Raw genomic sequence first — 144,179 nt, 5'->3', positions numbered from 1 at the left:
GTTTCCTCATTGCTGGGTAGAATGTCATTGCTTGGACAGCTCTGTCCACACTTCCCGTGGTGTTATTGTAGTCAATCACCACTTGTGGCTTCATGATTTTTTTTCCCCACCTTTTGTGCATACCATAACAGTGGAGGCATTATGGACAGTACTCATTAGGTACACATCTTTCTTGTCAAGCCATCGCAGGGCCATCATTTTGCCTTTCTGCCAGGCAACTGTTTCTCCTGTCTTTAGCTTCCTTTTTGCAAACATTAATGGCATGTTACGCCAGTTAGCCCTAACGGTTCTATACGCATCTGTTTTGTGTTGCAGAAGAAACTCATAAAGTTCAAGTATAAAAGTTGTTGTTGTGACACAATAGCCCTGATTTAGCAATGGCTGAATGAGTGAGAGAACCGAAGATAGTTGCAGAATTTTGGGTTAAATTTTGTCCCCTTTTCAGTGTATAGGACTGAATTCCAAACATAGCCAGTTAATGATTCGCTCAGCATATACGTTTTTAGTGCAGGATGAGTAGTTTCATCAAATTCTTTATTGTTGGCAAAGTGTATATATTTCATGGTCAGGGTAAATCTTTACTCTGACGTGACTGTGGCAAAGAATGGAGTGGCAAGTATTTTATTGGTAGACCAATACCACTTCTGCAGGGGTTTGCCCACCTTTCCCTGAAGTATCACTAAGCACAGAAATAGCCAAATGTCATCTTGGGTCACTAGTTCCCACTTTCTGCCTTTTGCAAAACCTGTGGAGCAGCTGATTGTTGTTCAGCGTACCTGTTTGTCACAATTGCAGGTATGCCAAGGGGTCGTCGCGTTCAGCATCAATTTTCACACCAGGTGCTCCAGTAAATGGGAATCTTGGGGGCACTTCCTGAGCTGCACCAACGTAGAATTTTTTTTTTCTACCCAGATTGTGCCTCGGGCTTACCGTTTCAGGTAAATAAAATTTACCCCGAGCCACACTGGGGAATACCGCCAGGGGGGGTTAATGACCACTAACACTAGACCACTGAACATGTGCTGCTAACAGAGGTCATGTTATCCTTTGCGTTTTTTTTATTTTTGTGTGATTAGGTATGAAGTCCCTGGCTGAGTGCCTAAGATTTACTCAGACACCAATCCCCCAATCTAATCCTAAAGCCTTTGCCCATAGAAAAGCCCGTGCTCATCTAAGGGAGTCTAGTTGCACCATTCTAGCATTTTGTTGCTCCCAGTACTCAAGTATGCAAGGGATGGTGTTTGAAGAGGGGCAAAGATTGACAGACTACCAGGGAATCTATTTGGTGAGTTACGCCAGAGGTTGGTGCAGCAGGTCAGTTGCTTTTGGATGTCTACACAAAAGGTGACAACAGAAGTTTTGTCTGCTCCTAAAATGTTCTTATCCTATCACCCAAATAAAAACTCTCAGATATGTTTAATACATTGTACTTATCTGGCACCAATACATTTTAGAGTTAGTCCCTTATGCCTCATATGTGTTGACACACTCACTAACTGTTCAATTGTGAACCTGCCCACATGTGGAGTGCAACTGGAAACAAATTGTGCAAACTTTCCAACAATAACTTAGGGTCTCCTCTGACCACGGACCCCAGGATATGCCTCCTTGACCTGTTGAATTCCAGCTCAATAGAACTTTCAACAATTCAGATTCTCTTCAGAGCTAAATCATTGTTGGTTAAATACAGATCACCATCTGACATTCCTGCCCTAATGAAATGAAAAAAGAAAATCAATGCCAGTCTCCCATACCTTAAATTATTGTACATGCATGGGTAGTGTCCTGGGAAATGTCCTAACATATGGATTAGTTGGAGTTCAAAAGCTGGCACTCTAAAACTTTTCCTGCTGTAACCCACATGTTTCTTGTTGACATTCTTTTACCTTCCTCATTGCAACTGGTCCACCTGCAAATAGATTTTTGTATGTACCATTATGTGACTATTTTGTGATAGTTATAACCTTGACTTACCATTTTTAAGAGCAAAGTCCAAGGAAACAAAAACAATAAAAAACAAATAGAACACAGCAAGAAGCTTGATTGCCTCAACTAAGATTTTAAATACAGAAACTAAATTAGAAAATTACATAGATCGTTGTTGGGTTAGCACAAGTTTATTTAATGTCAATTATGTCTCACCAACAATAATGCTTTACCAGTATATACTGGTATATGTATACAATATATGAGGTCATCCTAAAGGAATGCAGCATATCCTTTAACTGGTATCCTTATAGGGTAAAATACTGATCATTGGTCAGTACTGGTCAAACACTGGCCATTGTCTTAGTTCCTTCCTGAGTAGTTAAAAACACAGAGCCATACCTAATTAACTTATCTTGACCAGAAGTAACTGTATGCAACATGTTTTTGATCATCTGCCAAGCCATTAATTTGGAAGACTCCTTGGATGAATGCAACTCACTTGCGTAGCTAAGTATTTTTGTTATATCTAAGTCTTTGTAACTGCATTGTTTTATCTATCTATCTATTTATCTATCTATCTATCTATCTATCTATCTATCTATCTATCTATTTATCTATCTATCTATCTATCTATCTATCTATCTATCTATCTATCTTATTATTAAATAGTATAATCGTTCAAGTCTTAGTGTTATCTCTCTTTGTACACTTCAAATTCAACCCATCAATATTTGCATAAACTGTCACAAATTATATCCGTGACATAACAATCGTTTGCAATTAATCTAAGTTAAAAAAAAAAAATATATATATATATATATATATATACTTTCAGTATGATTAAAATTCTTCTTCCATGTAAGGAGCAGATTACAAAACAGATGTATTTTCATCAGACGGAGCTATGTTTATTTGTCTTTTCAAAAAACAATTTTTATCCCAGCTTCCCATTGCGCACTTTACAGGAGAGAGCTGCCAAGCTGTTGTTGAAAGCAATTTACTGTCTACATTTTTATTTTGGTTGGAGCAGACAAAATATCTAATTTACATAGCTCTTAACGCAGTTTGAGCCAATGGCATTTGTCTTAAATAATCTAAAATGCAATATGTAAACAGGATAACTTATGGCACGGGGGTATGGCTGTTATACATTTGGAATAAATTTGGCAAAGGCATTAAAACTCTTCAGAATTTATTTTTAATTGTCTTTTTATACATCTTGGTAATAATGTGTTTGCTAAAATCTAAAGGGAGGTGCAAAAGTAAATATTGAGATGAAATAAATAAAAAAAACTCACCAGTTGTCTACAGCTACCAAACATGTTTGCCAGGACATGATTATATACTGCTATTACTGCAAAGCCACAAAGCTTGACCAAGGGTGTGATTGGATAGAGAAGGACAAATGCTCACTGATAGGGTAATCTCTTCTCCATCTCCTTCAATACATTTGGTAAATGCACACCATTATGCAATCCAGCAAGCTTTGACCAAATATGCTGCCCCTTGCACTTTTAGTCTGTTAATATAAAAAAAAATTCAGACCCTTTGCATAAATGTGTTTTTTCAAAAATATATTTAGGGATTTTATTAATTCAAAGCTGAGTGCAATATAAATATTCTCTATCTATAATTATCTATCTATAATAATAATTTTGCATTCTTGTTTGTATTATAGTTTTTTAGCACATAAAATGTGTATTTTTTCTGAAAAAAAAAGAAAGCTGTGGACATAAAGGCAATAGAAAGTATATTTCAGTTACTATAAAAAACCTATAGATATCTACCATGTTTTTTTATTTAATACACATTACAGTACACAAACTCATTATTTTTCTGCTGTTAAAGGTCCAAATATCAGCTACGTTTCATGACATTTGGTAAAGGGCATGTAAGCAAAATGAATTACAATCAACTTCACATTTATTCACATCACATTGGCAAACTGTAGGTCACAAACATGCAGGAATAATCCCGAGGAGCGTCATACAGTATAATGAAAACATTGGATAATTTGATTATATGGAGATTGCTCCTACCCAATTCAAATAAATAAGTCATACAATATATGTGAATAGTCAAATCTTTAACCTTTTGCTACTAGGCCCTGCCTTCCATCTAATAAACCAAGTGCTTACAGATTCAGATGATACTGCTTTACATGGACCATTTACATGACAAAACAATGATGTTGTTAAAGATACACTATATTTGGCACACTCCAACACAAAATCATATTACAAAAAATCTTTTAGAATAAATGTGTGTAAATTCAAATTTCCCTACTTTTGCAATACAGTGAACAATATAAACACCTTTATTACTTTACAAAAATGATGACCCTTAAATTATTCAAATATGTGCAGATTTGTGTATCCCAGTTGTGTATATGTGTGGTTTATTTTTGGGTTTAATGTTAACAAGTTTTAGGGGAAGTCTAAATCTAAAAACTATAGGTTAATGGAAGTGTTTATTAATGCTTAAACATTTCTTCTTATATTCAATGAAAGCATTTTTTATTTATTATAAATATTTATAAACGCTTGCAAACTCACCCATTGATTTAATTGGAAGCTTTTATAAGTGGTTATAGGTATTTATTAGTACTTATTAACATGTGGACTATCCTATTGGAATGTATAGGAATCTTAAAACATGGGCATTTAAACGCTGGGGAAACAGACCGTGTAGGCTTAGCCCAAGTATGCTGAGTAACATTTTTAAATAATTATTATTTTTATTAAAGAATTAATATGTTTAAAGAATTATATGGGTTTCCCCTTAATAAAAAATACCAAGACCCCTATTTATTGTACAGTGCTGCATAGTATGTTGGCGCTATATAAATCCTGTTAATATTAATAATAATATTAAAGACCAAGTTATCCCTTAATCCAGTGTTTCTCAACCAAGGTTCTATGGAACCCTGGGGTTCCTCCAAAGGTTGCTAGGGATTCCTCGAGCAATGAACAATTTGTAAAGCTGCATACACACCTGCAATTTTTCTCGTTGGAAAGGATCTTTCACGATCCTTTCCAACGAGAAAAGACTGCACGATGCATGAACGATGCTGTACATACAGCACCGTTCATGCTCTATGGAGAGGGGAGGGGGAGAGCGACGGAGCGGCACCCTGCTGCGCGCTCTCCCCTTCCCTTTCATTAGGATCGGTCGTCGTCCATGGATCCGCCAGGACGGTCGTCGGACGATGGACGACGACCGACTGTACACACGGCAGATTTTCGCCCGATAATTGGCCGATACCGATTATCGGGCGAGAAAAATTTGCCGTGTGTACGCAGCTTAACTCTCAGGTCTGTATAAACAACAGCAATGATCTTTTTAGCTATGTGTAACAGTGTCAGCCTTCCCACTGGATAGCAATTTAGGAGGCATTGTCCCTAAAAACCACCGCACTAATGTACTGTGAGCTGTAGATATAGCAATTATAGTAGGGTTCCCTGAAGATCTGAAAGTTATTTCAAGTGGTTCCCCCATGATAAAAAGATTGGGAAACACTGCCATAATCAGTGTATATGTGTGCTTTTATTTCTAAATGTAAGGTTTGTTATCTGAAGCTTCAACATCTCATCTCATGTTTAATTTAAAAGTACTGTTAATTATACCCTAATCAGTGTCAGAATAACTAGCATTGTTACAACAGAATTATAATAAGTTGTAAGTAATAAATATTGAAGTGAGGGTTTTTTTGTGTTGTGATTTTTTTATTTTATTTGAAAAATGTAAGCGATATGGTTAAAAAGAAAGGTGTTGTTGAATATAGATTTTGATTGTATTAAGAATAATTTTCCCTAATAAATTTATGTATTTTGTTATCAAATAAAAAAAATTAAATATAAAAAACATAAACAGAGTTTATATTTGAACTATTTTCCAAATCAAGTCAACAATAGAAAAACAGCAGGTGATCAAATTGATTTTCTCTAACTACAACCATAATATCATTTTCCCAATTAATATAAATAATGAACTAAATGTAAGTTCACTATGCTTTTTCAAAACCAAACTTTCTTATCTATAAAACCGCAGGCAATATTAGGGATTTTACTTACATCAAGGGGTTTAAAAATAAAACTAAGGCTAACATCTTACAAGGCAAATTTTCAAATAATTCAATTTAATTAGTGTAAATAAATAATATTAGATTTAAAATTATTACCTTTAAAATTTATTTAAAAAAAATATTGTATAGCTGTGTTTTCTAACCACATTGATGTTTGATTAGTTTTTCCTATTGTGTTTCCTAGATTTCTACTAGCAGCCAAGTGTTACAATTGCTCACCAATGCTCTGAACTACAAGTCACATTCAATTGGATTAGCTCTAGTAATGTTGCAGATATTTTGCAGCTTTTCAAACCACTTCATAAGTTGATAACTGATGAAGTAATTTGGAAAGCTGTAAAATGTCCTAAACCTTACAAGAACAAGTCCAGTTGAATGCGACTAACTCCTACTAGAGAATACTTGCCATTGACTGTCCAACAACAGGGTCATGTATTAGTGAGGAGTGATGTCAATGCAGGGAGAAAGGAGCCTTCCTTAAAGAGGAACTAAACTCAAAAACTAGTCTTTCAGTTAATAATCTATTCTTACTTGTACTAAAGTGTCAGTCTTCCCTGGTGGCAATGGCTGGGTCAGCTTGTATCCATGAAAAATATAATGATTTATGAAGTGTTTAAAAGTGGCCAGCATGTGACTGACAAGTTTACATTTTCTTCCTCTCCTTACCTTCTTCTCTACCCCCTCCCCCCCCTCACTAGCTGGAGCCCTCTGCACGGAGAGCTTACAAGCTGAAAAGAAGCAGGAAGCTGCTGCAGACTGAAACGTCGCACTTGAGTGACATGAGCCAGGTGAGGAAAAAAAAATATTTATAGGGCAGCTAGGGCAGTGGGAGTGGATTAGAAACACTCCCACCAAGGATGGCATTTTCCAGATTGCACTTCACCGCCTAGGCAATGGAGAGACCTGAGGGCATAGTTAGAACTCATTTCTCATGTTTAAAGGTCAAAGCAAGATGAAAAAAAAAAATATTCAGATGAATATAACTTAGGCTTATGTTATCCATTATATTGATTTTGTGAGTTTACGTATGCTTTAAGTTTTCATTCAGATACTGCCCAGCCGGTAGTTCATGTCGGTCTAACGCCCCCTGGCTGATTTGACCTAATGCCGGCCGGCAACCCCGCGGCTGCGTTAGGAACTCCCAGAGCCGTGGGAGCCCTGGTGCCGCCTCCTTGCTGTGGCTCCCCTATTTATCGTGGCTGGTGTTGATACTTCTGCCGCTGCGGTAAATAGGGAACGCTCTCTAAAGGGAAATCCCTCTCCTTGGCAATGCATATGGAGGAAAAGGATTTCACTTCAGGGGGCGTTCCCTGGTGTTGGGTGGAGCCATTAGGGCGGGACTCAGAGTCCGGCCTAATGTGCTCCCGTCTTCCCCAGAAATGGCCGACCCCTGCTCTAAACTGTAACTGAGGCAATTACACGTATTCTGCTTGGTTTCTTTTCCACTCTCATTATTCACCACCACTCTTCTAAATAGCTGCTAAGAGATTTTAGTGATCTGTACAATAAATAAGACAAATAGATTGTGTTATTTTGATTGACATTGTTTTATTTGCATATTTAATTAGCTTAGGAAAATAATATTACAATGTCATAGTTGAATTATTTGTAAATTAATCTACAAAAGTGTTTATAATCAACTATTGCATCATTGCAAATCTTTATAGTTTAACACATCAGACAGAATAGAGTTCTGTGCCCCTGAGATGAAAAGAAGTGTAATTAATTTAAAATTAATTACTATATTTTATCAGTGGCTTCCAACATGACAGCAGTTCATTGATGTAAATTCTGATTTTATAGGAGAATTAATTCTGTAAAAAAGGAAATTTTTATTCTACATAAAGTAATTAAAGATCGCGTTCATAGTAATAAATGAATCCATAAATCTGTTTTTGTTTTATTAACTGCATTGACAGCCATTATGAAAGTCTGGGCTTAATGGGTTTATTCCTTTGTTAATCTTATAAACACTATACCTAGGCTAACATATACTTTTACCTGTGCTTTGGCATAATCTTATTCTGCAGAGTGCACAAAAATTCCCAAAGGTAAGGAAAAAAGATGTTATAGTACAGACATTAGGGTATTGTAAGTAATTGGTGATTCCCACTGGGACTGTGAAGATCCCAGTGGGAATCACCTTCATCTGTGATATCCACCTTTGTCTGAAGGCACTTACAGTTCTTCTTTAAGAAACATATGTGGTACAGAAAGTTTCCAGTTTAAAATTAACTTATCAATGACATTTAATGATGACAACCCACACTGTTGGTGTGTCCTGGACACTCAATTGTGTGATCTGTTCAATGCCTCCTGTCAATTATACAGCAATGGGTGCTCAGTTTGAGCCTCACTTAACTGCCTAAAGGTTTAATGCCAATGACTGATCCTGCACTCACAAATTGTACTCACCCTGCCCACAGACCATGCTGGTTTGGCCAATGGGACTATATACAATATGAGCATGTGTTTGTGGCCCATCTTATAGCCCAGCTCTGTATGGCCCAAGGAGGTGGACAAAGAGAAGACATTTTATTTGTCATTATTATTTTATGTAGGCTATTAGTGCTTATTCATACAATATTACATTAAAATGTCTTGCAATTATTTTGAACACAATGGACCTGATTTACTAAAGCTCTCCAGGGCTGGAGAGGATACTCTTTCACAAGTGAACCTGGGTGATCCAGCAAACCTGGAATGGATCCGATCCAGGACTGAAAACATTTGCTAACAAATAGCAACTAACTTTGAAGAAATCCATTCCAGGTTTACTAGATCACCCAGCTTTACTGATGAAAGTGTATGCTTTTCAGCCTTAGAGAGCTTTAATAAAGCAGGGCCAATGTATTGAAGAATTTAAACATGCATATACATTGCAGCACATTGTAGCTGCTTGTAAGGGTGCATTTTCTTTGTATTGCAATGCCCTATGACACAAATTCACAGTACATTTCAGCACATTGCAGTAACCTGCATTATAAAACAGGTCATGACAGGCATTAGAATTTGCTTATGATATAAATGAGCCCCCGGGGGCAGATTGGATTATAAATGCACAATTGCTATTGATTTGACATTGACAAAGTATTCTTCCTATAACATTTTGGAAAGTTGTAGTAAGAGAATTGCTGATCTGTGTTTACTGATGAGCTAGAGCTGTAGAACATTTTCACCAACTATATTATTAGCAAATAGGACTTTAAGCAGAATCTCTAACCTCTAATAAATGTAATGGTGCTGTGCTATTTCTAGACTTGGATTCTCTCTGATCCACGGCCTTGGAGAATTCATTAAATAGACCCAAGGGGCATCACTCATCCAGCCATGATAATAATTAGAAAATTTTTTTGTTCTATAAAGCAAAGGACACTTAAAATTAGCAGAAATTACCATACAGTGAATATGAGATGTCAAAGCAATCCACAGGAATCTTATCCTGAAAAATGAAAGTTGTTTAAGAGCAGCATTTTGTACCTTTTAAAGCTCCAGGTAATCCACACTTGATGATGTTCTCTTGAGTAAAAGGTAAACATATCAATTGCAGCTCCTTAGTTGCCCTAATAAAGTAATCCTCAGATAAAGGTTTTCCTAACAGGAAATCCCCCACCCACCAATACCCACTTGCATCAGACAATGAAAGCTATATGTCAGATGGCATTGAAGCCTACTAAGGCTATAAAGTCACATTTAGGTCTGGAAATTGGCCAGTTAAGCTTAAGAGCTGCATACTGTTAGGAGGTCACTTCCTCCACCATACCCAGAAGGTCTTTTCATTAGCTCTGGAAGAGTAAGGAAGCAGCAAGCGAGAGCATCTGACAATATGTCCTCTTTAAAGTAAGCTAGTACTTTTTTGCGTAGCAAATGTCTAGCTCCCTTCGTGGGATTAAGCTAGCAAAGATAAGGCATTTGCTTTGCTCTTTTATGTCCAAGATATTTGCAGTCTCATTTTATTATTGCAGAATACTTAACTTTCATGGCAGGTCCATGAGAGTAAGAGACCCTTTTTCTCCAACGGTCACAGCACGTGGATAAGAAAGTGAAAAGTTAGCACCAGTCAGCAGAGAGCAAGAAGCTTCTTCCCACCTTCTCTCTTGGTCATCTTTAAATTTATATGGCAGTCTCTTCCTTTAGAGAGGACCTTAGGAGAGTAATATTTAGTTTCAGACTTGAACTGTGATGGAGTGCGCATCAGTAGCTATTAAATAACTATTGAAAAAACATATCTATTTGGTATCCTTAGTGATTTTTATTAAGCCAATAAAAAAAGTTCATGGCCGTTTGAATCAAAGTTAAAGTAGTAGTTGTGAAATTATTTATTAGTGTTAAATTAGAGTTTAAGTTATTCTAGAATGTTGGCTATAATCCCAATATAAATGGGTAGTGTTACTGACGTCTAAGTATACATTTGTCTGGTTGTATCTGGCTTTAAGATTTTTTAGTATTAAAGATTGCTTTTTTTTTAAGCGGTTTGTTATGTATGGTTATTTTAGGCTTGTACAATAAGTCCCAGTTCACATATATGCAGCCACAGGGTCTTCTATAGGGTGGGGTGTTATTTGAATACTGTTGCTATGTATATGCAGTGCACTGACTGGCCTTCAAGTCCATCAAAAAGTTTGCTGATGCATGAGAAAAATTGGCACCATAGCATTTCAATGCATGTTCTTGTTAGCTAGACATACACATTTATTACCTCTTTAAAAAATCTGAGTACCCCAACAGCACCATCTTTGGTGCAAGGTCAACATCTTCTGTCTTGACTAAGATTCTGATTCCTTTGGAAGCTTTTATGAACTGTATGTGCGTATGTGACATCACTTATGTATTCATATAAAAACGCACTTTATTTTAGGCACAATAGCACTGGTTCATTGTTCAAGCTCCCAGTAATGTATTCATGCAAAGTTTGAAATATTGGGAGGTGGCTTTATAAAGCATATATGATAAAGGTCTTCTCCAGTTGTTGTCTCCACTGGCACCCAATTTTTCAATACAATAACAACATACCTTTAGCTATCCCTCTCCTACCCACTTTTCCTCATCCATATTTTAGTAGTTTCATTAGTTTATAAGTTTACATCTAACAATTTGGTGGCTGAATATTCAGTGAATATCAATATTCATGAGTTGCAATCTTTAGCGCATATTAGGAATTACTCATGCTTATGAATTACCGTCATTAAAAATACATAAACAACAATAGTTCTTGCTGTTAAGAAGTTTACTAATGTGAAAGATGAACCATAAACCTTTAGGAACAGTAAAGCACATGCTGTAATTTGAAATAAAAAATGGCCATTTTCTATAACCATGCCTATTTGTTAGCTTGCTCATTCCTCATTAGAGTGGCACACAACAAGGAGCACAGATTTGTCATCACAGTCTGGAATAGGTGATGAGTTCCTAATTACTGGCGTATTATAACGACAAAAGTTTAAAAAATGCATGTTTTTTTATGAATTTCTAGGCTGAGTAATCCAGACAAAAATAAACAGATTATGTAAAAGCAGCATACACACTAAACTACATCAGCATTTTTATTTAAAACTCAGCTTCATGCAAACAATGGAAAGAAACAGCTACAGAGAATGCAAATTCCAGTGAATTTATGGAATGAACAAAGGTACTTCCTACATTCATAAATAAATAGAAAAAAGGGAATTCAGAAGTCTATCATAGCTATAAATATTTAATATATGTAAATCTGTGAGGAGATATTGTAATCATGACAAAGAAAATGCTTCAAGGGGCTTCCTTGTATGTATTAAATGACTAATATTTTCCTATTAATCATTTTACTGTATTGTTTTATTAAACTGTAGACAAAATAATGAAACTATACATTCTGAGGATTGTACAGCCTAACCACCGCCATCATAAAAGACTAACTAAACACATATGTTTCAGAAACCAAAAGCCTAAAAATTACATTTTTCTTTCTTTAATGCTTTTCTTAATAAATTGCTCATTCAAATCATGTTTGTACAACAAAAATATTAATACTCTTTGTTGTCATGGGGTTAGAATGTGAAGATGATCATTTATGCCACGCGGAGGACATGTTAGAAACTCCCCTTTTTTAATTAAAACTGTCACCCTCTCCTTCACCAATGCTGCCAATCTTGGGGAACCCCTTTTATCCCCCTGGGATGAAAGACTCTAGTTTCCCAGGCTATGAGAGAGGGCAGTACAAAGGGTTGAACACTTTGTGCTCTAGAGTCGATGGGTAACCAGGGAGATATTGATGGCAGCCTTCTAGTCTAGTACAAACTAGATTTCTTGAGATCAATACAACTCCTACACTTCCTTAGATCCCTTCAGAAACCAGAAACATCTGCCCTAAAACAACCCTTGATTTACTGTGTGATGGGCATAGTTTGACCCAACACTCTCTTTTATTGCTATATTCTGAGCCCAACTCTGCCACTGAAAATTTTGGCCCACCGATCTTCAAGCTTGGAAGGCAGAACTAGGATACTCCATAGATGCAGAGCAGAAATCCATAATATTTGGTTCCTAAATTTTCCAGCAGTAGCAAATATCAGGGAATGAGTTACAATATCTTGTTTCGATAGTATATAATCCAAAAGAAGTTACACAGCTTCTTTCCTGAGATATCTAATCTTTGCTTGTGGTGCAGCCAGGCGAAGGGCAGCATGCTGCATATTTTCTAGCCATGCCCACTACTACGCCCATTCTGAGATCAGGTGGGCTTACTTATTCAAAAAGCTACCAAGCACAATATTCCATCGGATCTCGGTTTTTTCCTGTTGCACCACAACACCATCTTGGAAAAGGCCTTTAAGGGTTCCATCATCAGGCAACTCATTATTGTCGCCAACTTCTGTATTTCACTAAATTGGAAGTCAACAATCACTCCAACCATTATAGCCAGTGCCTAGGGTACCCTAGACAAATTTGACACAATGTGGGGTAGTTGGATATATTACCGAAAACACTGGAATTTTTGTGCCACCTGGACCCCGCCTTATCTTGATATACTTGCTGAATGTTATTGCTCTGTCTATGTGATATTATGCCTTACTGTAATATTTTTTCTTTGGTTGTTGGGACCATCCGGCACTCTGGACATCTGTTTTGTGTTTACCTGTTTTTACATTCCTTGTTTCAATATTGTTAATAACTCGTAAAACCTTAAAAAAGTTTGAAAAATAAAGAATGTTTAAAAAGAATTTGAAGATGAAGGTGTCTTTGATTTAGGTCCATTTTCAAACAAATGGAATGATCAACTTGCATATGGTTTGAGAAAAATAAAAAAACTGAACGTTGGATATCAACTATGGTATGCTGACTTTCAAATAGGTCATTTTGTTCTTCAGTACACTATTACTGATAGAAACCTAAACTAAAGTAAACATCATGCACAACATTTTCATGGAAAACCATTCACCACCTGCACTTGACTATATAGCTTATCTGGCTTCTCTGCAATCTATCAAGGATAAACTTGTGCACAGGATACAAGAAATGTAGTGAGCTTGTTGTCTCGTTATAATGAGAAATCATTAAAGCTTTTGGCAAGCATAATCAAAATGTGTTTTAGTTTAAGATTAAGAGTAGGGAAAGATTAAAAATCTGGTAATTCTTGTTTTAGGTATGGTAATCTTCCCAGTAGAGACACAATAAACTTGACAGAGTAGTTTATCCTTCTTTATACAAAAAATGAATCTTTACTTTACATTTTACTACTGTACATGCCAGAGAAATAAGAGAAATATGTAGGATGCAATTTCTCATCAGCATCTTAAAAATACCAGTTGCTTGGTTATCATACCTATTCATTGACCTTGAGTCACTGACCTGAAAAAAAGTATGCAGGCCAAGAGTTGGGATTTTCCTTGCAGCTCCAGGTCACTAATTTGAAAAAATAACTTTTTTTAGGAGGAGATATCAAGCAGAAGCCCATAGTTAGGACACCCTGGAAGTACTGTTCGTGAACACGTGTTCAGTTTTCTGTCAACTCTATGTTCAGATAACATAAGAGTACCTTATATACATAATTTAGCAATTACAATGCATGCCACAGTTTACGAATTTATGGAATCCAAGGAATAACACTTGTGTTATAAAACTATGTTGGGTAGAACAAGGTCAATGTTAGTACCAATCCTATACAAGCCTGTATATTTGACTAATTAAGTTTTTTTCAAGTATTCAAGTTAAGTTGTCAAGTTAAAGAAAATGTAATTTATTGTTGTCTTCCAGGCATTATATGTGGTAGCTGTATTACATTTTCTGCAGGATTTTGTCATTTAGTTTCATCTTGTAAACCTGCCAGTTGGAGCAGTTTGGAACCCTGGACTGCTTTCTTGGTTTGGATTTGATTTGATTCGTCCTCCTCCTCCACTCTATTACATAAGTAGGAAGTGTTTAAATGAGGGAATTTGACATTCCCCCATAGGAATTTTTCAGGTTCATTTGTTTCAATGGCAGTGACTGATTACCACCAGGGAATGTTTGAGGGAATGTTAGATTTCCTGTTTTAAAAATAATACACTTATCTTTAATTCCGCAGGGCAGACGATCGGTCTGGAGGTCTCTTACATCGGGTTCCGCATCGTCCCGACATCCCTCTTCCCTCTTGGGAAAAAAAACTTGCCAATCTCACTAAGCATGCTTGAGATTGGCAATTTTTTCTCCCTTTTCACAAAAAGGCTCTTTATGCGCATGCCCAAGATGCTCGGGCATGCGCAGAAGGAGCACCCAAGAGCCTCCCGGGATGTGTGATGTAGATATCCCCGGAGGATTTGCACTCACATTCATTTTTGATCGCCTAGGTGATCAAGAAATAAGTAGGGGGCGGTGCTGCACCCTTTTTTTTAAAAAAAAGTGTGTTACTCTCAAAAAAAAAAAAAAACTAACTGCATTTTTACCTTACATAAAAGAGTTGTCTACCCATTTATGTAAAGTAAAAATTGTGAATTTAGGTACGGGTCAGGGATCTGCATGTCTACCACTGCATGTAGACATGTTAAAAATACTATGATTAAAGTTCTAAGTATACAGTGAGTGTTGATGTTTTTCAGTTTTTGGGGTACAGTTCTTTATTTCTACACAAAGGAGCTAACTCTCCCTTTAAGACAGAACATTTACACAGCATTTATTTACTCAAACTCATGAAGATAGCTATTCTGCAACACATAGCATTTAGAAGAAATAAATTGTTATTCTGATATGCAGGTTAGCTGGCAATCATAACATTGTGCATTTATTCTAGAAAATGTTCACTCTAATGCTTTTTATACACTTTAGTATCATCAGTGTTTTTTAATACTAACATATGTACTAAAGATGCAATTTAAAGTTTGAAAAAAAAACACATATAAAATGATTATTAAATTACTTTTATTGAAGTTCCCGTTTTCTTTAAAGGCAAAGCTCCAAAACAGACCACTAAATAAGAAGATAATATATATATATATATATATATATATATTGTATATACACAAAAATAAATATTATTTTTTACTTGAAAATGCCATTAGAAAATGAATGTTGGTATATACTTGGGTCAAATCGCTAGATTATGCTGTGTCCCCATGTAAATTACATAAAAAATACTTGCCACTTTTTTGCATTATTTGAAAACACAGCATCATCTATAGGAGGTCAAAAATAATGCATAAAAGTTAATTTAAGAGCAAGTGACCCATCATAACCAACTCAATAGAACAAAACATTTTAGCCTGTAAATGAGTAGGGAATGTTTTAAAAATAAAACACCATGATGTATTTATTCAGGTAAAATGAGCTAATACTGGCATTAGTTCATATTCCAGTATATACAATATGTGATCAGTTTTGTGTCAAAAAGAATTTGTAATAATATGCACCAAGTCTTGTAATTAACCTCCCCGGCGGTCTGAATATTTAAGTATTTTTAAATGTCAAAGTGGTACATTTAAAAATACTTACAAGTCCCATCCCTGCCCATCATCTGCATCCCCTGGCCCCGTGTCCCCAAAATTTACATGCCAGGGACGCAGATGCCGGGCTGGCATCGCCAGGGGACGCAGATGCTGGACATCCCTGGAGGGCGCTGCAGGAACATGGGGACCAGGTAAGCTTTCCAAACCGATTTACAATTCCACACTCGGGGTGCCGCTTTTGGTATTGAAAATAAACCCCGCACTCGGCAATACCACCAGGAAGGTTAATACATCTCTACTGCACTGCACAAGATAAGTGGCTTTTTCTTAGCTCAAGTTAGTAGTTCCCTATGTCATCAGTTTGCTTTCAGCCTGTTTACTGGACAACAACAAAATAAAACTGAAATTCAATCTGCTAATCTTGGCAATCCTTGGTCCCTCCTTACTAGTGTTTGTCGAATATCTCACTATTTGATTCGACAGTCACATTCGAATAGTGAGATATTGTTTGGGTGATCAAATGCTGAATTCGAACACCATTGAAGTCAACAGTGGGCTAATTCAGGTTATTTTTAGGTACTATTAAGGGCTGCAAGAGCAATCAGATTGCTCTTGCAGCCCTTTACTAGTTGTACGTGTTCATGTATACAATTTCTCTATCCAAGAACACAGGGCACTAGATGTGATGAATGGATGGGTGCTGCACATGTTTACTGAAAACAGGAAGCCATGGTAATGCTTAGATATGATGCTAAGTCTTCATGATTAAACTCTAATCAATAAAAAGGAGAACAGCCAGGACAGTCAGGCTACAAACGAAAAGCATAAATGATGTTAGATGTCTATCAACCAGAAAATAAGGTAGTCTCCTACTGATCACAGCTTCTAAAGCACACTTTGAGAAGATCACTATCAGTGCAAAATCAAAGTAAGTAATTTCAGTACAGGAGAGATGTACAACTGGGTGAGACAGAGGGTGAGGCTTTACCTCATTTTTGATTCATAAGCAGGTGACACAGAAGGCTACAAAACCTAAACATAAATTAGTGGTGTCAACTGGCTGGCTACAGAGTGTGGCTAAGGAGTACAACAATAATGAAACAATGGGTAGGTAGCCTTATAAATGTGTGCATTTAGTTTTGATCCCTGATTAATGGTGAATTACCTTCGGTAGCACAGTTTACTGTGTGTTTACTATATACTACTATACCCCATATTCTCATAACCACCCATTTATAGAGCGAGTGATATAATTGGCTATATATCTGTGTGTTTCTCTAAGGTTGTGCAGTTTATTCTCTGTGAACTTCCTCTTTCTACTTCTTGACCTAACTACCTTACCTAATTACGAAGATAAGGTTGTTTACACGGCTCTGCTACAGTATCTTATTTCTGTTAACCTTGCCTGACCCTCTATATTTCTATGATCTGAAATATAATAGGCACTTTCCCAAGGAGTCACAAAAAGAAATAATGAAACTCAAGAAGACGGCCAGGTAATTTACTGAGAATCAGTATGTTGGTGGAGTGGGCAAACATTTGGGATGCACTACCAGTTATTGTAGATATCGATAGTCCACTAATTGTCCAATACATTATTTTTTGAAACAGCAAATCAGCTGGGGCCTAAACAATCTGTAATATTGTTATCTCATCGTTTTCTTTGTAAATTGTCTTGCTAATAGTTGAAGGATCATTTCCTGCTCTGGATCTACAATGCACTTCAGGTGTACTAAGAATGATCATTAGATGATAAGGCCTCAATTTTGATATACTATATCCAGTGGTAAGAGCACCAAATACAGTCACAGGAGGATTGACTACCTGATGATTGTGCCACTGAACTACTTCCTGTTCATTTGTTGGCATTTACTTTGTAATTCATGTGTGGAAGGGCATCAAAGGTTTACCCCCAGTTGTCATTAGAGCCTAGATACCCAAATTTCTTTGTAACATCCTGTGAGATGAACCAGAACCACAAACAATCTTTTCTTTCTGATGAAAACTTCTAATTTTATCACACCACATATAATGGAAAGAAACAAAGGTGGACATATTCAAGCTTAGGTGGATACCTTGGTTTCTTCCTTCAATGAGGGATTGAACATAACCTTCCAGGTGAGATTACTAAATAAACCTGATAACTAAATAAACTGGTCACAACAAAGGGTTTGTAATTTGTATTGTATTCCATTTTTGGAGGGTTTAGATATAGTAGATGCTGGAGATTTCATAAACTGGAAGTTTTATGTATATCTCTAAGATAATCTAACAGTAATATATACCTGCTTGAGTTCCTAGATCTCCAGGCCGTCTAGACCCATTGGTCCTGATTTAATAAAGCTCTCCAAGGCTGGAGAGGATACACTTTTATCAGTGAAGCTGGGTGATCCAGCCAACCTGGAATGGATTTCTTCAAAGTTAGTTGCTATTTGTTAGGAAATGTTATTAGTCCTCGACCAGATCTATTCCAGGTTTTCTGTATCATACAGCTTCACAGATGAAAGTGTATCTTCTCCAGCCTTGGAGAGCTTTAATAAATCAGGCCCAATATGAGAGGTTATTATTTTTTGTTGTATATGTAAATATTGTTATTTTAAAAAATACAACAGTAAATACAGCAAAACAAAAAGTGGGCAAGGACAGCAAAAAAGCCCTGACACAGCCAAGCTGAAGTTTACCTATCCGTGCGTAGGACATGGCCGCAACTTGGTAGCTAAAGCCCTAAGTACAAAACAGCTAACTTTGGTTAGCTCAAATAAAGAAAACGTTAATTTATTTTACAACTGAATCAAATGTTGGACTTTAGGCCCAAATTCTAACAGCAACACTTGGTAAAACTGTGTAATTTTTTTGCTATTTGTGCCTAAAGGAGAACCTTCTGTTTTCTTCTTGTTTTGTACATACAATTGGAAGTGAAAGGAAATCAAAGTGAAATAATGCCGATCCTAAATAGTTGTCATCAAGACAATTGGGAGATTTATCATATATACTTTTTCTAGGACAACCTAAAATTTTTATTTTTTTTATCTTTCCATAAAGGGAAAAATGGCAAGGTTCTAACCATTCCATACTCTATCCAAAATTGAAAAAAAAAAATTTAGATCACTTTATTCAGACCATTGCAATCATAAATACAGGTGCCATATGTGGCAAACTGATCATTGTATCACACCACAGGTGGATGATACTGGAAAATAGATGGAAGGTATGAAGATTTTGTAGTATGTGGCATCCTGTTGTTTTTGGTGTTAAAGCACATAAAAATAATGTAATTAATTTATTGCTAAAATCTGGACTAACCTGGTAAACAAATATCTTTTAGAGAAGGCATGCAGTAATCAAATAATCATAAAAATTAAAATATTGAAAGAAGACTGCAAAACTAGAGATCAGTCTCATTAATGGTTCATTAACCACATAAACACTGCAATATCTTCTCCTATTTTCCCTTACTTTAAGGGGCTACAAATGTTAGACCTTTCCAAGATTAAATAAATGTCATTTAAATGTTTTCATTTCAATAGAAAGACACGGTAGGCTAAACATCTAAGTCATAATCACTTTCAGATGCTGGAATAAAATGCAAATAAACCTGAAAATATTTTCAGTCAATAGACATTCAAGAGTACGCAGTCTAATCTAATACAAATAAGCTGTCATGGCTTAACATTGTATGAAAAATAAATACTCTTTTTTTTAGACAGCATTTGTTCACTGCTTGGCAAGAATTATTTGACATGCAATGTTAGCAGAATATGAAAAATGAAAAACTATTCACAAATACAAACTGTAAGAAATATTTAAGTGTACGCAAAGTACAGTGTCAATTTCTAGTGTAGCATAGATTTTAATACTTTCTGTTGCAACTGACATTGAAATTAGAAAATAGCACTCCTACTAGTAGAATTCTGTCTCCAATGTTTCTAGTTTTTTAGTTTTCAAAGGATGGAGTTCAAATAAAAATGGATGTTGTCCAAAACATTTTAAGGTCTACATGTATATTTTCTTATTTGTAAAAATTCTTATTTTACAAGTACTTTTAATACTAGGGGCATCTATAGCATTTTTTAAAGTAAGCCCAGCAGTGACTGTAATTTTTTGCTGACTGTGCAAATTTGGAGGGGGGGTCATTTAGGTCTATTACAATAAATATTAAAGGATAGTAATAAAAAACAATAAATGTGCTGATAGGTGATCAGAACAATATGACAAAGGGATTCAATCACCAGCTGATTTTTCTTTACTGTCCACTCACAGGTGGAGGAAGAGACAAGACCTGCAATTGTTATCTAACTACAGCAGAAAAAGTAGGTCTTCTGCCCTTCCTAACAAGGCTGTAAATCTCAGGACTGAAAAATTGGAAATGAATATTCTTTTGAAAATCAAACAACTCTAATATATGTATTTTATCAGTTTATTTAGCTATTTGCTTGGAGTACAGCATTTACAAATAAAACCAAATTTCTAGAAAGTTGGCCTGTAGCTAGCATGAAGCGAAGGGACACATGACAGGGTGAGGGGGAGAGACAGGAGGAAAGAAAAGAAAAGGGGTTAAAAAAAAAATATATATATAGGAAAAAGTGCGGGAAATTCAAATTAAATGCGGGAAAAAGGAAATAAGGGATTGGTTAGAATTTTGTTATGGGAGGGGAGATTAAAGTATAAATAAAGGGGTTGGGGGGAAAGGGGGTCAGTTTTTACCTGAAGCAGCAATCATCTTAGAGGCCCACCAGTACAGAATGGCTGAGCTGGAGACATTATTGGAAAAATTGCGGGAAGCTGCAGAATCCAGAGGAGTCTGCTGGCTGGAGGAACAAGTGACCTCACTGATGGAGGGGGCTGGGAGTCGTGCGGAGCCGGAGCGCACATCCCCGTTGCGTGTTCGGCGGTCTCGGCCGCCGGAGCGTTGGAGTCCAGGTACGCCCTCAGGGGTCCAGCGCCGCTCCAGGAGCCCCAGGCGGGACCCTCCGTCTCCCTCTGTCCGGAGTCGAACAATGACGTCTGGCGGGGGGCGCGGGAGGAATCCTCATCAGAGGCGGGACCCCTCCGCAGATCCGGTGAACAGTCCATCCACAGGTGTCTGGTCTGTGCAACGAAGGACCCGAGGAGAAGCGGCAGGGCGCCTTGCAGGTGGGGCCAGAGGCGGCGCTGCTCAGCGGGGAAGCAGACCATCCAGAGGAGAAGACTCAAGCCAGGGGCCGATGAGGGATCGCAGTCCAGTGCGGGTGGAAGAGGCTGCGTCGCGATACAGCAGGAGCGAGGAGGAGATCCGGAGGTCGGCGGCGGTTTCCGGTTTCCAGGCTGGTGGAGGATCCGAGGAGGAGGTGTGATAGAGCGGTTGAGGAGGACTTCCGGGTTGCGTTCGGCGCCCGGAAATGAGGTCATCACTCCTCACCAGGAAGTGGAAGAGGATGGAAGAGCCGACAGCGAGGAGGAGATGGGGGCACCTTCCGATGGAGAGGTCCAGGAGCCAGGTGGCGCAGAGGATCCAGGATGCGGTAGCAGTACAGCGGCTGAGGGGCCGAGCGGCATCCGGCAGCCTGGTAAGTACCTGGCTGTGTGGGAACAAGGTCGGAGGGAGGGGGAGAAAAATCATTGTGGTGGGGATGTTGTTAGTCAGGATGTGATGATTAATGCACTTAACAATGTTATGGGGGGGTCAGGCTCGCAGGCTATAGCTGGGGGGGGAGTGCAGGCAGGGGATCTGCTGAAAAGTTTAAGGGCTCTGTTATGCAAATTTGAAGGGAACAATATGAATGTAGCTAGGTTTGAGGGTCCTCATAATACTAGTTCGGGGTGCCCCCAAAAAGAGGCGGTTGGAAGTAGAGGAGAGGATAGATGTTCTTTGGGTGGTAGTGTGCTTTCTACCCCAGGCTCAGGGGTATCGGGTGGAACAAGCGTTAGTGGAAATATTGAGGGTGAGATCAAGGTAGTCAAGGTGTGACAGATGGGGCAAAAGGGGAGGTATATGTCTGTTTTGAGGGTCCTTTGGGTGCACACTTGTCGCCGGAAGTGCGGGATTTGAAGTCTGGGGAAAGTAAGAGACCTAGCGATGAAAAAGGGCTGTGGTGCCAAATCCCCCGCACATTCCAAAACTGGCTTCAGGCATTTGCGATTTTAGCAAGTATAGTAGGGGAGCGGACGCCGAAACATTGTTATTTGGATGCCATCAGTGAAGCTTATCGTGTCTATGGCGGGGTCGCCTGGCTTAGATATGATGAGCAATTTAGGCAGCGTAAGGCGATGTGACCAGGCATGAGGTGGGATCACCGTGATATCAGCTTGTGGATGAGGCTCATGACTTCAGCCAGGTTAGGCCCCCAGTCCTTTCCTGGGGGTGCTGGGGGCTCGGGAGCCGCGGGAACCCTGGCAGGTAAGCGGAAAGGGCTTTGTTGGTTATTTAATGAGGGCACCTGTAAATTTGGAGCAACCTGTCGTTTCAAACACGAATGTTCCTCTTGTGGGGGGGGGTCATTCAGGCGCCCGCTGCTTGTCGAAAGGAAAAAACAGGGTCGGTAAGCCTTCGGGAAAAAGGGAGTACCCGGATAGGGAAGCTGCTTTGTTATTGGAAAGGGGTTTTTCAGAGGGTTTTAGAATTCCATGTGATTTAAGGAAAATTCCTCGGGGTTCAAAGAATTTACGGTCTGCTTTTGAAAATCCATCAGTGGTTACAGCCAAGCTGGCAAAAGAGGTGGCGTTGGGTCGCATGGCGGGGCCATTTAGTGAGCCTCCTTGGGAGGATTTAGTCGTTTCACCGTTGGGGTTAGTGCCGAAGCGGGAGCCACAACAATTTAGACTGATACATCACTTATCTTACCCAAAGGGTAATTCTGTTAATGAAGGAATTGACCCGGACTTATGTAGGGTGGCATATGCCTCTTTTGATGATGCGGTGTCATTGGTTAAAAGGGCAGGCAGGGGTTGTTTAATGGCAAAAGCCGACATTGAATCGGCTTTTCGTTTACTACCAGTACACCCAGATAGTTTTCGGTTTTTGGGTTGCGAATGGAAAGGGGCATTCTTTGTAGATAAATGTTTACCTATGGGTTGCTCGGTTTCTTGTTCTCTGTTCGAGGTCTTTAGTACATTCATTGAATGGGTGGTTCGAGAGGTGTCCGGTTTGCGGTCTGTTATTCATTATTTGGACGATTTTTTATGTGTTGGTCCTGGCGGGTCTATGGAATGTGCGGCCCTGTTGGGGACATTAGAACATATTACAGGTAAATTTGGTGTGCCTTTGGCTGAAGAAAAAACAGTGGGCCCAGTATCGGTAATTTGTTTTTTGGGTATCATTTTAGATTCAGAAAAAATGGAATGTAGGCTGCTGGAAGAGAAGCTGGGGAAGCTGGAGGAGGAGGTGGGGAGGGCATGTGGCGTAAAAAAGATGCGTTTGAGGGAGCTGCAGTCTCTAATAGGCAAGTTAAACTTTGCATGCCGCATTATGCCTATGAGCAGGATTTTTTGCCGCAGATTGGCTGGAGCCACGGCAGGTGTGCGAGCGCCGGGCCATTACATTAGGTTGACTAAGGTTTTAAAGAATGATTTGAAGGTATGGCAGCAATTTTTGGCCTCTTATAATGGTCGCTCTTTATGGATGCAACCTTTAGTTGATAACGGTGCATTGGAACTGGTGACGGATGTGGCAGGGGCTCATGGGTATGGAGCTTATTTTTCTGGGAGATGGAGTGCGGCGGAATGGCCAGTTGAATGTAGGGAGCAGGGTTTGTGTAAGAATTTAGTTTTGCTTGAACTGTTCCCTATAGTAGTGACCTTGGTGTTGTGGGGGGATTTGCTAGCTAATCGCAAAGTGCGATTTCACTGTGATAACATGGGTGTAGTAGAGGTTAATATTAATAATACAGCCTCTTCCCCACCGGTTATTGCTTTGTTACAGTACCTAGTATTATTGTGTTTGCAAAAGAACATTTACATAAGGGCAATGCATGTTCCGGGGTGTGAGAATGTAATTGCGGATTCACTTTCTTGCTTTCAGTGGTCGAGATTCCGGGACGTGGCGCCAGAGGCAGAGGAAGCGGGAACCCCTTGTCCAGAAGACCTTTGGAAGGTGGTTTGGGGATCCTGGCTGGTTTGATCCAACGGTCAGTGTGTACGGGTACCTGGAGGGCATATGTTAGCATATGGCGAGAGTGGTTTAGGTTTTTACAGAGGGATGGCGTGGGTATGGAGTTGCATAGTGTGGACTCTTCTGTTTTGATGTTTTTATTGGACAATTTTCAAAAAGGTTTCGGGGAGTTCCATGGGTAAGAAATTGGCGGCTTTGGCCTTCCTTTTTAAAGTTATGGGATGGCAGGATGGGACCAAGTGTTTTCTAGTTCGACAGGCTTTTAAGATATGTCAAATGTAGAATGTGAGATTTTATTTTGTTTCTTATGTCACCTATGATTGGGTGGCAGGCCGCTACGTGTACACTGTGGATCCTACCTTGTGTTTAGTTGATTCATTTTGATACTTAGGTAGTCCACATCCAACAAACCATATCAAGGACTTGTGAATGCTAAAAAATTCCCGTAAAATGGCCCACTTGTCTGACTATCCAATGTCCATAATCATAGACTTGAGATTTAAATTTTGGAAAAGTCTATGTTCTCCATAGTTCTTAGATTTTGGGGGCAAGGATAAGGTGCATACCCATTACTTTGGGGAAGGGTTGTCAGTGGTCAAAGAAGGAGCGTGTTGTTTTTTCACACCTGTAAGCTCAAGAAAGTAGGTCTGCCTTTGCCAGCCCTGAAGTAATGAAAGCCTATCTCCCCACATCTACCTTCTTTAAAGCCAAACTAAGGCCCCCTTTTTATTCCTGTAAGTGTTGTTGATAAGAGTAGTCTGCAAGTTGGACCACTGGAGACCCGATCCACTTATTGTGTATGAGAACAGGGACCTGATTTTTCAGCATGCTTTCAAATTCAAGGTGAAGCTCCGAAACACACCTATCCATTGCTGGCTTCCAAGCACATCCATTCCTCTGATCATCAACTTCCTATACAAGAAAGTGTGCACTCCTGAATCATCTTTACTTTTAAAAAAAGTTTTTTTAGCCTGTTGGTACATGAGCATAGAGACATGTATGTCCATAAGACATATAACGCTTCACCATTATCATTTCTCAGGCATTTCGCCCATCCCTGGGGCTTAATCATAGAAATTTCCAGCATGCTTCTAGCAGGGGATATTTTAACCCTTGCTGAAGCACTTGATGGGATACTTTTAATAAAGTATTAAAGTTTAGGCTGTTCACTTAGCAAAATGCATTCTCACCAGGAATCAATAATCCACGTTTCTTTTGATTTCAGCCACCCAATCATGCAAAAATCTTGTTTTTTTACATTAATGAACAGTACAATGTAATGTTACAGTAAGGCATGGAAGGGCAGGCTTAAATTTTGTTTAATTTCAATACAGCTACCCTAATTCAAACAAGCATTTCAAATTTATGACTCTTCATCCAACTGTGAACAAAACAAATCACTCACTGGTAAACCTAAAATTTAATGACCTTGTCCCTTGACAAGATATATAATAAATATTCTTTATACTATTTTCTAAAAAGACAACACTTTCTTTCTAATATTCCTGTCTTACACTTATTACTGTTTTAATGCATTTTAGCATGTATCTACAGAAATAAAGCATCCCACATAAGGAAACAATGAGTCTTTCTAAGCACTGTGGGAAGTTGAACAATAATTCAATTGTATATGTATCATGCTTTTACTTGTCCTAGAAAATGTATGGTAAGTACAAATTACGTTTCTTTTAAAAAATGTACATATTTCCTCATTTTCTCTTTCCACAGATCCATCCTATCTAGAATTCAGTTAGAGGAGGACAAATTTCCCATATTATTAAATAAAAATAAAATAATAATTCCTATTATCATGCACTATAACTGAATGTAAATCAGTTATAAACCTGGTCTCTGTTTTCTGGACCTCTCCCCCATGGCAGTGTCCCACCCACCATGCTTCCTTTAGCAGAAGGTTACCTCCATTAGTCATACAAATGGTTAGCACTTAGCAAAGGTTGTTTTCCACTGGCATTTAAAACAGCTTGCTGGCAAATTTTATGCTTGTGAGCCCCAACTAATGTTTGCCTAATGTTCAGCAAACATAGCACAGCTAAGTTTGTCCACTGCTAACTGCTTTCCATATTTAACTACCAATAGACTCAAAAAATAGCATCTGAACGTATTATGGAAATTTGAGTAGATAAACTTGCTCATAGCCATTGTTTACCTTGCTAACTGCCATTGGGAGCCTGAACATTGGCACGGAGTTGGCTGTTTGGATATACAGCTGGCAACTTGCATAGTGTCTGCTGGTTCCCATGGGCATTTCATGCAATGATCTGTCTCTGGAAACCTGCGACCAATGGGAAACTTGCCTGTATCTTAGCTTATTAGTTTGTTCCATCGGAAAGAAAAGCCGCAAAAGATAATTGGACTCCTATTTGCCCAGCCTGTGATTTCATATCGTGTATCTGTGGGAGGAAGAGAAGAAGAGGAGGGAGGGAAAGCCAGGCTTTTAAAGGGCAACCAGAGTTAAATTTAAAAACACAAAGTTTTATTGTTCCAACAAAATAATTTAAAAGATTAAGAGCTCTGTCTCTATAAATGAATCCTAGGCTAACATATACCCACTAGTTTCACAAAAAATAGCAATATAGTTTAGTATCATACTAGGTTAGCCATGGCGGTAAGATGTCCCACCCGATGCGTTTCGCCTGAACCGGGCTTCCTCAGGGCTAAGGGGAGACTTAGTATTATTGCTGGGGCTTTTTACCACATTAAGAGCCTTATGATACGGAACTGCTACTTGTAAGTGATTTGATAGTGAGACCGATATCAATTTGGACGTACTGCTGGTGTTTCCAGAGTGGAGTGAACGGTGTGATAGAAGCTTGAAATGTTTATTCCAGGACTTTCATATGCTCAATGATTATGACATCCCTGTCTGTCTTAGTAGAAGTAAATGACAGTGATCCAGCAGGGAAAATAAAGTGTTGTCTTCCCGTATGGAGTATTTTAGTTGTGGTATGTGGGTGAGCTGCAAGCGGCCATCCAAAGGGGGTATCTTAGCTGTATCTTAGATTAGTAACTGAACTAAGGAACATGTGCTTTCTACCTTAACTTACTTGATATAACTTTAACATAATGACCAGAGGACCATAGGAACCATGGGAACTGGCCTTCAGTAAATTTAGTAATAAGCAGATCATGGCGTGCATATGTGCTAGATGACAAGTCTACAGTGAGAACCAACGTCCTGGTTAAATGATATATATCCATATGTCTCTTGGTTTTGTGACACAGGATCATATGTCTAAACATGTGGGACATAATGAACGTAATGACGTAATGGACGTAATGAAATATTCCTGTATCTACAGTAGCTTCACTCAGCAGCTCTGCCATAAAGCAAATCTGTTAAGAATGTACTATATTAATAGCAGTTCATATCTGGGCACTAAGAATGTCAGGAAGTGTGGGGGTCTTGAATAAAAAGTCGCAACAGGGCCCTTACCTCAGTAAATTTACCAATTGCCCCTTTACAAATTATAAAAATTCTGCCTATGAACTTAGTGGGCCTGATAGGTCATAGTATGAAGAATCGCTAAGCCAACTATTGCTTATCGGAGTTGAGAAAATATATCTTTTCACTGTAATGCACATAAAAATGACTGGAAATAAATCAAACTAATTAATCTAACTATGGGTAAAATGGAAAACAAATCATTTACATTGAACATGCACCCATCTAAATGAAAGATTAGGAAAATCAGAATCCCTTGACTTTCATTAATGACTATGATGGCAATTTTTAGAACTATTACCTCCTGACTATAATCTTTAATCCAGAGTTACAGCTGGCAGGTTTTATTATTTGCTAAATTTTCTTACACTTTTGTAATAGATTGTAACCCTGTGCATTCTTCCACCCGTTTGTTTTGTTGCATTCGTGTGTCCAATAGAGGTAGCATTCCTGGTCAGCCTAAAACCCCTGTCTCAATACACTACAAAGCAATACAGAAAGCTAAAGCGTACCTTCTGCTGTCTGATAAAAACAATAATTTTTTTTTCAATCCCTTGCTGACGTGAGAAAGGCATAATAGTCATGGATTCTGTGTAAGGCCTTTGCAAATCTTGAGAATATATTCCATGGCCATATCAAAATATAAGTAAAATAAACCCTGTGCCATATTTATAGCAGCACATGCCTTCAATTATTATTTTAAGTCACAGTGGTCCTGTTTTACAAACCAAAGTTCCTCCCAGTAGTGACTTTTAATGGATACCTTCATATAACCTCCTATAGCCTAGCATTCTCTCTGATATCCAGGAACCTATCCTAACCTTTGTGGGTTAAATCTATGTCTGCTCACAAAAAGTTAATCAAATACATTGTTCTGAATTCCGCAGAATATATATTCTCCGTTTTAACAGAATCATCCACAATACAGTAACAAGACTTTCTTTGAAAATATTAGTGAATCTATCATTAAGCACTCAACATTTATTCAGTTATTTAAATAGGGTTATCTCATTGTCACTGCCAAATTTACTAGGAAGTAATGTGCCTTTGTTCTAGGGGGCATCCCACTGGTAAGTGAATAATGTACAGGCTGGAAAACGATTACTAGATACAGACAAAAAGATGTGGTAGAGACGGCCTCCCAACTGTGGCTCTTCTCAGCTACATTCAATGCTGGAAGAAGAATCCTCCATCACAAATACAGGAATTTGTTATGTTGTGAATGCCTTTAGCGAAAAATAGTACTAACAGAAGTGTTATTTTACTGTTAATAATACTGCAGGTTACAGAACGTATTAGAAGGATACAAGGATACATATTCTGTGGCAAGAAAGGTTTATCTCTATTCTGTGCACTTTTCCAACTTCCTACCACCAAGGATGGCATTATATTATTGGAACAGGGTGGTTCAACATATTTCACATCTCCTGGTCTGTTATATTCAACATCAACAGTTTCACATTTATTGGTGATTGGATTAAGATGTCTGTGCTATATGGATACAAATTGGAATATTTTCCTACACTGGTAGAACTGATAAAGCAAATTGAAGATGTGTGAAATGCCTTCAGTAAGAACAAGTCTAGTTGAAACTACTACTAGATATTTTAATGCACCTGTTTCAGTGACAGTTGACTGCTAACTGCGGATTGCCAGAGAGAACATACATGTGTGCTTTTCTTTTGGAAGTAAAATTAAAATAAAGTAGAATAGAAAAAGATTGTTTTTTTTAGGCAGTTAATATATTGTTGTAAAAGTGATTTGTACAAAAAATCAATCAGTGATAAGTACATGCAATTGTTAGAAATGGTTGTCCTTCATGTGGTAGAGGACCAATACATAACTATACATAATAAATCCCTAATAGTTCAACAAATGGTGGCCTGTGACCCGACTCGTTTCACCATACGGCTTCCTCAAGGGATTTGTTATGAACGTTATCACATAGTAACCATATAAGTTTCGAACCAATCAAGTGGGTCAATCAAGGGCTTTGCTGCCCCATCCACTTGATTGCTTCCTTAGCAGCGGGTACCTCATCCAAGTTGCTATATGAACACCTTGGATCTCCCTTTTAAATTAACTCACTGTCTAAAAAAAACCCACCTTTTTATATTCCCCTTTTTTTACATTTTTCATCATATTAGCCCTTTGGGGCACCAGTACTCAGTATCTGCAAAGAGGAGGGATCAGTACTCTCAATTTTCCAACTCTTTTTCAACTCTGGTAAGCCAAGCAGCTGATAATAGCTTTGTTACCTTGAAAAATATTCCTATAGTACACATTTATTTAAAGTAATTAAACTGAACTCAATATACAATCAAATCTGTCTAAGCCATCTCAAAAGAGTAGAAAATATAAACAGCATAGCACCCAGAACTCTGTAAATAATTAGTAAGTGAACTTGTTAACACATAGAAAATATCATTTTCATAGCATTGTGGCATTTTGCTGACTTCTCTGACCCTTTGAGTTTCATATGGTTTAGATGACATAATGGAAGAAAACTGTATTTGGAACAGTAAGTTAACTAGTTTTACATACAGATAAAATATGTAACAAACAAGGATAAGCAAATCTGTCTGGGTTGAATTCAACACGGGTTTAGTGAATTCTGCTTTAAATTCAGGAAAACCAAACTTTGTAACAAACACCACAAAAGCCTAAAGGAGGCAAAGCTTGCTAGAAAATTCTGGCTATTATTAGAGTTGGTAGGTAAACGACTGTACAAAAAAAAAGGGAAGTTAGGAACTGCTTTGGGGATATGAAACAAAACAATATAAAATAAATATAAAAAAAATACAAAAAAGGTAAAATACAGTACAGCAGGGAGAGAGTCTTTTCATGTGGCTTTCGGGGCTGTATGTGGTGTTACAGAACCGTAGAAGTTTTATGGCCTCAGGTTGTTTAGGGTTTACAAAAATAATCCAAAAAAGGCTATATCAACATATACAATATACCTTGAAATTAAAAAAAAAAAAAACCTCAAAATCACTACTCACTACTTACTTATAACAAATTCTTATATTTTATTAACCGAAAGAACATCAAAATAAATAAATCACCATCAACAAAAAAAGCAGCAAAGGGGTTAATATGCCCAAGAGCTAGCATTCAAAAGTAATGTACACTTCTCTCTACATCATTTGTTACCTTTCCCTATGCTTTTTTCAACAGCAGCTTCTTACACATAGACCCCAGGCTGCTCTTTGCCCCACAATATTATAGTTATGGAGGTTACTTATACAAAATTCAACTGTTTGTTGTTCCAAGTCAAAGACCATGCTGTACATTATGCTTAAAGGGAATCCCCCTGGGCACATAAATTTACCCAGACTGCAAATCTTTAACCTGCAGGATTGGCCTTGAACCAATGTAGCAGCAAAACTGAAATGCATCCCTAGTTACAATCCTACAAAAAATTGGAAGATTTATACTGATTGAAATGATTACCATGTAATGTTAGTCTAAAGTTATCAAATAGCTATATTTTACATCTTTGGATATGTTATCAAATATCTATCCTTTCATTTACTTCTGTGCTTCAATTTATTTTAGACACATAGTCTAAAAAGAAATTACTATTAAAGTAAATTTGATTTTAGCTTAATGTTATAATAAAAAGTCAATTTAAATATTTTAAAATCTGCTGACTTTAATAAAAGTGTTTGATTAATTTTTGTGCTGACTCCTGTACCCCATCTTCACTTGCCTACATTATATTTAGGTCACTCCTAAAGTAAAGGGAAAAACTAATAAATGTCTTTTGAGTGACAGCTCTGAGCCTGGTAGGATTGATTATAATAGTTCCAAGGTGTTGGTGTCCAGCAGCTGTCTCAAAGATTTCAATGTCCACACAAGGTGGACGGTTACGTAAAGTAAGGAGGAAGGTTAAGTAAATATCACCCATAAAACTGATTAAAAGCACATACTGAGGCTGATATTTTAAGGCTCTCCAAGTCTTTAGAGTATAAACTATTATGGTAGAACCAGGGGGATCCTGCTAACCTGGAATTGGATCTGATCCAGCATTGAATAAATTTGTCAACTCATACTAAATGTTTTTGTTTAAATCCATTCCAGGTTTGCCAATCCAACATTTATTAGCTGCTATGGTCCACTGTACTGAAAATCAGGAACCCTGCCCTGAGAAATGACATGTAACCATCACTTGCCTGTATGTAGACCAGAAGTGTCTGCAAAAAAAGCTACAAGTGGTAAGCATCACCTAGAATTAAAAAATGGAAGAAAAGTATTTTTATGTAGAAATTGGCTCTTATTATCATGCACACTGCTTTAGCAAAATAAACGTAATTCAGTCAGGGTTTAGATCTAATTTAAACCACTATCGAGGATTTAATCAATGCTAAAGCAAAGCAATGTTTGTAAGCAATGTAAAATTGCTGTCATGCATAACTTAGGAAATATGTTATCTATAAACATGAATGCAGAATACCATGGCAAAAACTATTACACTAAGCTGCATGTGATCATTCAAACAGGAGTTGATGATGCCTGTAGGTATTCATTTTTAATTACTCTACAGCAGCAATTACCAAGATTCTATGAACCGTATAGTTTGCCAGGTCAGATATGAGATGGCACTTCGCTGTAGAGTGATCGTTCTTGATCGGTTGTTGATCAATCTGCCACAATGGTATGATGAGCGACCTCAGGGTATCGCTGTATACATGTCACATTTTCTCTCAAGATGATCTTGAACACAACGTCTTGAACGACAATCATCTGGTGTGCATGTGCCCATTACAAGCTAATGACATTTTTAGCATGACGTATGAGATTTAATTAGTTGTTGGGAATAAATGTAGTGAAAAAACCCAGCTGTAGTGATAAAACCCAGTTAATATATAAAATTAGACCGAACTACCCGGACAGACAAGAATAAAAACCTGTTATATATTTATTACCCTCTCCACGCCTGACATGTAATCTTCCCTACATCCCTCAATTCATCTTCTCTCTCTATCTGCCTGTTCCTCTTACTCATATCTTTCTGTTCTGCTTATTTTACTATTCACAGGTCTTGTCATCCTTACTTATCTTTGATTGTCTAAATCATTTACTGATAAAAAAAACTGTAACTATCATAATATTTAAAAAAAAATCCTACACTCCTAATAATAATAATAATAATTTCATTGATATGATTTATAATTGTTTTCTTCACCTTCTTAAGTGTTAAAGATACAGCATTGCAGGTTTGTATTTTTTTCTATTAGTTTATTTTGATCTGACTATAATTGTGCCCTATTTTTCTATATGAATACGTTTAAATGTACGTTTTATGTGTGGTTATATGTGACTTGTCTTACCCACAACCCCGCCTTACTATCAATAAACATAATCTGTACATGTAACTTCCCGTCTGTGTATGACTGTGTGAAAATAATGTCATCTTGTGACACATATACACTTAGTAATAAAGGAAGAGAAGCTTTGCTGGTCTTTGCCTCTTGTATTTTTTCCTTTTTGCATGCTGCTTTCACATACTAAGAATATAAGATTACCTATTATCTGAAGACGTAAAAAAGAACAATCAGTTCTGGGTTTATATTTTTTCTTGGAAACTAGCTTGTTATGAGGTTGTGCTGTATTTTTAGTGTGCATTTCCTTCTCTCAGTCATCTGACAACCTCAGCACAGCTTGTGACTACACTGCCAAACATTAGGAAGATGAATGGAAAGAAAGCAGTTCTTTCTCTGGGTCTGCTGCTGGTGATCCTGAGTTTACTGGTACAAAATAGTAGCTCAAAGTCTTTGTTTCACCATGAGAAAGTGCACCTGAGGAAATCACAAGTGTCCACTAAAGACATTTCCTGTATAGGTATGTACAATTGTTATTGTTCTATATAAAGGTAACTGAAGTTATTACGGTTTATTATGATTACAATACTTTACAGTCACTTTATGATTACAAACTTTACAGCGTTACAGTTTTTTTCTAGTTTTAGGTCAAGAAGGGAATTGAAAAAAAAAAATGTTAATAGTAACAAACACAGGGGGATTCCCTTAAAAGTTTTAGTGGGTCAAATGTATTATGTAACTTTCAAGCAGAACTAAACCTAAAATTAAAAAAAAAAATGTGCAGGTATGTCCTTTAATGGAGCAGGGGCAGGCTATGTCTCTTTTGCAATTTTTATTGTTATTTTTAAATAGAACAATTGTTCTATTTAAAAATAACAATAGTTACCTTTAAATAGAACAATAGTTATTGTTCTATTTAAAGGTACCTGAAGGTTTTTCGGTTGATTATGATTACAATACTTTACAGTCACTTTATGATTACAAACTTTGCAGCGTTACAGTTTTTTTTCTAGTTTTGGGTCAAAAGGGAAATTGAAAAAAAACTTTATTACTGGCAAACACAGGGGGATTCCCACAAAAGTTTTAGTGGGTCAAGTGTATTATGTAACTTTCAAGCAGAACTAGACCTAAAATAAAAAAGTGCAGGTATGTTCTTTATTGCAGCAGGGACAGGCTACGTCTCTCCTGCAATAAAACAAGTTTATCTGCCTGTTTGCAGTTACCTAATTAAACTCACTTCTCCTCATCCCTTCACCAGCTTATTCTTACCTGGTCCTCGTATGCATATTGGAGTTAATTCAATATTCTTACCTGGTACCTCCTCACATGCATATTGGAGTTAATTCATTCCCATAAATCATATATGTTGGGATTGTGTTGCAAATTAGTCATTTTATTGTAGAACAGATATAGCATGTATAGCTTGTCTCTTCTGCAAAGAATCTGCCTGTGACAGTTTTTTTGATTTTAAGGTTTAGTTCTGCTTTAAAAAGTGCATGCATCAAAAGAATGAAGCCCTGCATCTCCTACTTTTTGTTGTCCTGATACAGTTCCATGTACGTACTATATAATACAGATCTCCATAGGCAGGAAAGGTTAAGGTTAGGAGCTGGATGGTGGGGGGTTAAGTTTAGGACATAGTAGAATCTATGCAATCAGCCTGATCTTTATTGCAGAAGACACAGATGATGTCACTGCAATAAAATAAGCTTAATTGCCTAATCACAATTTTTTATTTATACTCACCTGACCACACTTTATCACAGGCCCCCCCATCTTCTTCCGCTCCTCTTGGGCTATATGGATGTAACTCTTGTGTGCGGAAACACAGTACATCCCAGAATCCTACATTGAGCTGCGAATGAGCAGCTCAGTATACTACAAAAAGAAGATTGTGAACAGGCAGGTGCTGTAAATATGTTTTATTACAGAAGGGACAATATTACATTAGATCGCAGTGAGCATGCAGAAAACCACTTGAAAAATCCGCTGCTTCCTGCTGTCTGTCAAATGAAGGTTAATGAACGGTCCTATTCATCCCAAAAAATGAAAGGAATGTTACAAATTATTGTATATGGTTGTGTCAATGATATATAATTTTATATGTAACAAATCTTGCATACATATTGAGCTGTCCTCATAGCTCCCAACTGGCCTTCTTTGGGAACCAAAGGGCACCTCTGTATCGGACCCCAATCAGAAGGGCTTGACTTTGCATTGCAGGAACTTGTAGACACGGGGAGAGGGACCCAGGAAGTTTACCTAGTATGGGGCCCAGAACTTTCAATCCTGGCCTTCATCAAAAGTATACTGCTCCAAAATTTTCAAATGCATTATTGGGTTTAGCCAAACATTTTGTGTATATGGTCTGGAAACTGGGGACATGTTAAAGTTGAGGCCTTTACCTACTCACTTTGTGTATTTATTCTTTTATATCTCAGAAAGTTTAGAGATATGTGCACTTTCTGGTGTAGTCTAATGATATATCATGAAAACTCAGAGCTGTCAGTTGTGAACCTCCCATGGCATGCCACCATAATCCAAAATTATACATTTTTTGTCAAGACAAAGCGTGACAAAATGTGCTAAAACTGTTAATCTCCACTATTTGCTCCTTTGTAACATTCAGTAGCATATTAGACACCTATGTGTCTAATGAAGCCTCTAAATGAAGCTGGATTGACTAGTTTAAAGATGGATGAATCCATGTTACTCATTATTTTTTTTTTACAACCATTCCATACTTTCTCTTATATGGAAAAATATTGGTAAAGCCACATTATTCGATGGCCAGTAAACTTAACTGTAGGTGCTGCTTTTATTCAAAAAAGAGTTTGCATTTTTGTTTATAGTTTACCAACTAAACTGTTTTTTTTTTTTACAGTTTTGTATAGCACAGGAAAGTTTTTGTTTTCTGATGGGGAAATGTACCTATGCATCTCATCATAGAGATGCAACAAAAAGTTAAAGGAAACTCCCTAATTCAGTGGGAATTCCCCTTCTAGATATTTTTTAATAAAAGTTTTCCTTTAACCTTCTGTTCTGTTGAGATCTGTAGAAAAAAAGCCTTTGTCTAGAAATACACCTAAATATTCACAATACTTCTGCTGCTGAGCTGAAGGATCCTGTGTCTGCTCAGGATATCTGTGAACAGGTTTGATTCACTACTTGTCACGTGAATGTTAATGGAAACATTACCTGTAGCATTGCAGCCAGCCGTTTGCTCATTTAAAAGTGGGTGTGTATGTGTGTAGTGACACTCAGTTACTCATATCATCTATCATTATATACATCATTATATATGACTGAGCTGGTTTCTGCAGAAAAGTCACTACTAAAAAATGCAGTGTCAGATTAATGATGAATTGATGTTTAACATTATTCTTACATGCATATTATCACTACCAATATAGAATATAACAGATATCATTAACCTGTCATCTAAAAATATTGGATCCTTGTGGGAACATCTTTCACTGTTACTATCCAAATGTATGTTGTATTTTGCATCACTATGCACTGCTAATAATTTAGTTTTTTTCTAAATTGAATAGTGTGGGGTGACAGTCAATCCTCTGCCAGGACGCTTCATTCCTTTTCCCTAAAAACCTGCCTTAGTGACAACCAAGTATGTTGGGGGAAAACTTTATGCCTCCCCACCCACCTTATACACACCTGAGAGTTCACTTTTTGTAAATTCTGTATATTTCATTTTCAAGAAGAATGTAGTAGAGTCAGAATGGTTCAGCTCATAGCAATGCTCTGATGATCATCTGGGCAGGAAATCAGATGAGAGTTCTAAAATAAGAATATAAAAATGATATAATCATAAAATAATGTACTTTTTTCCCAATATATTCCTGATTTGTTTTTCTTTTTTGTTTAGTTCAAGGTTTCATATTATGATTTATTTCCTTTTTCTTTGTTTTTTTCTGTTGTACGAAAAAATTGCAACATTTCTTTACTTCATTTTTAATGCCTTTGAAATACTTTGTAACTCTTAGTAAGGGAACTATTTTTTTTTGTATTTTATAATGGTCCAAGTTTGGGGACAGAATTTATGTATACAGGATATAGTATATATTTATTTAAACACACATTTTTATCTATCTTTTTATATTTTCTATGAATTGTATAAACCAAATCATATTTGCTAGATAATTACAACAAAGATTGCCATTAAAAAGCAATATATGTATAATAAACAGGCCCATAGCAGAAATGCAAACATTTGTCCTTAGGGGCTTAACAGGTATCAGAGCTCAAATGGTTAAAGCCTTTGTTCTGATTTCAAGTGCTCATAGTTAGGAGAGGCACAGTTTTGTGAAAAGGGTGTTTTTTTTTCTTGTTAGAATACATAGGCTTCTTTGTTTGTCTACAAATGAGTCAGGCATCGAAAAATCCTTGTGTGACCTGAAATGTACATTATGCAAGTATAAATAAAATCCATAAACTGTAATGATAGGATTTTTCTGCCCTATGAGAGGTATTGAAGCTGATGGTCAGAGGGCATCTTGCAGATGACCGGAGTCCTCCCAGTGTTGTGATGTGATTGCATGGTATAGAGCAGGGGTAGGCAAACTCGGGCCTTTAGGCCTGATACGGCCTAGCCAGTTGTCCGTTCCGGCCTAACTCCCCACGGTCCACCCGGCCTAATCTAGGCTGGCAGGGGTCGCAACCTGCGGCTCCGGAGCTGCATGCGTCTCTTGAGCCTCTTTTTTATGCCTCCCTTCCCTATTTACTGCAGTCTGCGTTAGCACTTCCACTGCCGAGGTAGGGGGACATTCCCTCTCCTCCGTATGCATTGCGGAGGAAAGGGATTGGAGAGAGAGTCCGGCCGAGTGTGCCTTCTTGACCTCCTAAAATGGCTTAGTAGCCAAAAAACCATGGTTGGTTTTAGAAAAATTAGAGCCAAAATTAGATACCATGCTTCTTTGTGTTTCAATACCATACTAATTTTAGTCTGTGGGGTTACAACATGCCACATTGTCATTTTGGAGTAACAAATGCCCCTGTGAGAGTTGTCACTAGAAATAAAATGTCTTTAAATTAGTGGGAATAATACATTTCCTTGTTTTAGGGGTCAGTAGTAGTAATGATACATGTCAGTGGACAGAATGTTGCCCCCTGTATCAGTGGGAGTATTGGTGCACCTGGATAAGTGGGGAAAAAAAGTGTGTTGGTCAGCGGGAGGAATGGGGTCCATGTGTCAGTGCGAATGGCAGCTTTACATGAGGGGGGTTTGACATATATTTGCACAATTTTTTATTTACAACCTAAATAAAGTTGCTCCTTGGTGGTATAAAAACACTGCCAGGTGCAAATGGATACTTCTACATCTTGTTTGGGCATTCACACCTTAATAATCTGAGGATGCAAGGGTTAAGTATGTATTTAAAAACTTTTTTCAGAAGATAAAACATAATGTTGCATGTGGTCTGTGCATGGTATACCTTTGGGAATATCTTAAACATGATTTCTGTCTTGTTCTATTTTTTTGAGCCTTGGAACAACATCTTTATCTATCTGCAGAGACTTAGCACCAGAAAAAGTTGCTGCTCATTAATACAATAAAGGTTGTACTACATATAAAGTACATTAACTTCCTTATTTGCAGCTATTGTGATACTCTCACCATCCTGGCTTCTCAGATGACAACGATAGTGATGCTGGTTTACTGTAAATCCCAAAAAATATTGCACAGAATCTAGAAACAGTTAATATATTTCAACTGTGTACCTAGTTGCATGCCCAGAGTTTCACTTTAATATATTGCTATTTTTTTCTAAACCTTCAAAGGCTTTTAAACATTCTTAGTTTTTAAATCACATCTTGCATAAATGCTCCACTAAAAGCACATCAGATTTGTAAAGGCCATCTTGTTAAAATAAAACGAAGAACATGTTCTGTACTTATTTACAGCATTTATTATTTTAATCAGCTTATCACTGTCACAAATACATGGAAAAAAGAAAATAAATATATATATTTATTCATCAGAGCTAAGTCTCAAGGCAACTTTTCCCTGCTCCTTCTCCTTGATCTTTCCTCTGCTTTTGACACTGTTGATCATCCCCTTCTAATACAAATCATGCGCTCCATTGGTATCTGTGACACTGCTCTCTCTTGGTTTGCTTCCTATCTGTCTGACCGCTCCTTTCAAGTTTCTTTCAATGGTAACTCCTCCTCACCCACTCTCCTCCCTGTTGGTGTCCCCCAAGGGTCAGTTCTTGGACCGGTTCTCTTTTCTCTATACACCTCCTCTATCGGTAGTCTCATATCCTCCTTTGGCATACAGTACCATCTGTATGCTGATGACACCCAAATCTATCTGTCAACCCCTGACCTGTCTCCCTCAGTCCTGGATAAGGTCTCATGCTGCCTGTCGGCCATCTCATCATGGATGTCTGACCGATTCCTGAAACTCAACCTGGATAAAACAGAACTCATCATCATCCCCCCCTCAAATTCCAAATCCCCCCCTGACATATATCTAACTGTTAACAACACTGTTATTCGGCCCTCCCCTCAGGCACGTTGTCTTGGTGTCACCTTTGACTCGGCCCTCTCATTCACCCCCCATATTCAGAACATTTCCAGGTCCTGTCACTTTCACCTACGCAACATCTCCAAAATCCGCCCCTACCTGTCCCCTGAGACCACCAAACTCCTTGTACATGCTCTTATCATTTCTCGTCTGGACTACTGTAACATCCTTCTCGCTGGTATTCCACTAACCCGACTCTCCCCTCTACAATCTATTATGAATGCTGCAGCCAGACTCATCCATCCTTCCCTCCGCTCCTCTTCCGCTACATCTCTTTGTAGTTCTCTCCATTGGCTTCCTTTTCACCTTAGAATCAAATTTAAGCTCCTGTGCTTTGCCTTCAAATCCCTACACAGTTATTGTCCCACTTACATCTCTGACATGGTTAAAAAATACTCCCCTTGCCGCTCTCTCCGCTCCTCCAATGACCTACTAATGACTTCCTCACTCATAACCTCATCACACGCACGAATACAAGACTTTTCTAGAGCTGCTCCAACTCTCTGGAATGGTCTTCCTCGTCCTATTCGGCTTGCTCCTACTTTCTGCTCATTTAAAAGAGCACTCAAAACCCATTTTTTCAAACTTGCCTACCCGGCTTCTTCTGTCATTTGAAACCATCACTACTTCCCACACTACATATCTTACATCCTTTGTGTGTGAAATTCCCCCACCTACTAGATTGTAAGCTCTTCGGGGCAGGGTCCTCTCCTCCTGTATCACTGTCTGTATTAGTCTGTCATTTGCAATCCCTATTTAATGTACAGCGCTGCGTAATATGTTGGTGCTATATAAATCCTGTTTAATAATAATAATAATAATATATATATATTTTTTTTATATATATATATATATATATATATATATATATATATATAATCAACCATATGTCCGTATAGTTTACTGCTAAATGGCTAGGTAATTATTTTAAGTCATAAAAATAGAACATTCATTTTCTGTCCTTTATTGCATGCTGATGTTGAAGATATGAGTCACATTGACAAAAAAGGTTTAAAATGCTTTAACTGCAGGTGGCAAGATGTGTTCAGAGAAATGTAAGCTTGATGAATGAACATAGGGTCACGCAGTAACAAGAGCAAGAAAAAGTACTGAATTTAAATGTAGTTACCTGGAATGCCCTTCCATAAAGTAGCATTTCGATTAAACAAAATATGCTTATTACTGGGAAGCAATTGTGTGCTATACTATTACTATATATGCAAACAAATATCACAAATCTTTGCAGAGTTTTTTTAACTTCCAAAATATTTTTCAGATGTCCTATAATATAAAAGCTTTCTGAAACTTACAAGAATGCAACTCGTCTTCTGGTTGCCCATGTATGATTGCTAATGGCTTATTCCTGTAACTTTGATTTGTTTCTCAGACCTTCAATCCAATCCAATCCAATTCAATCCTTGCCATCCCACCTAAATGACGGACTGTTCCTGATCATTCACATGATCTATGCATAAAGCTAGGTTTATGCTTTCTTCATCTTGATAAGTCAGTTTGTACACATCAGCATTTATCCACATTCTCTGCAAGAATGACATTTGATCAAAAATCAATCAAAGAAATTCCATTTTCAAATTATTACTCTGCAGAGATAATTTAACTTGCTGCAAATACGTGGTAGATAATTGTCACCCATGGAAAACTTTCGTGACCATTCTATCGTGCAAGCAGAAAGAAATAATTCATGTTTTTTTTTTCTTGCATGTGTTTGGGTATTTTTTGCAAAGTGAATTCAATTGCAAAGTACAAACTAAAGTAGTGTATCCCTTGCAGAATGATACATTTCCTAGCTAAGTGAACAGCCTAAGCTCCTTTAGCAAATCAGCCCACTGTGATCAAGTCTGCATTGCAATGCATTTTCTAAAAAGCGGAGCTAAATAGGGTTTTTTTCTGAGTATCTCCAAGTGAAATCAATTAGTGAATAGTTAATGTTGATCCAAGAACACTAAAGCTATGGCAGAAAGTCAGATTTGTATTATAAATTAATGATTGTGTTAAGTACAGTCAGACATTTCCAGTTTTCTGTTACCATCTAGAGAATAAAAGGTGACTAAAAGCTAAAAAGAACAGTTTTTGTTGCTGTGATAAACAGTCAGAATCTGTGTTCTATTTAAACTTACTGCCTGGAAAATCAATAACTGGAAACTGATTGCAGTGGTTTCCAAAATTTTGTCATAATAAATGTTATTTAGCATTTCTCAACACTCTTTGATACAGGATACCCATGTTAAGTATGACAAATTTAAAGTTGTCTTACTTTGTTTGTTACACTATTAGTTATTTTAAATATTATGTAAGGAGTATAAAGAAAAAGTTACTACATTTTAATGAGGTTATAACTAAAGATTTGCAATAATCAAACAGTTTCAATTAACTATATTCTATATGGCAAATACAGTAGGGATGCTAGAAGCAATATCAGTGTTGTGGGCCTGTATGTGGAGGTGGTTAGGTGAGACCTTATTGCCACCCTTAAAAAGCTGCGGGATGGGAAGCTAGCTGCTAAACAGCAAACAATGCAGTTGGAAATGGCAGTTGGGAGTGGAAGGCAATGCTGGGAGGGGTGATTAAGGCACCACTTCCAGCCTCTGCACTGGCATCAATATTGCTAACTAAATTAATAACGGCAACTATTGTATTATGTTACTCTTCTTGGCCAGACTTCAAAGCCCAAAACAGGACAAAACAAGTAGAAGCGACAATTCTGTCCTCTAAAATAAATAATTACTTCCTCTGGAGCTTGGTGAATAGGATGCCACAGACCTAGGGGCACAAGTATGTCAATATGTCACCCCATCCTCTCTGTCGATTGTAGTTTAAATAAATAAATACAGTAGCTCAGTGGTTAGCACTCTGACCTTTGTGGCGCTAGGTCCCAGCTTTGAATCTGAGCCAAGACACTATCTGCATTGAATTTGCAGGTTCTCCCCATGTGGGTTTCCTCTGGGTACTCCAGTTTCCTCCCACATCCCAAAAACATGCAGTTAGGTTAATTGGCTACCCCCCCCAAAAAAGTGAGCTTAGACTGTATTAAAGAAATATGACTATGGTAGGGACATTAGATTGTGGGCCCCTTTGAGGGATAGCAGTGAAATGACTTTGGACTTACAGCGCTGCATAATATGTTGGCACTATATAAATACTGCGTATTAGTAATAATAATATTAATTATATAGCAGTATATATATATATATATATATATATATATATATATTATATTAATATATATATTTTAAATGCAGTGCTGGTAATTTTTTAAAATATAAAATATATTATATTAAATATAATATAATATATAATAATATAATATTATCAATATCACTATAGAGATGGCATAGGTAAAGAACAAACATTTGAAATTGGCATTGAAGGCCAGATTGTTTCTGTCTCCCTTAACTTCTGTGTGCCTGAAATAATATAAAGTCATGTTCCTAAAAGGATTTCCCCACATTCAGATATGCCTATGGAGAACCTTTCTATTTGTGCTTATCCTTGAAAGGACCTGTGTTGTAAAAGCTGTGCCAGGGAAAAAAAGCAGCTGAAAGACTAGTTAGTCACTAGTTATATCTGTGATTCCCCCTACTTCTAATCTTCTCCTTATTACTGACTTACCATGCCTTGTTCTGCTATATGTCTTTATGTGGAGGCAGCCATCTTGGTGGAGGGGCAGGTCATTGTTTTTGTTGCTTACCCTATTGACTAGAACTTGTAAGCAGGAGATTAATGACAAACCCATATCTCATTCTAATTGTCAGTGGAAACGTTTTTAGGAATCATTTCCAGGTACAACTGAACCAATGAGTGCTTTACAAACATCACTGCTCGGTACAATGCACTTTCTATACCCAATCAAAACATGAAGAAAAATGTATTAAATTTGTGTTATTTTTTTACAGAAAGTAAAGAAAAGAGAATTTTAGGCTGTTCAAAATATTGGCAGTGTATGCATTATTCTTTACAAACTCAAACATTCATTGTATAAGCCGAAAAATGGTTCAAGATTTTCCTTTCCTTTAAATCACAGAACAATATGTATTTATATATTCACTGTTTCTGAGAACTGCTGTACATCTGTGTTGCATGGAGTCAACCAACTTCTGGCACTTCAGGTATTTCAGCCCAGGATGATTGGGCTTCAGTCCACAATTTTTCTGCATTTATGGGTGTTCCCCCAGAAACAGCATGACACCCTACAGGTTTTCTATTGGTCTCAATCTTTCTATTGGTCTCAATCTTGTTGGTCTGGAACCCAGATGTTGCTCATTTATTCGTGAATTTGGTTTTGTTTTCTTTTAACACCCATTTCAAGGGCATTTCCTCTTCAACATAAGGCAAGATGACCTTTTAATGTATTCAAACTGATCCATGATCCCTAGTTTGCAATAAACAGGCCCAACACCATAGTATGGGAAACATCCTCATATAATGATGCTTGCACCACCATGCTTCACTGTCATTACTAAAAACTGTGGCTTTAATCCAGTGGGCCTGATTTATTAAAGCTCTCCAAGGCTGGAGAAGATACACTTTCATCAGTGAACCTGGGTGATCAAGTCGTTATTTTGGTTATTCTTCTATCCATTCCATTGCTAGTTTTCCCACTTTCTTTTACTTCTTTCAGGGTTTGGTTGCCTTTTTAAAACATTTCAGATAATTTTAGCTGAGCACTTGTTTTTTACAGAATGTCCTCATTAATTGAACTCCACACTGCTATTATTTTGAAAAGCCATGATTCCCTTTTCTTCACTTTCTGTAAATGAATAACACAAATTTGATAATTTTTTCTTCATGTTTTGATTTGGAAAAGAAAAGTGTAGTGTTCCCAATGCATTTGTGTGTATAGACAAAAAAGCTATTATTGGAATTTTGAGCTTTTCTTTACTTTTTTAAAATAAATTGCTATTATTCTAAAAACAACTGTAAGTTAATTTATGGTGAACACACAATGCTATAAGCAAAGTGATCATCTGAGAGAAAGTTCCTTGATTTGAGCCTTAATTACTTACCAGTAGAATCTTTTACATTCCATGTTTCCCATTTCTTAATTCCAATGTGCACTTGTATTGTATGTGCTCAAGCAAATAATTTCCCATGGGTTGGGAACAGTCAGCTTTATATCTTTGTAGATCAGCTCATCTATAATGACTGGCTCTTCTGGAACCTCTTAAAGTGTTTCCACATAATTACATAGATATAAGTTGCAAATGCTTAAACAGTAATGCATTCTCCAACATTATCCTGCTTGGGACATCAACAATTGGAATCATGTTTGCTGTAAAGCCCTGATGTTTATGGTGATGATACTATAAATATATTATGGCACAAAAATATAATTACTATGTTAAAGAGGGAAAAGGTGGGAACCTGAAAACAGGAAAATACAAGCAGATTAAACTTCAGAAGACTAACAGCTGTTGCCTTCAATCTGTATTAGTTGCAAAAATTGTCCCAAATGTCCACAGGATTACTCTTCCTTCATTCCCAACCAACCATTACTCAACCATCATTAGGCATCATATTTTTTAAGCATACGTGTTCACACAAAACAGCTTTAAACACAGTTAAACAAGTTTTTCTGGACATTGGGGAAGAGGCAATTGTCTCCTGGCTTTGGCAATCCTCCTTTAATTGGCTTTCATGAGATTAATTCATTATTAGTTTCTAATTTTTTGTCAAATTCTAGCTATACAGTTATGAATATTATTATTCTGATACCCCATTAAACCTACTGGGTTTATCATTGTTAAGAAATGTGATTTAAATTCAATGTGGATGAAATGTGATTTATATACAATGTGGAAATAGTACATGATGATAATGCAAAATATTAATATTATTATTTTAAGATTAAGGAACAGTAGGCTGTTGACCTATCATTTATTTGGTTTGTTTACCCTTTTTCCTGATGCAGCTATTGAATGCTGTTTACTTTTAATTTTCAGCTAATAATTTATTCATGAAATACAGGGTCTTGGATAAACACGTACATTTAAAGAGTTCTTAGCCACATGATCTATTAAAATATTTACTTTTATGAATTATTTTTTGGTCACATTTCATTCCTCATTTGATGTCAGCCATACAAAACCTATTCTTTAATAACATACTGAAAACCAAATTAAATGCAAATTTTTAAACTACAGAGGTTATTCTGAATACTTTAAGATTTTGATCTTTTGAAAGTTCTGGTTTAATTTGCATTCATTATAATAATATATATATATATATATATATACGAGGGGGTGCTAAGAAGTTCCTGGCTTTTTCCAGAAAGAAGAGAGCCAGAGTTATGAAATAACACATTTATTCAACATATTCCCCCCCTAAGACTGATCCGCTTGGTACAGCATAGTTGCAGACTTTCTAGACCGTTCAAATAAAAGTCCTTTGATTGGGCCGCAAACCAGCTCTCAGCAGAATCCTTGAGTCAGAAATGTCCTCAAAACATTGCCTCTTCAAATTCAGGAACAGATAATAGTCTGAAGGGGCCAGGTCAGATGAGTAGGGGGGATGGTCCAATTGGAAACCCAGGGTGTACAATTTGGCAGCCACAATGTTAGACGTGTGCGCAGGTGCATTGTCCTGCAAAAAAAAGATCGCTTTGGTTAACTTTCCATGGCATTTCGTCTTAATTGCCTCCTTCAGCTGGTCTAGGAAGTTAACACAATACTGTCGGGTGATACTAGAGTCCTGAGGTAGGTAGTCCACCAACAGAATACCATCTTTGTCCCAGAAAACGGACGCCATGACTTTTTTGGCCGATTTCTGGGTTTGGAACTTCTGCAGCCACGGGGACCCACTGTGACGCCATTCCTTTGACTGTTCCTTGGTTTCAGGATCATAGATGTAGAGCCAGGTTTCATCCTCAGTCACTAACCTAGCCAAAAGTCCTGTGCAGCTTCAAATGGGGCCAAAACGGCTTTGGATGCTTCAACTCGTTCCCTCTTCTGATCACTGTTCAAACATTTCAGCACCCACTTCGCTGGAAGCTTGCGCATGTCTAGGTTAGTGGTGATAACAAACCCAACACCCTCCCATGAGATGTCAAGTATCTGGGCTATCTTTTTTGCAGATATTCGCCGGTCCTCAATAATCAGCTCATAGACAGCATCGCAGGTTGCCGGGTCAGTTGAGGTTGTGGGGCGCTCACTGCGGGGCTCATCTTCAACGGTGAAATGCCCAGTCTTGAAACGAGATATCCAGGTTTTGACAGTGCTGTAGGAAGGACACTTCTCCCCCAGTGTTTGTGACATCTCAGTGTGAATGGCCTTTGCTCACTTTCCCTGGAAAAACAAAAACTTCATGACGGTCTGTAACATCAACGACGTGAAACTTGCTTGTGCCTATGCCACCACAGCTTCTCACTAAAAGAAAAAACAGTTTTAAGAATTTTCAAAGACCTGATATTTGCACATTACACATATTGTTACATACTAGGATATTAGGCTGTCATATGCCCCCACACTCATTTTTCTATTTTATCTGGAAGGGGGCAAAGCCTGGAACTTCCCAGCACCCCTCGTATGTTTATAGTCTGAGATATTTTCTCTCAGTGAAACAGACTGTTGTAGAAATCAGTCACTCTGAATACTATTGCATTCGTTTTGATCAAAGCAAATGTATTAAAAATGTTAGGATTCAGTCCAGATCAAGTTAGAGGAATGAAAAGCACGGCATCTAACATAAACTTGATGTAACTTCATAGAACACTTGCAAATCAATGAATCTGAAATTTCAGTTGTCTAATTAATATACTATAGGATCTGGAAATTGCTAAAGCATACTGCAAGCTGATCTGCACCCCAAAATCAAAAATGTTATATGTTGTCTATTATTCCTTAGGCTAAAGACACCTAAAGATTTCCATTAGGTAAAGTGAAGGGGGTTTTTGTAGCTCACCAAACATAGCTGGAAAGGGTGGTAACATAGGCCTGATTTAATAAAGCTTTCCAAGCCTGGATATGATACATTTTCATCATTGAACCTGGGTGATCCAGCAAACCTGGAATGAATCTTATCCAGGATTGAAAACGTTTGCTAACAATTAGCAAATGATTTTTTAGATATCCATTCCAGGTTTGCTAAGTTGCCCAGGTTCACAGTTGAAAGTGTATCTTCTCCAGGATTGGAGAGCTTTAATAATCAGACTCATTATTGAGATTTCAATTCACTATGCAGGTACAGATACAAGGGCTCAAGATTTTTTTGCAAAATCGTTAGACATTTTTCATGCAAATACTTAGACTGAAAAAAACAAACTATAATGTAAACCCACATTTATGGTCTGGAAGATGTAACTTTTTAGTTTTTGGATTTAGATGTACTGTTCTTCAAAGTTTGTTTTCTGTAGCAAAAAAAAAAACATGCTGGTATTTAACATATACAGAAATGTGTTTGAGGTAAGTAAAGTTTGTAATTTAATTCCTTCATACAGCTTATTAGATAAGGGTAATAAATGTAGCAAATGAATGGAAAACACTTTTGTAAAGCCACTGTACATTAGTAATGCTCATGGTTATTTACTAAGAGTTGGTGTCGCTTTTGGCCAGTGTTCACATGAAATATTTAATCAGGCTAAGGTTCAGTATCTGTTTTCTTCCCATTTCCCCAAGCTTCATTTGAAATATAAGCCATGGAAAAGATTACTATTTTCTAAACTCTTCCCATAAGATTACACTGCTGGTTTCAGGGTTAAATTCAGCAATTATTATTTAATGATAAATGTAAAATCAAGCCAAACATGAAAGTTAAAACCAGATTCCAGAAGAATTTCCATGACCCCCAGTCACCTGATTACTTTCATGTAAATGTTATGCATTTTTTAAACTTTTTCAGATGCTTTTAGTACAGTCACTTTACAGGAGGTGTCCACTTTGCCTCTTTTTGGCACTGGGCAGCTCTTGAAAATCAGAGAGTGGTGAAGTGATGTCACCAGGAATAATTAGAAAATGAATTTGTTAAAAGTAATTTGCCATTTGTTTTAAACCCTAGAACAGATCCATTCCAGGTTTGCTGGATCACCCAGCTTCACTGATGATATTGTGGCTTCTCCAGTCTTGGGGAGCTTTATTAAATCAGGCCCAATGTCACTAGCACACCAAAGTGCAGGATTCTTTAATATAAAGGCGCTGTCACAACATGTTGAAAAGCCAATGTTTTGATGGCGTAAAGGGTCCCTTTCTCAAGGCAACATAGTGACCTCACCCTGTCATTAATAATACTGTCATTGGAGGTGTCCTTGACACCCTTCATTCACAATATCTCTCCAGTCTTCAAAATCTCCAAAATGGAAAAGAAAAAAATAGTTGCCACTTGCCAAAGCTGTTTTTTCTGATGCTGCTGGAAAGCTAAATAGCAAGAGGATGTAGACCCACACTTCATATATGTGTGTAATCTGGTTGTGGTATTACTTTGAGTTCAGATAAAGGTATTGAATTATCTGACTCAAGTGTAATATTTTATAGATTGCACTAAAAGTTCACTCATTTTACTTTTTCTTTGAAAATGATCTTATTAATATAGTTTAATAATATTGTAATACTGAAAGTAAATATTATTTGTTATGCCAAGTTCAATAATCATTTTTTTTTAAAAAAATAAAAATATTTTTGTTTTTTGTGCCCAGGTTGTGTCCTTATAGTGTCTATTGTGGAACAGCTTGCTCAAGTTCATAACAGCTCGACAGAAAGGGCTATGGAATTATTGTGTAGCTACCTTCCAGGTATGGAATGTTAAAATTATATAATTCTTTGGTGGTACGAGATTATACCTGATTTAATTATAACGACATACATTTATATATATAGATATACTATATAGCATATTTATAGTATAAATTTTTATCAACTTTTCTGATCTATCCACAAACAATTCCTATATTCATTTTTTAACCAGTTTGGCTCCCGTTAAATTTCTGGCCTTTGGTATTCTTGGTGGCCATGCACTTCAGAAAATTAACAAATAAATAAATAAAGCTTTACAGATACATAAAGAGGATCACAACTGGCTATTCTCAGGGAAGTAAACAGTTTGGCTTTCAGCCTATATTGGCTTCATCATAGATTGGAAGTAGAATCCATTACTGAAAGATGTGATATTTTATAAAGTGGACTGTTTGATGATCCTGCAATTCCCCTATATCTGGTGTATATACCCTGTTTCCCGATGATAAGGCACTGTCTATTATTTTTTGAAATGCCAAAATATGCCCTAGGTCCTATTTTCAGGGGGATGTCTTATTTTTCCATGAAGAAGACTACAGTACACATTTATTGTTGAAAATCACTCATGATCACTCATGTGCCATTTATTGTCCCCTTCTGATCACTCTGTGCCATTCATTGTCCCCTTTTGATCATTCATGTGCCATTCATTGTCCCCTTCTGATCACTCTGTGCCATTCATTGTCCCCTTCTGTTCACTCTGTGCCATTCATTGTCCCCTTCTGTTCACTCTGTGCCATTCATTGTCCCCTTCTGTTCACTCTGTGCCTATCATTATCCCCTTCTGTTCACTGACTCACTTTTTTTGGGGTTCTACGGCCAGGTAACAGGCTTCGTTAGGGCAGGGATCAGCAACTTGCTTGTCCTTCCTGGCGCGGAGGCGCGGGCGCGGGCTTTTGTAGTCACTTTCTGTTTCGCTCTGCACTGCAGCCAGCACCGACGGAGTCACACAGAGGCACACAGTTACCCACCGTACCACCCGGGGGGTCGCTTATTTTAACGTTTTGGGCAAAAATAGGGGGGTGGCTTATCATCGGGGGAAACACGGTATCTCCTGAGGAAGCGGATGATAATGTTTGATATATTTTAATATGATTTTAAATAAATGGATATATTTTGAATATACTCATACCAATTGTTGTAACTGCCTTAAAAGTCCAAATTATGAAGCTAATCATAAAGTGTTTGGTTTTCTGTTAACAGGTCTTACAAATGCTTACCACCTACTCCCTGTGAACTACAACCCCCCCCCCCCCCCCCTTTTATGCAGACTTATCGGCCTGATTATATATAATAGTTTAGGCTGTTCACTTACTATTGTGAATTATCAACTTGCAAGAGTGCTTCACCTTGCCAACAATACCAAATCACAAGCAAGGAAAGCTTAAAAACAGAACTTTTCTTTGCTCATAAATGGGCAGCAGAACCTCATCTCAATTACCAATCTGAGTAAAATATTTATAAAGATAATTTACTTTGCTAATTTATCCTACATTCCTTTAGTAAATCAACCCCATGGTTTTTACTGAAATTTAAAAATGCTGGCAATTACAGTGTGATATCTAAAAATTTTTTTTTTTCTAATATCGGTGTCTCATGGACAAATATGATTAACCACACCACCTGTTAAATACAGCGATGAGAGGAAAAAAGCTGTAGTGCAGTGTGCTGGCACATTTAGTTATGAAGCAGGTATTCTGTCCAATACTGATTTCTATTAGAATTCCTACTTTCCCTTTTCATACACATAAGGCTTCATCTGACACCTGGCCCTAAGCAACTCCCAACTGCATGTAGAATTATGTAGTTCCTACAGGCCATGTAATCAATGCATGAGAAATGTACGTGCAACCCCAACCATTTAATAATTTAATCAATTGTTGGTGGGTTTTGATTTGGTTTTGCCCTAATACATCATCTTGGTTTAAAAGCTACTTGACCAGGGTGAAAATACTTGGATGAATTTCCATTCTTCCCCACTATAGTGTACAGGGTGATTTTCTTTGTGTGCTTGTTTCATAAAAATCATCTATCAAATTTGCATATGAGCAAAAGAAAGATCATTCAATTATCATTGCTTGTAACAGAAAAATAATTCCCATGTGAACAATCAGATTTTGTCTGGTAAGTACTTTAATCACCATTTCAAGCCCTGAAAATCTTTGTTCAAGACAAAATAATAATTCTCAATTTCTCAGTTCTTCTTTATGAGCTATTTTTGTTTTAATTTTATTTTCAGAAAAAGAAGGTTTAAGAGGAGTCTGCTTATTAATTGTTGATCTTTTTGGACCCGAAATAGTCAGACTGTAAGTGTTTCCTTATTATGTAATGCTAAGTACCTAAAACCTTTTCACCACAACACATGGTACATGCTGTACATAGTAATGCCCCACCAATGATCCACAGAAGGGTGCATTAGGGTGCAATACAATATAAATGGCACCACAACAGATGAATGTTTGCAGCATACTTTGTGGATGTAAACCCAACTGGAAACATGCTATTTTTTACCTGTGTGCAGAATTTGCTAATTACACTCCAAACCATGCATTGTCAGTCCGGGATTTTGTTGAACCCTAGGGTCCCCAGTTTGCCAGGGTTTCCTTGAGCTGTTGTTATTTGAATATCCAGCATGGTCCCAAGGCAAGTGCTACATGGAAGAGCCAATTGCATTACAAACAACTATACTTGTCACTGTCAGTAGAGGTGCTATTCTGCCCAATACTGTAAGGGGTATTTTCCACATCATCAGCCCTGGCCTGGAAGGCCATATTTGTCCATGACTAATCTTTGCCTTTGTTTTTTAGGCAGATCACAGCAAATAACATTATTAGGCTCTTTTGGTAATAACCAGTAAAAACCTGAATGTTAAAATTGTTGACCTTAGTATTTTGCTATTTTATTGTAACACAAACGTTAGTGTAAGTGTCCTTGCTGTAAAACACATTATTATTATTATTGTTATCATTTTTTATTAAAATATATTATTATTATTTTAGAAGAGTGGCAGTTTCATGTGTCAGTTTTTTAACTGTATTTGTGTTTTCCTAATTGTAAAATGTTCTTGGAAATGCCATCTGCCATAGATCATAATGTGTATTCTTAAACCAGCTGTCATAAATTCAAAAGCACAGATTATTTTGTAAAACATTTGTCTGTATTAATCTTGTTTTCAGGTTAAATTACAGGCTGAATGCTGATGTAATTTGTCATACTATAAAATTATGTAAAAGTGACTCACATCAACCACTTTGTCATCTGTATAAAGAACCAAAGGTAAGGCATTGCTTAAAGTTTATGTCTATCCTACCGATGAACTTCTTTTATTTGTAATGTATATTTCAAACTTCTTTTACTTGTAATGTATATGTTATAGGTGTTTGGTAACTGCAAAAAATGTCTGAAAAATACTAGATTTTTTTTGAGCTTGTGATTTATTTTTCCTCTGCTGTAATGAAATCTCAAGCAGTGTTAATATACCAGCTCATTTCACCTCTAGTGGTCTAGAGTAGGGGTCCCTAACCTCCGGTCCGGGCTTTCTGACAGGTGGGCCACGAGAGCACAGAGACAAGTGGTGGTCCAAGGCTCTTGGCGGTGCACCCCCCCAGCAGGGTCAGGAGAAGGACCCCACTTGGGGGGGGCGTACAGCCAGAACCGCAGACCATGTCCCCCATACGCATCGCAGACTCAAGGTGATTGTGTCCCTGGACACAGGCTCAGATCTGCAATGGGAGAGTGAGCGGGTTCCAGCATTATGACATCACTCAGGTGGAATGCGCGGTCCGGAGTCCGTAGATTCAGTGGTCAGTAAGCTGCAAAAGGTTGGGGACCACTGGTCTAGAGAATTTTTCACTGCAACATTTTGGATATAAGGAGAGAGGCTTGGGTGTTCTGTAGTCCAGTCATAGTGGTAATGCTACTTCTCCCGAAATAATATTATCTGTTTAAGCGAATGCAGTCACCTCATCTAATGACTGCATTCCTTCAATATATTACTATTTCTGGGCTTTAGATAGACTTTATATTTTTTGCAAGACTACTTTTTTGGCCAGTACCATCCAGGGCAGTGTTTCTCAACCAGAGTTTTATGGAACCCTGGGGTTCCTCTAGAGGTTGCTAAGGGTTCCTTCAACAATGAGCATTACGTGCCACTCAGGTCAATTTACCAGACACCATTGATCTTTGCGACCATCTGTAATGGTGGCAGCCTTCGCACTGACCAGCAATGTAAGAGGCACTATACCTGCCACAGTGACACCTTCCCACCCAATGATTTGGGCAGTGGGTAGCAAGGAAGGAAGATGTAATTGGCCATCCAAGGGAGTAAATACCAATGGGTAAATCAATTACACTGGTCAAACGCAAAGCTGGCAGCAGTGTGTGTAATAGCTCTTACTATGGATATCCAGCCAACTAAAACAAAACAATCATCAATAGCAATGTAAGTATTGTGCAGATTCATCCAAAGGTATTACATGTGCATGTAGCTATGGCTTCTGTGACCAAAGCCAGCATGTGTACACAGTTTCATATTCTGTGTCCCTGAAAAAGTTTCCGATAATAAATGCCTATGCATATGCTGCCTTTTATGCCCATGAAAACATGTTTTTTTGTATAGTTAGTCTTTATTTATTTATTTTTACTTAGCTTTTTAAAGGAGTACAAGTAGTCCCCAGGTTTCCCTGCTCGCTCCTGTGCAGAATGGAGGCTTGAAGGGGGGAGGGGCAATTTGCATGACTTGCAGAAGAAATCTTTTGCTAAACATAGCTGAGGTTGTGGTTGATCTTAGTGGGTTGAGCTCTTCTGCAGCCTCTTGTAACTCTTTAATGACCAAGACAAACTCTGCAGTTGTTTCTTTTTGCAAAGCACAGCTTGCTTCAGAAGTTAATGAATGTCTAGACTCCATAAAGATTTTTTTTTTTGCTTTGTTTGTGATTAACTTACAGTGAGGATTTACATAGTAATTGACACTATGTTGTCTAATAATATGTTGGGACAAACTTCTGTCCTAATGGCAATTATTAAAATATTGTACCTGTTCCGACTTACATACAAATTCAACTTAGCAACAAACCTACAGTCCCTATCTCGTATGTAACCCGGGGACTACCTGTAATTAAAATGCTGACCCACACATTTGTTTGTACATGTTATCAAGACAGATGGCAGAAAAGCATTACATAAAGTAGTACAATAATGCTACCCTGAAAAAAAAGTGCACCATAGTGGTTTATGATTTTGGGTTGTATAGAATCATACCAAACTGTGGATATTATTTCTCTTGAGAGAAATTTGTATGCATAGTGTATAGTTTTTTTATAGTTAGTTGTATGAATTTGTATAGTTTTGATAATCATCATAAACCACAGCAAACTTTTCTAAATAATTTTTTAACAAGTTTCAGATCTGCTTTCAGTTTTTCCCTAACACGTACATTTCCTGCATTATAAGTACTATTATGGTTAACATTGTACATGCATGTATTTTGTACTAAAACATAAGTACCATTGAAGTGAAGATAATACATCTTCAGGGTGAAGTAAAATAAGGCACACTGTGGTATAGATCTACTGAACAGTGTCAGTCAGGTACCATTGTTTCTTCAGAAATGCTTAAAGTAGAATTTTCTTGTGTACTCTTTGTCTGGATTGTCGCGGTACAGCATCCAGCCAGCATACTTTCATTCCAGAAACCTTGGTAGCGGTGCTCCATTACCTGAATGTCCTGGTAAAAACATTCTCCTTGTTCGTCACTCACCATACCAAGATTTTCTGAGAAGATTTCTAGATGTGAGTGCAAGAAACGTATTTTTAATGACATGCCACAACCTAGTTTTAGGTATGAATCAAGTAGATTCTGAACTCCTTCCTTGTATGCAGGAGACTTATGGTTGCCCAGGAAATTTTCACACTTAAATGCATCCCAAGCTTCTAGCTCAGCTACTAAGAGAGATTGTTTGAAAACATCATCCTGCAGAACAGACTTGGTCTGTGGCCCTATAAATATCCCTTCCTTTATTTTTGCAGTGCTTATGTTTGGAAACTTCTCAACAAGGTACTGAAAACCCATGGAGCTTTATTTACCCATGGCCTTTACAAGGTTCTTCATCAAACCTAACTTGATATGGAAAGGTGGCAGAAATATTTTATGCCGATCAACTAGAGGCAGAAACTTGACACTACTTGTTCCGGGCCTATAGGTATCTCTTGGTAGCCAATCACGCTTGACATATTGGTCTACCATAGATCCGCTGTCCCACAGGCATAGGAAACAGCAATATTTTGTGAATCCTCCCTGCATTCCCATTAGAAAGCCAATGACCTTTAGATCCCCACAGATGTTTCACTGGTGTGTTTTATACTGGATTGCTTCAAGTAGTAACTTCATGTTGTCATAGGACTGCTTTAGGTTAATCGATCGGGCAATCTGTAAATTTGGTTTGGAATTACTATTATGCAGTGAGACTGTTTTTAAGCTTCTTTTAGAGGAATCAATGAAGATACTCCATTCAGATGGAACATGCTCTTATGACAAACTGTTAAAGCATGCATTTATATCATGACAGTAGCACAGTGAGCAATCACTAGTGAAGAACATTGTCGATTTTGTTTTCTGTAGTGAGTTACAGTTATACCCTTTGCAAGCAAGTGCTTCTGTTTAAGTCTTGAAGCAAGAAGTTCTGGGTTGTATTTGGAGAGATTTCAATTACGAACCAGATCATTCAGCTCTGCTTGTGTAAAGGTCTCTGGTTCTGATTCTTCATCGACCAAGTAGTCAGGATCAGATGATTTGGGGTTGTAACTGGCTGCAACTCCAGTGCATTCCTCATCACCTTCTACAGAAGAAAGTCCATCATGTGGCGGTACCGGACCTGGCAATGAATCATCATGGGGAACAGGCCTAATAGCAGAATCAAGGCTGGAATATACAGTTTTGTTCTTAGTTTTACCTGAGAATCCACTTTTGTTGAAGCAGCAAAAAAAAGCAGTCGATTAGATGGTCTCGCAGTTCTCTCCACACCATCGGGAATGCAAATGGCATTGCTGCTTTACGCCGATTTAGCCAGTCCGTTGGAACAACGAGTACAGATGACATGTGGAGCCCAAGATTTATCCCGGTCACCAAGTGGACAGCCAAAATATAATATGTATATCTTTTTAAGTTCTGTGGTAATTTGGCGACGTTGTGCTTTTATCGTGAATGAACCACACACATAACAGAAACTGTATGGATCATTAAGGCAATTTCCAGGCATGATGACAAATGAAATCAATTGCAGTTAGTGTGGTCTCTAACCTTAAAAATACAAAACTGTTGTCAAATGTTTTATATATGTTAAGGCTATTTATAACAAGTTTCACACAATATATAATTAGCCACATCACAAAAACTAGATGTACTAGAGAAAAACTGAACACAAATTTGAAATCTGCATCAAAAATACTACAAAGCCCACATAAAATGATATCTGATGAAAATTACATGTTGACAATTAAAATTGTAAATCACAAAGGAATAAGAAAGAGAATATTCTTGTGCTTTCTCATTCTGACCTTCTGATTGTTGTTCCAAATTTTAGTACTTCCAAATGTGAAACCTAGCTTTAAAGTAAAGGCATGTACTTTTCTAAGCATAAAAGCCACCCAAGTGTTTTCACGAATAATCTTGTATAGTTTGCTATTGTAAAAAAAACGAGTTCAGATAACTTTTTTGACAGTCATGTAACATTCCCTGTTTCTTTCTCTAGGGAAAGGGGTTGAGACTTACAAAAATCTCAGGCTGTAGACAAAAATACCTGATGATTGGCATCATGTAACACTCCCTGCATATAGTAGTGTGCTGGCTGTAAAAGACTGGAGTGGGGGTATCAGCATGAATCTCATTATAGGAGTACCGGGATGTGCGTTGGCATAATCTCCTTTATCTCCGAAGCAGGAATATATGTAAGGCAAACAGGAGCTGTTTCAGTGCCTAGGATGGTCAAAGTAAAAAAAAGGGGATACTTCTAAATAGGAACATGAGAATCCCCCAGTATCAGACTCAGTTTTACAGAATATGAATAAGTAAACTTAATTGCTGTTAGATTTGTTAAAGGCAAAGGAAAGCATAGTAAGGTTACATTTAAATGTCCAGGGTTTTTTTCCTAATGCCATTCAAAAGCAGGAATTAGATAACCTTAATTAGCAAGGTGTTTAAATGGCTATTACAATGATTTGCTGAGTTGAGATCCAGGTCTTTATTTCACAGACTATATGTATGGAGATTTTATGTTCTATCCATGTTTGCATAGATTTCTTTGTTCTTTGTTTCTTTGTTAAATTATGTTATCAATTCTGCTGTAAGGCATAAGACATCCAAAATCTCACACATTCATATCCACAATACACTTTCAAACTGTACAGTGGGTATTTTGATTAAGTTTCTTTTATTCTACTACACCCCCCCCCCGCCCCCCAAACAAACACACACACATACACACACTCACGTTTTGTTAAACCATTATTCTATTCTTTAAAAAGCTATTCAAAAGTAAGACAAGTTAAAAGTGTGTACATTTTGTTGTGGTTGAATATATATTTATGCAGTTCCACATATGACATACAAAAAGGTAGGACGGTTTTTGCTTTTGTTAATTCTTTTGGTTACTAACAGGAAAATGAAGAGTTTGCCACTTCCCTTACAATACCACCACAACCACATGTTAGGCAGAAAACCAGAAAAAGTGTATTGTCAAAGAGGAACAATGAAAAATATGAGGAACATACAAATGTGGCCACTCATGGTCAACTCCAACACAACAAGCAGCAGCCCAATATTCATTTTTCTAGTATGGAAGAGTCCTCCATCTCAAAAAACTCCTACCGGAGTACCTGCAAGTTAACAATATAGCAGTAACATAACTATGAATCAGGTCTTTGGAAAGTTCTATATTCTTGATTTGGATAGTGTTTCATCACCTTACTTTCCACTTTTACATTTGGCAGTTGATGAGTTCCAAAAATGCTTCAGCAGGTGTCTGTCCTCTTCGTTTACATATCTAGGTGGTATAAGGATGTATCTGGGATACTAATGAGCAGGATGGCACATCAATAGCACCATGTCAGTGTGGCAGCACAAAAAATATCCTCGCCTTCTTTTACAATGTAAAGGGCTAGGGCTGTTTTGGACAATTGCAATAGAATATTCCCATTTGTTATGACCTCTGTAGTCCCTAGCTATCACACTGTCCTATACTGAATTGCCACAAAAACCTCTTCCTGCCTCTACAAATCTCAATTGAGAATTTCTTACTTGACAATTTTCATTTTGTTTATTGGAGCCAAACCAAGTCCTCATAAATTATGTTGCCTCTATATAATTAGTAGTAGCCTGAACTGCTTTCATGAAGCTTTCCAAGGCTGGAGAAGATACACTTTCATCAGTGAAGCTGGGTGATCCAGCAAACCTGGAATGGATCTGGTCCAGGATTGAAAACATTTACTAACAAATAGCAAATGTATTTTAGGAAATCCATTGCAGGGTTGCTGGATCACTCAGCTTTAAGTGTATAGAAACTTAATAAATCAGGCCAATTGTGTTCCAAGCATCCACTGTCCTTTGCCATGCATAATAACCTGCTTCATGGTCTGTATTCATATTTCAGCCAATCCATGAGAGGCCAGGCAGCATGGATTTTTTTCTATTTCATTTAATTCTTCCCATGTAATTTGCAGCCAGTTATCACTAATAACGATTTCTGGAGAACTATGATTTGCAAACAAAGATTTGAGTATCTTAAATGTAGATGATGTGTTAGTAGAGGTCATGCAAAAACATCTGGTCTTAGAATGGGCATCAACAACAGCAAGTAACATCAGCCCCAGGAATGGCCTTGGAATGGCAAAGTCATTGTGCATCTATTGCCATGATGAAGATGGCCCTTGTCATAAATTGATTGGAGCTGGATGAGGCATAGTCTATATCTGCTGTCACCTTTGGCACCTTTGGCATTTGCCAGTTTCTCAATGTGCTGATGAATGCAAGGTCATATCAAGGATTTGATTTTTACTAAATGTCCCTCATGAAATACATTAAGCACTCTATTTTGTAAGGAAAGACTGCAGCCCCTTTCAGATTTGGCACAGGAACGTAAAGGAAATCTCCTTCTAACCATTCTCTATGTATCTAAAAATTTATAGATTTTATTTATGATATAAATAAAAACAAATTCATTCTTTTACTTCCATGATGCTGGATAAAAAAGTTAAACTCTGTAAATACATTTTTATTCAAATTTTTTTCAGAAAATGATTTCCAAAACAAATGTTATTATACATAAACTGATAAAACAGGGCTGAATGTAATAATCTTTTTCTATTAAATCTGATATCAGATAACACACATTTGATGAATCATCCTGAAACTGATAAAAACAGAATGCTAGGATAGTACAAAAGCAGCTAGTTCACAATGTTCTGTATCCTTAAAAGCAGTGCAAATTGTAAAGTCTGTGGAAGTATAATAAAATGACACACTTGTGATGTGCCGATCAATAATAAAATACACACTTCACATTTAATAAATAGCATTCTGGTCTTCTGGTAAAGTCCAGTGGGTGTTAATGTACAAATTTTTGTGGTAGTATGGATGCTAATGGCAGGTAATTGTACCCTGAGTTGTGGTCTTACTGTTCGAAAAATATTGCTGTGATGGAAAATGGGTTTTTAAACTTCACAAGGAGAAAGTAGTTAACTTTGCAGGAAAATAGATATAAAAAATATAATACATTGCTGATTGCCATTCAGTTTGTATTTATTCAAGTTTATTCAAAGAAATTAGGCTATTTCTTTGTGAGCTCTGCCTTGCAATGTTTGTCCTTTTTCTATATACCTGTTTTAGAGCAAATACATGAGTGACCAGCTTTAGATAGAAGCTGCCGTACTCTGACACCTGGGCTGGGTGGTAGTTATGGTTTGAAAGAATATTCGGAATCCGCTTCATTGCTCCAGGACATTTATGAAGGCCATACATTGTTTTTTTGTTAGATTGAACTGATCTGGCACTTTGTTTTGTTGTCCCATTTGTAGTTAGCTGTTTGGTAAACCCAGGATCTGAGGCTTCCAAGACCATTGTTTTATTGTTTAATCCATGATTCTAAAGGAATATCATGTTTTTCTATTCTTGGAGGTGGGTCTGAACTACCGCTAATAACGAATGTGGCAAATATAAAACCTCAAAATTTCAGCTCTGTGCATCTCGCCATTCTGTCATTTGGGGCCCCTGAAGAAGGTGGGGGCCCTGGAGCATTGTCCAGTTCATTCACCCCAAAAAACAGCCCTGCAAGGGGTCCACTTATGCTTTTGACTTTTTACTATTCTGTAATCTTTTAGATAGATTTTACGTAACTGACTGTCATGGACACAACAGTTTCAACAGACAGGAAGTAAGGGAAAATTTGCAACCAGGACATTGGTACCGTTGGAGATTTATTTTCTGTCTGGTGAACCTGTTGTCATAGATATCTGTCAGTATAATGGAACCCTGGATAGCAATAAAACACAACAGGGTTCTTTTTAGACAGCAACAGGGCCAATCTGTGAATGGAATCCTGGGATATGTTGTTTGTAAAATCGGTTTCTGGAGATAAACAACCCACCAACTACACTATTATACATAGAAGAAAGAATGGCAGATAGAAACGTAATAAAACAATTTCAATGACAAATATGAAGGCAAGCAGGATTACTTTATGAATTACTATGATCCTTTTGTTCTTGATCAGAACAGTATCTGCATGCAGTTTGAATGATCTTCCTGTGTTTGTGTGGGGTTCCTCCCATATTCCAAAACCATTGTAATATATTGTGTATATAATGTTAGAAATTAGACTACAGCTGTGTACAGATGACAAATTTTTGTCACTGGGGACAATCTTTTGTGATTTTTTTGATTGTGTGATCACGCGGCACTGTTCACTTGTATGGGAAGGACAAGCAAGGGCATCCAGCTCCGCTAGAAATTACAGCAGTCATCCCCATGACTATGATAGGAACATTAGATTGTGAGCTTCTCGTAGGCACAATTACCAACATGACTCTGTAAAGTGCCATGTAATATGGTAGTGCTATATAATTACATAACAATCATATGCTTTTAAATATTTATGCATTTGCATTACCAATACTGCTAAATATGCTAATAAAATGAAGAAGGAGAACAAAGACATAAAACTGATATTTTATTGATAAGTAATGTAAAGATAACACATTTTACTGTATGTAGAATTGCACTGGGATTAGTTTACCCCAGACACAACATCCTAGCATAACTGTCAGCCATCTGCTTTGCAAGCTGTACTTTCATCAATCATAACAATATTGAGTCTCATTATGCCCACAGGTTTTAATGTAATCCTAGACAGGACACATCTGCTGGAGCACTTCCAGTTAAAGTATATTCATATCAAATAGGACAATCATTGTAAGTTATGAGCAATACAAGAAGATAAATAAGAAAGGAATACTCTATGGACATTGTGTAATGCCTATTTCTGAAATAAATACACATTTGTTGCATTAATCGATATTTCACACAAGTCTGTCTGCTTTTATATATCAGTATATGGCTGTCAAACACATTAGAAATTATAAAGATTAGCTTGTTCAGTAAAATGCAAATAAAGGCAAATTTGCATATCTAAGAATCCGTATCATTTATTTAAAATCACTAGAAAACAGAAAAGATTAGCATGTAACATATGGTCATTTTGACTGTAACTTTTGTTTAGTGTAATCCTAATGTCAAGTATCAGTTTGTAAAAAGAAGCCCCAGTCAGCCCGGAACCCTCTTATGTCTTATCATTTTCATGCAGTGATGCCTGTCCTTTTGTCTACTACACAGCTAACTGATATCTATCTGTTCATTAGGAATATTTATCTGCATAAATATGGATGGCATATCTCCCTATCAATGCATTAATATATTCAATAAAAGAAGCTGCATGCACAAACGATAGCTAGTGACTCAAGCAGTTTAATTAGGAAAACAAGGTGAAACATAAAATACACAGCAATATTGTCTGATATCGGTATATAGAAACTTCAATCAATAAAATATACAGTAGATGAAAATAAAGTTGTTAGTTGGTCAGCACCCCCCCCCCCCCCCCCATGGTAATCTAACATAGAACACAACACAAAACTTATCACAACCATTCCCACATTCCCACACATCTACACCCTTATACAAATACATTATATATACATCTATATCTATAAAGAATTACAATACAGTAATTACAAAATATCAAAACAGTGCATAAATATTATAGACACCCATAAGACTGCAATTAGGAATTTCTTATAGCTACCTGCTAAGAGGTTAATGGGTACCTCAGGAGCCTACTTCCTTCAGAAGAGGACTCCATAACAGCTTACCTCACAAAGGTCTAAAAAGAAAGAGCTCCATTCTATCAGTTCCCATTTTTATATGGGTAACTCACACTAGGTATCATTGGAGAGTTAGGATTGGCAACTGGATGTGATTTGTTTAACACCCATTGGCTGATGCATTCCTCTAGCTTCGGATAGGATAATTCAAACTCCAGTAATCTATTGAATCATGAAATGTAGGAGTTCTGAAGTTGTTGGGGAAGTCAAGCAGGTTTCCTCTGATCTAGGTGTCAGCAAAGATCAGACCACCTCACTCCATCTGTTCTAACATCTATTTTTCAGCCCTTTCCTGACCAAACCCTGTATTGGTATTTATTACCCTATTGGTACTTCTGTGATGTCCCTGGAATTAGAGATGTCCTAGGGGGTCTATGTGCCTGTACAGGGGTAAATAGATCACAACCATTCCCACACATCTACACCCTTATACACATGCATTATATATACATATATATCTATCTATCCACATATATCTATAAATATCTATAAACATTCTTGAGGTGCAACACCATCCACCTAAATACAATGCAAAACAGATAAATTAGGAGTTTAGGAGGTCCCAAAAAGGTGTTGCCCATCACATTACAATAAAATACTTCACTCTTCTGTCTACATCTGGCCATTTGTGGCTAACGTTACCAAACTAACTGTAAGCTGAAGTGTCTGTTGGGAGAAAGAGAGGACTCTCTACAGCTCGAAAGTCATTGAACCATCTCCGTTCCCTTGTTTGTTCGGCTGCATTGTAGACCTACATACACAGAATACGGCATGTTTCCTCCCAGAGCATATTCCAGAATTTGCCTTTTCTAAAATAATCTAATAAGATATGGAAGTTGTACCCTGCAAGACATAGACAGTTTTTTTGTGCAAAATGCCTGTAAGAGGTGACTACTTATTTGTGTTACTACATAAAAAGATCCCAAACAGATAGGATATTTATAATTGAAGAACTTTGCTTACCATAGTACAGTTGGTGCAGGCATATCAAGGTGTTTTTGTATGTGACGCAGTGCTGTGTGTATGTTTGTGTGTAATGTGCAGTATGTGTGCATGTTTGTGTGTGGTTTGGACTTAATATACTACCACTGAAGTGGGGACATTTTTTACTTTTACAGATTTGTTTTTCTGTTTTTACTCATGCCTGATCATGTCACACTAGTGTTGCACCTCAGGATTGTTTATGAATATGTAAATAGATATGTATATGTATATAGAGGTATAAATATTTATATATATATAGGTAGAGGTATGTGTGCAGGGATATGTATATCACAATAATTAGACTGTATCTAACTAGGAGGAAATAATGCAGGAATACAATGCAGGAAGGTGGTGATACTTCACAGAGTAACACACAGGTGATACAACAGCTGCCAGGAGACAAGACCTATTTTCCCATAACAAACAGATCACCAATATGGCCTTCAAGGGGCAATACATCCATCCACCTGAGTAAACAGAAGATGGAGGCATAATTGAACAGATGGATTGGGGTGATGACCCAGCTGGACATTTATAGACCCCTAAACATTGATTCCAGCTGGAGATTCATATAGCAAATTTAGTTGGAAGGTCCATCAAACTGCATTAACCAATCCCAATCTAGTGGGGTGTGTGTCAACCGATGGTCATCGTACAGAACACACCCACTAACCAATCCAAGAGCCCCAAAGATACCTAATGGGAATTAACTATGTAAAAAAGGGGAACTGAGAGAATTTAGCTCTCTTGCTTCTCTTGTTCTTCTCTCTTGCTTGCTCTGTGTCTCCTGAGGGTCTCCCTAGGTAAGCTGGTATGGGGTCCTCTTCAGAAGGAAGTAGGTTCCCGAGGTACCCATTAACCTCTTAGCAGGTAGCTGGGGGTTACGACTAATAACTTTATGTCCAAGTGATATATATATGTATCATTGATTGAAGTTCCTATGTGTAGATATCTGACAATATTGCTGTGTACTTTGCTTTACATTGTTTTCTTAATTAAACTGTTTGAGTGACTAGCTATTATTTGTGCATGAACCTTCTTTATTGAATATCTATATGTATTGATAGATGATATAATTTCCATATTTATGCAGATAAATAGACCTAAAATAACACTAGTGCCACATGTCAGGGATATAATGGTATGTATTGGTACCACTGACGCAGGGGCATTTGTCCACAGAAGCAGAGGCAATGCCAGTGGGTGCCAGGACATGGTTTATCTAAAAAAACAAAAAACTGGCCATGTTCTGGTTGTCAGTAGAGGTAAAGGAATGTTCCTGTTTAGTTTGTGTGCTGTGTGCATCACATAAGAACTGCATTACGGGCTTATTAGACTGTCATTCAAAAGCATTTAGTTGTACTTTAAATGTATTTTAAAAATTATGTGAGTGGAAAAATGTGAATCACCTGAGTACATTTGTACAGTTTGGCATTTTCCTTCATAAACAGTTCAGTCATCACAGCCCTCTAAAAAACGAAAATGCAAAATAACCTTCAAAAATAATTTCAAGCACTTTTACCACTACAGGCAGTCCCCCTGTCAAAAAAATATTCTGAAGGAATTTATTTGTGTTGTCATCCAAAGATATATTGCAAGGCATCCAAACTGACAAAGAACCCAAAGCGCATCATTTGAGTCTTCCTTTTTTAACATTTGCATTAATCACTGACACAGTTGGCATAAATGGGCAATATGCCCACCTACTCTGACACCACAATATGCCAGGTGGAAATACACATTTCACAGTTATAATAAATAGAGGTGTCTAGAGCTCCATCATTAACCTGCCAGCTTGAAAGAAAACATGTAGGTATATCAGGTGGGTAGGGGCCAATTTTGGAGTCATTAGCAGCCTTCATTCAAAATAAATTGATGCTTAAGGTTTAGATTTTTAGAAAAAGGAACTTAGTTGCAGACATTTGACATCATCTACTGCTCTGTTAATAATCACAAAGCTTTCAAATAATTACGTCTCGGATTCCTTTATTCTATTTTTTTTCGGAGATGGCAAACATTTGCACAAATTATAAGTAATATAAAAGTGGTGTCAACGTGACTGCCTCCTTTCCCTAAAGCTCCCTCCAATTGCACAGCCCCATACAGGAATGGCAAGTATTCTTGTTATGGATTGACAGCACACACTTGTCACAGCAGGAAATCACATATGCAAAGCTAACATCCAGCAATAAGGGGCAATGCATCCATTAAAAAAGTTATTTTGCTCCTTCTGGTCAATGCCTGAAGTCAGCTATACACACAGAGACCAAGCCCATACAGAAGCAGAGGAAAGCTTCTGCCAAGCAGTAACTCAAATGGTATTTCAGTGAATTCTTTGGGATCAGGATCATTCTAATTCAGTGAGAACTGACTATGAAATGTAGAACTGCCATTTGGAGAATAATGGAGTCCATTGACATGGCATGGTGCAGGATCAATATGTCAGCAACTGTAGCAGATGGAGCTTGTATAGTACTGTAGGACAAGGGTTTATAACAAGCCAATGTAGGGAGATGATAGGGAATATGGGGGGCAGCACAATCAGACACTGTCAGCAGGAGGCTGGTTATCTAACTTGCCCTGTCAATGTCAACAATCAGGTGATGTGAATGTGCTTGTGAATGCATCTATAGACACAGGATGGTCAGGCAACTAATACTTATTCAAGGATTCTCTGAGACAGCAAATCTCAGTTATTTTATGGAATTAAATCTTAATGAGTCAAGAAAAGTTGTGTACAAGTGTATGTGATTTTTCTGCCAACATCAGCTGCAGCAAAAACACTGACCAAACAGTATAGTCATTTACTAATCATTTACTCTTTCAATATCCTTCCCATCCAACCTACATATTTTAGGTACCCATGTAGAGTCATATTATAGGAAACCTGAGTAACAAGATATTGATATAACATATGGCTTACTATTGGGTTAGGCAGCCATTGTTGTTCATCATATGGTGTACCAGGTGTTGAGATTGATGAGATAATGGGAACACAGTCATGATAGTTTAAGAAGTACTACTAGTTAGTGATAGTGGTTAGTTTTCCCTCCTGTAAATTGTAGGGAAATCTTCAAACATTTTTTTTACTGGATAATGACAGTATTCACAGGTTCCCTATTTCTTCTTCTTCCTAATAAACAGTGTTTTTATAGCACCAACATATTATGCATAAATAGGGGTTGCAAATGACAGACAGATGTGAAGTTTGAAAAGATGGGTTTTGAGTGCTTTTTAAATGAGCAGAAAGTAGGAGCAAGCCAAACAGGACATGGAAGACCATTCCAGAGAGTTGGGGCAGCTCTAGAAATGTCTTGGGGAGAAAAAGTCATTAGTAGGTCATTGAAGGAGTGAAGAGAGCAGCTAGGAGCTATTTTTCTACCAGGTCAGAAGGGTAAGTTGGGAAAAAACTGTGGAGGGTTTTTTAAGGCAAAGCACAGGAGCTTGAATTTCATTCTAAGGTGAAATGGAAGCCAATGAAGAGAACTACAAAGAAATGCAGCAGAAGAGGAGGAGTTGGAAGGATGGATGAGTCTGGCTGCAGCATTCATAATAGATTGTAGAGTCGGGTTAGTGGAATACCAGAGAGGAGGAGGTTACAGCAGTCCAGATGAGAGATGATAAGAGCATGTCCCTGGTGGTCTCTGGGGACAGGTAGAGGTGGATTTTGGAAATGCTGTGCAGGTAAAAATTACAGGACCTGGAAATGTTCTAAATATGGGGGTAAAGGAAAGGGCAGAATCGGAAAGGAAAGATCTAGGAGAAGGAGGAGGAGGAAAGAGTTGCCTTGAGACCTAGCTCTGATGAGATCATTGGCCACTTTAGTAAAGTCTGTATTGGTGGAATGGGCAGCTCAAAAGCCAGACTGGAGAGGGTCAAGTAGTGAGTTGGTGTTCAGATAGTCAGTGGGTCTTCTATAGACAAGAAGTTTGAAAACATATGGGAGAAGTAAGATGGGAACAGTAGCTAAAAGGTAGGGAGGGGTCTAGTGAGGGTTTCTTCAGGATAGGGAGAATCATGGCATGTTTGAAAGCAGAGGGGTTGATACCAGTAAAAAAGAAAGAGGTTGAAAAGTTGGGCAGTGAAAGTAGTTGTGGGAGGAGCGGGTGTGGGGTTTAGGAGGGAGTCAATTTCTGAGAATAGGCTGTGTGGGTTTGAAGCTTGAAAGGATATGACAGCGGAGAAATAATTTTTCTTGGCGACAGTGAGCCTTTTCATGTATTCACATTTCAGAAGTATTTCAAATAGTGACAACTGGCTACTCAAAGTCATTTGTTAAAAAAAAAAACAAAAAAAAACTGAATATACTTATTTGTCTTTTTTAAAGGTGGGATTAAGGAAATCAATCAAGCAAGCTGAAAGGCTGTTACAGAAATCTGAGTATTCGATAAGGGTAAGTTTAAATGCCAAAGAAAATATGTGCTGGCAAATTATTTTGGATGGATGAAAGAAGATGAATCATTTTATCAAACAATTTGTATGATTTTTAGAACAAACAAATGATCTATTTAAAGATACCAAATGTGTTTAACTGTCATATTTATTAATAATGCTTCCTATTAAAAAGTTCTAATGTTCAACATTTATTATATTCTTCCAGTATAAAGACATTTTTAAAAACTTTTTTAAGTACATCTGTCATTTTTATATTGTTTTTTTACATCTGTGTCTAGAGATTTTTTATTTCTTTCTGTACTCTAGACACAATAGAAAGTGATATGAAAACTTTTTAGAGGGTTGTCACTGGAACAAATGAAGATTTGTCCAGAAAGTGGTTAACTTAAAGCTGGAATTCAAAATCACATCAATCGAAATGGATGCAGTAGCCTTGGGGGCATGATTCTCATCATGATGATTACTGTGTCATGCTTGCCTGGTAATCTGCTACCTTTCAAGCACTTTGAACACCACACAGCTACACCAGTCTAAGTACTGCTCCCTCCCAACATTACTAGTACATAGTGTGCACATGGACATTTCTTTGTGTCAGAACCTTTTCTCCCCATAAAAGTAATTATGGATTTTAAAGTAAGCTGAAAACAGGACCAAAACCAAATTTCACTTGTTTTATTTTGGATAGAGCAAGAAAGGGTCAAAACTTCTTTAAGTTTTGTATTGCTTTCTGTACTGTTATTGGGCGGATTTCCTTTTATCACCATTAATAAATCTCTCCAACTGGACACAGAGAAAAAACAAAGGCATTTTGTTTGTTTGAGTAGAGAAGGGTTATAAATTCTGACAGCATTTTTAATATTGCCTTTGGCTTACTATTCCATTGATGATCCAACTCCCCAATGGGTTAACACGCAGTAGTTTCAATTGTTTCCCACTGTACCCAAAAAGATTTGAATAAGTCTTTAAAGATTTATTGTTCTGAACAAAGGAATGCCAACTCCTTGGTGAACAACTTCTAATTCAATTAAAATTTTGCAACAGTGTTGTTTAATTCAGTAATATTTTATATTTATTCAGAAACAATGCTTCATTTTCTATTAACTAAATGAACTACATAATTATCAATATTATAAATACTCTTTTGTAGAAAACCACTGAAGTTGTTTCCAGCATTCTGTTCAAGGTTTGCTCGCTCCCTGTGTTCAAAAAGATCTGTGATGCAATAGCCTCGTAAGTATCTGTGTTGACAGTTGAAAAGCATGATAGCAGGTTTTAGACCTTGCCTATTACTTCCAGTCTATTGCAAAGAACATTAGCCATTAACAGTCGCTAAGAGTTTGGATTCAATTGTAATTGTTTAAAATGTATGAAGTATACGCTGCAGTTTCTGATGCTTGTGCAGTCAGACTTACCAACAATACCCTGAAGATAAGTATAATATGTTCTTTACATTTTATTATTACTTAATTGTTCCTTCCCTGCATGTCTTAATAGCGTAGGGGTAATACAAGCACAATCTAGGATAAGGCAATTACTATCTTAACACAAAGGAACATGTTCTTTTTGCCAGTTTATACAGGTTTTATTCTTGTTTGCCTAATTTAGAACTTTTTAAAGAAAATATATTGGTAAGAAGTTTCAAAGTACTTTCATTTGTCTTTATTATTCCATGGGAAACAAAAATCACTTAAAAGTATTTATCGCTTTTGTAACTTTTGTAATATGGTTGTACTTGATAACTTGTTCCACACAGACATACCCAAGGGTCACTTACTGTTCTATATGGTTTGTTCAGATTGATGATTGGGAAACAAGAATCACTTAAAAGTGATTGCAATATAGAGGTACATCTGTAACTTTCAGAATACAGTTGTACTCCATAACATGTTCCACATAGACATATCCATATGCCCTAAAAGTCCTGATCATTCTTTTCCTTTGGGTTGTTTGTATTATGCTTTGAAGCAATGGGATGTGGCATAGTTAGAAAAATTGTTGATTTGTTGGGAGGTTTTTCCTAAATACTGCTCAATGTTCAATGTGATATGTTTGGATCAATGAATGATCAATATTGCATTAAATGTGTACATTTACAGGCACCTGCTTCAATGTGTATATTAATATTTTCCAAATCAAATGAGGAAAGGCTGATAATTTGTAAGCAGGTATGGCTGAGATTGGATAAGATCATCCCCCTAAGTTCCTAAGCAATCTCAGCATGTGATAAAACCACCCTTATTGCCATTGCCAATAAAAAACATTCATGTCATGTTATGCATTTATCTAAGATTAACCAAACAAATATTGACACAAAGCAACTTCTTCAAATAAACCAAAATTCCTAGAAATTGCTAATGCCATCACTGCTTTCTTAAAAACAAAACCACTGATTCTTTTGGCTGTCTACTTCATTATATTGAATAGCTTTACCTAATCGCTCTGCTTTCCTATTTTGAATGGGACCTACTTTTGTGAACTGAACAAAATTGCTATATTGAAATCCTGCAGCAATAATCACAGTTAACAACAAAATATTTGACATTTTTTTGATTTACTGAGATACAAGACCAGGTTGTCCTATGTTCCCTCTTTTTTTGTTATACTGAAAATCGGCAAAGTTTATCTGAATTATTTAAAGTATCAAGTATATCACAATATATACTCCTGAAAAAAAAAATTCTTATACATAGATGGCATGTTGCATACTTATCTAATCTATACCAATCCTTGAAGAGGGCTTCTATAGTCATTATGTGTTTTTGGAACTTTATCCTGTTTCTGGGTCAACTGTAACAAATTCAATATATTTCCTGTAAATCTAGAATTCCCTGGAAGACTCAACTCAATTTATATACTAGATTTGAATCCACATTCAAACTCCCATTTACAAATATATAAATCCCCTTATAGTCAAATGCTGAACATGTCTCTGCTCCTGGAGTACACTATCATTGAACTTTATGAGGAAAGTAAACTTATTTATGTAGTGCAACCATTTCTCTAGCCTGGACTTTGCTGTATATAAGGGTTTCCCTCCCCAAAAAATGACAACTGTCAGTCAGAATGCCTTAAAACTTGGATTTCCTTATGGTGTGTGTCTAGACATTTCAGACTTGCCCGGGACATACACATATGCCCAGGGCTTGTGCAGCTGCTTTGACTGTGCCAGGGAGATAATTGAAATCTTAGAAATAACAAAAAAATCCATATACCACAGAAAATTTGGTTTTTCAGATAGTGACAATTTTTCATAACTTCCTAGATCAGAGCCAGCAGAAGATTTTGATCAAGATAACTTCAGCATGTTTCCAGTAAGTTGAATAAAAATAAAATGTATTTTCATTGTATTGTTGATCTTCAAAAAACAATGCAGAGCAAAACAACAGATTTGCAATATTAGCAGCCATACCCTGGGCTAAAACTTACTTTCCCTGTACTTCCTTTCCACTGTGGCAGAATTTAATTTTCCCTGTCCTCTTCTCCTGGGTTAAGGGAAAACAGATGTATTTACTTTTAACTAAACAGAAGTTAATAAATGAAATATTGCTAAAGCATTTCATCATTATGAATAATTCTAATTTTATTAAAGCTTACACTGCAAATCCGCAAAGGGTGAAAGTGTATTTGCCCACATTAAAATAGAACAGTCCTTCTAGTGGAACTCCCTCAAATCTGATTATTTTAAAAAACAAGAGTATTGAAGAACAACCCTGTGAAAATGTGAAAGTCTTATCACAAATTACAAGAACACTATTGTAATTAATGTTGCCTTGTAAAAGCATTGGTATTTCTGCCCATTTATTTTTCATATATCTGCAAAGCATAGCAAACATGAAGACCTGATTTTCTCTACCGTAGTTAAGTAATTGAACTAGGTCTTGTCCCTGCCCCCAGGCTGTCACTGTACTGTGTAAGAGAGGCACTGGACACGTCTAGCTATAGACATCTCTCTGTCATCCATCTCAATATTTCTTTCAGTATATATATATTGTCACTGATACGATGGCACTTTTCTCCACTGCAGTCCTTACGTGGATATCATTGGAGAGGCAGAGATTGCAATGACTTTGACAAGTCTGTTTATCCAGGCAGAAGGTAAGTGTATCTTAATTTATGTACCTGAAAGCTTCCTTGTTTTACTGTTCTGCTTATCTTCAGCTTAAGATCCTCAACTTTTTTCTGTCTTTAAAGCAGAACTAAACCTACAAATGATAAAACTGTGAGTTGACAGATTCCTTTTTATAGAAGGCAGGCTATGTCTTATCTGCTATAAAACAAATTTACTTATTTGTTTGCAATCATCTCTGCAATGTACACTGGATGCACAGCTCAGTGCCCCTGATTCATCATTGAAATCCGCGATCGCTGGATGCGCGATAATACGCGCGACCCGCGATCGCGGATTACCGCGGTCCGGGACTCGAGTGCGCGCGTCCACTCGCATCCTGAATTTCCGGATCGCTAATACGAATGCGCGACCGATAATCCGATTTTGCTTGATGAATCAGGGGCAGTGTATCAATGAACTCACATGCGCATGCTTAGAAGCTTCGCCATTCTGGTCTGGCCAACCAGGGAGGCTGAAGAAGCTGGGAGAAGGCCAATTGAAATGTCAGTGCTGATGAAGGATAAAAAGAGAGGTACATTAAGTAAAATTGCAAACAGAGAAGTAAGTTTGTGTTACTGCAGAAGAGACATAGCATGTTCAATACTAACTTTAAATAGAGCCTAGATTTTCGGCACACAAAATAAACTCATAATAAACTCATAATAAATTCATGAGAGTCTCGGGCAAATATTTTGCATCTCCATAGCTGTCATCCTTCCCTAATGGATCACAATCCATTGTGCTGGATCATTAAACAGCTAATGACTACTATTGAATTCTACTTGGTCAGATGTAGCTGATAGCCTTTTGCTCATCCTCCCCACCAAATAGAACAATATATGTACAGTAAAATAATAAATAAAGCTGAGAGACTTCGATAACTGGACTGATTCCTCTCCAAATACACACTGAGGAACAGGCCACAACTACGGTGAGATGAATAAATATCTGATATGAAAACAAATCATAGAGGAACATGTGCCCTTACTAAATTAAGCCCACTTTGTATTGTGGAAAATAAATATCTACCAGTGGAAAAATATTCACAAAGAACTTGATATTTTCCAACATATCACACAAATGTGACCTCTTAGCTGAAGCAACATTTAGAAGTTCAGCTTGACCTTTGAGCATTCTGATATTTCATTTATGTAAATGCCAAACTGATACTGTCGTTAAGATGAAGGCCAAGCATTTTAATTACTAATTCCTTGCCCATGTAAGAAACAAATTCATTTATGTTAATTATGACTTCTTATTAGACTATTTTATATAGTCAGTGTATAGTATAGTATAGTCCAGTGATTAAAGATTCATAGAGACATTTATATCAGCCTGCAGCTGTGCGCATAGTTTACGGTCATTACAAAACTTTTGCGAACATCATGATCATGGTTCAACATGTAGAGAAAACATGGTTAGGCCGTACCAGATGCAAACACTAATTAAATCATATTTAGTTTGGTGAAGCAGTGTGTATCATAAAAAGTTGTCTTCTTGATGTTTTTTCTAGTGCTTGCCTGCAAAATGTTTGCTGAAACAGCCACTTTTAATTCCCTTCTGTGTGATTGGGTGACAATCCAGAAGCACAATTCGGAGACAGCGATAGAGCATTGCCACCCTTACCGATGTACTTCATAGCATGATTACTAAGTGTTATTTATGCTGGGTTTAGTAGACAGATGAGAGGTTTTGGCATTGCTGTTTTTGCAGTGGAAATGGAAAAAAATAGTGCTGTGGACCTTCAGGTTGGGGATACCACCAGAGTCATATTTATAGAGCATGTTTCCCTATGGAAACCTCAATGATGACCCTTGGGTTGGGTCCTTACAACATGTCTAATTTGTAATAATAATTTTTTTTTCCACTACATGACTGTTCTTTTTTAACTTTCTAAAAAGTCATAATGGCAAATGACAATTTTTATAGCCTAATTAATGGACCCTCCTTACTAAAGCTTACTCTAGCCATACCTTCCCAGAGTCCCACTGTTTTTTGTCAAAGGAAGATGATTCAGACAGACATAGGAATGAAGCAGGGGATTCGGTACAATGGTCTGTCACATGATTTCTTTAGTTCATGAGAAATATTTGAGTGCGGTAGCTACTCTCTATTTGATCTATCTATAGAAGATATATTTGTGATGATAAGGTGGCAAATGTTAATTAGCTGGCATTGAAAAAATGGTACAGATAAAGAAATAGATAATTCTGTTTGGAAACCTATGGTATTTATTTCGTATTAGGCAGTAGCTTAACTAAACTCCTCTTAACCTTGAAGTAAATGGTTCATGTTTCTAAAAGCTTTCATATTATCTTTACTAGAATTATCAGGCTTTTTACAAATTTCCATATGGAACTGCAACCTTGTTTCACATAATTTTGCAGTGGGCAGAATGCGTTGCTGAGAACCAGAGAGCACTTGACGTGGATTTGCAGGCTCATAATTAATGGAAGTCGCATGAAAGTACTGGCAGCTTTTTGAATTTCAAGATAGCAGGATGAAAAGATGAATGCCAGGATGCTCATTAACAGTCTTTGTCCTGTAAATCAATTTAAATGCAACAGTTTAATATATGACAGATGTACACCTTGATTCCTTATTGCCGTTATCCCAAATTTCTGGAAACTGTAAAATCAGCATAAAAACCAAGGTTACTACTTTTACATGAAAGAAACAGGAAAACTACAGTGGCTCAAGTATAAAAACCTAGGGCACAAAATTCTTGTTATTAGTTAATCATGTAATTAGTAATCATGAGAAATGGCAATATAATTGATGTAAATAAATGTATCCATTGTGTGTTATTTGAAAGGGGAAAATAGGACTTGAAAGACCATTCCAGAGGGTTGGGGTAGCTCTAGAAAAGTCTTGGAGCCATGTGTGTGACGAGGTTATGAAAGAGAAAGTCATTAGTAGGTCTTTGAAGAATGCTCTTAATTGGCATTTGTAAAGAGTTACAAACAGCTAGTCTTTGACAGCTCTGAGACAAATGCAGTTCTAGGACATGCCACTGGGTGTCACCTGAGTATAAACCAAGATTCTTTTTAATGGTATTACTAAGTAAATAAAATCTCAGTTGATTCTTAACTATATACAGTATAAACAACTGATAGTCGAGAATAAAAAAAATAAAGCAAAATCACAATTTACTGTACATGAAGATGATGACACAATATACAGATCATTTACTGGTATGACCTATAATTTTTGTCCTCATTCTGTACAATGTCTTTCATAACAATGCCTCATGTAACAACAAATCCTTACCCTCAGTGCTACCATTGTTTTACAAGGACAAAGAAGCCCCCATATATGATGTGTTCTTTGTGTGTGTAAAAAAATAAACAGCATGATTTAGAAAGATATAGGAATGAGAACAATTGTAGCCATTTCTTTGCAGCTAACAGAACAATGTGAATTGTGTGATTTACAGCTGTACATTACATTAAAACATTGGATTCACATTTAGCATTTTACTAAAAGAAAAGAAAATAAGATAAATATATTAACCTAGCTGTTTTAAAATAATTTCTAGCTCTATTTTTTTATAACATTACATTTTATTCCTTTTTATGAAAGAGTGTGGCTGAGGAACTTAGAACTGTTGGGCAGAGGTTTGTGACCAGTACTTGTTTGCTGGACATTCTGCCTGGATCCACATTTACTTCTGCAGGCTCCTATAAATTGGTTTTGCTTAGAAAAAGTTGCTGTACGTTATCATGCAAAATGGCCTACAGTCTAAATTACATGCACTGTCCGATTTCTGCAAGAAATATTCTAATCATTTGCATCTTCTGTCTTGTGCTGGATCATGTATGAGTGGCCTTCAAAGAATTCTCAAGACACAGCAAGTTCTTTGTCATGAACGACCACTCGGTGTACAGGTAGTCCCTGGGTTAAGGATATCCGACATACGGACGAATCCTAGTTGCGAAAGGGGCTTCCCTGCTCCCTCCTTTGCAGGATGGCGGCTTGGGGGGGGTGACGGTTTGCATGACTTGCATAAGAAATCTTTTGCTAAACACAGCTGAGACTGAGCTCTTCTGCACACTCTTGTAACTTTTTAATGACCAAGACAAACTCTGCAGTTGTTTCTTTTTGCATATCAAAGCACAGTTTGCTCCAGAAGTTAATGAATGTCTAGGCTCCATAAAGTTTTTTTTTTGATTTGCTTGTGAATAACTCTCATTGAGGATGTCATACAGTAACTGAGACCATGCTGTCTAATAATATGTTGAGACAAACATCTGTTCTTATTGCATTTATTAAAACCATGTACCGATAGCGACTTACATACAAATTCATCTTAAGAACCAACCTACAGTCCCTATCTCGTATGTAACCCGGGGACTACCTGTATACTTCCCACATGTTTATTTGCTACCTCAACTTTTCTTGGAATCCTTGTCTTGGTGTTGGTGGGCAAGTTGTGCTTGGGCATGTGCTCATGTCTTGGTGAATGGACACACTGAGAATAATTTACCAAAGGTTTTCAGGATGTTCACACAATAAATTGTGTAAAGATTTAAGATTCAATTATCCAGTAATGTAGGGAAAAACGAATCCTGTTTACTTGGTTCTGTCCAATATGTATACATTTGAATAATTAAAGTTTACATCCACACATTTTTCATGTGAAGACCCACAAATCAGTTTCAGTACCAGAATAGAAGATCATTTTTTTCCTTGTTGGTGGATTTGCTATCCTTTGGATTGCTATGCTTTGATTATCTTGATAGGCTACTTTTGGTTTCTAAACCTTGCTTATTGACTTCCATGACCAGTGAAGATCAGAATGGAGTATGTGAACCTAGTCATCGTTATAATATTGTAGATTAGCATATTAGAAGAGGGTTACTAACCTCCCTGGCGGTATTCCCGAGTGTAGCTCAGGGTGAAATTTCCAGGGAAGTTAAAACTCCCATGTTTCAGCAACGTACTCCAGCTATGCCCGCGGTGTCCTCCAGCGATGTCCACAGTGTACCCCAGCGATCTGTGCAAGCTGGCGATACCCATCTGACATTTGCGCCCCCAGCGTGTGATTGTTGGGGACGCAAGGTCAGGGAAAGCAGATGCCACTCGGGCATCTGCTAGCGAGTTCATGGCTAAAGGGCGGGACCGTCATGCAGGTAGGCGGGACCAGGCGGGAAATTTAAAATAATCATGATTTTTAAATGCACCGCTTTTGCATTTAAAAATCCTCATTATTCATACCGCCAGGGGGGTTAAAGAGGACCTATTCTGAGATATAAGCTGCCATTGATTAACGTATTGCAAAGACTGCTAAATGACTGAATGTAATAAGCTCTTGAATTGTAAGCTCTTTTAAGCAGGGTCCTCTCCTCCTCACTGTCTGTCATTTGCTACCCCTATTTAATTTACAGCGATGCGTAATACTTGAGGCTATATGAATAATATTTATTATTAATAATGATAATAATAATATTAATAATGTAAAGCTGATCCTTTGGTCAAGTAGTCTTAATCAACACATGTATGAGCTGTGTTCTAATTCTGGGTCAGTAATTTGCAAGGTATTGGAGGCAGAGGATCAGAACATCAACTAGGCAAGCAATATTTTTTTAGAACAGTATCCCTTTATGTAGGGACAACAACAGACCTCACCACTTGGCTGACTATGAAATAGAAATTACCCCTGTAAATTATTTCACACAATCACCATAGTTCATTGTCATTTTTCCTAGAGATAAGCCTGCACCATTGCAACTCCACTTCTTTGAGCCATAGGCAGTAACATAGGATATTTATATGATTATTCAAATATCCCTAAAACAAAATGATTTTGAAAGTCTAATTGTGCTTGCATGTCTGCCATGCTCCTATGTCTATGGGCAGTAATCTAGGACTACTCACTGTTTTATGCTCCTGCTCCCTGATCTATAATTGCTTACCTGCCTATTGCAGTGGTTATATATTGACATCTTTTTCTCTCTAAATGTAAATCAGACTTCAATATAGCATCTCAAAATGTGTCTTGCTTTACCAAGCTGACAGTGTCTTTCCATACTAATCATCATAATAATTAGAGTTATATAAAAATGTTTTTGTTTTTTCATGTTCAATTTTGTAATTTGGATGACAAGGAATGAGCCGTTCACTCTAGCAACAGATGTTCTGATTTTATATGAGTTTATTATGGTAATCAAAACAAAATACATTGGTAATAGGAATACATAGTGCCTTAGTAACAGCAGCAATTTGCATTTCTTGGGCAAAGAGGGTTGTTAAATGACTAGAGCTAACAGATATATGTTGATATTTTTCTTTCAGACCTGAAGACTGGGATGCTCTGCGTGACTCAAATTGCAACGGAATTTGGGTGAGTATAATTTAATCTGTTTATGAAACATTGCATGATTATATTAGAAGTTAAGAATTTATTACACACAGTCTACAAATACAAAAACATTTAAAGCTTGTAACTAATGTATTTTTTTTTTACATATTTTATTGTAATATTTTTTATTTTTATTATGATAATAAGGATCATTTTCAAGCATAGCTACACACACCAGTGTCTATATGAGGTAAAAGAATAGATCAGACAAAAGTTGAGTTGGTTGCAACCAATCAGGAATAACCTTCTGTTACTTTTTTATTATTTAGTTGCATTTACTCACAAGAAGTTTTTGCAGTCAGATGTTCAGGTGTAATTTACCGATCCAAAGAAACTTTTGGGGACATGTGGTAAATGCCCCTGTGGTTTAACCCACTCTTCATTGGGATCCTTTATAGGACAATATTAGATCAGCTTTTTTGTTTTACCAAAAAATCTTATGAGTAGACCATCTATCATCCACTATACCTAAAGGGGGAAGATCTCCATATGTAAATACATACATGCAAAACAAATGTACATTCCTTCCCACTTCCTGCTACACTCTTTATTCTTCTTGGACAGACTCTTTATTGTTCTAGGATATCTCTTAAACCCTGCACAGACATCCAATGGATTTCAGATGCTTATGGTTGGAAATGATCTTTTTGATGGTTTCCAGTGACAAATGACTGAACAAGTAATGTACACACATTGCCATTCTGTTCAGCAGAAAAGGGATTGGGGAAGAGAAAGTCAGTGGAATACTGCTGTGCCGTCCTCCATAGATGTGAGCAGTGGTTGTTCCCAATTAGTCTTTCATTCATCGGATGAAATTGATAAACATACATTGGGGCACCACTGTACATGTCAGATTTTCACCTCCACCCAAACCTTCATCTCGGACAAGAATCAACTAATGTCTGTACATAGTTTTAGCAATACTTTCTCACAGATCAGAAGGTGAGCTACTAACATCTAGCTTTGTATTGTTTTACATGATATTTTTGACCTAGTAGCTTGCTATAATAATGAAATCGTTCTATAGTTTTTCTGTAAGCAAATATTTTATGGAATACTGATAAAAATGTTCCTCTTTGTACCCTCTCCCTAAAGGGATTTGACCAAAAAGATGGAGTTCCATATGAGAAAAAATTCTGTGAAGGTACAGTATATATATTTAAATCATTTTCTTTTTTGAACTACAATTTATGTGCTAATTTTATTGTCAAACTTTGTAAGTGGATACAGCCTTACAACGACAGCCTTATCGGTGAGCTCAAAAAACATGACCATAAATTTACACCAATCTTGTCATCAGATATTTTATTGTAGCCATTTATGTCATCAATGTGTAGTCTATTATGAGTTTAGCAGAATTGGAGCAACAGGTACTGTATATCTAAGCACAAAGTCTTTTTTTTTTTTTTTTTGGATTGAGTAAGGAAATGTTGTAACTGCAGATTTTTAAACTTTGCTTTATCTTGTTTCCATCCATAACTCATTAGGGAGATTTACCTTAACTTAAGCTACCTACTCACCTCCAACCGTTCTCGCCTGATAATTGGCTCAGGGCCGATATCGGGTGAGAATCTGGCGTGTGTACAGCGCCAGTCGTCCATCTTCCAAATGACCTTCCTGGCGGATCCACGAACGATGGACGACTAATGATCCTAATGCAAGGGAAGGGGGAGAGCGCGCAGCAGGGTGCCTCTCTGTCATTCTCCCCCTCCCCTTACCATAGAACATAACGGTGCTGTATGTACAGCACTCATTCATGTGTCGTGCAGTGCTAGTCATTGGAAAGGATCGTGAAAGATCCTTTGCAACAACTATTATTGCATGTGTGTATGCGGCTTTACTGTTCAGTTAGTGAATTATCTCTTTGCAAGTATTAATTAACATTGACTTTAACCAGCCAATCACGTGCTAGCAACAATCTATTTTGCATGGGGTTGTAAATGATTAGTTATTCTGCAATTGTTACCTCATTTAGTAAGCTAAAGCTAAGTAAGTAAATCATATCTTTCAAAGTTGTGGAATGATAAATTAAAGATAAAGTTGCCTGTCTACAAAACCATTAGACATGTTTAGTGTATGAGACAGGTCTCCCATACCAACTGTGAAGCATGGGGATGAAAATATTATGGTCTGGTATTGCTTGGCGCTTCAGTATCTGGACAACTTGCAGTCATTGTGGTTAATTTACTGAAATAGTTTAAACTGTTTACTTAACAAAGTGGTTTACTACATTGCCATGTGAACATGGTGACAATTCATTCAAACATGATTCAAACATGATTTTTGCTTTCACATGATTGTATTACTAAAGTCAGTAGAGCTCACCTCATTCATGTAACTAAGTGAATCACCACATTCTTGTTTGCTGCCACATTTTGAAGTATGCACTGGCATTTGGCACACATTTACTTACATTATAACACATTAGGTGTGTAGAGAATGCCAACTTTTTGCTAGAATTGTTTCCCACAAAACTAAAAGTCAGCAAACCAGAGCAATCTAAAAATACTTTGTTTATGATTAATAAATGTTTAGCATTTTTTATAATTATTATTATTGGTTTTAATACATTTTTAGCTGAATAGTCTTTGTCCTGCTGTCTGCAGTTTGGAGTTTAGCAGATATTTATTACATGATAACTTCCATGCACTGTAAATGTAAATTTATTAAACTTGCATTTAAAATGTATTGGCAAAATACTTGGTTAGAAACAAGAAATACATTAAAAAAACAACACTATAAACTTTTACATTGTAGAATTTAAACACAATGAACTCTATGTATAAAACAGGAAATCAGATATTCTCCTAAACATCATGGGAATCTTTCAGATCAATGTGTTTCAATTGCGGTAATTGATTTCCACCAGGGAATGTCTTAGGGAATGTCAGATTGCCTATTTTATAAATAGAGCCTAATATAGAAAAAACTGCCTATGAAAAACACTGTACACCTTACTCTGCATAATGTATCCAATTGACTTGTTATATATCTATTTTTCAGGTACAGATGCAAAAGGTATTGTAGTATTAGGAGACTCAGCAGCAGCCCATTTCCACATCCCCCCTGCATGGGTCACACCTGCACAGTATTCTAAGGTAATCAAACATTTATTTTAAGTATTTCTGCAATTACAGTATTTCTCCATTATTAAATCAAGAATTATTATAATTTAGGAATATTCTTTCCTGTGTTCCACCTACAAAAGGTCTATGGAACATTGGCTATGAGACAAAATTCGTGAGATGAAATAATAACAGAGCAGTCAACTACATTATTTAGCACAGTTGTGTATTGAAAAGCCGCCTCTCATCATTGTCACATGTTTCACCGCCTTTGTACACTGTACACAAGGGGAAGGTCTTCACTCTCCACTGACCCAGTTTACTCATTGAGAGCTTTTAACCAAATACAGTATGTTCTTGTTTTCACTTGTTCTAAGTTCAGATTCCTCCTTATCACACTGTGGGATAAAAAGAAAATCTTTTGAATTTTGTTTAATTTGTACATTTGTTCTGTGTAGAAATTCAAATAGCACTTGCTCTATAACTCACTGCACAGTCAGGAAAAGGTAAATCACAACACACATTATATGAACATTGCTAGGGGTAACAAAGTCATATCCTTTTCTGAAGGTTTTGTGACCCACCACATTTATATAATGGGGGAAAGTTTTCTCTTAAAGAGTGTCTTAGAGAAGGACTATTTGTGGACGCCTACACATCATACACCTACACCTATATGAGCTTCATACTCCAAGGCCATGGCAATTGATATAGATTTTGCCAACCCTTTTCAATTATAACTGCCCCAATTTTCTAGAAAGACATGTGGTTTTCCGTAGGTTGAAGGCCATGTTCGGGCCACTTCCTTCACATCAAACTTTTTAAACCATGTCTTTTAGCACAGGAAAAAATAGAGGTAGAGCAGCAGAAAATGTAAGACTTTCTCCAAACTGTTGCCCTAGGTTGGAATGACACAATTGTCCAAAATAGTTTTGTATACTGTAGTATTATCAGTAACCTTTTAGCTGCACACACAGTAACCCCATAGTTTAAAGGAGTGGCCACATGTTTTTGGCCATGTACCTAGATGTAATGGCAACAGAAATATTTAGTCATATAGGTTAGTTAAATATGAGATTCCCAAATATGTCCAGCCAGTCTTGTGATCATGTTCCACTCCCTAACAGCACAGTCACGTTAAGCTCTGCTTAGACCTATCTGTACATTACATCAAAGTATGACAAAACAAGCTGCCAGCAAAAATATTGCAGCACTGTGTGGTATAATAGAGCCTGGTTGGCTTATAGTTCTGTCTTTCCTTTCCTTTCTAATCCGAGCTTTGCTGTGCAGGATTAAAGAAGGTTGACAACTTAATAGTAGCGGGAAAGTGCTAGAACACATGAAGTCTAAATAACAAGATGTAGCAACCTCAGTACAAGGTCTCTGTATGTGCTGACGCCTTTTACTACTTTATGAACTTAGCCGGAGATGGAGATTAGTATTAACTTTATTGTATTTACTGTATTTATTTATCACTGATATATTACACAGCACTTTACTAAGTCCATAGTCATGTCACTAACTCAAAGGGGCTCACAAACTAATGTCCCTACCCTCAGTCCTTTGTTATTAACACAGTCTATGGTCAATTTTGAGGGGAAGCCAATTAACCTAAATGTATGTTTTTTGGAATGTGGGAGGAAACCGGAGTAACGGCAGTAACACAGGGAGAACATGCAAACTCCATGCAGATGGTGCCCTCGCTGGAATTTAAACCTGTAACCTAGTGCTGCAAATGCCAGAGTGCTAACCACTGAGTCAAATATGTCACCAAAATGAAGAATTTTACTGTGCATCAAGGGGGAACAGCGCAGGGCAAGCTAGGTTTATGCTATTGCCTTTAATTTTACGATAGACGCTCTGGTTCATTTGACAACTGTTTGTCATTTTATTGGATTGTATTGTATTGGAAAGAATCCATAATTTTATGGGTCCAATGGATGGACTGGAGTCTTACTTTGGAATCAGTTTACCAAATTTTAAGCAAGTTCCACCATACCTGAAACACAGCAATACTTTATATATAAAGAGAACAATGACATGCAATGGTTGTATTTATCCAGAATAAGTCGATTGAATTTATCTTCCATACAAACAGTAAATATTTAAGCAGCTTTAAACACATCTGCTTTTATCAAAAAACTCTTATTAAAAAAAACTATTGTTATTCATTATTGGCTTTTTTTTGCATGATGGTTTAAATTTAAAGTGTCTTATCCACTTTGTTGGAGCATAGTGTAAACATTGTTGCGTAAAGACAATTTTATTTTTTTCATATTAGACACAGTTGCCTTGTATTATTACCATTTAGTCTAAAAATAACAATATTGATGAAGCATTCATCCATTCTGTATTTGTTTTTCTCAGGGAAGATTGATATATTGCCTTTTATCTAAAGCACCATGTGTGCAAAGCATGAGGAATATAGAAAGTACATCCAGTCTCTGTTGCTCACACATAATCCATTATATGATTGTTCTCCTTGCCTGTGGATATCGACCAGCCTTTGTTAAATTAATCTTTTGTTAGTGTTCCTTCGCTGTATTTTGTGGATTACCATTTTTCAGAGCCTGGAAAAACACTAAAATAAATTGCTTTAAAACATACAGACTTAAATTCTAATATCCCTTCTTATAAACCCACACATAAAATAATGCATTTTAATAGCAAAGAAGAAGAAACATCTGTTAAGAGATCCAAATAATTATTTTCAGAGGCATTGCTACTGCTTTAAATTAATTTTTAAATCCCTAATTATATTACCTAAACCATTATATAATATAGGTTACATGTAAATAAAATGAATATTGCTGTGTGTGACATTATCAAATTAATTAACATTAAATGCATATTGTTTAAAGGTAATCAATTACTACTAAAGTAATTACTAACCTTACATAATACATAGAGTAAGAATCTTATGTAGAGTAAAATAAGCCATGAATACTTCAGTGATTTTGTGATTTTGTTTAAATAGCTTCAAATTTTATCATTAGCAACAATTCATAAAAATTTCTGCCAAGCATTTAAGGTCAAACTTTAGCCTATCTGTATTTCAGTGGTTTCTTTAGTCTCTTGGCACAGTACTACAAATACCTGTTAAACTTGTCAGTGATATCCATATTTCCCCCCTGCAAACATTTATCTATACCTAGCCTTATTGCCTTAGTCAATGGTAGCAAACACATTTTATATAATTTGTGCTCTGTAGGTTTTCCTTTAGTGCTCATTAACAGGACCACTAGGAAAGTGAATGGAATGGTGCTGGAGGACTTCTGACCAACACCCACCAAGGCTTCTATTGGTGAGACCAAAGCAAAAAGCTTCCAGTAGTGGTGCCTTAACCACCTCTGCCACCAGCCCTACCCCCAAGGGGACTGGGAGCACAGGAATCCAGGAGGAGTAGTTTTAATGTGTTCATAAGCATGTGCCAATGTGTGTAGTATTTAAGCTGATCTTCATGTTATCTTTGTCCAACAATAGTCTGAGGAACTGAAATCCCTAAATTTGAATTGGCAACTGTCTACGTATCTTGAAGCCCAAAATGTGTTGGGGTGCCCAAAAGGTGGATACTTGTAGATCGCAAAAGCAACGCGAGTAGATCGCAGAGCCCTGCCTTTCAATAAACTCTACCGCGCACAGGAGTTATTAAGTCAAAGTTTGTATTGTTGGTAGATCATTTTGACTTGGTCATTTTGAAAAAAGCTGGCAAGCCAAAAAAGTGTGGGCACCCCTGGTCTATAGGTTTACAAAACCAGTTGGAACTTCTTATTTTGTTTAGTTTGGGACTATGGGTTGAGATACTACAGCACATTTGATGTAATATGCCTGATAACGAAGTACTATACTTCTTCATTAGAGACAAAAACTAAACTTATACATCACCTCTATTTTAGGAATATGAGGGAGAATGTTGTGAATAGGAGGGAGAGGGAGGGAAATGTTGTCCAACTTTCCCTATGTGTTATTCCTGCTTCTAAGTATAAGTGGTATCTCCTCTAGGTGTGTGTACCCATGAGCCAAAGGTATTTGGCAGACTTTCTCAACCTTTTGAACATGGGGGAGCCATTGAAATAACGTTCATGTCTTCAAGGAACCCCTGCTATAATGACTATATCCACAGCTCTATATTAGCATGGTGGTCAGTGGGAGGATTGCCTCTTACATTGCTAGCCATTGGGAAGAATGTGACCCTTACAGATAGACAAAGAGATCATTGGTGTCACTTAAACTGACATGAGATGTACAAATTGTTTATGGCTCAAAGAACCCCTAGCAACCTCTGGAGGAACCTTGGGATTCCCTGGAACCCTGTTTGAGAAAAACTGGTCTAAAGTTTAGAAGTAGGCAACTAACAATCAACACTTGAGTGTATTCTCCAAGATGTTCAAACAATCCTCCTTTATTCTGGGTACATTTTGTATGTCTGCCGAGTAATGCAAACCTCAGAAATAGTAGCTAGTTTACAGAAATGCATTCATCCCAAGTAAGCCTGAACCAAGACATAAAATCTTAGTTTTACCTGTATTTCTATAGATAATTATTCATATACTCACATTCAATACTATATTAAAGGCTCAATTCATAAACCTAATAGGCCAGGATGAGGATCTTTCTTTTCAACAATGTGACAGTTTTCATTGTGTTGTTGTCAGATGTCCATTGTGATTAAGGTCATATGGCTAAAATACTGATCTTTATCCTGGTGATCTCTAATCAAATTGAACAGAAACATTTGATGGCTCTTGTGATTAGTGTCAGGAGTTACTTATGTGGTTGGTGTCATGTGTAATTTTTGTGGCTTGTTTCATCTGTAAGATATACAGTATACCTGTGTTTACAATATATATTAGGTTATAATGGTTAAATTGCCCTATTTCATGTACATTTTCAGCATAAAAGAAAACCTTTCCTTTTTTTTTTTACACATTGTACACAGAAGGATAAGTACTTATCAGAAATAGGTAAAAACAAAAAAAATGTCAAAAATTGCTTTCAGACAAATTTAAATGTAATAATTTAAATTATTACTTACTCTATAGCTTCTTTTCAAAGACATGCAATAGAGACCTCTCATTGCTTAAGTATCAAATGTCAAGTCGTCTGTAGCCTTATGCATTAAAAATCTGTAAATTTTAGATTTTGAAGACATTAGATTGTTTACTTATGATTAGTCATGGTCCTGTATCATTGAACATGCTGTATATGTTGCTTTGCCAGTATTTTCTATTTGGGATTAAATAAACTGTTTATTACAGCTTGCTTTCCATTTGCTAAGTTACAGAGCCCAAGAACTTCAAAGCATATAAACAAGGTCACCTAAATCAAAAATGAATTAGTTGGGTTGTAATTAGGTGCTATCAGTTATTTGCTGGTTTGCATTTTTCTGTTTGAAGCATAAACAACTTTATCAGAAATTTCTTAAAAGCAGTTTAAGTAAATAACATGAAAGAACAGAACCTTTAATTTACTACAGCAATATGGGCAAAGCACAAAAAGGGGTATATATTGACAGCAATGAATGTAAATATTTGACATTCACATGTAGTTAATCGTTCCTAGTATATAAGTGTATGTGTACCAGGATGATTGACTTTCAGTCATTGTCATCTGGTCATCTGGTTTTAAAATAGTTCTGCATTCTATAACCAACTTTTTCATGTCCATTTCATGGACACAGTCCCAAACCTCATCCAGCCAACACTTTCTTGCTTCAACAAATATACTAAAACAAAATTGCAAATGGTTATATTTTGGATCATTTTTAATGCGTTAATTTCATGTATATTTTTATTATTTTCAGCTGGTATATTTTAAAATCTGTATGATGTAAAGAACTAAAATACTGGCTAGTCTGATTGCTAAACAAAAAACAAATTGTATTTTGGCTTTGTCAAATAAGGCTGCAAAAAATTGAAAAAGAAATACACGGTATTTACAAATAATGTTTTTTAGGATACCTTCACAAATTTGGCACTGGCTATCTCCAATGAATTTGACTGGCCCCAGTTCTCCATGTGTACTGGATTTCAAAATTCTACAATTGGGTAAGAAAATTATATCTAAAGCATGACATTTTAAAGTAATATTTTGTGAATTTGTAATTTTATCTAATCACACACGTGTACACACAATGTAAACAATAAAACAGGCAGTCTAAATACTTTGTTCAGTCATTTCTACTTTTCATATTTCAGATAGATAGAGAGTTTGATTTAATAAAACTCTCCAAGGCTGGAGAGGATGCACTTTTATCAGTGAAGCTGGGTGATCCAGCAAACCTGGAATGGATCTGGTCCAGCACTGAAAACATTTGCTAACAAATAACAAAAGACTTTTAAGAAACCCATTCCTGGTTTGCTCGATCACCCAGCTTTACCAATGAAAGTGTATCTTCTCCAGCCTTGGAAAGCTTTAATAAATCAGGCCCATAGAGACCTCCAGTTCTATGCTGGTTCTCTGCCTCCGAAAACTAGAAACAAACTATATGTATATTTGACCAGGACTTTATCTGTATTTTCGTACATGTATCTATATACACCTACATACTATATAAAAACTTAACTTTATTATCACAAAATCATATCAAATACATTGAAAGATATGGGCTTATATGCCCTAATGTCAGTGTTCTACACAGTGTCTTCAAATTTTTAAAATCACTAACTAATGTAGAAGTCAATGTAACTTTGGTATGACCATGATGATCAGAACCACTGTTTTACTATTCACTGCTTCCTCAGGAAGAGCATGTACATTAATAATAAGATTAGGGATGATCATTACAGGAGGAGTACCGCGGCTGGAATGCAGCCGTGGGAATCCTCCTGTGCGGGATCCCCAGGCACTAGACGTTAAATGAGAGCAAGCCCTCGTTCAACCTTTTAGTGCCCACAGGAGGTCGCACACAGGAGGATTCTAATGGCTGCATTTATCAATGCAGCCGCGGTACTCCTCCTGTTAGTGTGAGTCCCACGGCTGTGCTCATCATGAATGAAAGCAGCCCTGGGAATCATCCTGTAATGATTCTCACGGCTGCATTCATTGATGAGCCGTGGTACTCACACTGTCAGTGTCCTGCGGCTGTGCTCATCGATGAATGCAGGCGTGAAAATCATCACAGGATGATTCCCAGGGCTGCTTTCATTCATGATGAGCACAGCCACGGGACCCTGTGTTCTTGGATAGAGAATCTCTATCCAAGAACACATACTACGGGGCTATTGCAGACGAATTTACACAGGCCAATCTCGCTTACATGTTGGGTAAGCGAGAACGGCCCGATTCACTGCGAGATCTAATTTTAAAATTTTGTTCGCTAAATAGGATGTATGGGCAAAGTAGACCACTTTAATAGTTCAACACAATATAGTGGTGAGAGCCGGGTAGAGGTGAACAAGGCTGCATAGAAAAAAAACACTCCTCTGCCTGGCACCATTATATTTTGAGCTTTGCAGGGAAAATACTGTACGTCTGAAATGTCTTTACCTGCACTATTATTCAAACAGGAGAGGTTGGGATTATGGCTTTAGGTACTAACTCATATATGCATGTACAAAATGTATGTTATATTTTTCTATGCTTTTGTTAATAGAAACATATTAAACCATAACTCATATATGCAGGGTCTTTGTGTATTTAGGATACATCAGTACTAAAAATGTAATGCTTTAGGCATCAAAAGAGCAAAGAAAGTGTTTAAGCAACATAGATGATTCAGACATTTGTTGGAAGAGTGAAGTAACAGTGCTTTTCTCTATTCAGCATTATGAAATATTTAACACTTTCTTACAGGAGCCACATGGAATCCATCTGTGAGCCTGTCAACGCTATCTGTTGTTGTCTCATGAATATGTATAACAATCTATTGATTTAAATTTTGTAGTCAGATTTTGTAGTTTTTTTTTAATAACTCATACTCATTACCTTTTGAGCCAAAAATAGTGAAAGGACCGTAAAGAACAATCCAAATACAAGTCAAACCTGCTTTTTGCTATTGATTACCCGCTGCTTAATTATTTAACACTAGTCAAAAAAATCATAAGATCAGGGGGGAGCTCTGACATTAGAAAGCAAAACTCTATCTCTACCAAAGATATTACCTTCATACAGAGACAGAGTGGAACAAATTATGTTTAATTAGTAACAAAGATGATCAGCTGCAGGGAGACCAAGGGCAATTCCAACAATTAGTTCAGCTTCCACGGTTAAGGTTCTCTTATTACTGTATCAGTATCTGCAAACTCCTTCATGACATTGCTGACATGGGGTAGATACGGCAATAGGAAAAAAATAACTGGAAAAAACTAAATTGATTACAGGGCATTAAGATGCACTGTGACATGAGAGTACATATGGCCAATTTAATTACTTTTTACAGGAGTCTTGGTGTGGCAATGTTATGGGGTCTCCCTATGCCCAGGAATGATTTGTGGCTTATGATAGGTATGCAAAGGTTCTCGCATATAATAATTGGATTGCTTTACAGTTAGTAAATGACAGCTGGAATTTGACTTTTATTTTAAATAAAGTCTTTGGAGCAATGCAAAGGATGACAATATTATTCTTAACAGAAATGAAGCCACTTTATTATTATTATCATAGTACTGTGTGACTATGACATCTCAGATCAAAGGTTTTTATTTGTCATAAGATGCCTTATTTTTAACAATGGAGGCCCAGACAGCTGTAAAGAAACATGCTCGGTCAGATACCAAATGAATTATAGCCTAATAAATTGCATCTACAGCAACAGATTTGGGGCATGTTGGAGGTAGGATATCTTTTTGATTATGTTTCTTTTTAGGTTACAGATTTACAAGTTTATTGTATATTCTATGCTTTATATATATTTTATAATATTTATTACATTTTAAAATCTATAACACAGGATTGATGCTTAGTTTCTGGTGACTTTCTCTGTATATTTTCAACTTTGTAACTGAGCTCTGTATATTACAGAGGATGGACACAATCATTATATCTGAAGTTAAGGGACCGGAACCGTTGCAACCACAGGGATTACCAGAACATATCCAGAAATGGTATACAATTTTCTGTTTCCATTGATTTTTATTGAAACATTTTAAATAACTACAAATAGGAAAAAACAACATGCTTCAAATACACCTGTAAGTAAACAGGAAAAGATAAAGAAAGAGCAGAACTGTGTAACTGCATAACAGGGTACATCATCATAATAATATGTGCAATAAGAGTTGTTGCAGAACAAAAAAATGTAATCTATGAGCAATGGTTATCTTGTAGCTGTGAAACAGAGCTCCTTCCTGTACAGACATGAAGGTAAAAAATGAAATGGCCAAAAAAAAGGCAAGTGGAAAAACACAGAAGCGAGATGAAAAAAAGTTTGTCTTCTCTAAATATTTAAAAGTTACTTTTTCTTAATGCAGCCATACAGGACGTAGACTGTTTTATACTGTAAGTGCATCTCTAAGGCTATGTTTACATGCATGTACGGAAAAATGAAGAATGAATGTTGTTTTCTTGCTTCTAAGTCATTTAGTTGTCATTTTTAAGCTGTTTTATTGAATCCCTATAGTCCATTAGTAAACATTCTTGCTGTTTGCTTTCTATATCAGCATACTTAGAAAATAGTTTGTAAGCAACCAATGGACAACTATGTATTTAGGGCACTACCATCAACTTAAGGCAGAACTAAATTAAACAAAAAAATTAAACATTGCAACTAAGCAGGTCCTTTTATTTTATTGGCACGTCACCTATCCATTCTACAATAAAATAAGCATGCCTATCTAGTCACATTTTTTTTAAAGCCACTTCACGTCACTATCTTTTTCCTCTCTACTTCTGTTTGTTGGATCTTTGAAATAAAGAACTATAGGTATAGGTATAAATTTAAACTACAATGCAAGCACCAATATATCGACCAGAAATTTCACAAGGAATACGTTTAAGGCAACACATTTCAAAATATCCTATATATATTGTTAATATCCTCAGACTATGGTCTGTTAGGTATACTTGGGTGGGAGCAAAGACCATATTTGTTAAAATGTATAAATTAGGGTAAGTAGTTTGCCAGAATATTGTTCATTAACCTGCATTTTCTTTGAATGAGTGATAACTGAATGTATTGTTTCTCCAAAAGCAAAGGATGTTTTTGACAGTGAACAGCGAACAAAAGAGTAATCTGTAACCCTCACCTATAGGACTTTTACCAAGGCGACTTGTAAAAACATATCCCAAGTAAAAAAATATCTGAAACCAATTTTTTATGTAAAAACTGGTTTATATTCTGACTATACAACAAAAACAACCAGGTTCATATCAAATGGGCAATTTTTCTGCAGCAATCCTTTTTTTATTACATTTGTTAGTTTTTTCACTTTATCTTCTACAGACTGAATTCACTATAATTTAGTGATATAAAGCTTAGTAGCACAATGAGTTTTAGCAGCATTTCATGTCAGTGACAGGATCGCAGGCAACAACCTCTCTTCATTCATTGTTATTGGTCAGGTTAGTACAAATTGCTGTTCTGTTGTATTGTAGCCAGCAATTCTAGTGAATAAATTGCTAATGAAAAATTGCTGATGATTTGATGAGCTTTGATTTGTTGCTGCAAATAAATTGTTCATGTGACATGGCCCTTAAACTTTACAGACCCATCCTCTGGTTAGTACAGGTGTTGTTTTCCATCACATTTTAGAATGAGTATGAGTGAACTTAACTCATTTTGTGTTTGTTTTATTTTTATTTATTTTTTTCTGATTGTAATTGAGTTTCAGTCATACAGTTTTTACAAGTCTTTATGTTATAGTTGTTTCTTTTCAATGTCTAGACAATCCGATTGACTTACTGTCAAAATACATTATTTAATTTGAAACCATATTATCTGCTGTTTCTTGACAGGTGGTTCATCGGACAATTTAAAGAAGTATTTAAGAAGGTAATTCTACATAAAAGTAATAGGTTGTGTCTTTTGTTTTCCAGAAAACAACATTTTCTTGTTCATGTTCTAAACTATACTTTAGGCATAAATAAAAACACAGGTGAAGGCAGGTATATACTTAATGCTACTTTATAAGGTACACTTTACTGGTACCTGGTTGGACCTCCTCGCCTTCAGAACTGCCATAATTCTTTGTGGCATAGATTCAACAAGGTGCTAGAAACATTATTCAGGGATTCTGGCCCATATTGATATGATTGTACATCCATGATGCAAATCTCCTGTTTCACCACTTTCCAAAGGTGCTCTGTTGGATTGAGATATGGTGACTGCAGAGGTCATTTGAGTACAGCGGACTCATTGTCATGTTTGAGAAACTAGATTCAGATGATTTGAGCTATTGGCCATAAAGAGATAGACATGATCAGCAACTAATCTAAGGCAGGCTGTAGTATTTAAACAATGCTTAATTGGTATTATACCCCCTTCTATCGTGTGCTACTTTCCTCTCCTCTTAGATTGTAAGCAGGTTCCCCCCCTCCCCCTGAATCATTGTTTTTATCTGTCTGTCATTTTCAACCCCTATTTAATGTACACAGCATAATATGTTGGTGCTTTATAGATATTTTAAAAATTTAAAAATAATTTTAATAATAAAATTAATCCTATGTGATTGGCTGATTAGATATTTGCATTACCAGTTAAACAGGTGTACTAAAAAAGTGGCTGGTGAATGTATATTCACTAAATATCATTATATGTATTTTAAGTAGATCTGATATCTTTATTTGTGCTCAAGTGCGTGAATTTGTCTTGATATCAACCCCCAGTACAGCAACATGAAGGATGGGAGATGGAGGACCAGCACTAGGAGCCCCAACAAGGTTCTGCTGTATGTACATGAACTGAAAGAGAACAGTTTCATAGAAATTATTGACAGAAAGAGCATAGAGATCATCTTTTCATTCTGCTGCTGCTTTTTCATTGTCCAGGCAGAAGGCTTGGAAAGGGGGATGGTGATCAACCAGTGTTATCTTCACATTAAAACTAGTGTTCTTCTGCATTAGAAGTTGCAGATCCTGTGCTGATATTGTTGATTTTATGCATGTATTACTTGGGTACTTTGGTACACTTCTATGTTTTCAACTGTGTTTCTAGCTGCTTGCTCTGGGTTAGGATTTATTTTAATCTGTGTAAATTGACTTGGCCACCCAGAAGAGTACTGTGTAAATAATATGGGTTGTAACTGTGTACCTTATTCTGTCACCACAAAACTGGATATATTAAAAAAAATATACTTTTCACAAAGCACAAGGGTTTTCATTAGGATAACAGAAATGGTGATCTTAGTGAAAGTAATTGTTTATTGGCAGCCAAAAGTAAGGAAAATGCTTGATATATTAATTTTTTCTGCATTCATTTAAACCAGTCAGATTTTCCAAGTGGGATTTGGGTCCATCAAATGCCCTTAATGCCTTTTTCTTGTAAATATGGGGGCTCTAATATGAAAACATAAATTTTTGTAAAGTTAACAAAAAAAACTACCAATATTTCCCCAATGGAAGTTTTGCAGGTGATCACTTAACTTTCTTCGTAAAACCAGAGATTAAAGCTACCTACACACGTCGAATGGTTCTCGCCCAATAATCGGCTCAGGGCTGATATCAGGTGAGAATCTGGTGTGTGTACAGTGCCAGTCGTCCATCGTCCAAACAACCGTCCTGGCGGATCCAAGGACGATGGACGACTAACAATCCTAATGTAAGGGAAGGAGAGAGAGCGCCCAGCGGGGTACCGCTTAATCTTTCTCCCCTTCCCCTCTCCATAGAGCATAACGGTGCTGTATGTACAGCACTCGTTCATGCATCGTGCAGTGCTAGTCGTTGGAAAGGATAATGAAAGATCCTTTACAACGACTATTATTGCACGTGTGTATGCAGCTTTACTTATAAGATTATTCTGAGCTTTGGGACCATGATTACTTTAGTTAATGAAAGGTTGGTAATAACAGGTACCTCAGGAAAAAATGAAAAGCATTGTTAAATCACACAGCAGCTTTTCCTAACCATTTTACCACTGAGGAATCCTGTAAATAAGGTTTAAATCTTGGGGAACCCCTACTTAAACCATAGAAAAATACACCTTAGATTGGAGTTCAGGGTAGAGAATTGCCTCCTTTACAGTTGGCTAAAAAAAACTTTACTGCCATGCTTTTGACTTTGGCATTGGTCATGAAACTATGAATTCACCATCACATAGAAAATCAAGCAGCCAAATGCGAAGGAACCCCTGACAACCTCTGGAGGAAACTTACGATTCCATGGAACCCTGGCTGAAAATGGCTGCTTTAAAAAAGCTAACTCTACTTAGCTTTTCACCTTAAATACCTTGGTATTGGTCTTTTTCCTTCTTCAACACGCAGATATTTTAAACACTTTTTGATCTTCAACGTTTTGCCATTTTATTCTGGAAAGGGTACACTTTTGCTGGTATGTACAATACCTAAACAAGGGTTACTAGATCAAAGTTAATTTAACTAAAGTGACAATATAGCATAGGCTAATTTTTCAGGTTCCTTTGTCCAAAAGAAACATCAGGCTCAGCCATGTCATAAGCAATTTACTCTGATAATGTTTTTAGTTCTGTACACAACATGTTTCTTTTAGCACAGCTGAAATGTAACTGTGCTGATGTGAATTGGAGATTACAGCTCTAAATGATGGCTAGATAATTTTAGTATGTGATATTTCATACTTTACCTGAGTAATTATACAGTTTTTGTTTTTTGTTTTTTTACTTTACTAAGGTATAACTAATAAATTTGATGACTTTATAATGTATTAGCCAAGGGGTAGCTGTAAGAGCAAAGTGAAAGCTGCACATAGTATAGCATATTTTTATAGTACATATTTGTCATCAAATAAGCTTCTATAAAATGCCTTCATTTCAATGCAATTTACAATGGCAATTGGTAATTCTCATTTGCAATCTACAGGTATATTTCTACTGTAGCAAACCAGTATGTCTGTATAATGTATGCACAGCCCCCAACTTTTAAGAGTAGCAGATACAAAAAGTTTCTTCATATATCCAACACATCCTCCATATACCTTACCAAATCCAAATATGATAATCAACTTTTTGTGTTCAAAACTCTAAGCATACACCTAAAACTGGTAGGAATGGTCAAATTAAACAGTTGTTCTTGTTTTAATTCACCTTGTGCAGTCTGAACGTCTCATTATTTTCTCTTTTATTTTTATGTATTTCATTTTTTACATTTGCATTCTAGTTTGGCGCGAAATCAAGAAACTGATAAACCCCTGGTTGTTTTTTATGGACTGATCGGCAATGACGTCTGCAATAGGTACGTTTCATACAAAGGATTTAACTGTCTATTCATGAAACTCCAAGGAGGAAAGATATAAGCAATCATGCACTCATTCATAGAGCTTTCTTTGTTGTAATTTTAACAGTTAGAAGTAGAGGAAATGAAAAAGTTCACAAGTTTGAAAGATAAAAGCAAATCACTATAAATAACCTGCACAAACCATAGAAGTAGCTGGCATGATTGAATAAGGTGAACCAAGCAGCAATGTACAATGAATTCATAATCAAAAGGAACATTTAGACAAGAAACCTAGCTAACTTATATGTCTCTTTTCCAAGCACTTCATGAGCATTTCAATTAACTATAAAGGGCACATGTCCAGAACAACAGCCAAAAAGGCAAATGTATGGCCATCATACAAAAACTGGATCTTACTGACAGTGTTGATTTTAGCAGACATCAAAGCCATTAGTTTAGTCATTATTAGTGTTGGTCGAATATCTCACTATTGGATTCGACAGCTATTCGATCGAATAGTGAGATATTACTCTGGTGATCGAATGCCGAATTCAAACACCACTGAAGTCAATAGTGGAAGAATTTCGGGTTATTTTTAGGGACTATTAAGGGCCAGTCATTTGGGGTCTTTTCTGAACACTTCATGTGGTCCTATCATCCTAACATATTTTGGTGCCTTTCCGGTCCTTGAACGAGAAACTTTGGTCATTTCGGCTTGGACGCACACTAGTCTGGTTGTGTAAGATAGATAAAATGCATGGAATATAGAAGATAATGGTAAATTCAACAGGGTGGCTGAGCTATAAGCCAGATATGAAATTCATTTATCAGCACACTGCCTGGCTTTGAGCATGAAAAGATTCAGGCTCACTTTTGCTGGATCACCCAGGTTCACCCATTGTAGCCTATCGTTTCCAGTCTTGGAGAGCTTTAATAAAACTGTCCCTACATACCTAAAGAACGTATGACTTTCTACCTGTTTTTTTTTTTGGATCGATATTGACTATATAGATGTTTTGCAATAGTAAATGCAGGATACAAGCTGTTCCCTGACAGTGACCAGCAGGAAATCTTTGAAGTTGTTCAATGGGTGCAGTTAGAGTCCTCAGTTATTCACAGTTCCTATAGTAATGTTTGTATTGTTTGTGCGTCTTTTTGCTATTTTACATATAACTATTAATGTGAAGTGATGGCTGACAGCTTCAAAACTATACTTAGTACTACAAGAGCTGCCTAATGTTTTGACTGGGGAATAAATGGGAAAGATAAATTAAAAGTTTACAACAAAAAATATTCACTTTACTTTTGTTTTAGTCATGCGGATACAATTAGGCATATGACTACTCCTGGGGAGATGAAGGCTGATGTCATGGATGATCTTCAATATCTTGATACACATCTACCGAATGGAAGCAATGTCATTTTAATGTCACTAGCTGATGGCCGGTTCCTCTGGGATACCTTACATGACAGATATCATCCCATCGGTAATTAGAATTTATAACAATGCTTGTGCACCTTCAATTTGAGTGGCTTTAAAAATTTAATATTTGAATGTGTAAATATGTAATGCAGCTATAATTATTTGTGAAAAGATTATTATTTATCTTTCTTGCAGGACAATTAAACAAGGATATCACATATGCACAGTTCTACGATTTTCTGAGCTGTCTTTCGGTAAAAAAATATTACTTTTAAATTTATGAAATGATAAGTAGTCAGTTATATAACATTAAAATAAATATAAAGAAAGGTTATCTGGAAATAGGTTTATTGCATGTACTTATGTTTTATATGAAGCTTTAACTCATCTTTTACTCGTTTCACTCTTTTATTCCAAAAATATCAGTTTTTTCAGTTTTTCTCAATTAATTTGAAAATACAGTGCCTAAGGATGCAACTTGCCTAGGAGACAAGATAGGTATAGATCTATGTTAGTTTGGATAAGTTGTCTATGTCATCAACACCATGCTTGTGGAAACCATGAATTTGCAAGAGCTTTTCCCATGTATGGTTAAGCTTCCTAAATGTAGTTAATCAGGTGAAGTTATATTATCAATTATGTTTTGTTGCAATTCATATTAGTTGGCCTGTGCTACTTCACAAAGTAGATAGGCAATATTCATTGAAGTTACGGTTGCTCACTAGGACAGGAAAGATATCACTCGAGGTAGTGTAAACCTAATTCTAAATTTCTTTTAATAAGTAATTTAGAGGATATTGATTCACTACATAATTTATTGAGTGGAATACATTTGAAGATACATGTCCTAACTATTATGTTAAAATAATAATTTAACTCTTTAAAATGTTTTTTAATCACCTGATTTTATTATTTATATTTAGATTAATCCATGTGTAGGTTGGATGAACAAAAATGAAACACTCCGAAATCTAACCACAGAGGTAATAATCTTTCAGTAAGACTCATTAAAGTCATAACTCTACATCCTATTACACAGCTCAACAAAAAAAAATATTTTTTCACTTGCCAAGGATTTTTTAATAGATTTAGTGTATTTCAGGTCTGCTGAATCCAGAAATAACATCAGTTTCATTGAATTGGCTCTAGTTCTTGTGATACAGGAATCAGAATACACAATAATACCAACAACAAATGTTAACTAAGCATATTATTATTAATCTTTATTTACACCAATGTTTTGCATTTTATATATTAAATGTAGCAGTATTTTCATGAAACTTTAATTCGCCTTCTTTTTGTTCATACATTTTCTTTTTTTTTAAAAAATATGAGTTCTTTAGGAAGAAGTTGTTTAAATGACCCTAAAGTATTTTGCTACATTTGTGGTGAATATTCTCAGCAAAAACAGAGGAGAAACATTACAGAATTTGTGAAACAAGCATATCTTGCATATTTTGGTATTAAACTGGGGGACCAAGATAAATATTGCGCTCCCCATATGGTATGCAAAACTTGTACAGAGTGTCTACGTCAGTGGAAAAATGGAAAACTGAAAAGTTTGAAATTTGGTGTACCTATGATATAGGGAGAGCCCAAAAATCATCATAATGATTGTTATTTTTGTGCTGTGAATGTAAAAGTTTTCAATCCTTACAAGAAAAACAAGTGTGAGTATAGTGCTGATGTTCCCATACCAGTGTTCAGTACACTCCCTGATATTCCTGTATCCGACATGGAGAATATACAGGGTTTGGAGTGTAATCCAGGAGTTAGCAGTGGAAGTGAATATGAAGGAAGTATTTTATAAACCAGCATTTCTCCCAAGAAGAGCTCAATGATTTAATATGTGACCTAAGTCTGTCAAAACAAGCATCTGAACTTTTAGCAACCAGTCTAAAAGAAATAAACTGTCTGAGACTGGAAGTTAAAATAACGGTTTATAGGACAAGGGAGGTGACACTCCGACCATATTTCTATGAAGATGGAGACTTTGTGTACTGTTGTAACATCTCTGGACTACTAGCACATATGGGAGAAGAAGACTGGCGGCTTTTCATTGACAGTTCCACTCGAAGTTTGAAATCTGTTTTACGGCATATTGGTAACTGCTTTGCATCAATACCAATTGGTCACTCAACAAAACTTAAAGAAGAATATGAAAATATCAAAATGGTCTTACAAAATCGTTGCTATCATGAACACCAATGGTCCATATATGTTAATTTAAAAATGGTGAACTTCCTACTTGGACAGCAAAGTGGGTACACAAAGTTCAAATGTTTCATCTGCTTGTGGGATAGTAGAGCAAAGCAGGATCACTGGAAAAAAGTGACATGGACTCCAAGGGAAAACATGAAAAAAGGTGCAGCGAACATCATTAACGAGCCAATGGTGGACAAAGAAAAAATCATTTTCCCTCCGCTACACATAAAGTTGGGATTAATGAAGGAATTTGTTAGAGCTCTGAACAAGGACAGTGATTGCTTCAAATACATTTGTAGATTCTTCCCTGGATTGAGTACTAAAAAATTAAAAGCAGGAATCTTTGATGGAGCCCAGATTCAGAAACTAATAAATGATTTACAAGTTACATGATATATATATTACATGAATACTGAAGCTTCTGCCTGGCACAGCTATGTCATGGTTGTCAAAAACTTCTAGTGTAACCATAAAGCACAAAATTATGAATAACTGGTACAAAACTTGCTCCTTAACTTTAAAAATGTGGGTGCTACTATGAACATAAAGGTACACTATCTCCATAGCTATTTGCAAAAATGTCCAGAAAACCTTGGAGATTTCAGTGAGGAACAAGGGGAGAGGTTCTATCAAGATATAAAGGTGATGGAAGAAAGGTATCAGAGCAGATGGGATAGACACATGATGGCAGACAACTGCTGGAGCCTTTAATGTGATTGTCCTGATCATCATCATAAAAGGAAATCATACAAACAGAGGTTTTCAATTACTTCTTTCTGATTAGTTCTGTAAATATACTGAATATAGAATATATAGACATTAAGTATTTCAAAAATGTATTTTTGTATACATAGGCATATCTAGTTTCATTTTGTTTAATTTTCATGTTTCATTAGTTTTCTATGAGGTTATTATTGAGGTCATTATTTCAAAAAACTAGAGCCAATCTAGCAAAACCAATACCTTATTTGGAATCTGTGCATCAAACATAACCTAAAATTACTTTATCTAATTGGCAAGAAAAACATGTTTGTTGACCAGTGTTATATTTAAGAAGTGTTTCAGGTCTGTGTATGTTTAACATGACCCATACATGAAACCCCAACTGGCCTTACTCAAGACACGTAATATCATTGCTGCACTACATCTACACTAATTGTTGAGAATTGTACAGCTGGGGATCCATTTCTTTTGGTTGCTGAATGACACTAATCAGCCATCCAAACAGTTTTTGCCTCTGGGCTACATTTTAAACAGCCCTAATAACCAATATAATGGTCCCATGTATGATTCCCATAAGATACAAACTTAAAAAAAAAAAAAAAAAAAACACATTGTGCTGAAAACCTAAATTATTGACTATTGTGCAATTTTCTTGGACAGAGCTATAGTCTGATGAATTAACACATTTTTAAACTACATGCAAAATACTGTGCATTCTTGAGCATAAGCCAATCTAAATATAAACTGAGATACTTTTTACTTAAAAATACAGAAAAATTATTTGAGTAAGAACCTAGGGAATACAATGCAACCATTCCTGTTAACATTCAAAACAGTAATTAATAATAATGCCAATAAAGTTTATGTAAATAAATATATCTATGATGTCTTAATTTTTAACATTTACATTTTCTCACACAATCTTAGTCTAATAATTTCCCCCCAACAGGTTAAAGTACTTTGTATATTTAAGCTGGTTATGATATGTCGCTTGCTGTCAAATGATCTTGTGTGCGTTATTGTTAGCCACCAGTAGATGGTGCTATATCTTCACGTAAACTCCTGTCTCAGATGGCAAGGGTTTGTTACACACTTTGCATGAAGACATAGCTACATCTACTGGTGTGACCAGAGTATAAATAAACTTTTTTTTTTTATTTGTGTTTTGAGCACAAAAATCTTAGTTTATACTAAAGCATATACCAGTATGCTTAAAACTGTTGAAGTCATTTACTGTACTATGTCCAGCTTAGAAAGCACAGCATAATACTATCTTTTCATTGTGTACTCTTGTATTAAACAATTGGTGAGTATATTGTATCTGATGCATAATAAAATGTGTGATGAGATTTTTTTTTTCCTATAGAGAGCTGAACAGCTTTCTAAAGTCCTGCAAGACATAGCAGCTTCAAAGACTTTCGCTCATTTTGAGCTCCATTACTATGAAAATTTATATCAGAAAGGTAAAACTGACATTAACTTTATTACTACCTTAAATATGCAGTTGTTTTGCAGACCTACATTACTGGAAAGGATGTTTTTAATTTTGTTTGTATTATGAAATAATAGAACAAAAGTAATCAAATTTTACAACTCGTGATTTTGTTTTCCAATCCATTCCTCATGGATATTAGCGAAAGCAAATGCATGGGAAAAGGAAACAAAAAACAAGCATTTGGTGGTCTGTTCAGTAAAGGAAATAAAGCTGTGACTATTAGGCAGGCAGCTTGCTTTTTGCAATACTATTTTCCAGTATTAGACTTAACTGTAATAATCATATGACACATGCAACAGAACTTGTGCCTAAAGATGTGATCCTTAGCTGTAATAGAGCCTAGGGCATATGGTATATATATATATTTATTAGAGCCCAATTCATTCAATCGTTTTCCTATTTGCAATTACAGATGCCCGCCTTAACACCACCATATAATGTGCAAGGCAATGTAGTAACATTACTTTAATGGTATGTCTGCTTTTTTTCCTTCTTATTCATTTTATCCACCACTTCTACATCAGCGTGTTTTTATGTTAATGCTTTGCGTTTTATTAAAATGAGCAGCTTTCATCCCCGGGGCAGACAGATATATTAGATGGTTATGTCCTTTGGATATAACGTGCCAGGGCAGCAATTTACAAATATTTCCGAGAGATGCCATCATAATTCATTCCACCCACACAATGTCCCCCTGCCATAACACATAACTATTTTTGTAAAAGAGAGATTTCCTTTTCTGCTGCCTCTAAGGTTACTACATTTGCATTAAATGCTACGGTTATATAAGCAGAAGATGACTGCAAAATGAAAAAGAATAGAAGAAAGAAGTATCAGTGCAAATGTTCTTTTTTTCATGCTTTGCTCCTCCACCCCGTTGTCTATAATTGTGTGCATCCTGGCTGAATTAATGACACAGAACTGGAAATTAAATATTTCATAGTTCCAGAATGTATTCTTGTCTTCTTTTATCACTGTAAAGCGCATTGCACATTGTTTTACCATCATTTACAGTCATTTATGCTTGCTGGGTTTCTGCGCACAAATACCTTTAATCAAGATAATGTCTTGCAGTTTTCGCCTCAGAAATTGATCTTATTTCCTATAAAGCAACCTAATGTTTGTGTCTTACATTATGCTAGTTGTATATTAAAATTAAACAGTGTCTGCAGATTTTAAGGGCATGAATGCAATTATATTCAAGGTCTAAAGTTTCCAATAAATGTTCCCACATCTTATAGTAGCTTTAATTCCAGTCGCTAAAATCTTTTTTAAAGCGTTAAAATGTTATTGACATTTCAAATGTTGCTATCAATATTTTGAAGATATCTGCACATCTGATTAGAATTACTTTTCCCCAGCACCTTCTATTATATAGCAACAACCAATTGTGCTTGGGCTCCCAATTTTGTCACCCTGTTCCATGTACCAGGTCACTGTGCCGATACATTTTGCACATGTATGGTCTTTACTTGTCTGAATATTAAACTATATATATATATTATTATCATAGCCCATAACAGAACTTGTACAAAAGTGACGCAACAAATTCTGTCCTTTTCCAAATGTACCTATCAAATAATTGATTACATGAATCTGATTTTTTTTAAGTGATTGCAAAATGGGAAAGTTTGGGAAGAAATCCATGGGAGTTGCTGGAGCCAGTAGATGGATTTCACCCTGATCAGGTAAGGAAATGTTCACAAATCTACCTTCTCTTGTACTTAAAAGGGGGCACACTAGTTTTGTTTTGTTAAGTTGTAGCCCATTAGGATTGTGGGGCAACCAGTTAGTGATACCTATTGATATACTTGACTATACAATATAAAAAATATATGATGAGACCAAAACAGAGGTAAAATGTGATTTTATTTAAAACACATCTGTACTAAAACTTCAATTATGCTCTAAAACAGAATTAAATCCCCATCCATAATCTTGGGGGCCCCAAATAGCTTTCTGCTGTCGTGTGCAATGATGCATTTCATGGCAAACTTACCTTGCAAAGTGATCTTCCCTATGATTGAAATACTGGCACACCAGCTGCAACCTGCCGTCTTCTTCTGGTCTTCGTCCAGGTTTGAAATGCTTGATTGGGTGATGGTGGGTCCGGGAGATGTAACTTGCATGCAATTACACACGTGACACACTGGACCTGGGAGAGCATACACTTTCATCAGTGAATCTGGGTGATCCAGCAAACCTGGAATGGATTTCTTCACCGTCATTTGGTATTAGTTGGCAAATGTTTTGAATTCTGGACCAGATCCATTCCAGGTTTGTTGGATCACCCAGCTTCACAGATGAAAGTGTATCCTCTCAAGCCTTGGAGAGCTTTAATAAATCAGGTCAATTGAACCAGTAAGTGTCTGGTCAACTTTAATGTTAAAACACACACAGCCCTAAATTAGAACATACCAGTTTATATACAATCCACTGTATAGTCATGTAATAAATAGTGGTGCCAAACGACAACAATTTATATTGTTCAAACCTGCAATAGTCAGTTGTTTACTTTTAGGAAGAACACAATCAATATTAGTTTATGCTATAATTTGTCACTCCAGATGTCTGTAACTTTCCTATTGATTTTGGTCCTTCTGCGCAGTTGCAGCTTAGGTTCTATTTACTGATTTTTATTTTTAATTTCTTTTTTGCATCATCAGCAAAACATGAGTTTCCACAAAGCTGTACAGTTTTAGAGTTAAAATTGACAAACTCACCCAATAGTAACATCTAGTAATGCTGAACATTTTATAAATGTCTGAGTATATATATATATATGGCTTGGAGTAGAAACTGCTTAGTTGCAAAGTATGACATTAAAGCTACACATGTCAGATAATCATCATCTATCTTGGGTGAATATCTGATGTGTACAGAGGTCCCCCAACATCTTTTTTCAAGGTGTTGTAGTGACCGATCACGGATGACTGCTGTTTATTTCTATGAAGGAGAGCACAGTAGGGTGTTGCTCCTTTGTCCTCCCCCTTCCATAGAACAAACATTGTTACTGGAAATTATCACAAAACATTGTCTCCAATGACAATTCTCTGACATCCTTCAGATGTCTCTACACATGTGTTGTCATGGGGTGGGTATAGTATTTTTTGACATTCACAGCTCCTTCTTATCATGTAAAGTAATAACATCTGTTTCTATCTTATAGATAGTGTATTTTGTGGATTTTATTATATATACTGTATATTGTTCTATAGGTTGCCTCTGCAGTTGGAGCAGATCTGGTCTGGGATGAAGCAATGCAAACATGGCCTTCACTTTTTGGAAAAGAGAATCCTTTCAATAAAGAAATAATAGCAATATTTGGAGACCAAGGAGGACACTGAGAAAGTTTTGTCACATCTGCAATAATTTACACTTGTAATACATGCACAATATTGGAAGTTGTACTATGAGATTGCCTTGCTGGCACATTGGTAGATTTAAATTCCTTTTTACATAAAGAGTTGGATCTCCTGATCCATCATGCATATAATGTAAGCTGCTACTATCAATGTGAGTGCAAAAACAACATTCTACCTTCTGTTTACCATATTCAGTCTCTATACTACTCTGTGTACTGTGAGCTAACTGCAGAAACCTCCTTATATGCTTTTCATGTAATATTCTATATTACAGCCATTGGTCAGTGACCAACTTTCATAGATAGGAGTGGTCAAAAATGTGCATTTCACGTTTCATTTCTTTCTACACATGCCCAGGCACCCTAGGGCTTTTTAACTTATTTAAGTGACAATACACTTTTGTGCAAGAAAGAACTGATCCTACCTTTGCATGTATGAATGATGCTTAGAGGTTAACATTTGGAAACATTTATAAGGTGCATTTCTGGCAAGGGATGTACTTTTTCTTAGGTCCACGCTATGTACAAAAGAACACAATCAGTGGCACTAAATTAAAAACGGATCTAAACCTAGCTATTCAATACGAGGCTATTAGTATATTCAATACATAAATAATTTTCTAAAAAGATATAAACACTTTTTTACCAATCATCTATCAGATCAATACCCCCTACATCCCTTCCTAAATCAGCGGTACGTCCTATCTTTATCCCACCCATGCTCAAAGTACAGAAGGTTTCCATAATAATGTTTAATCTATCAATTCACCATGACCACTCACATTAGGGATACTTTTTTTGTACTAGGTTCCTTCCAAGGCTTCAAACATTGTTTAGTGTATCTACTGCTGGCTAAATAATGCACCTACAAGTAGACCCCGAGTTAAGGACATCCAACATACGGACGACTCCTAGATACGAACTGGCTTTCCTGCTCCCTCGTGTGCAGGATGGAGGCTTGATGGGGAGAGGGTGGAGGTTTGCATGACTTGCAGAAGAAGTCCTTTGGTTATAACTCTTTAATGACCAAGACAAACTCTGCAGTTCATTTTGCATATCAAAGCACAGCTTGCATCTTTTGCTTTGTTTGTGATTACCCCACAGTGAGGATTTTATACAGTAACTAACACCACGCTGCCTAATAATATGTTGAGACAAACATCTGTCCTAATTGCATTTATTAAAGTAATGTACCTGTTCCAACTTACATACAAATTCAATTTAAGAACAATCCTACAGTCCCAATCTCGTATGTAACCCGGGGACTACCTGTAATTGTTTTACCCAGAATGGAGGTGCAAGTATAGTGTCTGCATGCTAGCTCCTATTTGGTGGGACTGCCCCCTTGCTCATTATTTAGAATATATCATCTTCATAAACCTGAAATGGTCATTATTTTTCTACCATGGCTTAGTTTCTAAGGGTAATAAAATCTGCCCTATTTTTTCTCTGTACAGCCAGGTCAATTCTTTCTAGAAACTTCACTAAGATACCATCTGTTCATGAGTAGATCACATAACTATACCAAATTATCAGAATGAAGGAACGGGCAGTACAACATCATGAGACTTTTGATTCATACATGGCTAAGTGAATTTTTTTTTTTTTTTTATGGAAAACAGATGAGTTTAGAAGTCTAGCACGAGCCTTTCTTTTTTGCATCATTATGCATGTAGTATTTTGCATTTGGCTTGGGTCATGAGGGTGATATCCTTACCCTGCATTTTTTCTGCACTTTTCTTTTAACCTTTTTTCTTCACTTCATTCTCCTAAATTACCCTACCCCTCTTCCAAATATTGCCTACACATTCCCAATAAACACAAGGACTCTAGTTTTTTTAGGACTTTGCATTTAAATGCAATGGTCCACTCTATAATCACTACTGATATCATGTTGTTGGCTATCATGTCATATATATACTATTTTCTTCTATATGGTAGTTATCTATTCCACTACATATAAATAACTTTTTTTCAACTTAATTTATGCTTTTTTAATGCAACTATCAGTTTCCTTCTGTTTCTCACACAGAATAAAAAAAATCCATAAATAGCTCATGGATCCACAGCATCACTGCTCCTTGGCCTGATCAGGTCAGTCAAGCTAAATGAATACAAAAGTACATCTAAAATGAACGAGCAATAGACTCATTTAATTTATTCAAATAAATAAAAAAATAACCACCAAGATATAAATGCATATTGCATTTATGCCTTCAAATCCATAAATGCATCCAAATGTAGCTGTAATATACCAATCGTCAGGTTCTCTGTGCTGGGAACTCACTTACTATGTCCTAAACTTCCTGATATCCTCGCACATTTGACCACAACTAAGGCTAAGATTCCATTTGCTTTAATCATTAGCTTTTGACATGTTTCAAATGCACAGTTAAGCTTTTAAATGCACTTATGTATATTTTAATTAAATAGATTGGCCAGACTTCACAGTTTCTTCTGCTTTAAATTTTTCTTTGCTTTAAATTCAGTGCAGAATGCCATGAGAATGCACTGATCATGTTCATATGAAGGGTCTCTGACCTTGATGCATTTTGCATGCATTTATAAAGCAAAAATAAAATAAATATTTAATTTGATTCATATTGATAATTTTTTTAATGAAAACTCAATGCAAGGCTAAAAGGCTTTTTTCACACCCGTGCGTTTGGTATATCTCACTTTGTATGCAAGCAAACCTTACTATGGACTTTTAGGACACCTTCCATCAATAGACATTCTACAAAACATTTATAAAACAGTCATTCATTTAAATATTAAAAGTACATAAACCAACATCATTGGAAATACATTCAACTTCAGAAATAGTATTCACCTACCTATTGAATGAGGAAGTACAGCTTTAAATGCCTTGTTATAGTACACCTCTACAATATTCTATAAAAAGGTACAAGTGAAAGATACAAGAGCATAAAAATCATAAGAAAATCACTTTTTTTCATTTTGGATTCCTAGACAGTCAATAACTAATAGATTATTTAATTATTTTTAGTTTATTCTCTACAATAGCTCAAATGTTTGACAGACAGAGGATTTCAAAGAGAATCCAGAGTGGGCAAATTACACAGACCAGAGACTTTTTTTTTAGGTCACATTTATTTTCAGGTTTGAAGCAACTGCTGTACCCTGAAGACGTGCCTATGGTGAGAGCTAAGCCAGGAGTTCATGGTGACGTCGGCACGTACAGCCGCCTCTAGGAGCGCGGCGGGAATTTCAAATTATTTTGTATTGCATTCATTTGAATGCAATACACTGGATTTCATTGTCTAAAAGGGGTACATTGTCTTTCATGAAAATTAATTTTACAGTATGATATAATACACAAAATCATGTCAAAATAATAAATTAAAAAAAATTAATAATAAATTTTGACTTGATTTTGTGTTTCAAACTTAATTTACTCACACTATTATATTATACTGTAAAATACATTTTCATGAAAAACAAAGTACCGCTTTTAGACATATAAATCCAGACAGAAATGAACCGCCCAGGAGGTTAGGGTTGGGAAATGGTAACAATGCCAATCATAATTACATGGTTCTCTTTTTAGTATAGAATAGTTTTGCTTTATCAAATAACATCACAATGGTCACACTAGATGGATTATACCAAGCTGCAAATAAAATTTTAATACCCAGTGCTACTTGGCAGACACAATTATCTGCAAAGCACGCTTTAGGGCCAGAAACAAATACCACTACAGAACTAAGAGAATATATTTACTGGATTACAATAACAATATGCAGCCTGACAAAATCTGAATTGATTCAAACAGAAGCCAATTTCATAGCATCAAGCACACAAACTATAAATGTGTACAGAGAAACCATTCGGCAGGAAAAAGCACATTAACAGACTGAGGCTAATAACAGAATCACTCCACCTGGGGCCAGCTATCTGGCTTCCAAGCCTCTAATGTGTAACCTACCATAACAACTTATCAGGCAGAACAGAAAAGAAATACAAATTTACAAAAGCTTTTTGGAATTTTCAATGCACAATGCTAAAAAAGACCAAATTCAACTGTTGAAGATAAACTGAAACCTGTCTCCACAAGTGTTAATCTTTTGCTTTTCTATCTCTACTTTTTTTACTTTGTAACTTTGTCTTCTAAATAAACTTTCAAAACTTTCACCATGAGCTGAGGATTTTGTTTTCCTTATCCACTTTACTTACGATAGTGCCTTACATTATTGTGGAGGAATTTTGTCTTTACTTTACAACATTGCTTCAGTTTATGAATGTTTTGTAGCTATCCTAAAGGCCTACCACTGCATTTTGATTGGGTTGAGGTCTGGCCTTTGACTGGGCTATTGCAACACCCTGATCCTTTTCTTTTTCAGCCATTCTGTTATAGATTTTTTTGCATGTTTGGCATCATTGTCCTGTTGTATAACACAATTTTAGTCAAGCTTGTTGCCCAGATGGACTCACATTTGTCGCTAGAATACTTTGGTATACAAGAAGTTCCTGGTCAACTCAATAACTACAATATGTCCAGGTCCTGTGGCTGCAAAACAAACCCAAATCATCACCCCTTCACCTCTGTTTTTGACAATTGATATGAGTTTGTGCTGATTTGATTTTCGCCAAACGTGGCAGTGTGCATCATGACCAAATATCTCCAATTTGGTCTTATCTGTCAAAAGCACATTGTTCCAGAAGTTGGAAGTTGTGGTTTGTTCAGATGCAATTTTACAAACGCAAACTGCCATGTTCTTTTTATGTAGAACATGGGTTTATTGCAAATTCTGTGAGCATTGTACAGTCTGGCCTTGTTGTGAATATGCTGGGCCATCCACTCCTAGTAAGATAGCCAACTGTCCTGAATGTTTTCTACTTGAGTGTAATCTTTATCACTACAGAATGATGGACTTCAAATTGTTCAGGAAATGGCCTTATAGTCGTTCTCATATTGACAGGCAGCAATAATTGCTTCCCTAAAGCTGCGTACACACCTGCAATTTTTCTCGTTGGAAAGGATCTTTCACGATCCTTTCCAACGAGAAAAGACTGCACGATGCATGAACGATGCTGTACATACAGCACCGTTCATGCTCTATGGAGAGGGGAGGGGGAGAGCGACAGAGCGGCACCCTGCTGCGCGCTCTCCCCTTCCCTTTCATTACGATCGGTCGTCGTCCCTCGTCCATGGATCCGCCAGGACTGTACACACGGCAGATTTTCGCCCGATAATTGGCCGATACCGATTATCGGGCGAGAAAAATTTGCCGTGTGTACGCAGCTTAAGACCATTGCTAACCTCTTTCCTCTACAGCATTGTGTTAACATACACCTGAATGCTCCAAACCAACAAACTTCTGGTGGTTACACTTGCTGGTAATCAATAAATAAAGTCATTTGAGTAGCAACACCTGGCTGTTACTTATTCTTTTATTTCTTACGAAAGTGATAAGTGTGTAGTTATTTTTTTACACACTGCTTCTGTATTTTGGCTTAATAAACAATGCCTTGGGACCAGTTGGTCCTGATATACAAAACCTTCTTAGGACTATGTGTGTGTGTGTGCATATGTGTATTTATATATACAAGAAAACGAGAAAAACAATTTATGTATTTGTTATGCAAATCTGCACCTAACCTGTGGAAATTTAACAGTGTAGAATTAAATTTAAACTTACACTGGGTTGTATGCTATCCACAGTCATCCAACCTCATGTTCAGAGGCTAACACGGACATACAGCTGTGTATTACCTTGGGGTGTCATCATCACAGCACTGGTGTCACAAGTAGTAGTTAAATACAGCGGTCTCCGTGCGGAATACCATGAAAAAGAATACAGTATATTTTTATCTGTCCTGCTGTCCACACAGCTGTTCGGTGTTCTAGAGAGGCAGATCCTGAACTCCACTGGAAGAAGCAGTGATATCCAGTAGGGGAAACCATTAAAAGCTACAGGGAGCCAAGGAGATCAACACTCCTTGAAATGTTGATTTCTTAGCAAATTTCAGGAGACCATTTCTTTGAAACAAGTGCTGTTCCCTGCTACAGACAAGATAAGCATTTATTATAATATTCGTTTGCAGTTAATGCCAATTAATGGCAGTCTCTTTAAATGACATGTTAGATATTCTGCCAACCTCTCTCGCCAGGATCTGCTATGTAAAATCCTTTTCTTCAGTAGTTCAATGGAGGTCACAGTGATTTCATTATTAATATGTAGCTGATCATGTGATGGCCATGCACTGATCATGTGAGGTTTATGTGCTGATCATGCACTAATCATGCGCTGATCATGTGACGTCCATGTGCTGATTATGTGCTAATCATGAACTGATCATGTGATGGCCATGCGCCGATCATGTGATGGCCATGTGCTAATCGTGCACTGATCATGTGATGTCCATGTGCCAATCACGTGATGTCAATGCATCGGTCATGCGCCAATCATGTGATGTCCATGTGCTGACCATGTGCCAATCATATTTTATTGTCTGTCACTAAAGCTTCCACTTTACATCCAAATGCAAAAGTAGTAAAAGTAAAATGTAAAGGCTTTCCAAATTGTACCTTTTTTGCCTTCCTCTGGATCAACGATGTCCATAGGATTTTTATACCTTGGAGATGTTTATTTCCCTAGTTTTTGAACTTAATGGATACTTTTGACATACAAAAAGCAAATCAGTACCTTAGTGTAATCAAAGTCAGCCTAGGGCAACAGAAATTTTAGTTATCCTTATAATAAACTTTAACAAAAATCTTACCACATGGGTAAATGTGCATTTACCAGTAAACATCTTCTTTCTGTAGACATGGTGCTAGGTCACCAACTGACTCAGTTGATACCCTACATGCACTGATCATGTGATGTCCATAAGCCGATCATATGATGGCCATGGACTGATCATGTGATGTCCAGATGCCAATCATGTGCTGACCACGTGGTGCCCATGAGCACATCAAGAAAAGCATTTCTACAGTATTCAAACTATTTTTTTATTGTCTGTAACTAAAGCCTCCACTTTACATCCAAATGCAAAAGTAGTAATAGTAAAATGTTAAGGCTTTCCAAATTGTACCTATTTTTCCCGGCAGAGAATAAATTAATGTTGAACTTCAGGCAAATATAAAAGTTAAAGCAGTTATATTCATTATTACATCAGTGTTATATGCCAATATGCTAAAAGGAAACTTGCAGACAGAAAGAGGAGTGGAGAGATGTCTATTTAATAGGATGAGGAGTTGAGGAAGTTACAAGTTATCTGTAACAGAAGGTAGTGTCCTACAATTAACGAATGTGTGTCAGGGCTAAAGCTTCATAAAGATGTCCAATAGAACAGTGTTTCCCAACCTTTCCTAAATCGTGGCATATATTTTACATTAGAAAAATCCCACGGAACACCACTAAACAAAAATGTCAGACAGGTTAATTAGCTACCTGCTGCCATCTAGTGGAAGAGTACTTCTTTGTTCTGCCTATCACTATACATTGCTGGTATAGCCAAATGAAGACAAATTATTTGCAGTAAATAAATAATTTTCACACCAATTAACCAACATTGGATAATTTCTCACGGTACACCTGAAGATCTCTCATGGCACACTAGTGTGCCGCAGCACAGTGGTTGAAAATCACTGCAATAGAAGACACCAGTGTCACTAGAAAATGACTGATCCTGGGAGAAGTGAATGAGAGCTGTATACAGAGCAGTTTTGTTCAATTGAATGGGAAGAGGGCAGGACGAGCGAGCAGCATCCCACAATGCTTGTCTCCATAGAAGACATTCTTTTGTGCACATGCCATCATGACCTTCTTGGGCAACTATTACACAGCTCAAAAAAATTTTTTTTCACTTGCCAAGAATTTTTTAATATATTCAGTGTATTCCAGGTCTGCTGAATCCAGAAATGACACCAGTTTCATTCAATTGGCTCTAGTTCTAGTTATACAGGAATCAGAATAGATGATTTTACCAGCAACAAATAAACAGCATAATATTATCAACCTTTATTTACACCAATGTTTTGCATTTTATATATTAAATGGAGCATTATTTTCACAAAACTTTCATTTGACTTTTTTATTCATACATTTTCTTTTTTTTTTACAGAAATATGAGTTCAAGAAAAAACTGTTTAAGTGATCCCAATGTATTTTGCCACATTTGTGGTGAATATTCTCAGCAAAAACAAAGAAGGAACATTTCTCAAATTCTGTAACAAGCATATCTTGCATATTTTGGTAATAAACTGGGGGACCAAGATAAGTATTGGGTCCCCATATGGTATGCAAACCTTGTACAGAGTGTCTACGTCAATGGAAAAATGAAGTTTGAAATTTGGTGTACCTATAGTATGAGGAGAGCCCAAAAATCATAATGATTGTTATTTTTGTGCTGTGAATGAAAAAGATTTCAATCGTTACAAGAAAAACAAGTGTGAGTACCGATTTGGAATCAGCAAGACAACCTGTGCTGCATGGTGCTGATGTTCCCATACCAGTGTTCAGTACACTCCCTGATATTCCTGTATCCGACATGGATGATATACAGGGTTTGGAGTGTAATCCAGGAGTTAGCAGTGGAAGTGAATATGAAGGAAGTGTTTTATCAAACCAGCAATTCTCCCAAGAAGAGCTCAATGATTTATTACGTGACCTAAGTCTGTCAAAACAAGCATCTGAACTTTTAGCATCCAGGCTAAAAGAAAAGAACTGTCTAAGACCAGAACTTAAAATAAGGGTTTAAAGGACAAGAGAGGTGACACTCCGACCATATTTCAGTGAAGACTGAGACTTTGTGTACTGTTGTAAGATCTCTGGACTACTAGCTCATATGGGAGTACCAAAATACCGAGCAGAAGACTGGCGGCTTTTCATAGACAGCTCCACTCGAAGTTTGAAATCTGTTTTACTGCATAATAGCAACTGCTATGCATCAATTCCAATTGGTCACTCAACAAAACTTAAAGAAGAATAAGAAAATATCAAAATGGTCTTACAAAAGCTTTGCTATAATGAACACCAATGGTCCCATATGTGTTGATTTTAAAATGGTGAACTTTCTACTTGGACAGCAAAGTGGATACACAAAGTACCCATGTTTCATCAGCTTGTGGGATAGTAGAGCAAAGCAGGACCACTGGAAAAAAGTGACATGGCCTCCAAGGGAAAACATGAAAAAAGGTGCAGCGAACATCAGTAATGAGCCAATGGTTGACAAAGAAAAAAACATTTTCCCTCTGCTACACATAAAGTTGGGATTACTGAAACAATTTGTTAGAGCTCTGAACAAGGATAGTGATTGCTTCAAATACATTGGTAGATTTTTCAAATAGATTTGTAGATGCTTCAAATACAAATGTAGATTCTTTCCTGAATCAAGTACTGAAAAATTAAAAGCAGGAATCTTTGATGGACCCCAGATTTGGAAACTGATTAAAATTTAACAAGTTACATGACTGATACTGAACTTCTTTGGTAATCATAAAGCACAAAATTATGAAGAACTGGTACAAAACTAGTTCTTAAACTTCAAAAATGTGGGTGCTACGATGAGCAAAAAGGTATACTATCTCCAAAGCCATTTGCAAAAACTTCTAGAAAACCTTGGCGATTTCAGGGAGGAACAAGGGGAGAGGTTCCATCAAGATATAAAGGTGATGGAAGAAAGGTATTATGGCAGATGGGGTAGACACATGATGGCAGACTACTGCTGGAGTTTTTCAATGACTTGAATGAATATACCGAATATAGAATATATTGACATTATTTCAAAAATGTATTTTGTATACGTAGGCATATCTAGTTGAATTCTGCTTAATTTTCATGTTTCATTATTTTTCTATGAGGGTATTATTGAGGTCATTATTTCAAAAACTAGAGCCAATCTAGCAAAACCAATAACTTATTTGGAATCTGTGCATCAAACATAACCTAAAATTACTTTATTCTGTTTGGCAAGAAAATGTTTGCTGACCAGTGTTATCTGATGAGTGTACATGACTGAATGGATAGAAATACAAATCATTGGCCAATAAAACAGCCATATTTTTTTAAAAACAGCTGCCTGCCTGAAGTTTTGCTCCATAAAATCCAGTTTATCAAGCATTCTCTGATTGTCAGAGTACATACAAAATGATGCATCTGGACAACACTGCTTTTATACATATATACAAAATTTTATTTTCTCAATTTCATAGTATCCCCATAGATATTTTTACAAAACAAGAAAGGTACAAAAAGAAACACAAGAGTGAAATAGATACAAAAAAATCAGACAAACATTTAAATGTGTGTGGGGGAATCACAAATGGTATTAGTGTTCATTTGTGAGTTAGCGCATATAATAATTCTATAAAATATTTAAATTCTTAGATATAATAGCTGAAAGGTAAACACAAACATAGTGAACACAGAACTACCCATATTTTCAACCAGGTCAGTGAATGAGAACATTAAAGAACTTTTTTTTAATGCAATAAAACTTCAAATAAATTTTATATTGCCTATATATAAGGACACTGCAAAGAACAGTCACTAAGCTGATCATATCTTTTTTGGAGGTAACCATTTCCATTTAGGAACAAATGGTATTAATCTAATGAAAGAAACATATTAGCAAAAAGGCAAATTGGCACTGAAGAAAAGCAATGCTTAGCATCAATAAATCATACTGATCTCAATGGTAGACTTGGTTACTACACCAAGTAGTTTTATAAAGTCTATACAATGTAGAAGTAGCAGTCTAGAGCTTTAGAGCAAGAGATTTAAAATATATCTTTATCAATTGACATGCCATAGTAACATTGGATAATAATTTACTTCTCATTTATTACTAACTACCTGCTGTATCAATTGTGTATCAATTTAGCCCCGATTGTTTATGCTTTTTGAAAATATGATAGCCTTATATTCAACTTGTCATGAGAAATTGTGTGCTGTAGTCCATTAACTGGTATGGTATAAAATATTGTACACTACTACACACTCTGCCCAATAAATGCATATTTGTTCAGTTTACAACAACCAATGGGCTTGAAGCAACGGTACTAAAAAAAAAAAAACCTAAAAAAAAAAAAAAAAACCAAAACACTTAATAACTACGCCATAAAATATTTAGCCAGTAAAGCAAATAGCTGGCACTATAGCAGCTTTATAAAAACAGAAACATAAAAAGAATACTGCCGAGACCATTTGTTCCTCATGCTCCAATATATGTTTGGACTTCTGTTAGATTGTACTGCCCTGTACTGGGGTTCTATTGAGTAATTTCTCTACACCCTTTGTATCGAGGACAACATGCCACCAAGACAGAAATTATGGAAAATATTTAAAATAAGAAAAGAAAGAAATCAGAAGTGCAATCTGTGGCAGGCCCCTCCACAAGACAGCAAAGTCGGGGGGGCATTTCAGCTGAAGTTGCACTTTGGCAACTCCATTCTGAACAGACTACTGCTATCCATAACCTGCAGTAAACTTTTAAACATAAACTGTACACTTCAGAAGAATAGTGGAAACCACTGGAGTATATCAGTTTTTCATTTCAATTTTAACATTTCACTGGTTACAAAGCCAGGTAATTTTTTATCCATATAAACAAGAAAAAAAAAAAAAAGTTGCCCACACTCCATTGAATAAAAAAAAAAAAAAAACAAACATCTAGAATGAGAAAGCTATTCAAGGTTGTGCAGAAGTGTTTAAAGTAGTTAAAATAGTTTTTAAATATATAAAGTAAAACTGGGACGGTTATGTCCAAAAGTGTGTCTGAATATTGCACATAAAAGTTGCAGGAAATTAAAGCTCTCCCAAAAGGTACATTTTCACTGCCAAAAAAGAAAAAAATATATACGAATAAAAATGCAAGTACTCAAGCTATCCCTCAGAGGTTTTGTACAGGGTTACTTCTCTTGAGTAACCACCTTCTCCCTATTGAGACTCCTGGCAACAAAAACTAAATGTAATCAAAGAGGCCAAGTGAAAAATAGGAATAATAAAACTCTGCCGTTTGAAAAACAATATGCAGCCAAATGCATAATATAGTTTTAAAAAGCTTACAAGTTAAAAAACACACAAAAACTGGATGTAATATATGAGGAGAATCAGTTTTCAGTAAACATTTTCACAATTTCTTTTAAACTTTGGTAGCTGGTCTATAGCAAGCATCTGGCTGCCACATGCGGAGATCCACAAGGACCTGGTTAAGTTTTTGCATCCAGAGATTACGTTCATCTTTAGTGTCTGCAGATAACCAGTTCCTAGAAAGAAACATAAAAATAGGGGTATTTTAAAATTATGGCTTAGAAAGGTGGAACACCTTTAGGTAGGTAGGTAGAGTCAGACTTCAGGTGACCTTTCACCCCTGATTAATGGTAATAAATTAGTCATAGGCAAAGCAAATAAAAAAAAAATTAAGTGTTCAAATAAACTTATTTTATCAGTAACCCAACGTGAGTATAATACGACTGATTATTTAAACTGTTATAAAAGTACAGACATGATTAATTATTTTCACTGATTACATAAACCACAGCTATCTGAAGACTACATGGGATTAAACAGTGTTCCTGCAGTCTGAATCCTTAATTGCATCCTTATAACACCTGCATTTTCTGCATTACTGATTAAATTCACTGCTGGGCCCCTGGGAAGAGGCTTTAAATCTGCTTCACACTTTGCTGTATTACATTTGTAGCATTTCCACTAACCTGGTACAGTATTTTAAAAGTTACTTACTTGGTTACACATAGTGTGTCCCGGCACTGGCTGACTAAAGTCTCTCTGTCACCTTCTCTTTGTGGACGCACAGTTATAAGCTCAAACGTATTGGGTCTGGCACAGAATTCCCGGTTAGCTGGTTCGATTTTTCTGCTTGTGCAGTTTGCTAGATTTATTCTGCCAATAGGATTCTGACAGACAAGAAAATAAAGAGGTTAGAAAGTAATTCAAAACCCTACACGGCAATATTTGCATCTTAAAGATTAAAAAAGCCTAAGACTTTTAGCAATTTAAAGAGGTCCTGTCATCAGGATTTTCCTTTTAAGCTAAAAGCACCAGTGAGAGGGACCAAAAGGCTACTACTAACTAAGCACACCCTTATGGTCTCTATTTACAGTCTTTGTGCCCAAAACATTAGCTCCTTTTTCACTCCGGCAAAATGTCATATTGTTTGGGTTCTGTTGGTTGTACCCTATAATATTATATCATTATTCTCAGCACATGCTCATGATATCTATTAACAGTGAGTAGGCTGGGAGCATAGAGCATGAATAACGTATTCAGTCAGGATCATATCACTCAGGTATATACAGTTGAGCATTGGTTATCCGACACCCACGGGGAATGGTCCATTCTGGATTCCGGTTAACTAAGGTTACTCTGAAACTGAGCTTTCTCAGCCATTCAGCATTAGACTTGAATGGGGAGACTTGTGCTAAATGGCTGAAAAAAGGGGAAACCCTGATGACGCTTGAGCCATCATCAGGGTTTTCCTTTTCTCAGCCAAAGAGCGGAGCAATCAGCTCAGCTCTCCTTGATTGCTCCCACAGCTCTAGCGGAGCTGTGGTATGTGTTTTTGGATTCAGAACACATGCAACAGGAGCAATCAAGAAAGCGGAGCTGGCGGGTGATGGTTATCTGAAGTTTCCGGTTATCTGAGTTCCGGATAACCAGGATTCTATTGTATTCTGGAGCTGCATTACTTGAATAACAATGCTAATGGGGCCAGTGATGTCCATGAACTTTGCTATTGAGAGCCAATTTTAGGACCTATTACGTGGAGCACTTTGAAGTCAAGTAAGTAAAGGCTCCTTTGTAAAGGCATCGCACAACATATTCAGTTTTAGAGCTGAAATAGAGAACAAATTCACTTTATTTTACTAGTTTTAATATCTATATATTTTTTAACATGATTAAAACTGACCTTTCGTTTTTCATCATCTGGATACGTCCAGTAAGAAATGCAATAACCCGACAGGACGCACCAACGCCGATGCCAAGCTCCAAAGCCACTTACATCTTCAAACATAGTCTGGATTGAAGGTGATAATCATGAGGAAAATAGAAAAAAAAAAAAAAAAACAATAAAATCGGGATGGAGATACATAAATGTTTGAGTAAAAACATCTATTTTATGCTAATCAAAATATGAAAAAGTTGCCTTGAACATTTCTACAAACTGCAATATATGTCCAATTATATTTCAAATCTATGACCATACTGTAATCACCAGTCATTTTCTATGACAGTTTTACAAATATATATGAAGAGAATAAAAAGTAAGGAGACTCTAAAGGTCAGTGGGCATGAATAAGTGCAGAATGCAAAATTGTATCGACACCTTTATGCAGGAATGCCCATCTCACTACGTAGGTCTACCTTTAATGGATAGGAGAACGTTAATAAACAGTCCTCTACTAAGGAATTTTCAGAGGCTGGTAACAGAAGGGAAAACAGTCCCCTTCAATGTAGGGTCATGTGTATACAGATATTGCTTAAAGCTGTATATGTTACTACAAACCCCATCTGTTAAAACAGAATCATTTGTTGCCAGGAATTACTTTTCAGTGCCAACCAAATCACACTATGCCAAATGTGACAGATTTCAGTGGGAATTATTTAAATAGCGGATAAGATAGGTTAAAGTCATTTTAAAGGATTAGGTGTGATTTGAACATTGCAAACATCTAATGACTTGCCAGTGTTTGTTTTGGCTTATGGAAGCTGCAAACGCAAGGTATCCCAAATTTAAAAACCTTTAAGCTTCTGTCCCACTGATGAGTGTTTGGATACTACAAATGCAAAAGGACATAAGGGCACACTGATCTAAACAAATCATTAAAGCTAATGCTCATTTTGTGAATTCAACACTTAAGAAAAAGAAAATAGTCAAATAATGAGGAAAAAATAATCTAAATAGTTTAGCTTGTTAAACAGCAATTTGTGGAGTTAGATACCACAAATGCCTTAAAGAGAATAATTGTAAGATACTAATGATAGATACAAAACTAGCTTTATACAGGGTTACTGTAAAGTTCAATACAAAAATACCCCTGAATCCACACACTGAACACATTTACACTTTAAAAACATAAAATAATTTTTCTCGCTCACCCAGGTTAGTAATCTTACATTTCTCTTTTAGTTTTAAAAGTGCTTTTATCTATTACCTCATGAATACAATTATAATTATATTACACTGTATTCTGTAATATGATGAAGCTGTTCTGGGAATAAAACTGATGCAGTTGTATATCTCTATAAACATGTTTTATGTAGATTCATCATATTTCTTTGGTAAAATATAAAAAAAGAAAATTCCCCATGTAAACTTATGGAAAAAATGTACATCTACTACAAGATGATGACTCACCAGAAAGCCCTTTTCTTCAACAAAGGAATTGACTTGGCACTTGAGTTTTAAACAGATGTGGCCTTCTAAGGGAGACAAAAATGGAACCTAGAAGAAAACATGGTTTATTATTTATGTCAAAGTCTCGGCATGTCATTCATTGCAGTTGTTTCCAACAGAAGACATTGTCCATCATTGTCTAGCCACTGCTCGTCCTATCCCTTGGGATACCCATGTTAATCTCTTTTCTGTGAACAATATTTAATGGCTTAACAAAGCATTCTACTTCTCATCACAGGATCATTAGGTCTCAGCTAGCAAAACAATATCAAACTAAAAAGTCATAACTGGAAGAAAGTGCTTACATTTTACTCTGAATTAATTTAATAGTAGGTGCGAGCTTTCAAATGTGCATTTATCAGCTTTATTACATTAGGTTTTTTATGGAATTTGTTGTCTGCTAACTGCTCTCAAGTCTGAAACCAGGAAAATGAAAATATGTATGGAAACAGCAGAAAGTTCATTACCTTGTCTAAGAGAAACTTGCTGCAACCAATTGATGATAGTGAAAGCTTGTGAGATCCAACAAGGACAAAATTGCTGGTGCGGACAGCATTTGGACCTCCTGGACTAGCCAATGCTGAGAAGGGCAAGAAATGAGTTGAGTATAAGTAAGTGAGTAAATAAAACCTAATAATTTTCCATACACTTGCCATTATTTTATATATAGGGTACACAAAAATAAATGTAATATATATATCATTTTCATACAAAGTTCTGCATCTCTTTCTTTTGTAAAGATAGCTTACCAATAATTTGTGTTTACCTGACAGTCACCAAAAAACCCAACTGAAGCTTTCCTGGCAATAGAAGTTATTATATTATTAATTATTCCCGGGGCTCGTGTGTCCCGTTTTAGCTCCATCAGCACTCCATCTAATCTAGCTCATGCAGAAGGATCAGATTCCCCACTTTTCTTTTGTAGGAAAACTTGGTTTGATTTTTTTTTTCAATGCAAATGATGGGTTGCTTAAGGAACCTTGTTTAAACCAAAAATTCTAAATTTCAAAACTGGGAGCTAAAAATGTGTATGGCAAGTAATTCATACAAAAGAGCTGTTGCTTTCAAATATTGCAAGTTTTATTCTCCCAAGATTGTTTTACACCATGAGCAGTTTTTTTTACATGAAACCTGTTGATTTGATCATGACAAATTGAAGCATACAGGAGAATTTACTGATGTCTTCCTTCAATAATATTTGGCTAGAGGGAAGTAGGGAGTGACCCTTCTGCATGTATAGCTAATAAAAAAAACTATGTAAACTATGTAGAGTCATGGTTAAACAGCTTCACTATTATGCATTTTATCATAACGCTTTGGTTGTTTTTAAAACTTTACTGAGCCATCTATTTAAATTTTAGGAGAAGGGTTTCTTCGGACACTGGCGTAGATTGAGCGTATCCTTTTGCAAACTGAGCTCTCTGTATATAGGCCTCTACTGAAAGGTATCACGGCTTTTTTTTCTTATTTAGTTCAGATTAAAATTTATATAGGGTCCCATTTATAAAGCAATGAATCGGACATTTAACAACATTCTCTAGTTTCATTTTACACCAGAGCATTTTGCTGCATGTCAGATTCATCACTTTAAATAGACCCCTAAAATTCCACCATCATTTTGTCAGTTTACATATTAAGTGACTTAGCACTGTACTACAAGCCTAAATACAAGATACAAACATGTATATTCAAAGAAAATATGCAACTTACCAGGTGTATGAACATTGCTTTTCTAAAAAAAAAAAAATAATCAGTTAGCTAAATGCTTTAGAATATAACTTGCTCTGACAAATGAATTTAAATTATTTTAAAAAACATGAACCAACATTTTATGCCCTCACATCTAATATAAAACTTCAATGAACAAAGTATCTCAGGTAAGTTTATTGTTAAACAAGTATTACCAAAAGGTTAGATGTGGAAGCTCTTGTTTAGTGTCAGGGTACATATTAACCCAATAATACATATGAAAATCACAAGAGATATATGTAACTTGTGTCTGTTTTAGTAAACACTCAACAGAACAAGAAGGGGGCCGATTTCTCCAGAGTAAGGCCTGTCAACGAACCACAATCTCATCAAATGAAGGAACTTCGTGGTCAAAAAGAATAGGACATGGGGATGGTGTGTGGGCTCGCCTTAAGTCAGGGAACGCAAACTACTGGAATGAGCTGCAATTTTAGGGATCTCTGGCTGTGATGGCTGTAGGTTGGATTATAGTACTAAGTTAATAACTATACAACCTCCAAATCAAACAGCAGCAGGATAAAGGAGTGCCTGGAACATAAAGTGGAGGTGTGCTGGATGAAAACAAAGACCATCCCCATGTGGCATGTTAAAGGATCATTTAAAGTTGCAGAAAGGCTAATGGGCAGGTGTGGCTTTACTTATAATATGAGCACATTATACTTACTGTAATAGAAGTTAGCAGTCTTTTTGGAGTGATTGCCTGAAAAAGCATCCAGAAAAAAAAGTAAATTGTTATGAAGCTTCATAGCTATATTATTCACGCCATTTAAAAATTTGACTCAAATACTGTATTTTGAATATTTAGGTTACTTGCTATGTTACCTTACCTTAGTCTTTACTGTCTTTTTCCTTTTATCAAAAGCAGGGCCCTCCTTTCTTTGTGCCTGAAAAAAAAATTGATTATGAATAAAAAATATATAGTTTAATACAAGCCTATATAATACATACAAACCAAGGACTTTAACTTACCAAGCTGTACACGTCAATATAAATTTCAAAGTCATTTGAAACATCCTCACTGTGAAGAAAAAAAATGGTAAACATTTAACAAAAGGGGTAAACATTTAACAAAAGGGAAGAATAAACTTTGTTGTGGATGGTTCATTTTGTTTGCAATGACAATAGAATTCTAAACTTTCAATATCCTTACAGAGTAAAGGTGGTTGGAAAAGTCAGAGCATCCCCCTTCATTGCACTAGAAATGCTGGCAAGAGGAGTAGCCACCATATTTTCTGCTCCTGCTCGAAGGATTATGAAGAAGTAATAGTTTGCAGCATCTGTGGGCAAAAAAACAACAAACACATAATTATTTTAGTGTCCAGAAAATTTCTTTTTTTTGAAAGATAATAAAAGCAAATATAAATGATGCGTCATCAAGATAAACATATCTTTCTTTCTACTAAAAATAGGCAAACCTAAATAAAATGCCTTAAAAACACTTCCAAGTGCCTATTACCTTCATTCCCCTCTACTACATATACACAACTAGAAACCTGCATTAATAACATCTCAGCAAACTTTTACACTGGTTAATAGACGGACAGTCGCTTTCCTGGTCCCACTTCACATGGTGTCCTAACTCTTATAACTATAACCTATACACTCTTGAGCTCTGCTTTTGGGGCTCCCAGCTGAGCATGGCTCATAGGCCAGAGTCGAGGTCCATATAGCATTTGGTCCTTACCTGGTCTCTGAGATGTGCTGCAAATGAAGTCCGGCTTGATAGGAAGAAATATCTCAGAAATGGATATAAGACCTCTTGATGGAGTGTTTTCATGACCTGAAGGTTGTGTTCTTTTCTGAGGCCCTTCACTTTTCAACCTGTTAATCTCAGCAAGTAAAGCTGCTCTTTTTTCAGCTAGATAGTAAAAATGACATTGAATTATTATCCATGTTGTCAAAAAAAGGCACTGCATTCACAATCAACTTAAAAGAACAAAACAAATTCTAACGGTTATAACAGTACTAGAAGCCAATTTTTTTTTTTAATTATACCTAAAATAGTGATTGCATGTCTCCTATTTTTGTGTCACATTTCTGGTAAGTAGCTATCCTTGCCCTAAATACACTCTAATTGAAAAAAAATGATTATATAGAACTCTGAAAAAAGATTAGGGGATGTAAGGCTGTGGACAGACTTTAAATTACTGTTGCTGGAACTAATCATTCTTGATCACTTTGACAGTAGTATGAACAAGACCTTTACAGACAGTGCCATTCAGTTCTTTGAAAATGGGAGGAGACAGGACTAGCAGGAGGTATCTTACTGCGTCATCCTCCATAGGCGATTACATAAATATTTCGAGACACTGTTAATGTATACATGGCATCCCAATTAAGATAAGTGGGTTTTACCTACCCTGTTTCCCCGAAAATAAGCCCTAGCATAATTTTTCTGTATTTTTGAGGATGCTTAACCACCTAGCCGGTATGCCCGTACGAAGGTCGGGCAAAAAAAAATGGCTAGGATGGTTAACCCCGTAATTTTGTCACATCCTTACCTCCATGGTCCCGCTGTGCACATCCAGCGGGACCATGGAGGTAAGGATTCCAGCGTCGTTTTCCTATTCCAGCGTCGTCCTCCGTCCGTCGATCTCCCTCTCCAGCGTCGGGTGCCAGCGGGACCGGTAAGATGCCGGCCGGTATCTTGTGTTCCGCTGCCTGGCCGGCTGAACACAAGATACCGGCTGGCATCTTACTTACCTGGTCCCGCTGATCGTCCACGTCCGTCTTCGTCCAGCGCCGGATGACCTCTGCAGGGAGAAGCCGTCCGGCGGAGAAAAAAAACCGGAAGGCTTCTCCCTGCGTGCGTGATGACGTCGGCGCGTGTGCGGGAAATTCAAATAGAAACTCATTCATTCATTTTGTATTGGATTGAATACAAACTCCTGTATTCAATCCAATACAAAATAATTCAAATAAATACAAAGTTTGTAATTGGTAAATTCAAACTGTCATTTTGTATTGGATTGAATACAAACTCCTGTATCCAATCCAATACAAAAAATAAAAAAAAATAAAATAAAAGTAAATAACTTGGAAATTCAAATTTATATTCGATTGGATACAAACTTGCGTATCCAATCCAATACAAAAAATAAAAAAAAAGTAAATAATTTGGAAATTCAAATTTATATTTTGTATTTGATTGGATACAAACTTGCGTATCCAGTCCAATACAAAATAATATAAAATTAATACAAAGTACATAACTGGTAAATTCAAACGCTCATGTTGTATTGGATTGAATACAAACTCCGGTATCCAATCCAATACAAAAAAATAAAAAAAAATAAAAGTAAATACATTTTTTATATTCATATTATCTACTAGAACCCCTGTTCGGACATATTTCTGTAAGTTACAGGTCTACAATTTAAAAAAAAAATTTCATGAAAAACAGTGGATCACTTTTGGTACAGAAATCTAGACCTCAGTGTAACGCTCAGGTGGTTAATATGTAAGCCTTACCCTGAAAATAAGCTACTAATATATATATACACACACATACATGGACAAGAGGTGCTCATTTAAGGAAAGCATGAGAAATTGGGGCCAATGGTTCTAAAGGAAATGAACTCACAAGAAATTCAAGATGGATTTCAGAGTTTAGAGTGTTATGATAATGTTCCACAAGATGATGACATGACTATATTTGAATAAATGTTGATTTTTTTTTGTTCAATAATAAATGTCAATTGTTGTTCATGAAAAAAATAAGACATCCCCTGAAAATAAGCCCTAGTGCATTTTTTGGAAGAAAAGATTAATATAAGATACTGTCTTATTTTCGGGGGAAACAGGGTACATGGGGTACAGGGAGAGTTTTCAGACAGTCAAGGTGCTGCAAGACCCGTGTTCAACTTAACAGACCTGACAATCTATGCAAGCTGAAAGCTCCCCCAGCCATCAGGTCAGTAAAAAATACACAATACTGTAGAAGAACATCCTTTATGAACAACATAATTATATATATATATATATACACACATACACACACACAAAAGTTTACCATTTGTTCCTCTTTGATATCAAACTTTGAAAGTCTGAAAGCAAACAGTTACTTCTGTATTCTCACTCCAGAAACTCATTTAATGCATCCTGCAATAAATCTTTATATTTAAAATAAAAATTGTATCTTTTAAAAAAAATATACTAATATTAATAATAATAATAATGAAGTGTCCCTGTGTGGGCATGTGGCATACGTATTTTTTCTGAAATTAAAAGGTGGTGTTTTGCCAAAGTTTACTACAAAACATCTAAATATTTCCACAAAATTGGATGTAATAGGTACTCACTTGCAAACAGCAACAAACGTTCCGCCTCTGCTTCTGTCTGTGTTCCTTTACCATGCTCTTCGTCTGTGCAGCAATTAAGAGCCTGGCTTGCCTGATGAATCACAGTTTGCTGCATGTTGATTTCATTATTTAATATCTAGAAGAAAAAAAAAAATAATGAAAAAAAAAAATATATGATTCGAGTATAAAGCACTTTACGGATATATAGAATAAAATCAGTATCAGTACATCCTGTGTTTCATTGCTATTTGTGGAGATGTGTGCCAAAGTTTTAGCTACTACATATACGTTCAGGGCAGAGCTATTTTTAGGTAATATGTCAAGTTTAAGTAAGGGACATAAAATGTTTCAATTTAAAAGGAAGACTACAAGCAAATATATTCAATATACAAAAAAATGTCTAACCTACACAAAATGCAATTGCAATATGCAGAGCCTATATACAAAATATAAAAACATTTTTAAGTCAACTAAACTTATTCAAAGATTTTTATCCCTATTTTTTAGCTACCCTGCTGACTACTTGCTTTATGCTGTGGGTTGTCTCTTTGCCGCATGGCCTGGATGTGGACTATAGTCTTTATAATAATAACTTTACACTGGTAATATGGCTCCATCTTCTGGCTGGATTGTAAATTACCTTCAAGTAATTTAGGATGTAAGGTTCAATCTAGAATGATGAAGTGAATGAAGTGTAAAGTTTCAGTCGTTATAAAATATTTTCATTGTTTCTATCTGAAAAAATATAGTTCAGTGTGTGCACTTTCACACAAGCGCTTATATAAAAAAAAAAAAAAGTGCACAGAAAGCAGGTTTACATACAACGACACACTTCAAAAGAAAAAACAAAGTCTGTGAAGCACTTAGTTATACTGACATTGTGAAACCATAAATCATTTTCTGTTTATGTGTGTTAAACATGCATGTCCAAGTCACAGCAAATGTTATGAAGTGTGAAATAGTGCCTCAAATTTAAACTGAAATTATGGAAAAGTGATCATTTTCAAAAACAGATCATTTTGGGGATATCCTACAGATTGACTTTGTGCCCCAAGATCCCCTTGAAGGACACTGTTTTCATTCTTCTCTTCAGCCTAAAATGGTTCACCATATAAATAGGTTACATCCAAATATATAAAAACATAAATCAATGTTACATAAGACATGTTGCACTAAACACTTTTGTGAAACTGAATAGTGTGGTGTTTGGTTTCTTAAAGTAAAACTGTGCGCTTTGACCATGAAGGGCAATGCAGCTGGTTTACTATGAAGGCAACATCAACAGAGCAAAGTAAATCTGTGCTTCATACATATAGGGCAAACCATAATTGCTTCCGGTCTATTCAGCAATTCATTATCTTTTAGTTTGCTCCCTAAAAGCTTCATGCAGCAGATATAAGGTAGGAAAACCCTGTGCAGGCTCCAGATCACTTAATTCTGAACATACACCTGAGGACTACCACTGCATGACAAGAAATCATATTGCCTTGTCCTTCATAGGCAAAGTAATGATTTGTCCAAACTTCCCTCTGCTTACCGCTTTTCTGTTTAGCTGGCACAGGCAAAAAGAAACACATGCTACTACTGGCCCCTCATATGGGAGCAGCAACAGAGACATTAGCCCTGTTTATGCTACAGATCATGACTTGAAGGTACACAAAAACACAACCAAAAGGGAAGTGGTAGGAACATATGGGCTGTAAACAGCTCATGAAGCTGCCAATAAAGTGAAATTGTTGCTTTGTCCTACATAAGACACTCAAAACATTTTTGTTTTAAATTCCTAAATTACATATTAAAAGCACATTAACATACAATGCATTACTTTTTATGGCAAATATTGCTACCTTTAGCTTCTGTTTGATATTAACATTCCGAGGAGATCCATGTTTTACATCCTCCAGTCGGGAAGACACATCTTCTTTGCGCACAATTGTTTGCACTACTGGAGGGCGATCAGACTCTTTAAACCTCTGTGATCTGTATGCATCGATGCTGAAAAGAAGCATGTTACAATACCAGTAAATTAAAGCAAATCTAATTTCTGTGAAATAGTGTTACACACACACACACACACACACACACACACTTTCTATGCTTTTCTTACCTGTACAAGAGATTTTGATTTTCCTCTGTGGATCTAAAACTGTCCTGTGATTCTGCTCTGGGTACCCTGGTCCTTTGGAATTTTACTGATTTAGGGCTATCACAACTTGCACTGGTCTCTGCTTCTACCTTAGAAGGTGACAAAGAAAGAGAGAGCAGTGCCTGTGAAGAAAATAAAAGGAAATTAATTCACCAGCAACACATTTTCTCTATACTACATTTTATGGGTTCTTTTACTTACCTCTGGGCTTCTTACTCCAACAGTCTCTGCTAGGGGAGTTAGCAAAGACATTGAAGAAATGTTGAGTGCATCTTCATCATCCTCCTCCTCATTGTCATCAGGACTCTCTCTTCCTCGATTCCTTTCTGTATATTCTTTAACTTTTTCAATTTGCCGAGTTAAAACTTTGTCCACATCTTCATCCTCTTCATTTTCAAGAGCATCACTAAATATGCTGGTGATGACTTCTGAACTGTTAGTCTCATTCATGCTTCCATCTACATTCATCTCAATCTCTGGTATTACTTCCACTGTAATCACAAAAAGGAAAACCGTTATGATTTAGGTATTTTATAGGGTAAAAGTTGTAATGGCGATAAATCACTTTTCAGTGTCCCTACCAAGCATAATTTAAAGAAGAATCAAAGATGAATGAGACAACCAATGTGCAAGTTCTAGTGTTTCACAAACCTATATGCATGCCATCAAAGCTTTACCCACCAAAAGCAGATGCAAATACCATTTAACAGGTTTACATCATTTAAAAAATGTATTGGCTCATACAATATTTTACATCTTGTTAAATGTACACGTTGTTAATGTGTGTTTGTGGCATATGCTTAAAGATGTTTTCTTTTCTCAATCATTACCAAGAAAAAGTGATATTTGGTCTGCATGGTTTGATTTCATAAAAAGTATAAATGGTTTGTGTAGACATCTTAGACAATGAGATCACGTTAATAATCTGTTCGCAGAATACCCAACCTTCAATATAGAAGATATAGTCTATACCTAGGACTTCCCCATAGACAGAATTTATGGGTAATACAATACTGTATTATAGGAAGTTTCTCAGTCTCTAAAAATTAACCTTTACCTTGAGCGGACACCACTTCATTATTGGATGCTTGTTTCTCCAAGGGTACTGAAGAAAGCTGCACAGATCTGGCAGGACTTTTAACGTGTTCAGCCATCTTTTGTTGGGAGGCACCTAGAAAATTTGAGTGGAAGTAATCAAAGGAACCTAGTTAGTGCCAGGTTGTTTGAATGTCATTGTGGATTCATGAACTGGCCTGTCAGTTAGCTATAGAACATAGCAGGTTAAACAAATGAAATGTGAACAGTCGAGCAGTTACATTACACTAGCTAAAGTTACAATGTGGCCCATGAACTTTGCCATAACAGGTGTAGCTTTAGTTTGAAAGGTGGTATAGAGGAACAATACATACTAAAAAATAAAAGTACCGTAAACCTTTACAGGAAAACAGCTCAGGAATGCGGTTAGCACAATTACAATTCTAGCAGGTGTTTGCCTTATGAATTGACACATCAAAACTAGTCAGTCACTCAGTCCTTCTTACTTGCTGTGCTCTTTTGCGGGGAGACAGGCTCTCTCTCAACAGTTGGAAGGGAAATTACATTTGGCTTTGGCGGTTTGCTAGAAGTGGTTGGATGAGTTTGAATTTCCTAAAGGAAAAGAAACAAAACATTAGACTGTGCTTTCAGGATGGCTACCTTAATAAAGGCATCTGAGAAATGTAACACAAATAAACACAACACTGGGTATTTTACCAAGAATGCTTTAATAAACTACCCTAAACTATCTGCTCTCACAGTTGCCACATAATAGAATCCAAATGTTGTTCCAGAAACACAACTATTTGTTTAAAAGGCCACTATGGACTCCTGCCCTCACCCTTAAATAAATAATAAAAAAAACAAAAGTTTACTTTAAATGAATTCTAGTCATATAGATCATACAACACTCATGTATGTGGGCACTTAACATACATCTCATTTCTAAAAGAAAATAAATGTGATAATGCAGCAAGAAAAGAGGGCAAAGACACAGTGTACGTGTCCTGGTAACAGGTCCTGGAATGTAGATTGGCTTCTTTGGCACAGTAGACAAAGTAGGCACGTGATTTCTGTATTCTCTATTTTAAAAGTCTATTATGTCAGAATTCAAGTTAAAACACAGACCACAATTATGTTGCCTGAGTAAAGAACATTTTGAGCTCTCACTATGGGCTCAACAGAGCAAACAAGGAACCATATCTATTATTCTTTATACATGAAAGCTTAAAAGATGTGGAAAGTGTATATAATGTATCTGTCCAGAATCCTGTTACAGGAGATTGTAGATTAAATGAAACAAGGCAGCAGATCAAGTGCTTGTATAAGTATGGGAGCAGAATATTAAATGAAACAAGGCAGCAGATCAAGTGCTTGTATAAGTATGGGAGCAGAATATTGTATAAATAAGCATGGGAGCAGACTAATATAATAAAGTATAGGTACAGATTATTATAATCAAGACACATGGGGCCATGTTATTGCTAGTTGCTGGAATACCAGATAACAGTAAGTTTACTGTTCTGAAATGACTTGCATCATTGTTATTCTGCAGTAAAGAGTCTTGTCAGTCCTCATATAATACAAGTATCCATTACCCGTTGAGTCTCTTGTTGCTTGATTTTAGCTGGGTCTTCCTTATCTGCAGTCCAGACGTTGCCTTTATCAAATCGGGAACGAATGGCTGCAAGCTCCTTCTCACGTTCCTAATTATAACATAATACAACATAATTACTATAATAAAACAAAATATATATTCTTATATAACCTAGTGATTTGTAGTTGTCCACACCTTTTTCTGCTGCTGTGCTAAGCTGGCAGTACTTGACACATCATTCTGCTTTAGAAGCCTTTCTTGAATACTCTTTGTTGTTGGAGTGAGCACAGAAGACTTCAGTGTAGAGTTTGCAGGTGCTGGACTGCGTTCATGACACTTCTCCCCGAATCGTTCTAGGAAGGACTTCACTCCTGGACCACCTACAGAGCAGTAAAAGGTTAGAGAGTTCAGCCAGGTGCACCAACAGAAATATCTAGGCTGAGCACAGATTATGATGATGAAGTGAAGAATTTAAAAAACCCAATCTTGAACGATCTTATAGATTTAGTGCTTACCTGGTGTTGCTGTCTTGTCCTTTTGCACTGACGGTGTTGCTCTATTACTTTCTTCTCTAGGGGTAGCTTGGAAATTGGTGAAAATTTTTGATGTTGGCCTCTCTACTCTCTGGGGGGTAGATACATTAGCCGACAAAGACTTCTCTATCTGAGCTGGTTGTTCATACTTCTCCTTCAGCTTGGAAAGGGCAACATTTGTAGGTTTATCTGCTTTTGATTTATCATCATTAATTGTGTTTGCCACTGTAGAATTTGAGGGTTTTGATTCAAAACGTGTAGACTGCTGTAAACAAAGGCATAATATTATTTACTTTTAGTTTTACACAAAAAAAATTATATCTGGGAAATTAGCAGCTAAAATATTACTAGTGACCCCTCTGTACAGTTAGGGCCTATATACACACACAACAATGTTATGTAACACATGTGTGGATGTCTGTTGCACTGCATTAAACAGTCCTTTCAAAATGAGCTGCAACACACAAACATTTTGAAAGTGCATTGGGTTGCCATTTACCTTGAAGGCACTACAGTGAACCAGCAAATGTATTGTGCATTTTGAGGCAATAATGTGCCTTTACACACTGGTTTAGAATTCTTTATTCCACCTGCAAAATCACCTGTTGGGAAGGTTGCCACAGCACGGTCATTCTCATAAAAAAGCTCTGTTCAAAAAGCATTAGGGTAAAAATGGTTGGATGTTATGTTTATTGAGCAACAAAAACAGAACAGTGCAGTGTCGATCTTATATACTGGTTGCAGGAAGCAGAGTCACCTAACTGTGTGCACCAACTCTTCAGCCTTCACTTTTAAATTACCATACACTTTATTACAAACAGCAAAGTAACAAATCAATAAAGGAGGAAAAAATGCAAACTTTCAATGGCTAAACCATTAAAACCCTCAACAATTTAGTTTTTTTCCCCCAGGTAAACATTAAGCAGTATATTACTGTTAATTAAGGTAAAGTTGCTGCTCTGCCCATTGGTCACAAGACCCTGATGTCATTGTATTTAGTGGGGAGCTAAAGCTTCTGAGAAAGGGAGAAGTGCTTCAGACTTTCTATGTTTTAATGGAGTCTGGTCTAATTAGGCAAATCAATATCAACATAACTGATATCTTATATCATCTGGGAGATTATATTCATATACAGATCTTTCTCCAGCATTTAATATACAAATGAACAAAACAGTAGTATAAAAAACTAAAACATTGAAAGTTACATTTAAAATATTTTAAATGTTATACTAACCCACTGCAACTACATTAAAGCGTCTCTTTATTTTACCCTAGCAATTATTACTGTATTATTACATTTAAACTACACCGTGTGTTTCACATTGAATAGTTAGATCAAATCAATACTGAAGATAAATAGATAAGAATTCTATAAATTACATACCAGCGTGCTAGGAAGTGTGGCTTTTTTCACAGGCTCCTCTTTGGGTTTCTGTGACACAGCTTCCTGCCTGACAGTATGACTATTGATGCTGGAAGCAGCTGAACTGGCAGTGGTCACTTTCGATAAACAAGCGGTACCAGGCTTTTCTTGTGTATTGTTTGCTTTAACACTTGGATGACTCAAATCATCTTCCCAGGACCCAATTGTGGCAGCCAGGTCAGCTAAGCGAGCTCTGCGGCCCTTGGGTGCTTCGGTGTTAATTACGGGAGCCTGCACCTTTGGAGGGGAAGGTACAGTTTCTTTGGTTGGATTTGAAATAGGAGGGGAAGTTGGTGGACTACCTGCGAAAGAAAAAAAATATAAGTTGATTTTTTCCATACTGACAGTTTAACAGTTTTGTTACAAATTTAACAATTTGTTTTATTACACTGAAACTCTATTCAATAAAGCAGTTGTAAATGCTGACTGCTGACTTTAGTATGTACAAATCCCACACCCAATCGTAAAGCTAAACTCTAAGTAGATATAAAATATATATAACATAATAAATAAATGCAGCTCTGTATTAATTAGTACACCAGTAAGGCCTTGCCATGTGGCAATGTGCAGGCTGCAGTGGCATACAATTTGAAAGGCATTGCAAAGCACTTATACAAAGCACCAGTAGTGCCTTTACTCCCCTTCTGTTGGTATCCACTCAAAATAAAAGGGCTACTGTAAATCGTGAAAGAACATTAATGTCCACTGAATAACTTAAGTACAATATGTGAATAGTCCTAAATATATTTTGCAACCAGTTTAAATGCCTTGATAACAGCCTCATGTAATTTCCTATGAAGCAGAGCCTAGACTGGGAAAGGAAGGAGCAGCACAAGCCAATAGGTTGTGTTGCAGTATTCATGTGTTAATTAGGAACATGCCACTAGGAAGTGAGAGTAAGCCAGGTACATCAGTTTGTTGCTTCCTTTTTCACAGCCTAATTATTGGCTGGGAGGGACAAGACCTGTAAATTATATTTAACTGGAGCCGAGAAAAATTAGATCGCCCGCCCTGGCAGACAACTCTGTGTAAATCTTTGGACCGAGTATACAAAAACACATTTCCTTGGTAGGTAAAAGACCAGTTACATATGCAAGAAAAGCTATGTATTTGGTCGCTTGCTTGGATATCACCTTTAAAGGCTAAAGTACTTTGTGAGCCACCTTACAAACATGAAACTTAAATATACTCGTAGAATAAATAATATAAAATTTTAGCTGCTGTTCAAGAAATGAATGTGATTTAAGAGACCACCATTAGAAAAACGGTTAAAATAATGGGGATAATCCTAAAATTTACATTTCCTTTTCTTAAAGCAAATATTTATCCAAATATCCTATATCCAAACTCCCTAGGTAGGTAGGTAGTGACGTGGACACCTAAAGCAGGGCCCTACTATATGTAAACAATGAAGGAAAAAAATAAGGGCCGGGTGTCACATGACTGCAAGAGAGTAAAAAAGGCATTAAGGTAGTTTAGGTTTTCCCCAGGGATTAGTTAGAAGAGGGGGAGGGGAGGAGAGGGGTAGCCATCAGCAGATATCAGCTTCGATTTTGTCTCCTCCACTTTCATTTACCTGTGTTAGGCTCTAATATATTGTGACATGTAGAGCCCTGTCCTATGCAAAAATAGATGTTCCAAGAATTTCTGCGCACTAGTTTATTTTTTGAAAAGGCATTAAAATGGGTATTCGGCAACTAGTATTTTAAATCAAATGACCCAGATAGCACTTATTATCAGTTCTTATGTTTCAGTAACAACTGACATAAGTGTAAAAATTACTAAAGCAGTGAAGTAAAGAAGGCGATAATAGACTTTTTTCCTTTACCATTATTATCCCAAAATTTTCGCTGTTCAGCAAGCCTCTGCATACGAGTCTTCACTGAAGATGCTCCTTGATCTTCAGAGTTCAGTTTTAGGTCTTCTTTATTGGAAACAGTGGTTCTTGGTGGAGTCTTTTCTATGGGTCTCACTTCAGGATGTTTAACAGTCTCTGGCTGTGTACTTTTAGCAATCTCTGGGCTTTTTGGTTCTTTGTTCTCAGTTCCTAATATTTTGTTTTCTTCAGAACAGCGTCTCTTTGATGGAGAGGGCTTTGCGCATGGTTTCTCTGAAAAGCAAAACAGAATATTACTGTAAAGTGAAAATGAGTAGTTGAAAATTGTTTTAAATAAAAATACATTAAAAAGGCACAATTTCAGGATGATCTAAACAGAAAATGTATTATTTGAATTTTGGAGTCTGGTAAGGTTAGAAAAAAATCTCCCGAGGAAACTTGACAGGGGTTGTACAGTCACCCATACTCTATACAACAATAAAAAAAAAGTACAATTTAGCTTTGGATGTTTTTTACCCTTTGCATGGATTACAATGATCTTCCTATCCAGCGCATTAAATAATTTCATGAAGAGAATTTATAAACCAATTTTTACCAAATTAAGAAAGTTCATGTTTTCCTTGCCCTCATATAGGAACTATAGAAACAATGCAATGGAGTTTTAGACTGATTTCCTTGCAGCGTCAATAGCCATCAGTGTAAGGAAGTAGTTATTGAGCATAAATGTAAAGGAGCATTTTACCAATAATCAAGATAAGGTGAAAGTGATACACATTACAGTCCCTGCATTTCTCTGGACATTGCTATTTATTACATTATAGCTGCTGAAAAAACAATCTTACAGAAAAGTCAAATACACGGTGCCGGATTTATTAAAGCTCTCCAAGGCTGGAGAGAATACACTTTCACCAGTAAAGCTGGGTCATCCAGCAAACCTGGAATGGATCTGGTCCAGGATTCAAAACATCTGTTAACAAGTAGCAAATGACTAAGAAATCTATTCCAGGTTTGCTGGATCACCCAGCATCACTGATGAAAGTGTATTCTGTCCAGCCATGGCGCACTTTATTAAATCAGGCCCCCTGAAAGAACCACAGAGCTTATTTTATTTATAATGTAACCTACTCTTCATGTAAAGGTTTCTCCGTGCTCATAAATCTACTATATACAATAGAAATGTCCCAAGAGTGAGCAGCCCTTTTCTGGCTCTATAATGACTATTAGTAGGAGGCAAATATTGGAATATCTAGTCCTTATGCAATCAAAATGATCCCCCCGGTCACAAACTACCATACTACCGTTCTCTTTTATATTTACCTTCTTCAGCTTGTACAGGTGGCTGACGATTGGTTTCTGTAAGTGGCCTTTTGCTTATTGCTGCTGTCCGTGCTCCAGCTGTGGGCCTATCGGCCATCTTCTTTTGAAGATTTTCTCTCCTGGCTCGCGTCCTTTCAAGCAATTTCTATGACAAAAGATAAAAAAAAAACCTTAGACAGAAAACTATTGTGTAGTGTCCAAGAATACACTTTTGTTATGTAACATTCTTATAAATGATAGAGTGAAGACATTTACTTTTTGTGAAACAGTTACTTTACCTATAGTGGCTAACATACAGGTTGACAGCTTTCTGTAGCCTGATTGTAAAAGAACACTGTATACAGAATGTCACACCACCGATTGAAGCAGTATGGCACAGTTGGCCACCCCTTCACCCAAAAGCAGTGCATTTATCTCCTCTTCCACGACAACTCATAGTGCCACTAAACAGACACAACAAGTGCTTTAAGAAGAGGTGCATGAAGTCAAATACACAGAAACAACCATGAGAACGTTATACAATAAGGTTGTAAACTTTTCAAATAATTTTATGACATCTCAATAAAAATCTGCATGAAAATCTTACAAACTGTGAAAGGGTTTTGCTTCTTTTATCTTTTGAGGAATCTAGCAGTAAGAATATTTTGCCTACGTCCACAAGCCTAGAGGTCTGCTGTGGTCATTATGAGGGTTTTATATAGAAAAAAAATGCAACCGGATGTGATGGAACAGGCGGATTCTGTGGTTGGGACAACCCAAGACAACAAAGACGCCAGGGGCTGATTCAAAAGACAAGGCTCTACCTATGCAATAAATATCTCTTATGGCAGGTTTGGCCCTCTACTTAAATGGTTCTACAGTGAAGGGAAAAGAGAGAAATCACTGGATGTTTGCCCTATTTTACACCATAATACTTTAATTGTACATGAACTGGAAAGCAAGTGTCACCTGTGCCAGGTGAAAAGGTTTTGCCAGTTTTCTAAAATCCTATTCCTTCTGATGTTTTACTAATGTGGAACCTGTATACAAGACATGTGGGCAGACTTCACTGACAATGCGTTACAGTAATATATAGTAAGGCTACAATCAGTCTGGCACCCCACAACCTTAAAAACAAGATACAAGTGGCTGTTCCCATAGTTCTATCTTTGTAACAGCTACTAGAAGGAAAAGAGGTTAACATCCGCTAGATAAGCAAGGACAGAGTTTCCCTAAAAGCAGTCCACTGCCAATCTGAATGCCAAGAGTGTCTGTGAGGAGTCAGCTGCTTGCAGCAAACTTGCCATTGATAATCAGGAGTTTGAGAAGTAGAAAGAGATAATGGTTATTCTCTGCTAGTTACAGCATAGATGCTTGTTTGCAGTGGGCAGCAAGTTAGGCCAAGTCTAATTGCAAGCTTTAATCCTAGCTAGTCAAACTACTTACACACGTCCAAAGGATCTCGGCGGATACTAGACAAGAATCTGGCGGGTGTACAGCGCCCGTCGTCCATCGTCCGTCCTGGTGGATCCACGGACGATGGACGGCGAACGGTCATAATGGAAGTGAAGGGGGGGAGCAAGCAGCAGCGTGTCTTTCCTTCACTCTCCCCCTGCCCTCTTCATACAGCAGAACAGTGGTGTATGTACAGCGCTTGTTCATGCATTGTGCAGTCGTTAGTCGTTAGAAAGGATCTTGAAAGATTCTTTTCAACGATAATTATTACGCATGTGTACCCAGCTTTAAAAGCAAATCTTATCAAATCATAGCTGTAGGCGCTTACCCCTCACTTGCCCCAAGGGGTGACTAGAGTTAGGTAACCATTTTCTACCAGGGCTAAGTAGGGTCAAAGCAGGCAGTTACAGCTTGACGGAACTCCCTGCCACCCATTCTATACGAACAAGCACTTACTGCTGTAGTTGTCTAAAATACTTATCAATGTAGCGACACAAATCACAGGAGTGCCATGACCACTAGCATCAACCATGAATAACATGAGTGACTACTTCAGATAGAGATTCTGTGACTAGTCCAAAATTCTGCAAAAAGTGAACCACTTAGCAACACAGACCTTTAATTGACTGCAATTCATTTTTTTCCTAGCAATAAAAGGGAATGATTTGTTAGCTACCACTGTTGCAAAAGTACCAGCTTGAGTTGGGCCTTTCTCCCTTTTTAAGTAAAGAACAGCTACTTATTAAACTAAAGAACATTTAAAGTTTTCAGCAGTTATGGTTTACATGTTTTTACAGTTGCAGGAAAAATCAGATGCGAGCTTAGGAGTTCAAAGTGGAAAACGCCAACTGCCTGATTTTCTCTGGCTTCATAGTTTGAATTATGGGCCAAGAACAAGCATGCAGCCAGTAATGTCAAAGTTAAGTCAGAACTTACGTGAGCAGCCCATTTTCTGATACGTAGGTGTATCCCTATTCTGAGTTGTGGACTGAAGCCAAACCATTAGCGTGAACTTTCTTTAAAAAAGTAGCTGCCTGGCTGTCATGCGTCAGTGCTTTACTAATGTGGAACAAGTATACAAATTGGGAGTCCTAACTACATTTATACATGCTTTTTCCAGGTATTAAGGATCTGTCGAAGCCGCGACCACCAGTCATCCAGAATTTAAGAATCAGACCAGCAAAAGCTAGTACAGGTGTCTCTTACACAACCAAACAATATATAAAGAGTGGAAAGAAAAGAGAGAAATGCTGTACAGAGCAGTACTTGATATCTGATCTGGCCTGGAGAACAATCTATCTACTCAGCCCTGGGCAATTGTCCCATCTTTTTCAACAATGTTACAGAGAGAGGAGACTATTGAATACATATGAATAAATCACAAAAAACTTTTTATGAAAATGTATCATTGTTATTTCTATTGCCTGGCATAAACAAACAATCTGCAGATGTTCAGGGGTTAATGCGATTCTGCCTCTGCAGAATATATAAAGTAGAAGTTTATCATATTGCTGAATTTACAGTATTGGGAAAAGGGGAAGTTTCTTTTTTGGCACCATAAGGAGACACCCAGTCATTTTAGTTTGAATCAGCCAATAGTTGTTTTGATATTAAGTATTTACATTTCACTTAGGCGGATTATATCATCCACTCATGCTGTAGCTTGCTGAAGTGAAGCAGTTACGTGGAGCATTTTTTCCTAGCTATGTGCTGGAACACAGCCCAATAACCGACCACATCTTTCCTGCATGCTACCAATTATGGAAAACACAGATGATCAGACGCTTTGACAAAAACTTGAAAGACGCCATCTGCACTTTCAAAAAAAAAAAAAAAAAAAAACTGGCAGAGCGGGAGTTTTACAGCCTACAGTCACAAGGGAGAAATCAAGGGAAATGAACATTGCACATGGTATGCAAACCACGTCTTTTGTTGAAGGCAACGCATGCACATTGTTATTTTCATCACACATCCCTTCCTATGTCATCCTGGCAATACAATTTTTGTTTTCACTGTAAGGCAATAGGGTAAAGTACAAGCCTTGGTTAACAAGTTCTTCTAGATAGATATATCTTAAATGCCAAAAGGAAAAGCAACACCCATTATTCGGCTGTCATTTACAGCATTTGTCAAGCTTGGTATGAGGCAGGATATATGTTCAAATTTGTAAATGTCCCCCTTTGGTTACCATTTACCATGCAGCTGTCACATGACAAGGGCAGTGGTTGTAATACTGAATAATAAAATATAGGATTAGGTGTAAAGGTGCGTACACACTTCCAATTTTTATCGTTCCAATCGAACGACGAACGATCGATTGGGCAAAAAATCGTTCGTAAAAAAGTAATCAACGACGCCGACGAACGAGGAAAATTGTTGGAAACGAACGACCGGACCGGCGGATCGGATTGGACGACGATCGTTGAACATCGTTCGTGTGTACGGTCGTTCGTTGATCGTCCATGTTCAGAGCATGCGTGATGAACGAACGTCAGTTCACTTTCCTGTCGTGCACATAGTTCCTCTATCGCTTAAACGATCGTATCTATTGTGTGTACAATATCTACGAACGATCGTGTCGTTACCTCTATGTGCAGGATCGGTGCTATACGATCGTTCATATATATCGTGCAGGAACGTTCGTCGTTCGTTTTCCGACGATAATAATTGGAAGTGTGTACGTAGCTTAACTATACATCTGAAAGTTTGGTGAAGATATTGCATTGTGTTCTAATTCTGCAGTAAACCAACACAGGGATTTTACACTCTTGCTGCAAAAAAGTGTGTACCTAGAGTTGCCACTTTTCTATAATATAAATACCAACCTTATGGATTCTTCTTACTAATTACATTGGTAACAAGTTCATTTTTTTAGGAGCCAGGCAAAGTACCAACCATGTGATGGCCCTATGTGTAGCAACAAGCTATTGAGCCTCATATGTATTACGGATTATGCTTCCTGGAGGCATTAAAGTAATAAATAATAGTTCAAATGCGCATTCAGTTTATTTAGCTTGAAGGATTAAACAAATGCAAAATAAAAAATTCCCCTTCCTCTGGGTTGGTTTTGATACACAATATAACCTGAATTGCTGAACAGAAAACCCCAGTTCTCCTTTTTTCTTTATTTAAACTCAAATTATAATTTAGTTTATAAGCAGATTCTTACAGACTGGGTTGAATTTTGTTTGGCCATAATACTATGATAGTATGGTGAGCCCATGGGACAAGTAGGTGTTTGCTACATTCTTCTATATCATACAGAAGAGGACATGGGTCTGATGCATTGTACTGTACAGAGCACACAATAAGCATGCCGAGCAGAATATCTGGCACCTCCTATCACCTCTCTTCCAAATTACATTCTGAAAACAATGTCAAGCAAGTTGGAAGAAAATACTCCACCCAAATGATGTCAACCTCCCGACTGAATCCAAAGGATTAGCAATTGTCAGAAAATATTACCAGGACATATTTAGAGAGATAAAAAGATTATACACATGACAAGAAACTAGAAAAAGAATTCTGTGCTCTGAAAGCCATCTTACAAATATTTTCATAGTAACTAAGTAAAGTCATTTGGACTGTATCTTACAAGGCTCCTTGGAAGGTGCAGATAACCCGGAGCACCATTTTTTAATGTGGAGGGTGGGTCACCTGGGATGTATCTTGTAGGAATGACATTTCAAGTGACAGCAGAACATATGAGTGCTGTACACAATGCCCAGTTCTGTTCTTTAGAGAGGGGCGTGGAAAAGCTGTCCTCCTCCATTAGAAAGTACAGCGGTCATACATGCTCAGTTGTGTGTTTCAAATGACTTTTTTTTTTTTGATTGTTTTCAGTGACAGATGAACAAACGCACGCTATACACACAGCACAAGATCCAAGCCAGATTTAATTGCCCTTTCTAAGGGCATTTGATAAACTGATTTGGTCCACCACAATATGGTTTGAATAACACTGGAAGCACCACTAACTGTACAACAAGCTCACCATAGAAGAGAAAAAATAAAGCTTTTCATTCATAGTTAATTCAAAGTACATTTAAGGAAGGGGAAAGCTGAATCACCAGCATTGTTTTTATGTTTATTTCTCTGAATCTCCAGAGGCTTTTGTACAGCAGAGAAATACTTTGGGGATCTGAGCACGGAGAATCCAACCATGAGGCCATTGTTTGGGTTTGTAAAGGGAGCTGGGAATGGAATTCTGGTGTCCCCAGAGAAAACGCTGCATGTCATTTAACAAACAGGAATTCAGCAAATCTGAAAGGCCATTTATGGGGGGTTTAAAGTTATATAATACCCACATGAGGCACCATTTACACCTGTGAGTTCCTTATTCAAAAAAAAGAATAGGTAAAGGTGAACCCATGTGAGGAAAGGTGCAGATACTGAAATGTTCTCTGGAGGGATCATAATCAAGTATTGGAAAATATGATGATGATGATGAAAGCTGTTGACACTTGTAGTACAATGGGCTCAATTCACAAAGCTTTACCACATACCATGTGACTGTCATTTTCAGATATCATTGGACGTCACTGAAAATAAATATTTTCCTTATAATTATCCTGATGTATTAGATCTGTGAATGGAGCCCAATGATAAAGCAAACTCAATGATAATCTAATGTGTACATATCCATTGCTTATTAAAAATCTGACATCTGATCACACATGCCAAGTATAATCTGCTATAATCTGCCCTTCCTGGCTCCTCCATGCTAATTAAATTAGGAAATAAGAATGTTCCAGAACAAATAAATGTTTTTTTTACTACAACAATCTGTAGATCAGGTGTAAAAGTAAAAGAGCAGCCACATGGAAGAGCGAGTTTGCCAGCATTGACAATACCTATCACAAGACTGGGCATCTGACCCATGCCAGTCACCCAGGTGCCACACAATGCCAACCTAATACCATACAAATACATTATTATATAGATTATTGCGGTGTGCCATGCAGAATACACAATGCTGACAAGGTGCGGGCTATCAGCAATATAATGTGTCAGTGCTCACCTCAGTGAACGGATCCATGTCTGTCCCGGTCTCGGTGTGAGGATGCAGGCAGTGTGTACGGAGTATGGTGTCACCGCCGGCTCAGCCCCTCACAAACACGCACAAACGGTTCAAATTTTTGAATTTCGTACGCTGCTGATCACGTGACATGGGTGGAAAGCAAGGAAGAGGTAAAAAGAGCGCTGCGATAGGATAGTTTTTAAAAATGGGCGTAGTCAGGACATGGAAGTCATGTGACGTACAGTCGGGCGGAAGGGAGGGTTGCTGATAATGGCCGGGATATTCGTATTGTGTGGTTATAGCAACACCCAGTCCAGTGTGCTAGGAGTGGCTGCAGGAAGCGTCACAACTTGTGCTGAAATAATTATATGTACTGGGTATGGTCTGTGTACTGCTTCAGAGAGACAGGTTTCCACTTCCTGTAATAGTCAGCTGCCTGAAACCTTTGTATGATTTGTGTTATCTATCCTTATTAGGGTGACAATGCAGGAGCATATTTGAGACAGGTATAGTGTTGTCACCCGATAACAGGAAGTGCCTGCAAAGTATCTCTGTGGTGGGGTTACCAGGTTTTAAACAAAATCTGCAGATTTATAAATACTTTTATTATTATTATTATTATTAAAAAAGCTGTTCAGCTCCAATGAAGTGATTAGCCATGTCAGTCTGCTGCAGGCAGGGGAACCTTTCTGTAGTCTCCACTCCCCTAGTTATCTGTATATTGTAACTTTATTGCAAGGGAATGGTATTGAACCATTGTTATACACATTGACACCTTTTAGTGTAATGCTTTGTAGGATTTAAGACATTTGTTAGGTTTTTGTCCTATCCAGCAGAGTTGCCTTCACTTCCTGTCCTGGAGACACAGAGGAAAGTAAGAGATGGGATCATCCCACCTGTACTCCTTACACCAGTTACAATCTGATTGCACAATTGCAAAAAATCGACCAACAAATATATAGTGCAAGGGCCAACTTAACTGGATATAGCTAATTAGTAGTTTTGCATATTACATCAATTCGGTAAAGATATAATTGATTGTGATCAGATCATGTGTATGCTAGGCAATTTTTACTAGAACAAGCTTCCATTAGATAATCTTCCTCCACTGTCCTGTGTATGACTATTCTAATCTTTTGTATTTCAATGACTTTTTGTAGAAGGGGAAATGGTGACCAGGACCAATCAGGGTGAACTTTTGAACAAAGACGGCAATAAAAATAGATTTTAGATCTACGCTAGGAATCTGGTTCCTTTTCTGTGTCTGCATTGAGTAACTAAAGTGCAAATCTCTACAACAACATCCTGCAATTGTGTGTATCATTTACCATCAGCCAGTTATCAGAAACAAACAATGGAATTGCATTTATCTATGTAGTTTACATTGACATGTAACATATTCACCAAAGCAGATGACATTCCTCAAAGGGATGTAACCGTTAATTATTGCTGAAATTCATGTATGTGAATGATCTCACAGGTAGAGACCCCTCTGT

The 144,179-nt window shown here is 36.7% G+C and overlaps 2 protein-coding genes and 1 non-coding gene across 5 annotated transcripts; 1 reads left to right on the top strand and 2 right to left on the bottom strand.

Moving 5' to 3' along the window:
• Nucleotides 1-32,889: 32,889 nt before the first annotated feature.
• On the top strand, nt 32,890-109,062 carry AOAH (acyloxyacyl hydrolase). 2 transcript variants are annotated; one of them, XR_011920912.1, is made up of 22 exons: nt 32,890-33,302; nt 48,973-49,068; nt 51,309-51,375; nt 52,246-52,345; nt 67,808-67,873; nt 69,023-69,105; nt 71,138-71,186; nt 71,900-71,970; nt 78,278-78,326; nt 79,440-79,488; nt 81,348-81,442; nt 87,365-87,456; nt 90,371-90,453; nt 92,303-92,339; nt 95,635-95,709; nt 97,006-97,178; nt 97,310-97,368; nt 98,038-98,097; nt 101,409-101,505; nt 101,950-102,008; nt 103,149-103,225; nt 104,756-104,811. XR_011920912.1 is itself a non-coding variant. In XM_072412193.1 (21 exons), the coding sequence occupies exons 1-21, from the start codon at nt 33,152-33,154 to the stop codon at nt 104,882-104,884; spliced, it is 1,758 nt and encodes a 585-aa protein (XP_072268294.1). In that variant the 5' UTR covers nt 32,890-33,151; the 3' UTR covers nt 104,885-109,062. The 2 variants fall into 2 exon arrangements, 1 of the variants encoding a protein (XP_072268294.1); XM_072412193.1 differs by lacking the exon at nt 101,950-102,008 and having other exon boundaries at nt 104,756-109,062.
• A 5,980-nt stretch (nt 109,063-115,042) lies between these two features.
• ANLN (anillin, actin binding protein) lies at nt 115,043-142,821 on the bottom strand. Of its 2 annotated transcripts, none has more exons than XM_072412191.1 (24): nt 142,684-142,821; nt 136,230-136,374; nt 134,904-135,185; nt 133,037-133,377; nt 131,635-131,917; nt 131,315-131,499; nt 131,121-131,228; nt 130,029-130,134; nt 129,545-129,658; nt 128,689-128,978; nt 128,449-128,609; nt 128,189-128,336; nt 126,342-126,477; nt 123,725-123,898; nt 123,191-123,317; nt 123,010-123,058; nt 122,868-122,924; nt 122,705-122,740; nt 122,002-122,023; nt 120,759-120,871; nt 120,253-120,339; nt 118,804-118,911; nt 117,618-117,790; nt 115,043-117,139 (listed from the first exon to the last, which is right to left on the bottom strand). In XM_072412191.1, the coding sequence occupies exons 1-24, from the start codon at nt 142,699-142,701 to the stop codon at nt 117,016-117,018; spliced, it is 3,387 nt and encodes a 1,128-aa protein (XP_072268292.1). In that variant the 5' UTR covers nt 142,702-142,821; the 3' UTR covers nt 115,043-117,015. The 2 variants fall into 2 exon arrangements, with proteins under 2 accessions (XP_072268292.1, XP_072268293.1); XM_072412192.1 differs by having other exon boundaries at nt 131,635-131,914.
• On the bottom strand, nt 136,573-136,705 carry LOC140332234 (small nucleolar RNA SNORA21). The gene has a single exon (XR_011921083.1). It is a non-coding gene; the product is annotated as a small nucleolar RNA SNORA21 (small nucleolar RNA).
• Nucleotides 142,822-144,179: the final 1,358 nt, after the last annotated feature.

Source organism: Pyxicephalus adspersus, chromosome 5, assembly GCF_032062135.1.
Source record: "Pyxicephalus adspersus chromosome 5, UCB_Pads_2.0, whole genome shotgun sequence".
NCBI classification, from domain to species: domain Eukaryota; kingdom Metazoa; phylum Chordata; class Amphibia; order Anura; family Pyxicephalidae; genus Pyxicephalus; species Pyxicephalus adspersus.
The sequence above is the reverse complement of the archived record's forward strand: the minus strand, read 5'-3'. Positions and strand labels throughout refer to the sequence as shown.

What these genes read in the sequence shown, in the direction of transcription:
- AOAH (XM_072412193.1), top strand. Translation starts at nt 33,152, where the DNA reads ATGAATGGAAAGAAAGCAGTTCTTTCTCTGGGTCTGCTGCTGGTGATC. An exon ending in GGACCCGAAATAGTCAGACT is followed by an intron (nt 51,376 to 52,245) that starts GTAAGTGTTTCC and finishes TCTTGTTTTCAG; the next exon opens with GTTAAATTACAGGCTGAATG. An exon ending in TGACAGATATCATCCCATCG is followed by an intron (nt 97,179 to 97,309) that starts GTAATTAGAATT and finishes TCTTTCTTGCAG; the next exon opens with GACAATTAAACAAGGATATC.
- ANLN (XM_072412191.1), bottom strand. An exon ending in ATATCAAACAGAAGCTAAAG is followed by an intron (nt 126,478 to 128,188) that starts GTAGCAATATTT and finishes TTTTTCTTCTAG; the next exon opens with ATATTAAATAATGAAATCAA. An exon ending in GACTGCTAACTTCTATTACA is followed by an intron (nt 122,024 to 122,704) that starts GTAAGTATAATG and finishes TTTTTTTTTTAG; the next exon opens with AAAAGCAATGTTCATACACC.